This window comes from Scleropages formosus, chromosome 9 (genome assembly GCF_900964775.1).
Source record: "Scleropages formosus chromosome 9, fSclFor1.1, whole genome shotgun sequence".
NCBI lineage: Eukaryota > Metazoa > Chordata > Actinopteri > Osteoglossiformes > Osteoglossidae > Scleropages > Scleropages formosus.
Window position 1 is genome coordinate 5,114,857 of NC_041814.1, and position 143,147 is coordinate 5,258,003.

Below are 143,147 nucleotides of genomic sequence, written 5' to 3' on the forward strand. Positions count from 1 at the left end.
CCCATGATGAGTTTAATCCCAAATTGCTTAGTGCTCAAAAAAAGTGTCTTATTGCATCGCTAATTGGTTTGGTGGAGCACTAGTCAACAAGTGTATCCCATGATGACTTCTTGCATCCCAAATTGCTTAGTGCTCTACGTCCTCAAAAAAGTGTGTTATTGCATTGCTAATTGATTTCGTGGCGCACTAGTCAAAAAGTGTATCCCATGATGAGTTTAATCCCAAGTTGCTTAGTGCTCTACATGTGTTATTGCATCGCTAATTGGTTTCGTGTCGCACTAGTCAGAAAGTGTATCCCATGATGAGTTTAATCCCAAATTGCTTAGTGCTCAAAAAAGTGTCTTATTGCATCGCTAATTGGTTTCGTGGAGCACTAGTCAAAAAGTGTATCCCATGATGAGTTTAATCCCAAGTTGCTTAGTGCTCTACATGTGTTATTGCATCGCTAATTGGTTTCGTGGAGCACTAGTCAAAAAGTGTATCCCATGATGAGTTTAATCCCAAATTGCTTAATGCTCTATATGTGTTATTGCATCGCTAATTGGTTTTGTGTCGCACTAGTCAAAAAGTGAATCCCATGATGACTTCTTGCATCCCAAATTGCTTAGTGCTCTACGTGCTCAAGAAAGTGTGTTATTGCATCGCTAATTGGTTTCGTGTCGCACTAGTCAAAAAGTGTATCCCATGATGAGTTTAATCCCAAATTGCTTAGTGCTCTACGTGCTCAAAAAAGTGTGTTATTGCATCGCTAATTGGTTTCGTGTCGCACTAGTCAGAAAGTGTATCCCATGATGAGTTTAATCCCAAATTGCTTAGTGCTCTACGTGCTCAAAAAAGTGTGTTATTGCATCGCTAATTGGTTTCGTGTCGCACTAGTCAGAAAGTGTATCCCATGATGACTTCTTGCATCCCAAATTGCTTAGTGCTCTACGTGCTCAAAAAAGTGTGTTATTGCATCGCTAATTGGTTTTGTGTCGCACTAGTCAAAAAGTGTATCCCATGATGACTTCTTGCATCCCAAATTGCTTATTTGTGTAACTGCTCAAAAAGTGTCTTCCAACGTCACTCATTGCATCGCTAAATGTTGTCATTTCGAACTAGTGAAAAAGTGTCTCCCCACATGAGTGCTTGAATCCTACATTGCATACTTGCCTAAGTGCTCAGAAACCACCTGCCAACGTCAGTTGTTGCCTCGCTAAATGGGAACAAGTCAAAAAATGTATGCCAAGATGAGTTCTTGAACCCTGAACTGCATACTTCAAGAGGTCCATCAACAGGTGCAAGACTATTGGAGAAATGCAGAGTGACCAGGAGCAAGCCAAACGATGGCCATCACGCTGAGACACATGGAGAAAAGACTGTAATCAGCCCCGCTGGATAGACCTCAAGTGCTACTGACCACTCCACATGCGGCAAAAGTTGAGGGGTTGGTTCATGGATCTACTTGTCCTACTGCGAGAAGGCAACTGCTCCCCTGTCATCATTAAGAGCCCATATCCCTGCTCTGCCTTGATTGGGTAGTCATTGTAACCTCGGTCGAAGAGCATCTACGTGAGGAAGTGTTGCATGGCATCAACATTGAGAGTCCTGGTCCTCAGTGGTCGTCTAGATGGCACTGCAGCTGCTGACTATAAAACCAGTTGCTGGGTCTGTACTCTTGTGCCTCAATCAATGTCATCTGGACTACCACTGATGACCTTTACCCCAAGGTTTTTGTGGATAGGACCTTTACCCAACAGCAGGTTCGGATCGCGGTATGCTGTTACATGGCACAGGTGACTGCTGGAAAAGTGCATGTGTAATTCATAGCCACGCTGCGTGAGGCCTCTAACAGTAATATATTTAGTCTGAACCAATCGGGTAATCCCGTCTCACTGGGATAGAATAGCGACTTTTCCACGGAGAATTCAACTAAAGACAAATTACCTCCGTATATGATGCTTACAGCCAACTTGAATGGAACAATCTGTGTTGTCAGAAATCAGTCTGGCTCTGTTAGCTGTGTAGGTAGTTCTAAATGCACCTGCATGGCCAGGCAAACAAGCCTTGATAGTTGACAACAACATTCTTCTTATGGCCAATTGTATGACGGAAAATACCTTTAATGTTACGATGGGTAACTTTAATGCTCCTGTAAATGGTACTTTCTAGGTATGTAGTAAATGTGCCTGTTCTGCCCGCAGATTTGTTTAGTTCATGTGATTAATTGCTTTGTTGAGCGGAACCTTTATTTCCGTAAGTTATACGCAATTTGTGCACATGCGCTATTTCCATGATGCGCTACTGTTGCGATAGGCATAGTGGAAGCGTCTTGAGTTCTGTGTGCTTTCCTACGCCCGTGGAAGCAATAACTGTAAGTTGTGAAGTTCTTGCAGACATTGGCTAAAATGTTTACGTGCTTTTAAGTTTGACCTTTGTAATGTAAACTCTGTTTATTCAGCCGTAACTCCACGTTATTGTCTTGTAAAATGCGTGTGTGAGTTCGCGCTGTGTCATGCTAAGTGCGCTATCGGCAAACGATTTAACTAGTTATTATGACGATTGTTGTAATTAGACTAAGTTTCCTTTACTGTTTCTGTTTATTATAGTTTCACTCGCATTTTCACATTTGGAGACAATAAAGGAGCAAGACGCTCATAATCCTGGCTCGTGAGAATCGAGTTTGGCTTGCTGTTAAACTGCGTTAACGTACTGGGTGCACAACACGCAGGGAGAACAGTACAGTGCCTAACCATGGCTTCCAAAGAATTGGTCAAACGGTTCCTGTTATTTGTCCTATGTAGTACCCCACGTTTGAAATTTGTCCCAACCTCCCTGGCGGCCAGATTCTCGTCTTTTCCGTTATCGGAGAAAGAGTCCTCCCTTGATGAAAACCGGACTTTCTGAAATGGAGAGATATTTTCTGGTATTGTTCCCAGTGTGTGGAATTGGTAAAGTTGCTCGGCAGCTGCTTTATTCGGCACGAGTATTAGTGTAGTGTGCTCCACCCATAGTGTGTTCCGCTGATGTATGGATGAATGACCCATTGTAAGAAATGTATCTAGCAGTGTCACCTTGGTGAATAAGTTGTGTAGGCTGATAACACTACACAGAGTCCTTTGGAAGTCGCTTTGCAGAAATACACACACACACACTTTCAGAACCGCTTGTCCTATATGGTGTCACAGAGAACCAGAGCCTAACCCAGCAACACAGGGCGTAAGGCCTGAGGGGGGGGGGGACACACCCAGGACGGGACGCCAGTCCGTCACAAGGCACCCCAAGCGGGACTCGAACCCCAGACCCACTGGAGAGCAGGACTGTGGTCCAACCGCAACCCTTGCTTTGCAGAAATAGTGTGTGCTAAATAAATGTTGAATCAGAATGTTGCACATATGTTCCAGGCAATTCTGAGCCTATAAACCCGTTGGCAGATAACGTTATTGAAGTTGGTTCTCAGTTCCATGACTTTAAGAACGTTGACGAATTCTGGGACTGGCTAAAATAAGCGGCTGGTGAGGTGGTCTGTTGAAACTCTAATTATGAATATTTCATCCGTCTTCGTAGTATTGAAGTGTCGTTTATCATGTATTAAGCCTGCAATTGCTAAAACAATGGCCATGACAATAATAATGGCACAAGGGATAAACAACTTAGCTGATTATCCCTGACTGGGATGAGCTAGCCAAGAAAGCTTGTGAACTTGAACCTCGAGAAAAAGAGTGAGTATTTCATGCTTGGGGGTGGGGGGGGGTAGATGGCGGCGTGGCGTTGAGTTGGTCCTGCTATTCTGTGGGTTTGGGGTTTGAGTCCTGCTTGGGGGGGTGCCTTGCAACGGACTGGTGTCCTGTCTTGTGTGTGTCCCCTCCCCGTCTGGCCTTATGCCCTGTGTCCGGCTCTGGTTCCCTCTGTCCTGTATAGGGTGAGTGGGATGGATGGATGGGGGGGATGAGAAATAAGAGAACTAAGCAGAAATGATGGTATGCATTAAATGCCCAATTGATTTGTTCTCCTGCTGTTGCAGAAATCCTGCTGTGTAAGTAGCAGGAATATACTGAAACTGCACTCCAACTCAGACACTAACCATAGCTCAGTTTAGCCTTAGGGAAAAGTAGCAGATGAGTAAGCAACAAATTTGAAGCAAACACAAGCTGGGCACAAGTTGATCATGCAGAAAGAAAGCCAATGAGACCACCATATACGTAGCATGAACTTTTAGACTGATGTAACGCGTGTATATTAAATGCTCGGGGCGGCTCCTAGATTCTGACACATGGGACAAGGGACTCTCCTTCCAGCCGCGGAGAAATAAAGTGAGATATTCTATCCTATCTTGAGTCCTTTTTTTGAGTTATGTCGAATATCTTCCAGAAGAGACATCCATGTATCTGTTTTGTCATGACAATGCAGAAGTCACTCCTGGTTGAATTAATGCTCTGTTATCCATTTCTAGTTCATATGCCTACATAATATAATTCCTGTCTCCTTAAATACAGATGTGTCTGCCACATGTCATAAGACAAGCGACTCTTTGTTGTTGGAACAACACTTCCGAGTTTTTAGTGTATTCTGGCTTCACAGTTAAACTGAAAGGCATTACCAAGAAATGTTAGAACCAAGTGTGAAAGTGGTGGTCCTCTTCATTGATATTTTCACTGCTTTCTGTGTCTCTGGTGGCCTAATGGCTAAGGGAGGCTGGGGATTGTGGGTTCAAGTTCTGTCTGGGGTAAACGTAATATGTTGGTCATGGTCTCTGCAGCAGTGCTTGAGTGTCTAAAGAAGGATGAAAAAGGTAGTACAAGAGATGTGTCTGTGGTGTTTTGCATTGTTACCAATTGTAGTGGTCCAAAAGAAAACAGCAGGAATTTGTATGTGTGTGTATTTGCAAGGGCCCAATAAGGCAATTATAATGGATAGCTACTCAATTCTGCATATGGAAGAGATGATGAGACTACTGCGAGGTGCGACTGTGTTTTTAAACAATAGACTTAAAGTGCATGTCACCCGGTACCTCTTCATGAAGACAGCAGAGACCTCACAGCCTTTATCACACACTTTTCAGGTCTTTAGGGTACCTTATGGCTTTGCTTCTGTTCTGTCCGCATTTCAGAAGATTATAGCTGTCATTCTTAAGGGACTCTGGAATGTTGCAAACTATTTGGATGACATCATCGTATGGAGACGCAAGCTAGAGGAGCATGATCAAGCATCGAAGGATGTGCTGCAATGCCTCAAAGATGCTGGATTGCTGCTGAATGAGTCAGTGTCACTTCAGGAAGCTGAGCTTGAGATTCTTAGGGCACACAGTGACTGCACAGGATATTCAGTCAGAGCAGGAAAACATTTCTGCAATCGATGCCAGCGGATGCTGTTCTTTGCTGGGTCTTCTTTCTTGGTACAGCAAATTCAGTCCCAATTTTGATTCTGTAGTGGCGCCTTTGCGTGCATGCTTGCAGGATGACAGTGGGTTTTGCTGGTCTGACGCAGCTGAAGCTTGGAAGCAGTCAAATGGCTTCTTGTGAACAGTCCTGCTCTAGCACTGTTTGACCCGACCTGCCAACTGTCATCACCACTGATGCGTCTGATTATGGCTTGGGTACTGTCTTCTCACAGATACACGCTGAATGTTGTGAATGTACTGTTGCTTTTGCATCCAGAACACTCACCCCAGCTGAGCAGAAGTGTTCCACTGTGGAGAAAGAGGCTTTGGCGTGCATTTGGGCTGTGGAGGACATGCTGTACTTCTGGGGTCACATGTTTACCTTGCAGACTGACCATCAAATATTAACTACGCTGCTGACTACGAAAGGGACCGATATAGAGCCTGCATGCTCATAGCAAGGTGGGCAGCTTGGGTGCTTTACTTTAGCTATGTTGTTCAAGACCATGCCAGATCCAACAATCACACTGCAGATATTTTGTCTCGCCTGACTCTGCCTTGTCCTTGGTAGGAATCCACAATTTAGGGTCACTTTAAGATAAATTGATCATCTTTCTATTCCATATGATCATATGATAACATCAGGGTAATACACATTACTTATAGACATTTAAGACATCTGTTGGATGATTAAATCAAATTTACAGTTGAATGGGTCTGCCTGCTAATGTGATTATTTGCATCTCAATGAAACTGTGTGAGAATGTTGACATCGCCATCAAGAGTACAGTGTGAAATGACACGTTCTGATGTTAAAGACCGATGCTCTCATCTGCAATAAAGAATCCAGCTGGGGATATTTCCAAGTCTCCTGGTCTTCTCTGCAAATTCCCAACAGACTGCAATGAAAAGTACTCATGATGACTTTCAGTCTCAGCAATCGACATCATACATTAAAATCATGCAATGAAACTAAATAGCAGAATAAATAATTATGAATAAACTCCATAAGTCAGAAAAAAAAATGAGTTAAACAAGAGGAAGAATTACAAGCCAATGAAATCCTGCAGAAATGAAATAAGAGTGTTTCCAGACAATAGAAACGCTTCTCCTAAGCTTCCAGCTGTGACCCCTGGCTGGAGCCTGAAAAAGTGAGGGGTTGCGGAGAGCGGCTCCACACGTGCGAAAGAAAAAAGCTTACAGCATCTGGTATTCCTTTACTTCTTATTCATCCATGACTGCGTGACCAGGCATAACGTGACCACTCATCAGTTTGCAGATGACACAATGGCCATTGTCCTGATCACAGGTGGTATAGAAGAAGAAGAAGATTGATACTTATCAGGATGTGGAGGTGCAGAAGTGCACAGTTCAGATGGAAGCTTGAATGAGTAGAATGGTATGCGTAACCACGGGAAGACTTAGAGGAGGTGAAGGACTATGAGGAAATAAAAACAGCAGCTTCATCGGAAAACATTCAAAATCTAGTTTCTCGTACAGGACCTGGGGGGGGGGGGGGGGGGTGAAGGAAGCAATACATCTAAGAGCTCCAGTTGGTCCGAATTCAGCTACCATTTTGTCGTTAATTCCTCCCAGTGCTAATTGGTTTTCCATTATAGATCTAGGAAATGCATTTTTCTTGATCCCCATTCACCCTGACTCACAATACTGGTTTACTTTTACTTTCCGGGTAATGCAATAGAGGTGGACGGTCATGTCACAGGGGTACACTGAAGTGCCCAGCGTGAATAAAGAGTTGTGAGGAAAAAAAATTGAATGGTTTGTCACACCCCATGGAAGTGTACTGGTGCAGTATGTTGCTGACCTGCTTTTGTGTTCAGGAACTAAGCTAGCTTGTGAAACAGATACTCAAGCAGCTCTCTAGCTGAAATGGCCATAAAGTATCCAGAAAGCAGTTGCAACTGGGTTACATAGCCAAGTAACCAACCTAACCCTATTCAGTCATTCTTTGAGGACTGTAGGTATCTAAAATTCAGGGTCACTTTGAGATAAATTGATCATCTCTCTGTCCCGTGAAAACATCAGTATAATACACATTGCTTGTGGGCATTCAAGCAACATTTGTTGGATGATTAGATCAAACTACAGTTGAATGGGTCTGCCTGCTGAGGTGATTGCTTGCGGTTGTTTGCATCTAAATGAATCTGTGTGAGAATGTTGACATATCCCAGTTCTTGTTACTGGATGGTGGTCAGACCATTTGGTGATGGTGAAGTTTGGGGTGGCTAGCAGTCGGAGGTTGGTTCTTCTGAAGTCTTCCTTGTTTGATAATCACCTCTAAAGCTTTGTGCAAGATCACACCTTTAAGGACTGCCCATGAATCCACAGTGTCTGTCCCTCTTAGACTTGATCACTCCAGCGCAAAGCTGCACATTCTGATGTTGCGGACCGATGCGCTCGGCTGCAATAAAAAAATCCTGCTGAAGATACTTCCACGTCTCCTCTCTGCAAAATTCCCAACAGGACCAAACAAATACAATCAGTATTAAAGAGCTCAACCGTTACTTAATATGATACGGGGTAAAGACTTTCTCTGACAAATAGACTAGTGCCCTGTCACTGGGGAACCCCAGAATTTATTATCTGTGTATTGGCGTGCTGTCAGAAATGTGTAGTATGCATGAAGTAGGACATTGGCAAGGCGACCTCGTTACCCATGTCAACCATTCCCTTGCAAGATGGACCTTTCACACACATACAGCTCAATTTCATTGAATGAACTCGAAGCAGAAGATCCAAGTATTGTTTGGTAATGATTGATGTTTTCTCTCAGTAGGTCAAGGCGTTTCCTTGCAAACAGCAGGATTTGCACACTTTGGTCACAGTTGCTAGAAGATATCGTGTTCCTGTACACCTTACTAGTATCAATGGTAATTCTGTAAAATTCATTGGTGCACTGCTTATTAGAGTAGCGAGAATGAGACCGTGCCACCTTTGTTCCTATCACCCCAGAGCGATGGAATGGTCGAGATTTAGTTGGGCAAGACCCTGGGCTGCCCTGCCCTGGCATACTGCCTATAGTTTTAACAGCACAACACAGGAGAACTCAGACAGCTAGAAGTATTGTGGTGTCTGAAAGGAAGGTACACCTTTCTTTGGAGGTTTTACTGAAACAAAACACTACAACATTCAGAGCGCACAAATAAAAGAGTTTATTAAGAACAGTAGCTCGTGTCACAATCTCACTTCACACTGCCGAACCTAGTCTTTTCCCGTGCGAAAAAGCCCGCGTTACATATATATAGTGCCTCCAATAACAATTCCCGCATCACTTATGAAATAACCAATGAAAATTATCCTTTGTCACCTTACACTCTACAGGCTGGCAGGAACCTTTCTTTTACAAAACTCAATGATTTGTTCTTGGTGTAAAACACCACGAAGTATCAAGTCATGGACTTTCTCACAAATTGACTACAGTAGGTCAAAATTGGTTACCACACCTCATTCTAAACACAGGAAACCTTCAGGGCTGTGTGCCGAGCCCCGTGCTCTTCACACTCCTGACCCATGACTGCAAGCCCCTCCACACCTCCAACTCTAATCAAATTCGCAGATGACACCAGATTGCCACATTACCTGATTTCAGATAATGAAGAAACTGCCTATAGACTTGAGGTGGAACAACTAGCTGAGTGGTGTAAGGACAACAACCTGGTCCTTAACATCTCTAAGACAAAAGAGCTGATTCTGGACTTGAAGAGAGCAAAGGCAGTAGACCACCCACACACATTTTCTGAACCGCTCGTTCCATACAGGGTTACGAGGAGCCGGAGCCTAAGCCGGCAACTCAGGGTGTAAGGCTGGGGGGAGGGGACACACCCAGGATGGGGTGCCAATCAATCGCAAGGCGCCCCAAGCAGGATTTGAGCCCCAGACACACTGGAGAGCAGGACCCAGTCCAACCCACTGCGCCACCCCCCCGTAAAAAAGCATGGAGAGCAAAAAGTTCCTTGGAGTCCATGTGTCAAAACAGCTGACATGGAGGTTTAATGCTTCACACCTGGTCAAAAAGGCCCAACAAAGACTCTTCTTCTGCAGGAAGCTGAAACACACCCAGCTCCCCTGCTAAATTTCTACAAGACGGCCATTGAGAGCATCCAACTGTGCTGATGTTTGGTATGCCAGCTGTGCAAGCAGAAAGATATGCATCATGTGGTGAAGGCAGCCCAGCGCATTGTCAGGATGGAGCTCCCAAGCTTGGACACAATCTATGCTAGCCGACTAAGAAATAAGGCTGGCAGTATCATCAAGGAAACCACACACCCTGGTCACTCCGTTTCACTCTCTGCCATCTGGCAAACAGTTCAGGACAATAAAAGCTCACACCAGCAGACTGAGGAACAGCTTCTTTCCCAGAGCTGTGGCCTCCATCATACTCTCCTTCCCCAACCAGAAGAGGCTGATTAGAAAAGTCAGCTGCCGCCTCCATTACTCCCCCGCCCACATACACCCCCCTCACCACAACCCCCCCCCCCCCCCCCCCCAAAGGCTAAGGACTGAAGACTCCAAAGCTCTTCAGTGCAATTCTTATTTATTTACTTATTTGGATAGTCTTATAAAGTGTTCTTTGTGCTGCGGTTCTTCAGAGGGCTGCCATAGGGAATTTCATTATGTTGTATAGAGTGACAATAAAGTATCTTATCTTAATGCGTCAGATGCAAGGGGAGTTTCAAAGATGTTGCCAAACCTCATGATAACACATACATACATACATACATATATATAATATATATATATATATATATATATATATATATATATATATATATATATATATATATATATATATATATATATATACACACATACATATACACACGCTTACAGATAAAAGGAAGCAACGCAAACCAATCAGGGAGACATCCAGTTGTACGGAGGTCTCCCATCGGCTAATGATGTTGTGAAAAGTCTGAGCGCTTTGTGGGGCTCTCCCGTGGCTGATTGGTTCCAGAAAAGGAAACAGAATTTCTTTGACAAGCCCCACGCTGGGCAACCGTGCTTCGTTAAATGTGTGGCATGAGCCTGGCGTGGGAAATGTAGCTTTTGCTCTTCAACAATTGGGGCCCCACGACTTTTGGCAGGTTCCTTCACAAGCCGATGAAATCCATGGGGAATGCAAGCTGCCATCTCTGTGTCCCGGCTATGGACCTAGCAAGAGAGAACGTTTCGGAGGGTTGAAAAAATCCCAGGCTGGGATTGGGGAGCTCCATACCTTCTAGAACAATGGAGACTACTTACACTTCCAAGTGAAAGCTGCCATCTGTTCCATCTCATTGGTAAGTGGCATGTCCCAATCACCATTCTTGTTGATGTGATCTCTGAGGATCGCCTTAGCTACTGCTGAACTGTTACTGGGGTGAGAAAGCCAAGAGGATCAAAAATGCTATTCACTGTGGATAGCACACCACTGCCAGTGAAGGGTTTTGTTTCATCGGTTATTTCAAAGGTGAAACTTTCAGATCTCAAATTCCAATTTCAACCTGGGCTGTGATGTGTGGGAAAGCATGTCAGATTCAAGATCAAGGTCTTTGAGGTCACTGGCATATTTTTTTGGATGGAAAAGCCTCTAGATCCTCTCTGTTGGAGGTAATCTTGTGGAGCTGTAGGTAGAAACCAGAAAGGGTATTTAGTGTCTTTTTTTTGAGAAGATCAGCTGCAGCCTTCACTCTGGGGAGAGACTTTAGGCATCATTGACATAGAGGTGAGGATTAGCAAAATGCTTGACAGTCTCAGTGGCCCCCTTCTTGAACAGACAGTAGATGGCCACGACAGGAGAATGACTGTTCCCAAACCCTGTTCAGTGTCTGCTGTTATGGCCACAACTTCCTTGCAGAAAAGTAAAAGCACTCCAAGATGGCTGTTATTCAAATCTGGTCCAGACAGAAGAAAATCATTGAGCAAGACACCATTGTAACGGGCACTGGAGTGAAAGGCCACCCTGATGTTGCCAGGTTTCTTAGGCTGATACACACTAAAGAGTGGTAAATAGTAACACTCTTCACTTTCCTTGAGAGTGAGTGCATCCTCAGCATGGTTGCTATGGAAGACCTTCTCCATAAAGGTGAAGTGTTGTCTCAACTCTGGATTCCGCTCAAAGTTCCATTTATCAGAAATTTTCAGTCAAACTGGTCAGTGTGGGTCACTGCCAGACACCCGCCTTCGGAGGTAGAGATACACATGCACATACAGGTTACATATTGTTCATGCACAACCATACCTATACACTTATATACTTATAAACACCCCTCATCTGGAGTAGGCAAAAAAAAACCCCAAGACTTTCCCTATTAAATCCCCACTAAATTACTGAAAGCTGCAGTTTCCGTGCTTCCAGAACCTATTTGTAGCGCCACCCTCCATTTCGCCTAATTATGAGGCCGGTGCCCTGGGTTCTATTCCAATAGAAAACCCAAACTCAGGTATTCCAACAACAAATTTAATAAATTCTCCAAACCCCCATAGAAATATTCAAACTGTTATTAACCCCAAATTGGAAATCCCCTCAAAACAAATACAAACATAAAACAACCGAACAGAAAACACATGTACACTCAATATCTCACAACAAGCACGAATAAACTTGGTGCTACACACTTTTAAATACTCCGGAGTATTTACCACACGTAAAAACCCCTCGTTGCAGGCCTGGACGCAGCTCGTGTGCGTTGAGACCCAAAATTATGGGTCGCTTCACTCTTGCGAGCAAAAGAGAAAAAAAAAAAACCCGCAGTTTACCTTATCCCCGTCCACTCGCGTTCGGGGCGGGTGAAAACTCCAGCGATGCCCGAGGAACTTCGCGCGTTACCGGTAGCACGAAGCGCTATCGGGTTCTCCTCAGTCCTCCTCCGTCACACCGGCGTAGCAGTTCGACGAGACGCGGGCTGAGCCTGAAAGCTTGTCGTCTTAACTGTCTCGTCGGACCATGAGGACACCACAGAAACTAAACTCGCCAACACAATCCAACTGCAGAGAAGCGATATTTTCTCTCTGGTTACTCGTCCAGCAACCAGAAAAATATCGCCTCCTGACACTCTGGAGCGCTCTTTCGAACACACCCGTCTCACACTCTCCTCCGCACGCTCCCCCCTTTCTCGACCCTTCTAGAAAAGTCTCGAAACTTTTTCCATTCGTTCCATCCCCCCTGTTCTCTCATTGGTTCGGCACCAAACTGAACCCCCCAATCAACTCACAGTGCGGGCAGAATTAGCACAACGTGTAGGTTGCACCTGTCCCAACAAATGGTGGTAGGGCTTCAACCAAACTAGGACTCCACTTTAATGAAGCTTTATTTAAACCTTCAAAATTAAACAGGCAACCTAGTAGCGCTACAGGGCTACATATTGTTACATCATTACTAAATGGTTGTGTTCCAAACGCTTTTAAAATCACTATTACACCCCTACTAAAGAAATCGGATCTGGATTGTAATAACCCATGTAATTATAGACCGATCTCCAATTGACCGTTTTTAATCCAAAATTCTAGAAAAGATCATAGCTTCCCAAATTGTAAAATATCTCAATCATCATAACATATTTGAAAAATTTCAGTCTGGTTTCCACACTGGTCACGGCACTGAAATGACGCTCACACATGTTATTAATGATATTCTAATCTTTTCTGATGCTGGTCAGATTTTTATTCTCATGTTACTGGATGTGAGTGCTGCCTTTGATACTGGAGACCATAGTATCCTACTGAGTAGACTTGAAAACCTGGTTGGGCTAAGAGGTACCATTCTAAAGTGGTTTGACTTGTATTTAGCTAACAATTTAGCTAAACGTGAACAATTTCTACTGAAATCTGATGACTGCACTGCCTCCATCTCAACTATGGTTCAGTATGGTGTGCCAAAGGGCTCTGTGTTGGGGCCATTACTGTTCGCACGCTATGTGTTACCGTTGGATGACATTATTCGCAAACACAATGTGAACTTCCATTCGTATGCTGATGACACACAGCTATATGTATCGTGTAAGCCTGATGATCCATCACATGTGGTGTCTTTAGCTAATTGTTTTACCAGTATAAAATTATGGATGAGTAAAAATTTTTTAATCTCTAAATGCCAATAAAACAGAGGTACTTGTGGTGATGTCAAAACTCTCGACATAATCACGCCAATCTTTGCAACAAATGGTATTAGCTTCAAGCGTACAGATTGTGTCAAGGATTTGGGTGTCCTGTTGGATGGGAAGCTGTCCTTTGTATCTCATGTAAATGCTCTGACTAAGTCGTGCTTCCTTCCAGGCTGGGCTACTGTAATGTTTTATTATCGTGCTGTCCATACGAAATTGTATCAAGGCTACAGTTGATACAAAATGCTGCTGAGAGAATTGTCACTAGAACTAAGAAGTACGACCACATAACACCACTACTTAAATCGTTACATTGGCTCCCCATCACATTTAGCGTTGATTATAAAATCCTGCTTTTGATCTATAAAGCAATACATGGCATTGCTCCTGCTTACCTTTGTGTGATATTGATTCTTATAGCCCAGGACAATATCGTCATTCATTGGATGCAGGTTACCTTAAAATACCTGTGATCAATAAGTCCTCAGTAGGAGATCATGCCTTTAGTCGTTGAGCACCTAAACTGTGGAATACTTTGCCAGTTACTGTCAGAAATGCCCCGTCTGTTTCTGTCTTCAAATCTAGACTAAAGATGTTCATTCAGGCATTCCACCTCGAAATGTAATTCCACTTGCCTGTGTTTGTTTTTACCATCTTTATGCATATTTATTTGACTTGTTTAAGTTACAAATTACTAACTCTGTACTTTCTTGTTGTTGAGCATTGCCTCGCTACATAAGACCTGAAAAGGCCAGCCGGTGGTGACAGACGAATCCCATGCTGACTGAAGATGATGACTAACTGCCATGATGGATGAGCCATACCATGCTGAGCTGGAGATTCAAGATACCATATAGCAACAATATCATTATTACTTGTAAACTGGCTTTGAATTGTTACTAATATAGAATGCCCAGGAGGGGTGAGGAACCACAGGACCCCCAGAGGTTTTCAACTGGGAGTTTTTGTTCTTTTCCTCCATGGCCAGTAGGCATATTTATAGCTCTGGAAAAGTACTATATTATGGCAGTCATTAGTCAACTATTTTCTTTGTTTCTTATCTGAGGTATTTCTTTTTCTTGCCTTAGTCCTGTGTTAAAGCACCCTCACACCCACAAACCCAGCAGCCGTACCTGATACTAATCAAAACCAGGGATAAAGACTGCACTGTCCCAGCAACAGGTAGCATAATCTTGCAATGCTCTGGCTTGCCGATTCAGTGACTCTTCCTGACATCCTGTTCCTAGTCCTTGTGTTCACCTGGCTTTCAGCCTCTGCTTGCCTTTTAGCAACTTGAGTATTGTCTTGCCCTGCCCCAGAAATAATGTTTGTGTATCGGAAGACTCACGCCTGTCCCTGACTTTCGAGTTTGTCTGCTTCGGTGTCTTTGGATTTAGAATAAATGCACCTGCAGTTTGGTCCAAACACCTATTTCTCGTCACTTGTCCGCGGTCACGACAAGTGCTCTGTCACTGCATGAGAAGAGCACTCTATAAAAATAAATTGAATTGAATATAACTTAGCCCAGCCTGTGGTTAGCTGCATGCTCCAACAACGAAAGAATTTATTTAATGTAAGGATTAGCAACCCTCCGAAGAGGCACAAGGTTTGTACATGTAATATATTGTTGTGAATGTTTTTTTGTAATTATACTTGTTTTCCAAGGGGTGTGGTGGCGCAGTGGGTTAGACCGGGGCCTGCTCTCTGGTGGGTCTGGATTTCGAGTCCTGCTTGGGGTGCCTTGCGACGGACTGGCGCCCCATCCTGGGTGTGTCCCCTCCTCCCTCCAGCCTTACTCCCTGAGTTGCTGGGTTAGACTCCGGTTCCCCGTGACCCCGTATGGGACAAGCGGTTCAGAAAGTGTGTGTATGTACTTGTTTTCTCTATGGAAATGTTACGGCTGTTTAACATACAGTGTAATCTGTGGTTGCTGAAGGCCGGAATGGAAATAAAATGTTAAATATTTGTGTTTTACTTACACCAGCTCTTCAATTGGTGGAGGTTGTCAATTTAAAGTTTCAATAAATCAACTAAATCATCTTCAGTGAAGTCTTGGCCATCACTCAGGTGGCACTGCTACAATGGCTACCACTGTCCCCAACCCTAACTTAAAACCCTATCCTTATCCCTATCCCCAAACACTATCCCTATTTCTAAACGTAACCCTAAGCCTAAACTGAAGCCCAAGCCTAAACTTAACCATTATCCTATCCCAAATCTAAACCACATTATAACCTTAACTCTATCAGTAAGCTTATCAAGACCTCTTTCCCCAAACTGAACTAACCATAACCCTAACTCTGTCCCTATCACTGAGCTCAAGTCTAATGCTAACCCCATCCCTAACCCACATCCATATCCTAACCCTCATCCTAACACAGACCAAATGCTAACTCTATCCCTATCCCAACCTCAACCCTCACCCTAATCCTTTCTTTATCCATATCCATGTCCCAATCCCAAACCCTAATTTTAATCCTAACCCCAAACTTATACCTATAATTGTAAACTCTATCTCTAACCATTAACTTAACCCGATCCATATCCTTATCCATTACCCTAATCCTAACCCTATCCAAATCACTTTCTCAGACCAAACTGTAACTTCACAGCTATCCCTGTCACTGTTTTCAACCCTACCTCAAACCTGAAACCTATTCCTATCATTATGCCTATCCTTAGCCCTCACCCTAACCCTTCACCTATCCCTATCTCTTTCCTCAACCGTATCTCTGACCCTAGGCCTATCTTTATTCCTATCCTTATCTTGATATCTTTCCCGAACTGTAAACCAAACCCTAACCATATCCTTATCTATTTCCCTATCTCTGTCCCTATCACTATCCCTAACCCCATCCCTATCACCATTCCCAACCCTAATTGTATCTTAAACAAAACCTTAAGCCTATATTATCCCTGTCTTTAATGCCTTACCCTGACCTCAACCCTAACTGTAACTCTATCCTAACCCCACCCCTTTTCCTAACTCTAACCATATACTAAACCCGATCGTCAATACAGTACAAGCTTTATTGTCCATTCATCATCAACATAACATGTAGAGAAGAGTGAAAAATCTTGAGTGCAGCTCCAGAAAGTGCAGTATTAAGAGTATGTCATAAGAAGAATAAATAAATAAATAAAAAATAAATTAATTAAAAAAATAGAGAAATAAAAAACAAACTATCTATATGTATGTACAGAGAATACAGGGAAATAAAACAGCGGATTTGAATTTTAGTCTTAGCCCTGCATATTTAACAGTCTAATGGCCTGAGGAAAGAAACTGTCCCTCAGCCGACTTGTGCGGGCCCTGATTCTCCGGTGCCATCTACCTGAGGAGAGTAGGTGGAACAGTCCGTGACTAGGGTGGCTGGGGTCGTTAATGATCCTTTGTGCCTTCCTCACACACCGCCTGTTGTAGATATCCTGGAGGGAGGAAAGCTCAACCCCCACAATGTGTCTGGCTGTCCTCACCACCCTCTGGAGAGACCTGCGGTTGAGGCCAGTGCTGTTACCATACCAGGAGGTGATACAGCCAGTAATGATGCTCTCCACTGCACAGGTGTAGAAGGTTTTGAGGATGTTCTGGTTCATCCTCAACTTCCTCAGCCGTCTAAGGAAGAAGAGGCGCTGATGGGCCTTCTTCACCACTGCATTAGTGTGAGTGGTCCATGTGAGATCCTCGGTGATATGGACACCGAGAAACTTAAAGCTGGTGACCCGTTGATGGTGATGGGGGTGTGTTCCCTCTCCTGCCTCCTGAAGTCCACGATGATCTCCTTGTTCTTGGTGGTGTTGAGTAAGAGGTGGTTCTCCTGACACCAATGTGTCAGAGTATGCACCTCCTCCCTGTAGGCCACCTCATCGCTGTCAGTGATCAGGCCTACAACCGTCGTGTCATCGGCAAACTTCATGATGGCATTGGTGCTGCGCGTAGCTACACAGTCATGAGTGTAGAGAGGGCTCAGAATGCAGCCCTGCGGAGCACCGGTGTTGAGGGTCAACGGAGAGGAGACGTTGCGGCCTATTCTGACCACCTGACGCCTGCCAGTTAAAAAGTCCAGTATCCAGCTGCACAGGGAGTTGTTCAGACCCAAAGCCTGGAGCTTCACACTGAGCTTGGAGGGAACAATGGTGTTAAAAGCTGAACTGTAATCTACGAACAGCATTCTAACGTAAGTGTTCTTTTTCTCCAAGTGGGAAAGAACAGTGTGGAGAGTGAAGGCAATGGCATCGTCAGTGGAACGGTTGTTCCTGTAGCCTAGGCAAACTGGAGAGGGTCTAATGAGGCAGGCAGCACAGAGCAGATATATAGTCTCTGATCAGTCTCTCCAGGCACTTACTGACTATGGAGGTCAAAGCAACAGGGCGCCAGTCATTTAAACATGTAATTTTTGATTGTTTTGGGACTGGCACAATGGTAGAAGTTTTAAAACACAGTGGGACAACTGAGTGAGAGAGGGAGAGGTTAAAAATGTCCGTAATCACACCCGCTAACTGGACCGCACATGCTCTGAGGACTCGGCCCGGAATGCCGTCTGGACCCGCAGCTTTACGAGTCTTCACCCGACGAAAAGATCGGGCTACATCCGCTACAGAGACAGAAAGTGGACTAACCTCTGCAGCCGCGGGAGCTCTCTCTGTGCTGGTGGTGTTGCCCGCCTCAAAACGAGCATAGAAAGTGTTCAGCTCGTCAGGCAGAGAGGCAGAGGTGTCCGGAGCAGAGTGGTTATTTTCCTTTTTAAAATCCGTGATGTTGTTGAGCCCCTGCCGCAGACTTCTGGCGTTGTTGGAGTTGAAACAAATATCCCTCTACTTGTGTTTGGCGGATCTGATGGTTGAGCGGAGGGCATAGCTGGCTCGTTTGTACTCCTGCACACTTCCAGAGCTGAATGCTGAGATTCGCACTCTTAAAGCAGCCCGTACCTCGCTATTGAACCACGGTTTCTGGTTCGGGTAATCCCGACTTGTTTTGGTTGGGACCACGTCGTCTATGCACTTCCGGATGAAACACGTTACGGTGTCTGCGTAGGCGTCGACGTCACCATCAGAAGCGGACCTGAACATCTCCCAGTCGACGTGATCGAAACAGTCCTGTAACACATAGTCTGATTGGTCCGACCAGCAGCGGATCGTCCTGAGGGCGGGCGCTTCTCGCTTCAGCTTCTGCCTGTAGGCGGGGAGGAGCAGCAGTCCGATTTGCCGAAGGGTGGGGGCGGGGGAGTAGCAGCGGTCCAAGACTCGGTCCTCCCGTGTGTTGTAGGTTACATGCTAGTGGAGTTTGGGCGCTATTGTTCTGAGGTCAGCCTTATTAAAGTCCCCAATAACAGTAATCGCGGCCTCAGGGTGCGCGGTTTCCTGCTCGCTGATCCTCCCGTAGAGCTCCTTGAGCGCCTGCTCCGTGTCGGCCTGGGGGGATGTAGCCAGCTGTGATGATGACTGCCGTAAACCAATATGGCCGACACAGGAGCATGAGGTATTCCAGGTCAGGGGAGCAGAAGGACTTGATGAGATGTATGTTTCTCCGGTCACACCACGAGTTGTTCACCATGAAACACACACCACCCCCTCTGCTCTTCCCCAAGAGCTCTCTCTCGTCCGGTCCGCTCGGTGCGCCGAGAAACCCGCGGGCTCGATAGCCGAGTTCAGAACCTCTCCGGACAGCCAGGTCTCCGTGAGACAGATCACACAGCAGTCCCTCGTCTCACGCTGGTAACTAATTCGCGCCACCAGTTCGCCGAGCTTGTTCTCCAGAGACTGTACGTTGGCCAGCAGAATGGTGGGTAATGGAGGACGGAGGCCTGCTGTCTCAGTCGTGCGAGGATGCCGGCTCTCTTCCCCCTCCGGCTTTGTTTCCGTCGGTGCCTCCGGGTCTCCCAGACAGAGGGCTCTGCTCCGTTGTTTGGAAATAGAGCGTCGGCGTTTAGGAAATTAAAATCCGGTTTACGATGAGCAACCGAATGGCCAATTCTTATAAGTGTATCTCTGTCATACGTTATTAAACTAACTACTTCTACTACTAAAAGCAATAAATAAAAAGCTAAAATAGTTAAGATGAACAGAAAACTGTATTGCTGTGCTGGAGCATGCAGCACGGCAGCCATCTTCGGCGCCATCTTCATACGTGGCCGTGATCCTTATCCTTAACCCTTTCCCTATCACTGTCCCTAACCCTAATTCTCTCCCTGTCTTTATCATTTACTTTGACCCTCTCTGTATCCCTTTCTTTATCAATTACCCTGTCACTGTTCCCAAGGCTGACTCTGATATCCCTGTTCAATTCAATTAAATGTATGTTCATAGAGTGCGCTTCTCATGCAATGAGACAATGTACTTGAACACAAACATACAGAACATAAATTTCCTTTCCTTATTCCCATAACTATCCCCAACCCTAAATCTAAACTAAACCTTAAGATGATAGTTATCCCTGTTCTTCACCTTAACTTTAACCCTATATTATATTTATCCCTAACTCTAACCCTGACCCTATTACTGTCCTCAGCCCTAACTATAAGCCTATCCTAGACCTAACCCTTTCTTTCTTTCCCTCCATCTATCTATCCTTATCTACCTATCTAGCCTTCAGGTCAGGCATGGTGGCACATGTCTGTAATCCTTGCATCTGGGAGACTGAAGCTGCTGGACTGCTTGAGTTGGGGATTCCAGTGCCATGGTGCGCTATGGTGAAGGGGTGCCCTGGTGACAGTCAGGATCGACATGGTGCTTCTTAGGGAGCCCTGGTGGATGAGGTTGTCTAGGGAGGAGTGAACCAACCAGGGCCAGTGAAGGAGCAGGTAGAAGTCCTCCTTGTACTGAGTGGCCTGTGAGTAGCAGCTGTGGTGTTGCCAAGGTGAGACAGCAGGATGCAGGTGGCATAACAGCCACATTGCCCACACAGCTCAAATAGGTTTGGGTGTGACCCATCAGCTAATCAAACCCTGGTCTTCTATGTGACAGATGGGGATACTCACCACTATGCTAATGAGGAACTGACTGTGCCAATCACTGCTCTTTCTTGGTGCCACTCAAAAGCCCACCCTGGCAGTCCATCAGTCTCCCCAAGCCACATGATGAGCACTAGCAATAAAAGTCAGGACGGCCAAGCAGTCTATGGCACTGCATTCAGGTCGTAGTCTTGTCTGGAGGCATAGGTTCAAAGTAGACTTGGGTCTTTAACATCTTTGGCTGGTTCCCTTCATCACACGTGTTCTGGCATCACAGGCAAAGTAGACAGGGGAGGGGTGCTGCTCTACATAGTTGTGACTGTGTGGTTAAAGTGATGGACTAGAAATCCATTGGGGTCTCCCTCCCAGGTTCAAATCCTCCCGACTATGCTCTTTGAGCAACATGTCCAGGTGTTCTTGGACAGTGTTGTTTTGTGTACAGTGGCAAAATCAGCCTTGTACTCCTTCTCTCCATCAATTGATTTACTTATTACCAGGTTGTCTAGGGAGGGGTGAACCAACCCAGGCTGGTGATGGAGCAGGTGAAAGTCCCCTTCCTAAGCAGTCTCTGGGTTGCCCCTGTCAGTAGCGGCTGCGGTGCAGCCAAGGTGAAAGGTGTCAACTCTAAGGCAAACCCAATACCTATCTTTAATCTTAATCCTAACACTATCTCTAACCTTTTCCAATTCCTGTCCCTAACCTTATCCCCTATCCCTATCCTTATCCAAAACCTAAATCATATTCTAACCCTAACTCTATTCCTCTCCCTTTCCCTAAGCCTATCCTATCATTTTCCAAAACCCTATCCCTGATTCTAACCCCATCCCTATCACTGTCCCCAATCCTAGCTCTAAAGCAAACCTTAACCCAAATCCTCACTCTATTCCTGTCCTTATCCTTATCCCTAGCTTTAACCCAACCCTATTACTGTCCTCAAACCTAACACTAACTCTCACCCTATCCTTTCCCTTCACTCTAACCCTATATTTGTTTTTCTGCAACCGATCAGCCATAGGAGATCCGCACAAAACACTCAGGCATGTAGAGATTTTTCACAACATTGGCCGACGGGAGAGCCCCAAACAGCTGGGTGTCTCTCTCTGATCGGTTTGCGTTGCCTCCTTTTATTTGCAAGCTTATGCTTACGTCATGGTAACACGTTCAAAACTTCCCTTGCATCCGACGCAAAAGTGATCTTTACTCTGAACAATTTGTTCTTGGTTTAGAAGTGTGCCGGGATGCATCCTAAAGGTTAAACTTTCTTTGCGTTTCGTTTTCCCTATCAACATTTCTCCATTGCATTAAATGGACAGCATAACTTTTCTGAACATCCTAACTCTTACATCACATTATAACATATTACACACACATCACACACCATCTGAAACCACTTGTCCCATGCAGGATCGTGGGGAGCCAGAACCTAACCCAGCAACACAGGGTGAAAGGCTGGAGGGGGAGGGGGCGCACCCAGGATGGGTCACCAGTCCGTCGCAAGGCACCCCAAGCAGGACTTGAACCCCAGACTCACGGGAGAGCAGGGTCCGGTCCAACCCATTGCAACACTATGCCCCCGCTAGAACATGTTAATCACTTGAAAATATTAACTACTTGAACATATTTTCACACCACACTTGAACAAACAAATTCTCAAACCACACTTCCCTCTTTGAGCATGAAACATTCAGATGACATTCTTACATATAGTCCCCCTTGTCGTTGTTAGGGTTTGGATTGGGGTTAGGGTTTATGGTTAGGGTTCGGACTTTGTACACGCAAGCTCCCTCTTGTGGTTACAGTGTGGAATTGCAGGTGGGGGTTGAAATTTGTGTGGTGAATGTGCTGTGATGTGGTTGGGGTTTAGGTGTCCAGGGCAGGTTTGTATGCTTGGATTGGGGTAGGCTGTGGATGGGAGATTTTTTTAAGGAAAAAAAAAAAATTTTTGAGCATGTCTGAGTCATGTGTGGTCTGGGGACAGGGTTAGGATGAGGGCAGAGCTTAGGGTGAGGGCTGGGGTGAAGGTGATGGTTCGGGTTAGGGTTATGGTTGTGTGTGCTTGGTCCACCTTACGTTTCATTGAGCCCCTTGGGAGTTCATATGTGGAGTGCGTGAATCCACTCTATGCCTGTCCCCCATGGACCAGTCAATGTTAGCTTCTAGACCTGTGATGTTTAAGCTGTCCAATCCGTGGTCGATGAAGTGCATAATAAGTGCAGTGGTCCTAGTTCAATGGGAGATGCTGCATAGGTGCTTTTTCAGCCTGGTGTTGAGCTCATGTTTGGTCTCCCCAACATACCTTTTTTGACACCTGCTGCAGGTGTGCAAGTGAACACACTGTGTTTTTTTTTTTTGTGGACAGAGTGATTGATTGTCGGACAGGCTGTCCCCTCCTCTGTGTATGATGTGTTTTAATGGTGTGAAATGTTTGTATTGGTCTGGTGATACGTTTGAATCAGAGTTAAATTTGGCCCTGACTAATGTTGCCCACCCACTCAATTCCACCATTGATTCAATTCAACCATTTTCCACCCCAAACATCCAACCACACATGTGAACAAACTGTGTGGGGGCTACACTAATAAGTCTTTTAAATTTTTATTCCTTTTGTATGCTGAAATTATTCTTCAAGTGTTGCAGCAGTGGATACCCTTCCTTGATTTCTGCAAAACAGTTTTTTTTTTAGTTTGTGGTTGAGTGTTATGTTCTGGAGAGAGTACTTTGTTATCAGAGATATGACATTTTCGGAGCCTGGCACCCCAGCGCACTGTTGCTGTTGTAATGATTTCAGTGTTTCTGATTTTATCTGGCTTAAAAGTCATCTTGTGTACCCTCTTGGTTGGAGAGCCTGGAACAAAACTGGTTGCATTGTTGAAGTTGTTCTGAACAGATTCTATGGAACCTAATCAGCTGCGATTTTATTAGTCCTTTGAATGTGTGCCGGGGGGGGGGCGTGGTGGCGCAGTGGGTTGGACCAGGTCCTGCTCTCTAGTGGGTCTGGGGTTCAAGTCCCACTTGGGGAGCCTTGCAATGGACTGGCATCCTGTCCTGGGTGTGTCTCCTCCCCTCCAGCCTAATGCCCTGTGTTGCTGGGTTAGGCTCTGGTTCCCTGCCACCCCATATGGGACAAGCAGTTCAGAAAATGTGTGTTTGAGAATGTATGCTTAGGGTGATAACTGGATTTGTGTAGCAGACAATGTTTGTCTGTTTTTGTTTTAAAAAGACATTAGTTTGTAGTGATTTAAAGCTATTCTGAGGTTCACTGTAATATACAGTGGTGTCCAGGCAGTTCACTTCCTGTGTGTCCCAGTGTCGTTTTACTGTTATTTTTTGATGGTGGGTGTTCATTATAGTTGTGAATGTGTTAAAGTCTGTGTGGTTGTGGTGCCAGACTCCAAAATGTGATCTTAGATATCTGTAATAGAGAAGTGGTTTGACTGAGCATTTGTCAAATAATGTTTGCTCCCAGTCTACCATATATATGTTAGCATTGGCTGGTGCAAATTTCTTGTGCATTGCTGTGTGCTGGATCTGTAAATTGCTTTTCGAATTGAATTCAAAATTGTTTCTGGTTAGTAGTGGTCAGCAGTAGTTTTAGTATTTCCACATCTGGTCTATTAGGGTCTGGATACTTGTTAAAGAGTCTCCTTACGGCTTCTAGGCCCAGATCTGTGGCAATGTTTGTGTACAGGCTGTTGATGTCACTAGTGAATAAAATTGCATCCTCTGGAACGGAAACATTCTCCAGCTTGCTAATAAGGTCATATGTGTCCTTCAGATAGCTGGGATGTAGTTGGGACACAGGGTTTAGGTAGCTGTCGATGTACTCTGCTATATGATATGTTTCAGTATTGCAGTCTGACACTTCCTTTAGGGATCTCTGCAGGGAACATCCGTGTTTTGGGGTCTGCGGGTATTTTTGGGAGGAGGTAGAATTTGGCCCCGCAGAACTTCAGGTCCCATTGAGTAATGTTTTTGTTATATACTGTTTGATTTGTAACGGTGTTAAAATCTCGTTGACTTGTTTCCGTGTTTCCAGTCCCAGTGAATGCGGGAGCGGAGTCTAATGTTCCGTATTACTAAGTTGTCATGTGGCCTTGTATTTGTACTGTTGTGCTAGTTGGACCTTGGGTTAGAGTTGGAGCTTTGGTAAGGGTTGGAGCTATGGTTAGGGTTGGAGCTAGGGTTAGAGTTGGAGGTTGGGGTAGGGTTGCAGCAAGGGCTAGGGTTGCACCTGGCTAAGTGTTAGAGCTAGGTTTACGGTTGGAGCTAGGGTTAGGGTTGGAGATATCGTTTGAGATAGAGATAGAGTTGGAGCTTGGATTAGGGTTGGAGGCAGGGTTTTGGTTACACCTAAGGTTAGGGTTACAGCTAGGTTTAGAGTTACAGCTAGGGTTAAGGTTGGAGGTAGGGTTATGTGCGGAGTAGGGTTAGGTTTGGAGCTAGGGTTAGGGTTAGAGCTAGGGCTAGGATTAAGGTTGGAGCGAGGGTTATGGCTGGAGGAAGGCTTAGGGTTGGAACATGGGTTTGGGTTAGTGTTAGGGATGGAGCTAGTTTTAGGGTTGAAGCTTTGGTTAGGGTTTGTGCTAGGGTTATGGTTGGAGCAAGGTTTAGTGTTGGAGATAGGGTTAAGCTTGGAGCTATGGTTAGGGCTGCAGCTGGTGTTAAGGTTGGAGCTAGTGTTAGAGTTGTAGCGATGGTTAGATTTGGAGCTTGGGCTAGTGTTTGAACTAGAGTTAGGATTAACTTTGGAGCTAGTACTAGGGTTGGATGAAGGCTTAGGGTCAGAGCTTGGGTTAGGGTTGCAGCTAGGGTTAAAGCTAGTGGAAGGCTTAGGGTTGGAACTTAGGTTTAGGGTTGGGCCGAAGGTTAGGGTTGGAGCTTAGCTAAGGGTTAGAGCTAGTGTAAAGCTTGCACCTAGGATTTGGGTGGGAGCAAGGCTTAGAGTTGGAGCCTGTTTTTGGGTTGGAGCTAGGATTAGGGCTGAAGGAAGGCTTAGGGTTGGAGTTAGGGTTACGGTTGGAACTTGGGTTAGGGTTGGAGCAAGTCTAAGGGTTGGAGCTAGGGTATGGGTTTGAGCTAGCGTTAGGGTTGAAGCTTAGACCTAGGGTAAAGCTTGGAGGTAGGGTTAGGGTTGGCGCAAGGCTTAGGGTTGGACCTAGGGTAAGGGTTTGAGCAAACCTTTTCAGGCAGCAGAAGGGGGGCAGGGTGGTGCATGGCATTTATGTCTTGGCTTCTCTGCTCTCCCTTTTGCTGCCACGACCCTAGAAGGACTAAGCGGCCTTCAAAATGGATGGAGGAAAATACACTCAAACAGAAGAGGAGTGTGGGACCATCTTAATTAAATTGACAAACAGTAGTTTTCTGGTGTTGTTGATTCTGATAGCACCAGTAATGGGAGGCAAACTGGTGTCAAACTTCTCAAGCAAAAGTCAAGGTAAAGGTATCTGAAAGTTGTGAGAAGATACTGAATATAGCATAAGGAATGTGATCGTTACAATGTGAATTTGTGAACAATTAGCACTGAGTAGGAGTTTATGGAGATCATTTTTAATTTTTTTTCAGGATTGTTAAAGTTACTTTTAATTTTCTCATTTCATTCTTCCATGATCAATTAACTTGTGTCTAATGCTTGGTCAAGGTGGTTCAGAGTCTATCCTGTAAGCACTGGTCACAAGATAGAGCACACTCTGGACACAAAACCCGTATACTGCAGCACAACCAAACAAATACATACACTCACACACACACACAAAGGGCACTTCAGAATGACCAGTTCACCATAAATGTATGTCTTTTTACTGAGAGAAGAAAGTACAGCACCTGGAAGAAATCCACATGACCACAGAACTCAACATGAGGTCTCGATCCAGAGCCCAGGAGCTATGACAGACAGGCACTACCTACTGTGCCATGGTACTGCTCTGTTAATTTTATTGCATTTAGAAGTTATTGGCATTGTAAAGCAAGATGGATAAATGTTTATTATTTCAAGTTATCCTTAAAATAACCAACAGGTGGTGCAAGATTTTTACATGTGGAATGATGGAAAATAGTTTGTGTATCTAGCAGTAACTAATACCATTGCTTCTGCTGGAGAAACTTAATATTAGGTTGGCTATTAATCATTTCAGTGAAGGTTATCAAAAAAAACAAAGAAGCAATATTTGCTAAACTTTCTGAGAACACATTTCCAAGAAAACATTCCACAGAGACTGAGTTGGATTCAAACCCGCAGCAACCTGGTGCATCACTGCGCTGCCCCTTTTGAATAAATCAATTAATTCTTCTGTATTTTACTGACTTTGCTGGTAGCTACTCTCTGTGCCACCTTGTTACCAAAAAGTCTTCCAAAAATAGGTTTTAACTGCTGAAAAAAGATGAAAAAGTTTCACTTTGAAAAGGAATACCTCGTGTCACAGGGCAGGCCTCATAACCTCTGAATATTTCAGTGTTGTCTGGTGTAATATCCTCAGAATCTGGTAATTCTAATTTACCAGTATTATTTAAATAGTAGGTCTGATGAAATTTCATAATCAGCTTCACAAAAACTGATTGAAGGACAAAACACATACACAATGCATGCAACCATTTGTCCCAAGTGGGATCATGACCCCACAACACAGGGCCCAATGCTGGAAAAGGAGGGGACACACTCTGGACAGGATGTCACTCCAATGCAAGGCACCCCCAAGCAGGACACGAACCTCAGACCCCCTATGGGGGGGGGGGGGGCTTGGCTAGACCTGCTGTGCCCCAGCACCTTCCAGGACCAAACACAAACCAGTAAATTTACTGCATAATCCATAATGTCCCGTATCCATTCCTATGTGCAGGGCCTTTGCCAGTGGGGCAAATGGTGATGACTATTCTAAGTGCTCACACCAGGAGAGGGCAATAAAATTTATTTCATTTAAGGAGGCGGCAATATTCTTTAAGGATACTGCCTGTGCACAAAACATAGAAGAAATCGCAAAAGAAACCATGACAAGCAACACAGTTGCCAGCAGGGGGAGGTTACTGCTCTTTTGTGGTGGAGACTAAAGTTGCTGACACACATTTCCATCCAAAATTACCTTGAGCGCTCAGCACACTCTGAACTCTAAAATTTTAAGTGCCAGATGACTGTGGTACATCTTTGGCATTAACGGAGGCATTAGTTTTTAATAATAAAAACTATTACTACTTCTCTTAGAGCTATTTAGGGTTAACAGGTAGTGGGCTAGTTACAACAGTTGCTGACGGACCTGGGTTTGAATTCCACCTCCAGCTGTAGTACCCTTGAGAAAAGTATTTGTCCTGAGTTGCTCCAATAAAAATTGTCCAGCTGTAGAAATGGGTAAATAACTGCAGGCAGCTTAACACTGCAAGTTGCTTTGGAGAAAAGTATCTGTTGAATTAGTGTATTTCCAAACTGCGTTATTTTAGTGATAAATATGTTGGCTGTGAGAAATGATTGCAAATACAGACACTTAAAAAGCTAGGATTCTACTGCCTACATGAACAATTCTACACCCACATCCATGAAGCTGAAAGAGAGAAGGTTCAGGCGTCGCCCGAAAAGGCTGGAGTTCCTCACTTCCTGGGCAATCTCATTATCCCTGAAAAGGAAGTGGTGGTGGTTGTTCGGGGGAGGAGGACTACTGGCAGCTCGGCCCTGCCGCCGCACCACACACATCATCTTCATGCGTACTGGATACACAGCTAGATTCTCACACAGTTTTCAGTTCTACCTAAAGGACCTACAGGACCCAAACCTATAGGACAGAATAAAAACCAAAGACACAAAATGCCTTGTAATTTGTGTCAGGAGGTTGTGATTTACCAGACATTGGAAAAGTAACAGCAATAAAATTTTATTATATGTTTCTTCTGGTAGAGCAGTGGTTAGCAGAACTGCCTTTAGACCCAAAGGTCACAAATTTGAGCCTCACCTCTGTCTGTAGCAAGGTGCTTACTCTGAATTACTCCAGTAAAATTGCCTAGCTGTATAAATGGGTAAATAATTGTAACCTTAACGTTGTAAGTGGCTTTGGAGAAAAGTGTTAGCTAAACGAATAAACATAAATGTTTATTCAATCATGTTTACATGCATTCATGGAACAATCCAGAGCAGTGAAGATGCAACTTCATTAGTATCTTTCAGTGGTTTTCTGTACTTTCATCAGGCACAAAATCAGTGTGTACAGCACTTGGCCTAATGGTGTGAGCTCCTGTCTCTTGCTCCCCTTGTAACAGAGTGGAGTCTTGTGTTGATCGTATCTGGTGAGGCCCTTCTCATCCTGCAGGAAAGAAAACATTATTTATCTCTGGGATGTGAGGTTTTTTTGTCTATGTCTCGGGGGGGGGGGGCTGGGGTTACTTCTTGCTGCCAAGTTCCATCCCCTCCTGTCCTCTGATTTTCAAAAACCAAAAAGAAAAAAGGGTTAATTGCTTTATGATTGCTTGTAGTTTCTAGCAGAGAATTACGCTTTGTTGGGTTGTTTAACATTAATGAAAATTAATGTTTATTAAGGGGGCAACTGGTAACGTAGTGGTTAGAGCTTCTGCATTTGGTTGCAGGTTTGAATCCCACCTCCAGTTGTAGTACCCTTGAAAAAGCTGCTTTCCTTAAATTACTTCAGTAATTGTCATGTTGGACTGAGGACGCCAGGGCAGCTGGACCAAGTGCAGGATTGTTCATCCGGAACCAAGGGCACGGGTGAAGAGTCGGTCGATCAGCAGTCAGAGTAAGAGCGAGGATCCATGGATGTGGTCAGGGGATGGTGCGAAGGGTCAAAAGCCGGAGAACAGATACAGGAAGCAAGGGATGAAGAAGAGCAGGACATAGCGCAGATGGACAGTTGCCTCAGAGAGACTCCACAAGGGAACAGGAGCAGAGGAGGGTGCATGTACTGATTGGTGTCCGGTGCTTGATCTGTGTCAGGTGCTGTTGCTGGTGATGCAAGCGTGGACATGACAGTAATCTCTTCTAATCAGTAATCACTTCTAAGGCTCTATTGCACACCCAGTGGTAGGTTCTTGTCCAATGGTCGTATCCTCCTGGGAAACTTGTAAACTTTGTTTCTCCAAATTGATTAACTGGCTTACAGTTATCCACATTACTTTTGTCAAGTATAAAAATACAGGATCCGGACCCAAAACCCACAACTAAGAAAGCACAAAGTAGGCTGTTCCTGCAAAAGCCCCTCCATCTATCCATTGGCAACAACCGCTTGTGCTGAGAGGTGTTGCGGTGAGCCAGAACCTTGCCTGGCAGCACAGGGCACAAGACCAAAGGGGGATTGGTCACACCCAGTCCATCACAAGGCACCCCAAGCAGACCCGCCACATACCAGGTACCGGCTGAACCCACTGCACCACCACGCCCCTCCTCCTGCAAATGTTTTTTGGGTAATTTGGATTATCTGTTGAATTGCTATGCACTTCACTGCTCTGAGGTGTGAGAGCTGCTCAATATGGTCTTGAAACAGAACATCCATACCATTATCTGAAAGGAGTCTGTTCTGTGTTACTTTGGCCTTTTGGCTGTGAGTTGAGCGCAAAGCGCTCCTTCCTTGGCTGCCTCTCCCAAGAGGGCCATCAAAGCCATGGTGGAAAGGCAGGGCCCTCTTTGTCTGCCCAGAAACCCCTGCTTGATGGCGAAAGGAACAGAAGCATTAAGAATGAGCTCATCTAAATAAAGCAGTGTCAAGCTAAATCTGCCTCTGTGGAGAGCTGAGTCTGGAAACAGTGTAAGGGAAGGAAAACAAATTCTGAAAGGGTCCTCTTTGCAGTGCTCACGTAGTGCAATTGAGCCATAAATGGACTACTTTATGTTTACACACTGACTCATCTCTGTTTTGACATCTAACTTCAAGAGGCTTCTTCACTACTTCATATTATGACGATGGATCCAATAAGTTGTTTTAAAAAGTAGCAGGAATGTCTCTTGTGTGTCACACTGTCTAATTTAGTATTTACTTACCATAACATCAGAAAACTTCAGTGTACCCCATGGTCCAAATCATGAAAAGGTCTCATCTCATTCCCCAACCTCCTCCGGCTGTCAGAGATCAGCATGTTCGATCGCCAGCCACCATGTCCTGTGACTCAACACAAGGAAGAATTTTTTATTCTTTTCTTTAGAAGAGTTTTATACATTCTTACTTGTTCTGTGGGGGGGGCACACTTGTTCTTACAGGGCTTAGAAGAGGCGAGTAAGTGGAAACATGATAAGACACTTACACACTTTATGTTCTATGTGTTCCTTTTGCAGCAGCCTGATTTGCATATGTATCAGAAAATGCAGAGCAGGCAGAATAGAGTTGCAGTAGCCTGTTAGAGTCCACACAATGGGATGTTACACATTCATTTAGCTGATGCTTTTCTCCAAAAAACCTACAATGTTAAGCTACCTACAGTTACTTACCTATTTATACACCGGGGTAATTTTTACTAGAGTAATGTAGGATACCTACTTTACTCAAGGGTAATAAAGCTGGAAGGGGATTTGAGCCTGCAACCCTTGGGTCTAAAGGCTGTAGCACTAACCACAACACCACCCGCTCTCTCTAGTATTGAGAACATTAAAGAACAGAAGTATGCATCTCAATCTATCCTCATGGTATAAAGGGTGAAATAAGGAGACAAATAAAGGAAAACAGTGATGCACTACACACTAGACAAACTTCCTGCTATAAGCATGGTCCTTCTGCTTCCAGTGTGGGATTCTGAGTTGCAGAACAGATCCTTTTGTGACTCACGTTTTGTTCATGTACAGTAGGGGTGGAATAAATTTATATGTGGCTGTTCTGAAGAGAAACATAAGATTCTGCATAGAATGTCTGGTCTTTTTCAACTTGTTTCCACCCTGGAGTTTACTCTTAATATTCAGCTGACTTCACCGAGAAGCGAGAAACACATCTTCCTTTCTTTAGATAGAAAAAGAAGAAAGGAAGAAAAAAAAAACAGTCCCTATAATCACAGGAAACAAACAATTGCTAAATATGCAAGAAGCTTTCCAATAAAATATAATGTTTTAAAACCAATGTTAGTTTAGAATAAGGTTACAATTTGAACTAAAATTTATAATACCTAATACTTTAACTTTGAGCCAGAATTAGTAGAAAAGAATTAATAGTACTTGAAGAATTAGTAGAAATGTCTAAAGGATGTTTTTGCTCTCCAGCTGTTAAACCCGATGTGTATGTCAAGGCATTTTGGAGGCTCAACAGTATGCATTGTGAGGCCTGATGCTCTGCCTTGCACATACTTTACATGCCTGGAGGATGTAAGGCTGCTGGAGTGCTGCGGTGTCCCATTGCCACCTCCCCCCAGAGCCACGGCTCTCACTGCAAGGGACAGCCTGTGGATCTGAGAGCTTCTGTTTCTTTAAATCCAGCTTTATCTCACATCTATTCCGTCTGCGGGCAGGCAGCGTTTTCGGGAATTTTTACCATAAAAGGCCATGAGGAGCAGAGCTGTGGTTTCCTGTGGGAGGGCTCTGGTTTCCCTGTCTGTGGAACCAGGGGCACGCCCCCCACGCACATATACACACTCAATTTCCCTCTGACACCAGCGAAAAGTTCTCTCTCCAGCCTCCTCTTTCTCTGTCATCGTACTCACTCACCAACTTCCTCTCCAGGTCATGAGTCTTTCTGGAGGCTAGTCAGGGGAGCAACTCTGTGCTAAACTGTCAAGTTTGACTGCTTAAGATCCCCTGCACCTACCCCCCCTCTCTAGACACACTCCTCTTGAGCCTTCTATTTCAACATTCAGATATAGTATGTAGTATTCCGATCTCTGATCAAAAACACTGCCCCATACAGTGTCTTTTCTGTCGCTACTGTTTCCCCTCAGCCTCACCCTTCTCCTGGACGGAAGGCTCCAAAATCAGGCCCTCAGTAAAATTTAATTTCCTCTGAAAATGAGGCAACTGTTAGTGTTCCTTGAGATCCATTCCATCAGTTCTTACTTTTAAATAAGAAAAAATGGACAAAGTTCAAAGCAGCAGGCATTTTAACAGACAAAGAGGTAAAGAGCAATAGAGGTGCATATCTTATGTGAGAAGAGCTAGAGCTCACTGGAAAGCAGCTGGAGGAGGTGGTTCTAGGATACTTCTCCAGCTTGCTCCATCAGCCCTGGACAGGACAGCCCTCAGATGAGGGAAGGCAGTGCCAGCACTGGGAAGGCCCACGGCTGGAGTGAGCAAACGGTTCTGTGGAAGGCTCCATCAACCTCACACATCTGTTTGCTGTTGTCTTAGATGCTTCTGTGCTTTATTGGGCTGTGGTTTACCATTTTTATAACTGAAATATTTTGTATCTGTAATATTGCACTGTTTTTTGTCATGCCAATATAACAGTTCCAGTGAAGCTGAATTAAGACAGATTCATTCTGAGAGATGTACCCACATGGTATGTTAATAACTGCTTTAGATGTCCATCTGTCATTTCATGGCACAAAAAAATTTTAGGCAATTATTGGTGTGTATTATGCTGGAGACAGATGAGTCTTTATATGTGCCTTTCAAGTTAAACTGAGGTTTGAAGGATGAGCAAAACCAGCAGGGATAAAACATATGTAGTTTGGCTTTTCAGTGAAGATACCAGCATTTGAAGGTGCTAAAATAAACAGATTGAGAAATCCTGGTGTGTGATTTGAAACTCCTCAGTCTTATAGTTATTGTGTCACACGATGAAAGATACATCCAAAGTGTTAAAATGCCCTTCTTTTATTATTATGGGATGGGCTTAAATATTAGCATCGTGTTGTTATATGCAGTTTAGACATACTCGTTGTTGACTCCCATTTACGAGGTTTCCACATGTAGAAGGCTTGAAGTTGCCTCATCGTTTGAAAAGCAGGTGTTGCCAACATGGTGTAATGTCTCTCACAGTCTCACAGTAATCTCCATTTCATCACTGCAGTCATCGAGTTTGCCGAATCAAAGGGGGTCAGGAAGCTTTTAACAAGTCACTGCTTGATTTCTCCCAGACCTTACACAGCAAACATCGGCTTTCCGTGTTCCTCCAGGCGGTAGCAAGCTTACAAAAATGTGAGCTGACTTTTAGGAAGGTAACAGTTTTGTTCCAGGTTGAGACCCATCCTACCTGGTGTCCAGAAAAACTTGGAGGATCATAACTCTTGTTTCTGTGTGTTTACCTACAGCTGGGTGTCGTGGACTTTGTCCCATGTGCGAAAGGCGTGGAGTGGTGTACTGTGCAAATTACCTTTGACTCAGTATTCAGCTCAGTGTTGCATTACTCTGAGCTCTGAGAAAGGATGAAGTCATGCAGGTGTCTGTGCCATCTGCTGATTCATTTGCATTTAACTCAGAAGTCCCAGATCATGAGTTTACACATGTCTGGAAGGCTGAGTGTGCTCACCACATACATGTTTAGCCTGAGGATTGCATCACGTCATGGGAAAAAATGCAAGAGCACAGTCATTATTACCAAGTATGTCATCTGTTGAGGAAGAATGTACTTTTTTAAACTGGATTTACACTACTTGGAGTCCTCGGGGAGCTCTTGCTTAGATAAATCACATTTCATCTGTTAAAGGTAATAGTGATTGGATGTTTAGGGCAATAGAACGTCATTTTTCTGCATACTAATTTATCACTGTTCATTTCAGTGTGAACAGTGATAAATTAGTACGCAGAAAAGTATTATGTGAGTGTGCAACCTGTGCTGTGAGAGGGGCAAAAAAAAAAAACTCTTCCAGGAAATAATATGAGCACCATCAGATGACATCTGGTGTATCTCAAAAATAAATACCTTAATTTTGTCGAGTATTTGAACTGTTCGAAGTTCGGTTTCTACTGAATGTCTATCGCCAGCTCACCATCATAAAGTCGAAAAAAAAGTCACAGGTTGAAGCATCGTAAATCAGGGACCACCGGTATTTACCCATTTATACAGCTGGGCAACATCACTGCAGGAATTCAGGATAATCACCTTGTTCCCAGGCACTACAGCCAGAGGTGAGACCCGAACCTGTGACCTTTGAGTCCAAAGGTAGCAACACTAACTACTATGCTTGGACTCAAATCTCACTACCCGCTCCAGTACTCTTGAACAAGGCACCTACCCAAAAACTACCCCAGCGAAACTACCCAGCTTTAGGAATGGGCAAATAGTAAGTTTCTTTGGAGAAAAGCATCATCGTAAATCGGGCACCACCTGTAATTGAATAGCTTAACACTGTAAATCGCTTTGGAGAGAAACTTCAGATGATGAAGAGTTGAAAAGTTGGAATCACCCCCAGAGCATTAAATGTAAGCTTTTTATGTCATGTTGAAATCACAGGATGGTTGTCGGATAGGTGTTTTACAGAGTTCTGGTGATATTTGGGAAAATTGGTTTGGGGCTTTTTGGATGGGCTACAAACGCATTATTTTCCCCCATGCACAATAATGGGAAATAGACTTTTGCTGTTCAAAATTTCAATATCCACACTGTTCTCAGGAACATGTTAACTTAGTAAATTGAGGGATGCCTGCATTAGAAGATGTTCAAACTGAAGGGCTCTTTGCCAGGACTCTGACACAGAAGTCTATTTTACTTTATTAAATCAGGGGTTCTTCGCCTGTTGGATGTGACCCCCCTACGGGAAGTGCAAACGGGATACAGCGCGGGTGTGAGGTGCTGTCCACAAAATTTGTCTTGATCCCTCGATTTAGTTGGGGAGGTATTAGGTTTAGTTTCAGGTGAGGTCTGAAGGTGAAAAGATTAAGAAAACATGTTGTATAGCAGGGGGTGCGGTGGCGCAGTGGTGCAGTGGGTTGGACTGCAGTCCTGCTCTCCGGTGGGTCTGGGGTTCAAGTCCCACTTGGGGTGCCTTGTGGCAGACTGGCGTCCCGTCCTGGGTGTGTCCCCTTCCCCCTCCGGCCTTACGCCCTGTGTTACCGGGTAGGCTCTGGTTCCCCGTGACCCTGTAAGGGACAAGTGGTTCTGGAAATGTGTGTGTGTGTGTGTGTGTGTGTGTGTGTGTGAACTGTGTAGCAATATACAGCAACGTACTGTGTCTCAACATAGCAGTGGAGGACTGGATTTATACACCCATTGTCTGAAATTGTTTATCCCAAGTGGGGCTGCGATGAACTGCAGTGCAACACAGGGCACAAGGCTTGTGGGGGGAGGAACACACCCAGGATGGGACACCAGTCTGTCACAAGACACCCCAAGCAGGCCTCAGACCCAGCAGAGAGCAGGCCCCAGCAAAACCTGCTGTGCCACCCAAACTGGATTTAGTTTTTTTTTTTTTAATTTTTGTTATTAATGCAGTACCCTCAGAGGGAGCGTGATGACACAGAAGGTAGCGCTGCCTCTTCACAGGACTTGAGCTGTTTGGACATAGGTTTGAATCCAGCTCAATCTGTGTGGAGTTTTCATGGTTTCTTAGGAATTTCCTCCCACAGTCCAGAGACTTCTGTCTCCGGTGAATTTACGACTCCAAATTGCTCATAGTGTGTGTGTTTAGCTTGGAATGCAGTGCTTCCAGGATAGGCTCCAGGCCACTACAACCCTAACATGGAGAAATGGTTAATGAAAGTAAGTGAGTGGGAGCTCTTCCTGATCTTGGACTGCCATAAAGTGTGTATTGTGAACTGTGCTTTCACACACCTACACAATGCCAACCTCCAACCTGATATTCTGCAGCTGAAAAGCTTGCCTCTCTCATACTACATGTACACACTCACATTTGGCATCGTAACTCAGAAGTACATCCGTGTACGCATATATACTTATATTTCACTCACTCACACTCACACACACACACACACACACACATTTTCAGAACCGCTTGTCCCATACGGGGTCACGGGGAACCGGAGCCTACCCGGTAACACAGGGCGTAAGGCCGGAGGGAGAAGGGACACACCCAGGACGGGACGCCAGTCCGTCGCAAGGCACCCCAAGCGGGACTCGAACCGCAGACCCACTGGAGAGCAGGACCCGGTCCAACCCACTGCGCCACCGTGCCCCCCACTTCTTTATATTTCATGAAAGCTATAATAAGTGATGATAATTAAAAGAGTCTTTTCTGGCCAAGTATTAGCTCTTAGCCTTTGTCCCATTTGTCTGAAAGGGTAGATGGTGCAAACCATGACTTCTTCTACTTCATCCACAAGATGTTCTTGGCAATCTGTCTGGCAACTGCGGCTTGGAGGACAAACCCCCATGTGTCAACTTTTTAGATAAATTTCACCCTTTAGAGAAAAATGTCAGAACATTTTTTTAATGCATGGAATGTGCCAAAAACAGAGAGCGAGAGAAATGTAAATGTGAATGAATATGACTATGAAAGTGTATCCCAGTCACAGCTGCATGTAGTGATACATTGCATGCAGTGTAAATGCTCATTCAAACAGCTGGACACGTATCCTTCTGAATATTTGTTTACAAATGTATACTAAGAGGGGGGCCTGAAGGTTCAGCTGGGTCCCACTCTCTGGCGGGTCTGGGGTTTGAGTCCTGCTTAGGGTGCCTTGCAATGGACTGGTATAGTGTCCCCTCCCCCTCCAGCCCTGCCCCCTGTGTTGCCATGTAAGGCTCTGGATTGCTGCGGCCCTGCCTGGGACAAGCAGTTTCAGACAATGTATGTATATACTAGTGACAGAATTTATCTTCCAAACTGGTTTTATAGTAGCAGCTGATCAAATCAGAACTCACTTTTTCTCTGTTCTGATCCAATGGTGTCTTTTCAAGATCGGTTTATGAACCAAAAACAAGTCTCATTCCTTCTTCTGACTTTCCAGTAATCATTCACCTTTACAAACAAACTAAAAATGGAAAATATGGAACTGAGGACATCCAAAACAGCAGCACATAAAAGTGATAGAAATTATATTATAAAGGGCAATTATTACTTTTCTATTTTTCCTGCAATGGACTGGTGTCCACTCCAGGGTGTACCTTATCCAGTCCTGTACCTCAGGCTTCCGGGATAGGTTCTGGACCACTGGGACCCTGACTTTAGAAACATTGAAGAAAAGTGAGTGAGCTAGTGAGTCAATGACTGAGTATCTTTATGTATAAAACCTAACACAATAAGTCCCCAAGAACAAACATATCAGCCAGACAATCAAATAAATGCATCATCATCATAATCATGTCAATAGGAACCTTTACTTCATTTGACTGGAAGGCTGGTGACAAAGCAATGCATGTTCTTTCTTTCAGTGTCAGCACATTGGGCCTGTGTTAAACCATCTGCTTTAAACTATCCATATCTCAGAATGAGGACCTGTTTTAAATCTTTAACTGAGACCTTACTAACACATGGACACATAGCTATCGACATAAATCAGCTAAGGAATCCAACACCTGGCACCCTGCTTCACAGCAGGTCACATACTCTTATACCAGTCCCTTCACCACACACAAAAACACACAGAAATATTGTGAAAAGTGGTCATTTAAAATCTGAGGACCATTCCAGAATGAAACATTTACATGCAAATGAACACATGATTTTGTGTTTTATGGCAGAAAGCAAACATTCCAAACTTGGAGAAACTTGTCATGTTCAAGTAATATTACATTTAATTGTATTACATACAAAGTCATGTAAACTGCAATAAATATTTTTTTTTCCAGATATTTAGCTAACTTTTCTTGTTAGTCTTTTCCTGTTGGGATTTCTTTCTTTCCTTTACTCCTGAAGAGTAAGATAGGTTTTTGTAATGTTCTGCAACCTGGCTGAGTACTATCAGGTGTCCGGGATCTACAACCTATACTGGCAGAAGGAGCAGTCAGACTATTCTAAGGTCTTATTCATTGTTAGGCCATGGTATTACCCACTGTCTGTATTGCTCTAACAAAACATACATTTTTTTTACCTATGTGCTGTTTCAATTCAGTTACTTGTCTCTGGTCATATCCATTGTGGTCTGTTTCTGCATCAGAAAACAATTCCTCTAAAACTGAAAGTATTATTCAAACCCTTGACGTAGGCAATTATTTTGTAACTTCTCTGCAGACTCGCAGGTTTCTAAGTACGATTGATGTGATCCATTCTTTGGTGACCTGAGGGAGTAAATACTGAGCTTTCTTTGTTCCTGCAACTTGTTCTCTGTTTCCAAAACGTTCTTATTGTTTCCTGCAGTTAGATATTAATATCAAATAAGTATTTCTACCAAGCCTAAAGTAATTCTTCAGCACTGATTTGTTTTGAACTTTGTTGCAGCATAGTTATCCATGGCCACAGGGTTAAATATGGGAACAAGACCTTTCCCTTTTTTTCAAAGAAAACACAGCTGTCCAAAAAAGGAGATGAGAGCTGCAAGTTGCCGTCCAAGTCATGCCTTAGAAAGGCTTTGAATAAGTGGTTTGGGTGAGTGTGCGTGTCTGTGTGTGTGTGGGGGGGGGGGGGTGTAGTGTGGAGAGTGGAAGGAGGGGGGTCATCGGAGACTACGGCTGCCTCCAAAACCCCCAGTCAGGTTTTGTTGGAGTTTAAATCATTGACGGCAGTCCTAGGTTCAAGTCTGCACCTCCTGCTATCCCTCTCGCTCACTCTCTCTTTCTCGCTGTCTCCCTCACTGCCTCTTCCTGTAAATTTCCTTCCCACACCAAAGCTATCTCCTCACATACTGACAGAAAGCACTGCATCGTGTTTCTTTCATTTTACTTTAAGTGGTAAGTCCCCCCCAACCTCATCAGTCACAATGGAGGCCATCAAGAAGAAGATGCAAATGCTGAAGCTGGACAAGGAGAATGCCATCGACCGTGCTGAACAGGCCGAGACGGACAAGAAGGCAGCTGAGGACAAGTGCAAGCAGGTGAGGCACCATAAAAAGTGAACAGATGAGCTGAACATTACTGCATGCAAATTCCACACTGGCTGTGATAAGTGTGGTACATCACTTTCACGACCAATGATAAAGTGCACATTTTGTCAAAAGACCCTAATATGTTATGGTTCCTGCTAGTACTACTACATACTGCCTGACTGAAAAAATTTGTGTACACCAAAGGCCTTATTGAATGCCAACGCTCTCATCTGAAAGTGATTGACTGCTTTCATTTAAAACACAGATCCAACTCACTCTCGGACAGCTTCTCTGTTTGACTCTGCTGAAAAAAAACATTCTGGGTGGTCTTACAAGCTTGTTCGTTGCAAAGACAAACAAATAACATATACATATATAGATATTCAATCTGACTAATATGTTTATTATGATAAACTTGTTCAGTTTGGGATGTATGCCCAAGGTAGAAGAAATGGTAACTTTGCTAATGATAAAACAAGGGCTTATTAGTAAAAATTTCATACTAAATAACTGCAATCTTGGAAAAGCTTGCCCCATTTCATTTAAAAGGTTGTTTGGAAAAATCAAAGTATGTAATATTGCCAACAGTGTCCAAAACTAAGCAAAGAATTAAACTGATGCTGACTGCTAAACTGGCATGTATTTCAGATAACCTTCTAAACAGGGTGAGCGTATCTCAAAGTAATGTGACAGTTGACAGAAAACAGATTCAGAGCCCTTGACATTCAAGCTCATAGTACACTTGGGTGGATACATTATGAGTAAAGCAGTATATGTGCTTTAAATCACATTATGTTGACTAGAGCCTTTAATTTCTACACTTCCATAAAAATGGATTTTCACTCTTTGTGCCTCTTTTTAGGTAACCCTGACCAGTCTGAAAAACACAGTTTGCCAAAAATCCCTAGAATTGAACAGGGAATGCACTTTACTGAGGATCATTTATGACACAGAACACTGAAAAACAAGGATTTGTCAGAAACTGTCTTTGGCACATCTGGTGAAGATCAGGATCAAAGTTTCCATTCCTGATGGCTAAAGTGACAAAAGTCAGGTCTGCTCAGTTCCTGGGCATGGCCCAGTTCCTTTACCCTTGAGGGAAATACCAAAAAAGAGACCAACACCTCTGGTCATGAGTGTTACAATTCATCTGCTTGACAAGTGTCTCCATCAGCATGAGTTGGGAGGTGTCACTTGTCTCCAGCTCCCCACTACACTGCTGTTATTCTTAGCCATTGTAAGATATCCTCTCTGGAATTCGAGGGCATAATCAGTACCTCTTCAGGGTACTTGTATGGGAATGGATCTTGAGAAAAAAATGATCTGCTCTTGCACTGGTCCACTGAAGAGATTGTTAAAATGGAATAAAAAGATATCAGTTGAGAAGCAGATCCAGTAGCTGAGATAGCACAGGGAAAGATGTAGTGTTACATAATCTACCTCTAGCTGAAAATTGGAAAAACTTCTAAAGTTAATTGGACAATGAAACAATGTTCATAAAAAATAGTTGTGATTTGTCTGAAATATGTGTTTTAGCATGCAGCAGTGGCTTACGTGAATTCTAGATGTACTCAAGCGAGGGTCATCGCCATGAGGCTACTTTGTTTCTGGCAAAGGATACAAAGAAAGATTATTTGCTTCATTGACGGATGTGTGCATTGAGGACAGATTGGTTTGTATAGTTTTAGCCCCTTTCAGATTTACCGCTGGGAAAAAGCAAGAATTAATATACAGCTGGTCCCCAATTTATGATGGTTCAATTTATGATTTTCTTGACTTTACAATGGTGAGCTGGCAATAGACATTCAGTAGAAACCATACTTTGAATTTTGAGTTTTGTTTTTTTTCCAGGGAAAGCTATATGCGGTGCAATACTCTCCAGGCAAAGTGGGGCGCGGTGGCGCAGTGGGTTGGACCACAGTCCTGCTCTCCAGTGGGTCTGCGGTTCAAGTCCTGCTTGGGGTGCCTTGTGATGGACTGGCATCCTGTCCTGGGTGTGTCCCCTCCCACTCTGGCCTTATGCCCTGTGTTACTGGGTAGGCTCTGGTTCCCTGCAACCCTGTATGGGACAAGTGGTTCTGAAAATGTGTGTGTGTGTGTGTGTGTGTGTGTACACTCTCCAGGCAAAAGGGGATGTGGTGGTGCAGTGGGTTGGACTGCAGTCCTGCTCTCTGGTGGGTCTGAGGTTTGAGTCCTGCTTGGGGTGCCTTGTGACAGACTGGTGTCCTGTCCTGGGTGTACCCCCTCCAGCCTTATGCCCTGTGTTGCTGGGTAGGCTCTGGTTCCCTGTGACCCCATATGGGACAAGCGGTTCTGAAAGTGTGTGTGTGTGCGCTCTCCAGGCAGCAATCTGCATCTCCCAGTCTGCTACGTGGTTGTGTCTTGTGCATCCATAATGTCACAGAAATGCCCATCTGTGTCTCCTGCTATTGGTGGGAAGAAGAGGAGAGCAATTACTCTTGAGGAGAAACTCAAGATAACTGCCCAGCATGAAGGCGGAAAGCCCACAATGGCCATTGTACATATGCTAGGCTACGATATTCTGCAGTTTTGGTGGATTAAATGCATTTTTGATTTACAAAATTTTCGACTTATGATGGGTTTCGCAGAACGTAACAAATTCTGAGGTCAGCAATTCATGAACCTCTTAAATCCACCCAAACTTAGGCAAAATTATTCATCCACAATGTATGCAGACTTCTGTGAAACAAAAAAGTAGTGCAGATACTGGTAGGGCATCACAGTAAGTCTTCCATCATCACAACCAGAAATGCTTTGTCTGCCACAAAACTAGTGTACGCTCGTCACCAAAGAATGATGGAACATGTAAGGCAAACTGGAGAAACAGTGCATGAAACAAAGATATTCAGTAAAGAATTGTGTGCAGAGAGCTTTTTTTGTCTCAAGTACACTTTTGTGTTTTTTTAATTTAAGTGGACCAGTAGTGCTCACCCTTTTAATACTAGTATTGTACAACGTATTTAATTGTATGTGATATGAATAAGGTCTGCAAAGACCTCTCATAATTTGTCAGATGGTAGGATTTTACATTATGATTCCTTTGTGTAGAATCCTGAAAATAACTTACTTCAACTCTTCTGAAAAAATGTGTGGTTTTCCTGAGTCTCGTTGCAAAATATTGTATAATACATATGAGCCAAGTCAGCACTGAAAAATGACAGCAAAGCTGTAATTTTCAGTATCACTCAGTGTTTCTTATGTTTACATAGCTAGGACTGGCTAAGGGGTTACAAATGGAAGTAATTAATAGGTGGTCAAACATATTGCTCGCTCTTTCGTCCCTGTTCTGAATAGCTCTGAGAAGCTGACATGTCCTTTCAATGTCAGTTCAAATAGTGACACAGCCACGTTATAGGGAGTACTGCTTCACAGTCATGCATTCCAACACTGATCTAAAGCAAACAATCTTCTCAAGTATAAGAAAGGAATAAGGTCATTTTTTTCTATTTAGGAATGCCACATTGTGTGTCCACTTAGCTTTTGTTTTTGTGAATGGTTGGTTCCAGAAAAATCTGAACTTAATTCTCAATCAGTTCTGACATCTGGAAACTATTGGGATTGTGACAAAACACAAATATCGTCTTTGCATTGTCTGGGTCTTGAGTCAGATTGAATAGATTTTGACTCTGCTTTGGAACAGCTGATGCTGCAGCTCACACCACTAATCTTTGATGTCTCTCCTTCTAGCTGGAAGAGGAGCTTCTTGGCCTGCAGAAGAAGCTAAAGGGCACAGAGGATGAGCTGGACAAATATTCTGAAGCCCTGAAAGATGCTCAGGAAAAACTGGAACTGTCTGAGAAGAAAGCCGCGGATGTAAGTTTGTGTAGCTTTAGAGATGCTTTGACAGTTTGTCATAACACACATGTACCATATCAAAAGGGTTAAACTGGTTCCTTCCAATGCACACCAAAGGAAACGATTGTAACCATGGGAAATAATGGTGAATCACAATTATCTTTACTAACTTTCAAACCCAGAAAAAAACTATTACTCAAAGTGCTTAAGGTACTTCCCATATTCAAATTATATTTATGCTCATTGACACTGCACACAGTTTTCTCCAAAGGGAAATACATGTCAGAGAAAAAACAAGAAGTGCATTACATCAGCATACCTTGCAAATACCTTAATGTACCAAATCATAGTAAATAATATCATTCTACAGGGGGTGCGGTGGCGCAGTGGGTTGGACCACAGTCCTGCTCTCCGGTGGGTCTGGGGTTCGAGTCCCGCTTGGGGTGCCTTGCGACGGACTGGCGTCCCGTCCTGGGTGTGTCCCCTTCCCCTCCGGCCTTACGCCCTGTGTTGCCGGGTAGGCTCCGGTTCCCCGTGACCCCGTATGGGACAAGCGGTTCTGAAAATGTGTGTGTGTGTGTGTGTGTAATATCATTCTGTAACACTGCATATTAGCTGAACAGATCTTTCTAGAACTTGGTCAGTTAATAAAGCTGCCCCTACCATCTTTAAACATATTTTGTGCAAGTTGAGCCCAAAAGATAAGACTTACTGCTTAGTCATGAAAGGTGTAATCCAGAAAATCCTGCTATATGTGTTAAGCAGCATAGCACTGAGGTCTCGGTTTTGATTACATATCTTCTATTTAAACTCTTTTAGTTTTCCTTTCGATGTGCACGGTCAGAAGACTATTTCATTCCTTTCCCTGTGATTATACAATCCTATATCATCCTGTATTTCACCGAAAGTGGAATTAACTTATTAAAGCCCAAGCCATGTGAAACAGATGTTAATATAAGACAAACAATAAATTTGTTTACCTACAAACAGAACAAACACTTTATCCCATCCATTGTCAGCAACCGCTTGTCCTGACCAGGTCTCGGCAAGCCGAGGTCTTTCCCAGTGGCACGAGGCCACGCCCAGGGTGGGATGCCAGTCTGTCGCAGGGCACCCTAGGCAGGGCTCGAACCCTAGACCCCCCCCATGGCGGGCTGAACCTGCCCCATCACACCCCCCCCCCCCCCCCACATTTTATCTCAGTTTCTGCATGTACAGTATGCATCTAGTTAGTTTTACAGTAGTTTGGGAAACTCCGGGTACAACATAAGAAAAGTATTACTCTTCAAAAAAATCTCGTCATTGAAAAAACAGTGCATTGTCTTCTGTGTGTGGTACAAGATAGAAAACAGATATATCAGATACAGTAATTCAGTGCCATTCTCTGTAGTGTTGTTTTTAAAGTATGCCCAAGGCTCTTGGCCTCAAGCCATCAATGACAACAATGAATTCATTCAACACTTTGATTCAAACTGCAAGGGGAAAGAAAAGGTAGGGATACGGGTGCATAGCAAAGTTTACAGGGAGGGTGTGTGTCTTGTGACGAAAGGGCCAGTTCTCAGCCCCATTACAGATAAGGCCATAGAGAGGAGGCAGCCTAGACTCTGTGAGGTCTGCAGCCGTCCAGGAATTCCAGGAATGCACCTAAAGCAAACAGAGAGCCCCACACGCCTGCACTGCATGAAATCAATATTCACCACTTTTCCGGTGGGTGAAACAGAGAACCAGATTTCCCCAAATTCCTTCCCACAATTCCAGTTCAAGCATCAACTGACTACAGCTTAAAAACTGCCAGTTTTGCAAAAAAGAAAAATCACCACAGTTTTTGCACAATTGTACATCCGATATTAAGACTGCACACATATATATTTAAATTCTGCATATATTCAAATTTGAAATAATCAGATTTGAAAGACGGAAAGAATAAAATGTTAACGATTTCAGAGGGTAGCATAGGGGTTACTGCTGCTGCCTTTGAATACAGAAGTTGCAGGTTTGAGTCTCACCTTTAGCTGTAATATCCTTGAGTCCTCCTAATATCCATCCTACTTACCTTAAAAAGTTGTTCCTGTTAAAATTAGCCATCTGTATAAATGGGTAAATAGCTGTAAGTTACTTTGGAGGTAGGTGTCAGCTACATGACAAGATCATTAAGATGATTCTTAATGTAATGTAGAAGTTTGTATTCTTTGGGTTCTGAATTTCTTCAGTTTCTGACACAAGTTTGGATAGTACTCCAAAAACTGTGTGGCTAAATTCAGGCTGACATAGAGTTCTGAGTACTATCTGGCTATGCGTAAAGGAAAGACAATATTTGGTTGAATCTCCCCGCCTACATTCCACTCTGCTACACAGCCAATCCCTCAGCAGAAATGTGAACTGTAGCTAGATAAGACTGGTTATAATAGACCTTCCTGTGTTTAAGAGAAGACCGGTTCAAACCACAGGGTAAAGGGGATTTGACTTATAAATAATCAGAATCAGAATGAGCTTTATTGCCAAATATGTTCACACATACAAGGAATTTGTCTTGGTGACAGAAACTTCCACAGCACAGACAGAAAGACAGTGACAAGGCACAGATGAGAAGATAGAATATGGGAATAAAGGATAAAAAATATAAAGTACACAACATACAAAAATAGTCACTAGACATTATATGTATATGTTCTATACACATGCAAGGGAATGTGAGTAAGGGATATGATGTGATAAATAGATATAATTATAAATATTATAAAAAAGCTTGTAAATACATTGTGGCATTCACTGTACCTGAATGAAACATTTCCAAAAACAAAGCAGATGCTGGGGCACTTTGGATGGGGTATAAGAACTTGTGGGATATTGAATGGGGACCAAAATACACATGGTGCCCAAGAGAAGTAATATGCAGATCTTGGGGGTGACAAATTAGGCTTCTTTGAATGCTGGGGAGACCCTTGTTGGAGCTGTAGACTATGGCTTTGGACAGAACACCCATGACTACAGGTTCACTTCAAATGAAGATACTGATCTGATAGCCTTCAAAAATTATATGCCATTAATGAAAATTAACCACTGATATCTCAGAAGGATGAAAAATTGATCTTGAAGCAACAGACATTACAGTAATGCTGGTAGTGTAGTGGTTAAAGCTACTGCTTCTGGACTCAAAGGTTGCAGGTTTAATTTCTACCTCTGGCTCTAGCACCCTTGACCAAGGTGCTTAAAGCTGCTCCAGTAAAATAATCCAGCTGTATACATGAGTAAATAACTGTAGGTAGCATAACACTGTTTCTTTGGAGAAGCATCAGCTAAATGAATAAATGATTATTTGTAGCTTACATGTAACAAACAATACTAAATTATTAACTTTGCAGCTCATCATTTTCTGAAAAAGCATAGTGTAGTGTATAATCTGTACATTCTCTATTTAGTTCACAATACAATAATATCTAGTGCTGCATTTCAGATATATATATTCTGAGGTGATATCAGTTCATAAACTGCAGTGGACTATTACCCAGCCCAGGGTGTATTCTGCTTAGCCTTGCCATCCGTTTTTCTGGGATAGGCTCTGGACCACCGCTACCCTGAACTGGACGTCGTGACTGAGAATGAGCGATCAGTTCCCAAATCGGCACCAATCCCCTTCATTCGTTGTACCCAGAAGTCAAGTTGTTTTCAATCGTTTGCACACAAATCCAAAATCTCCATAATTTCTTAGCGTTTAATTCCTAAAGGCGAATTAAGGCTGATGGGCGTTAAGTGCCTCTGTCGCAGTGACCAAAGTGCTTCGATCACATCCCGTTCCATTGCAGCTCGTCGTCATCTTCCGCCGAGAAATGCCTTCGAAGCGACATCACGCGGTCTGGCTCCGCCCCACAATGAAAATGTGACGTCATGCAAAGCGCGCTTCTTCCCGGGATTGGAGGATTTAGGCCCAAGTCTCGGGAAGTGTGTGCCTTTTAATCGCCCCTTTCCTGAGCGGAGAGCCTCGACTCGCCCGCTTCGCCTCGCTCGAGTCAGTGCCGCATTCCACAGACCAAATGACAGACTGAAGGAACCTATTTTCGTACTTAGTTTCAGAAAGTAAACTGTAGGCTACTGACTTTAACTGAAGCTTAGAAAAACATCTGGGAAGCTACTTCTGACAAGCTATTCAAAATATTTTTGCACTTGAAAACTTAAAGTTTAGAGACCTTTGCCAACTTTTTGCACCACCCAAAGAATTATAATTTTTTTACAAACTGTATATACTATTTAATTTTGTGTTTTTTTAAATTTTGATACATTTTGCATTTTTCTATAAAACCTTAGTCTACTGTTAGTCCATATTTTTGTAGAATACTTGCGACGATGGCAGGTTTGAACTCTCTGGACGCAGTTAAAAGAAAGATCCAGGCGCTGCAGCAGCAAGCGGACGACGCGGAGGATCGCGCGCAGCTTTTACAGCGCGAGCTGGACAGCGAGCGCGAGCTGCGCGAGAAAGTGAGCATGCGCTGCCTTTCCCTTCCCTTCTCCGCTTTCTTCACTTTTTTCCATCGTTACTCTCGAGCTTTCTTCCTTTCCACGTCGACTACTGTGACAAAGAACTTTTTCTTCTTGCAAGAAAAAGTTAAGTGATTTAAAAAACTAGCTTTAGAAGGAATCAGACTATACGGGGGGGGGGGGGGGGATTCAAGCAAGGCGTTGGTCTGGAGAAAAAAAGGAAAAACGTGATGTCCAGAATTCCTACATGTCCGGCGCCTGCGCTCTCGTTTCTTTGTTCAGCTTCTAATTTGTTCTCTTTCAGACGTCCATTACCTCTGTACTTTATGATATGCGCTGTGTGTGAAGAACGACCAGTAAATCCAAAGAACTGGCACTTTAATTTTTAGTCAACAATTGTTGCCTATTCTGTTCAGGTTAAGATGAAGCAGATGTTTACACTTCTCAGTTCCTTCCTTGCGTTTGAAAATAGGGTTCAGCGAATAAAGTTACATTTTAAAATGCTCAAAAAAATGTAAATATGCTTGTAAAGAACATGTAAAATGCTTCAAAGTCCCTACCCTAAATTAGTTACTGATTTAGTTGTGTTACTGGGCTTATACTGTGAATGCAGTAGCAGAGGCAGCACTGCTGTGATGTTGTATGTCTTATGTGCACAAATTGTGAAGTTTTGCTATTTATTTTTATGTTGAAAAGATGGAAAAGCTGAAATCATGGAGAGACAGTTCATAACATTTATGACAAGGTATTGGTCTTTGGTAGGAAGGCTCGACACCCACTGACTTACTTTGTGTGAGCTGTTCAGTGTGTGTGTGGCTTTCTGTGCAATGTCATGCAAACAGTGCTAGGAATGTCCCTTGAGTTAACCCTCTGCAATTTCTGCCAAGAATTTATTAAAGTCTACAAAGCAGGGGAAAAAAGTCCAGTTAAATGGAGGATTACATGCACCTCTGTGGTGGATTATCTGCTTTTGAGGGAATTCTGCCGTACTCTGAATATAAAGCTTATCGCACTCTCTCTTTATTGAGTACTGCTCACTATCTTGCCCATATGATAAGTGCTATGGCACACCGTGTAATTTCCAAGGTTTAAGTAAGCTCTGAGTAATTCCTTGGAACACGTTCACTCAGTGGCACAGGGTACAGAAAAGAGTATGTCATTTCCTGTTCGGAGTACTCATTAGCAAATCTTACATTTGTACTTGCATTCTTGTGTTTAGCAGTAAAAATATTGCCATTCATGTAACTGACAAGGTTCTGTGTACTGTTGGATACCAGTTGTTCCTTTTGTTGCCCATCTGCTATTTGAATTAATTACTCTTTCATGTGTAAGTACAAAGTAGTGTTTTCTCCAGGGGGGTAGGGTTGGGAAGCACTCATATAATTCTTATGTGGGAAATGTTGGTTCACTGTTTAGATAAGGACCCCTCTTGACTTATATGCTCAGAAAGCTTTTTAATGCTGGGAGCGGTGGGTTAATGCTGTCCCAGTTCAACCTCCTCCAGGATCCAGCGCCCCTCAGGAGCAACCCCAGGATGCTGACTGCTTGATTCACTGCCACGCTTCCTGCCGTCTCTGCCCAGATGATCAGTCAGATAAACAGGGTTAAACAATTTAGCTGGACAGGAACCATGACCTGGTCTGGCTTACATGTTAGTAACCAGTCCTCTCTGGGTGTGTGGAACCTATTTATGATGTAGTTCACTGCAGTCATGTCTGTTAAGAGCTTTGTCCACAGCTTGTTGAAATGAGCATGTTGTGGCAAAAACACTTCACACTGCCTGTATCAAATTAAATTTAAAGGTCACATTGGAACTTGAGTTTGTTTCATTTACTTCTCTAGATAAACTTTTCTGGGCCTGATCCTCAATGCCTATGCAGATTTAGAATCAGAATCAGAATGAGCTTTATTGGAAATCTTACAAGAAGTCCTGAACATTTTAATGAGTTGTAGTGTGCATTTTATAAAAAACCGTGATGTGCACTGATTATTTGTTTTTTCTAATACCAGAAAAGTAATGTGGTAAAACTTTTTACGTTACTGAAAAAGTGGTGTGAAAGTAAGACAAAATACTAATGAGCTTTCTAATTCGCAAATACATTTGTCCTGTAGATAATATGGAAGGTATGCAGTGAGCCAATTGACTCCAGATGTTTTTTCTGTGTGGTTCCAGAGTATCAGATAGGCTACACTTGATGAAATCTTCTTCTTCCTATTTCCCACTGGGATGAAATATCTGTGAAAGTCAAATAAATTTAGTCTCAGTGTAGGTACAAGATAGATTTTTCTGCTGTTAGATAAAAGGAAAAAATACCCAGAATTTCCCAAGAGGACATTGGAAAAACTGCACTAGAATGGAATATCAGTAGACAAGCTGTGCAGGAATTTGGCAGCTTTATGCTTTCATCTCTTAAGACATTTGTGCTGAATACTGTGAACCTTCCCTCATTTCTTTACTTAGTGCAAACTATACATTAGCAGTTTGAAAAACGTTTAGCATTTGACTCTTTCAAAGGCCCTACCATGAATAGTTATGATGACCTTAGTTTGACCGCTGCTCCAGTCCTGCTGAGTATTGAGCAATCAGTGAAAATTAAGTTAATTATCTTAATGCCAAAAAGAAACAATTTTGTCAGGGCTATGAAAAAAATTATCACTTTTTTTGTTAGACTTGAATGCCCCCGGTTTGAATTCTTTCTTCGGGCAAGGTGAGACTTCTGTGTAGCTGGCTACAGATCTGTTTTCTATGGGGCGTGGTGGTGCTCGCTGAATGTAAATATGATTAATTCACTTGTTTGATATCCGCTGCCTTAGCTGGTTCCCATTTGCATTGATTCTCGTTGCAGAAATATAAATGAAGCATTTCCTAACATGATAAACCTCGTTTTACATACGGTATCTCCCCTTGACAGGGCTGCCTCTAAGAAGTACTTTGCATTTAATGTCTCGCTGTACAGATGGGATTGTAAGAGGGCAGGCTGAAGTTATCATTGCCGGTGTGGAACACGGCCGTAAAAACACAAGTCTTATGATTCTCATTAGACCACTGGGCCCAGTTTGAAATGTACTAATTAAATTCCTATTGCTTAATTTTTGCTCTCCCATCACTGACATATAGTAAGGGTCACTGAAGTAAGGGCAGGGGCAAAAACGTTATGTAATTAGGCCTTGTAGTAAGGGTTGTTAGGCTAATAAGATATTTGAGAGCGGTATTCACAATCTATCCCATAGGGAAAAGAGTGATTAGTCTCAGACTCTGGCCAGGCACTGATGACTCCACAGTCTCCCAGCTGTATAAAACCTCCAAGCGGCTCCAGTGTGCCCCCTGGACATCACTCTTAGGTGGAGTTCCCAGTCCTGAAAGCTGCTGCCCACAGTCCACTTGCTAACAAATTACTTTTTTCTTGTTAGGAATAAGACAGGAAAAGTGTTAGGTGAGGTACTATTAATCGTTTGTCTGGATTCCATTCATACAGGCTGTCTCATGTAGAATTAGGCTTGACTGCTTCTGCATCTTACTGACAGTCCACCACAAGTATTCTATGGAGTGCATTTTACCTTATATGGCCTGTCTGTTGGGGCACTGCAGAATGCGTTGAGTAAGGAAGAGGGTATGGCCTCAGAGGGTGTGTTTTGACCCTTCCCGGACTGCGGGAGAGGGAGTGAGAAGAGAAAGAGAGGATATGGTGTGGGTAGATTTCCTGTTGTTGTTTTTTTTTCTTTGAAATATTTTCTTTCTGTTCAGAACATACTTCCTTGAGGTCAAGCTACAAAACTACTTCTAATTAACGGATGGTATATAATCATGAGGGGGGTGCGGTGGCGCAGTGGGTTGGACCGCAGTCCTGCTCTCCGGTGGGTCTGGGGTTCGAGTCCCGCTTGGGGTGCCTTGCGACGGACTGGCGTCCCGTCCTGGGTGCATCCCCTTCCCCCTCCGGCCTTACGCCCTGTGTTGCCGGGTAGGCTCCGGTTCCCCGTGACCCCGTAAGGGACAAGCGGTTCTGAAAATGTGTGTGTGTGTGTGTGTGTGTGTGTGTGTGTGTGTGTATTTTCTTTCTGTTCAGAACATACTTCCTTGAGGTCAAGCTACAAAACTACTTCTAATTAACGGATGGTATATAATCATGAGGGGGGTGCGGTGGCGCAGTGGGTTGGACCGCAGTCCTGCTCTCCGGTGGGTCTGGGGTTCGAGTCCCGCTTGGGGTGCCTTGCGACGGACTGGCGTCCCGTCCTGGGTGTGTCCCCTCCCCCTCTGGCCTTACGCCCTGTGTTGCCGGGTAGGCTCCGGTTCCCCGTGACCCTGTATGGGACAAGCGGTTCTGAAAATGTGTGTGTGTGTGTATATAATCGTTATTTCACATGCAATTTCAGGATATTTCCATCATAATTTTTGCAAGCATTCTTCCTCTTTTTCTTAAGAAAACAAAGCTAGTTGGGGGACATGAAACAAGTAATTTGTTTTTGCTAGCTTTGTAATTCCCCAATAGACCGGTGTCCTGTCTAAGGTGTGCCCTGTCTAACCTTGTGCCCTTTTGTTTCAAGATAGGGTCCAGACTATTGTGACCCACACCAAAGAAAAGCATTGATCTCTAGTGAGGTTTTGAGTAGTTTAGTTCAGTGCTAAACTAGTACATGGTATGCAGTAATACTCAGTAACTGGCTCACAGGACTGTTAATACAGTTTTGGTGTAAACAAACATTTTAACTTTAATATGTTGTGTTTTTTCCTTTGGTTTCTATGCATCAAATGAATTATTTTGCTGTGCTTTTTTTTAATCTATTCTACTTGTGAGCTGGTAGTTGTCTCCCCCCGACCGCGTGCCCAACAATCACACCTGTGCCTAGTCAGGGAGGCAGAGTATAAAGAGGCTGCCCGGACACTCCACACTGCGGAACCTCGTCTAGAGTAGACGCAACTCACGACACTCGCAAGAAAACCTCTTTCCCTCTTTCCTGTCTTGTTTCCCACTCCTTACCCGTCCTGTATTTCCCTTGATTGGTTTCCCAGTTCCTCGATTCTCTGCTTTGTGACCTCGGCTCTGGTTTTGCCTGCTCCTCGAAACAATGTACCACGATCCTGCCTGCCCCCGACTGTTCCATTGCCTGCCCCGCTAAATGAACACGGTCTGGCGTTTGGGTCCTTCGGCCAGTCCAGTTGTGAGAACGCTTTTTCTCCCCATAGCACTTATGTGTTGTCCTCCCCTTGCAATCTAGGAAAAAGCTGTAGTAGTATGACGCTCCGCTGTACACCCTGTGTGAGCACAGCGAGGGATTCCTGCTGTGAAGCTTATCTGTTGTCCCAGTCAGTTATCAAACAGCAATGCTATGTGGTTTTGTATAGCTGCAGCACCGGTTTTGAGTGATTTTATCATGCCAAGGTGTTTAAACAGTGCAATTCACCAGCTCACTAGTGCAACTTTTAGCTCATGAGAGCATTTTATTGGTGTGCTCTACAAATGACCGAATGATGGTCTCCCTGTGGTCCCTCAGTGCTTGTGCCAGAGCCCTGCGCGGAGTCTGTCAGTTTGCATGTTCCCATCTCGGTGGCCCTGTCCATTTGCTATCATTACTCTCTGTCATGATCGCTGTCAAGCTACTTTGCTTGAAGATGCTGTGGTGAAGTCTGGAGCAGGTAATAGCTTTAGAAAGACCTGGAATGCAGTCTTTGTCCACGGTTGCATATATGCAGGAAGGAGACAAATGTTCCAGATTGTCCTTTTTGAAAGCTACACTATTTTCATTCAAAGAAACCATTTTTGCATTGACTAGGAAATTGGAACTGGGGATTATAATATACACATACATTCTTATATGTGGTCATTAAAAATGTACAGTACTTGACGATTAACACACAGCATGAAAAGCTATCTCTGCATCTAGCTGTTCGGTATAGTTCAACGGCACATGAAGGAGTCAGTTATTGTTATAGACATATCATATTTGTGGCCTTCTTCCTATTCTGAGCTTGTATTTATTTTTTATTTGCACTGCAACCGCCAAGAAGTATTTATTCATAAATTTTTAAATGCTTAGTATTGAAGACTGGAGACAGCGTTAGTGAAACCGGCTTCTCTAGAAATTGTCAGGCTATGTACTTGTCAACTGTAGTATCTATATTCAGAGTAATAAAATATGTAAATTGTTTACTATTGCTGGTACAAGGAAAGGTAATTTTGAAAGTGAAGTATAATGCATAAGGTGTCAACGGGCAGCCCCCCGGTGTAACTTCTTAACTGATGTTACACACAGGCAGAGGGAGAAGTGGCAGCACTGAACCGCAGGATCCAGCTGGTGGAGGAGGAGCTGGACAGGGCCCAGGAGAGGCTGGCTACCGCGCTGCAGAAACTGGAGGAGGCAGAAAAAGCAGCTGATGAGAGCGAGAGGTCAGCGTGCAATGAATGCGAGGCTTGCAGTTAGAACACATTTGAGCTGTTGAAAAGCTCTGGCGGATGAGAATCTCTGTGTCCAGTGATGGCATGTTATCTTGTGCTTGCGCAGAGGCATGAAGGTTATAGAGAACCGGGCTATGAAGGATGAGGAGAAGATGGAGATCCAGGAGATGCAGCTGAAGGAGGCCAAGCACATTGCTGAGGAGGCTGACCGCAAATACGAGGAGGTTTGTGCTCGAAGCTATCCCTGCATGAAATGCACATGGTTGTTAAAAACCATCCTTCACTCTCGCTGACTCTCTGCTGCAGGTGGCCCGTAAACTGGTGATTCTGGAAGGGGAGTTGGAGAGAGCTGAAGAAAGGGCTGAGGTGGCAGAACTGTAAGCATCATAGATGATCCTCACATCACAGCATATCAGTGCATTGTAATGTATTACAGTGTTGTGCTGCATGTGTCCACAACTGCAACATCAACTCAGAAACATGGCCCTCAACCCTGATTTGAACTGGTCTTTACTGGTCACTTACATTCAGTGTGGCTGTAGAAGGCTTTAAGATTTGAAATATGCTGTGACTGAAGGTTTCAGATGCTGTATTATAATATATGTAACCATTATCAAGAAAAGAAATGCAAAGAGCAACTTTTTACTAATTAGTTGACATTTCTTACATTACTAGGAATAGTTTGTGATTATTTTTAGGTTGAACACATTGGGCCAAACTGCACCCAAAGTAAATTTCCTTCCGGGATCAATAAAAGTCTCATTCATCTATTCACTTCATTTTGCAGTGTCCAGTTAGACAGGCGAAAGTTGTTTCCTCTGCATTGTTGTTTTTTCTTTAAAGCAAGTGCAGTGATCTGGAAGAAGAATTAAAAAATGTTACCAACAACCTTAAGTCTCTAGAAGCTCAGTCTGAGAAGGTAAGTCTGAAATATTATGTGCTGATTGTGTGTGGGAGTAAACATACAGCTACATGTCTGTGTAAATTTTCTCTGTATTAGATGTGTTAAATAATTTGGTTTAGTCGGGAACTACACGTAGCCAGGTGAATAAGACCCTACAGATCCTGTAATCCTTTTGATGGGAAAATATTTGTAGCATCAGGAAACCAGCAGAGACATGTCTGCATTCCTTACCAGCAGGCCTGTTGCCAGTTGTACCACATGATTTTTTTTTCCACTGGTCACTTAAAGCGGTTGCTCTGTGCTGTTTAGATCAGTGTACTGCTCTTGGCTTGGACCACAGTACATTCCTTTCACACCAAATGCCAGTATTAGGTATTTCATTGAACCACACGAAAGATGATGATTATACAAGAGTGAGACTAGGTATTTGTTGAGTCCCAGAGCCTTGTATGTACCACTGGTCTCGTTTTACTGCAGATGAATAATAACCTTTTTTTTTTTTTTTTTTAAGTACTCAGAAAAAGAAGACAAGTATGAGGAGGAGATCAAGGTTCTTAGTGACAAGCTGAAAGAGGTAAACCGAACTGTTGATGTATAACATTGCTGGGAATATACTTCACAGACTAGTTGTGTTATTTATGCTCTTTATCTGTTCACTTATATTATGTCTTTGTTTAACCCAAAGGCTGAGACTCGCGCTGAGTTTGCTGAGAGGACAGTGGCCAAACTTGAAAAATCTATTGATGATCTTGAAGGTATGAAAGCAACAAAAGTTTTTTTGGGGGGTTGGTTTTAGAATATTGGATATTGGTTTTAGTTGCTTAAAACTGTGTAAAGGGACATTTAGTATTTATCTCTTTTGTTAGCAGCTGGTAATATAGACATGCTTGAGAGGACGATTTTTTTGTTTTTTGACAGCAGTACAATTTAATGCAGTTGATTGTGTGCTTCAATCGTTCATTGTTTTGAGACACTAGTGAGCAAGGTTAAAATGTTGCACCAACCCTGAAAGATTTCCTAGGAAAGAGGTTTTATTTGATTGAGATGATATGAAGTGTAGCCATAGTTCCTCCATGTGCAAAAAGAAATGTAGGTGTGGGTATCAGCACCAGCGACAGAGGGCAGGGGTGCTTTGACCTGATACTGTGACATGTATACCTTGTACCTTGCTGCAGATTACTTGCCTCCTCTTGCCAATGACCTGTCCTCTTTCTTTTCTTTGTCTTCCTGAAATCTCTCATTTTCCTGTTCTCCATCGCTTGCGGCTTCCTGGCTTTTCCCCTCAACTGCTGCTGCTCTACTGCTTCCGGCTGATCTTTGACCTCCAGATGAACTATATGCTCAGAAGCTGAAGTACAAAGCTATAAGCGAGGAGCTGGACCATGCCCTGAATGACATGACATCCTTGTAGATGGCGCTCACCCTTCTGCTCTCTTTGGAATTACTGCTTTCTGCTCATTTCTGCTACCAGGCCTTATATCTCGGGGCTTCCTGTCAGTGACATGTGTCCTAGCCTCAGTGCCTTATTCTTGTCTCGATGCTCTGTGAGAGTGTCTGTAAGCACAACACTTTAATAAAAGAGTGCAAACCCTTTCATTTCTATCTCCATATAAAAATTGACTTCACTAGCTAATTTTTTCCAGTGTCTCACACGTGACTTTGCTTTAATTTGTGTTTGAGTTCCATTTCATTCATCATATTCACTGTGCTACCTTGCTTTTAGTGTTTGCACTCGTTGCAAGTTCTCTCCCGTCTCTTTCCAACTGTGCTAGTTTTATGCAGCTAAACCTGGAGGACCAGTATGTCAGTAGTGAACACATGTTGTATGTGCAATGCTGCATGTGCTTGACAAGCTTTTCACAAGCTGGAAGAAGCTGAACACTTTATTGAGAGGCATTATTAATTCCGCAACCCTGTATGGGACAAGCGGTTCAGAAGATGTGTGTGTGTGTGTGTGTGTGTGTGTGTGTGTGTGTGTGTATATATTAATTCGGGGATGGTTCTGTGAGACCTATATGTGTGGTCAGGCTCACTATTTCCCCTTAAAGTTAAGAATTTCATACCATATCATTTTTCCAGTCTAGTTTTGCTTAGTATGCTTAACCATTTTTCAGCCTGTGGTTTTCATAAAGTGCTTGTGAATAGTACCTGTATAGAATCACAATATTTTTTTCATAGTTTTTTTTTTGCATCTGGTATATTATATGTGCCGTAGCTAACAATTTTTGACAGGATACTTGGTGGAATTTCGTATTTTATGTGTCTTTAGGATTGGTAAGAGAAGTGCAGTACTTTGTATGAAAAATGTTACTTGATTTGTTTTGCAGAGAAATTGTCTAGTGCCAAAGAAGAGAATTTGGGAATGCATCAAGTTCTGGACCAGACACTGCAAGAATTGAACAGCTTGTAAAAATACAGAATAATAAGGAGAGGGAGAAAGAATTCCTGAAACATTCCATAAATATTCATTGTCATTCCAACTTTTAAGCTGCAGGGCTTTTTTCTCAGAAAAAGAGGGAATTAATCTTTCTTAGTAATATCTCCTCCGCCATATTTCAGATGAGCCCTTCCCTCCCCTGAGTCACTGCTTTCATTCTGTTACAGCACCACCAAATTATCAGATACATAACCCCTTCCACATTAGCCCCATATGAAAAAAGAAAAAAGTTTGCAACATTTATTTTTTTACAGATATCTTGTTTACACGCCATCGGAATCGCTGACATGGGGTGTGTTTGGTACTTCCTGTGAGAGTGAAGGACAGCTCTTGGAAATGCAGGAAGGACAAGCTGTTCTGTGCCTTCCACTGATGCAATTATTAGCATACCTTTCTGTACAAGTTTAGTTTTATAATTGGCATTACAAAATTGATTAAGGATGGGACATTGGTGGGCATTTTCTGGTAATAGTACAAGAAAATATTTAAATAAGATATGTTCTGTAAGTCAGGATTAAATGTAAAGACCTTTAGTTTGCCACACATGTGCATTATTGGTACAGAACATATGCAGCTTGAACCAAGTTGTGATCTCTACTCTTTTATTCCAAGATATGTCTTTGAGACCCACTCAGGGGTAACATGGATAATTCTGCATTCTAGCGTCTACATATTGAGTCACGCCACGTATTTATGCGAGTAAAAAGGAATCATGCCAGATCCAACTACGCACTGAAATCCCAATCTAGAAAAGCATATAAGAACTGTACATAGTTGATGCTGAGTTGTCCAGAACTGAAGGAGACTGACTCCAACATTGTCTGACCATCATTCTGTTGGCAACTTGACATTATAGCATACATTAGATCTTTTACACCAAGAAAAAAATACATCTTAATTTTTAAATGTTGTTTTTTTATTTCTTATATATTTTTTTTATTAAAGTGAGGACTCATGGACATTCTTGGATTATGAAACAAGTGCCTTACATTTGCCTCACTTATATGTATTAAACCATTTCACTTTCCCAGCTTTCAACCTAATAAATTTCTTTGAAAACTTTGTGCCTGTAGTTTGAACATCGACAAGTAACAGGAGACAGTTGACCAACTTTGGGTTATTTGGACCATTTCAGTGGGGAAATGTAGTCATTACAGCAAACATGTATGTACCTGGTTAACTTTTGGAATTTAAGGCACCTACTAGACAAAAAGAAGCAAATTTCTTTAACAGTGTTATCAACTGTCATACCTTTATTTAGTGCTACATGTAGGTGTACTGTACCCTAACGGTTTTATTCAAACCTTAGCATTTTGTAGCCAATAGTATAGAAGAAATCCTATGAAGGCTCAAGGAGGATGCTGCCAATTTGGTGTAGCGAAAGTAGCTGTGATGACGGCGTTATTGTGATTCTAATTTACTTAAAGGTTCAAAAGTGTTGCAAAAGAATGAAATGCTGCAGAGGTCTGTAGAAAGCAAAACTGCAGCGTACAATCGGCAGAACAGTATAACTATGAACTTACAGCAATACCCAAGAATGTCTTCCTTATGCAAAGGCAGCTGTGAAAGTATGATTATTGTGCCCGTCTGTATTTCCATAATTTGACATGAAAGCCACTGACCATTTGAAATATAGGATGTGCACATATGTTCTTAATGTAGTAAGAATAATATTGAAATTTGTAACGATACAAAAATATGTGGAATTCAGAACGATTTCTCTTACCTTGTGCCATCACCCAAAAAACTACAGACCTGTGTAAATTTGACATATCACACACACACACATTTTCAGAACCGCTTGTCCCATACGGGGTCACGGGGAACCGGAGCCTACACGGCAACACAGGGCGTTAGGCCAGAGGGGGAAGGGGACAAACCCAGGACGGGACGCCAGTCCGCCGCAAGGCACCCCAAGCGGGACTCGAACCCCAGACCCACCGGAGAGCAGGACTGTGGTCCAACCCACTGCGCCACCGCACCCCCTCTTGACATATCATCATACATAAAATAAACTTAACATCAGTAATTCCTAGCAAATATAGAAATATAGCAATGCTTTTTTACTTTTTCAGTTTATCAGACCATTTTCTCCAAAGCAACAGACATGTGATTCAACCCCACTGCAATAAAAAGCACATATAAAATAGTAAAATGTGTTTGAAACAAAGTGTACTTTATTTTCTCATTTTCATACATACGTTGCATCCTTGTCTGATAATACGTATTATTGGGCCATAAGAATATTAAAAAAACTAACACAATTGTTTGGTATATTAACCATGGGGACTCTCACATTGTAATTTATAGCTTTTAATTTTTATAATTAACAGTAAAATGTTTACAGTTATCAGTTAAAAAATGTATCCTTGCATGTTTTTTTTTCCAATTAGCTAATTATCATTTTTTCTACTTCTCTCTACTACTTCTACAATGCTTTGAAAAAATACTCAAACTACTGAAAATATATGTCCTTCTAGTAATTTAATATTTTTCATGATTATCTGGCTTTGTGTATTTTTATCAGTCAAACAATTTATTCCCTATGAGAATTACATACCACGTGGCAAGCAGCACCCAAATTCAGGTTTTTGCAAGATTTCTAAGGCTGACACTGGAACTGGAACCCATGGTCATCAGACCCTTTTTCCTTACTTTGAGTATTTACTTGGTTTTAGTTGTTTCTCATAATTCCTCTGGTAATGTGAGGAAATGTTGATGGGCTCTTCATCTGGAAGCTGAAAATAAGCAGGGACTGATCTTCAGCAGAGTTCATACTTGTTGGAGGATATTCAGTATGTCTTCCGTCTAAAGGAACAGCCTAGGTTGTAGAGAGAAAGAGATTAAACAATTAAAACAGCAACACTTTTAGTTAGCAAATATCAATTTATTATCTAATAAACTATTGCATACAAAACAGTAGTTATACAGGACTTAAAGAAAATCATGTCACCAGCCAAAGCTGAACCAAATACATGGTAACAACTGCCTAACTGCAAGTGTTTAAAGATATACATTTTGTTATTTAGAGTGCAGCATCAACCAAATCAGCTGTGTTTCCAGCTCATTTCTTCTTTTTGTGAGTTTTACTGATTCTACTAATGCCACTAAAAAGTTAACCGTTACCATGAAAAGGAAAGTGCAAATGACATGCACTGCACATGCATTTGGGTTGAATCTGTCAACAAGCAGAAACTGAAAAGGGGTTTGGATATAGGTTATTTTCAAGTAAAATATTAAGCTTGTTTTACATTTTCATTTAATCAGTTAGTAGATGATTTTCTCCAAGGTTACATATATCTTAGAGAAAGATACAATGACCGCATTACATGAGCAAAAGAAGACACTTGCATGCAGATACATGATTGTAAAGTACAGTTAATTGTCACATTCGACCACATGAACCAATTATGGGAAATCAGTTTTAATTTTAATGTTGCAAAAAGTGACACAGGTAATAAAATAAATACTAATAAAATGCTTTACAGAGTATTTTTTTTTATTGTAGTTTTCACAGATGGTGACTTAAGAGTTAAAAGTGATTTTAACGTTAAAGACAAAATGAGCAAAAAGCCTATTTTTAAGCATACTTTTTGGCAAATGAAAGAACGGCAAGAATATCCTTTATGATAAAGGGTCATGGCCCGTGTCATGAGCAAAACTGTTGAATGAAATGTATTTAGATCATTATAAATATTTGTTAAATTTCATTTGGAAATACAAAATGATTTTTGTTTCTGAGTCATTAATCTGGTCTACATGAATTAAAAATAAAATTATGGAATATGAGTAACATAGTGATTCTTCAGATGAAGGAATGACTTTGAAGGGATGTTGTCACCTCCCTACATGCGTTTGTGTGTCAGTAGCAAGATTATCTGCTACACCCCAACCAGACTGCAACGCTGCCCCACCTCTGCCTGCTTTGGTAGTCCGACGCACGAAAGGTCCAAAATCAAAAGCATGAAGATTTTCCATTCTGGCTCCGATGTAGTGGAATGACCTCCCGCTCTCACTCAGAACTGCTGAATCCCTCTCTACATTTAAGAAGGGTCTTAAAACTCACCTCTTCTGGACTCACTTCTCCCATGATCTCCTAAATTTGTGTAATGTATAAATGTTTGTGCTTTATAACTTTGAGATCATAACTGTTGAATAACAAACTTTCACGCAGCTACTTGTGTGATGTAAACGTTATTAGGAAAATTATTAGGAATGTGATTAGGAATTGCCGATTATTTTTATAAACCTTCATGCAGCTACTTGTTTGATGTACATTGGTTCATATGATGGAAAGTAAAAAACTAACTGTACTTTAGAATCACACGTCCATCTAAGTCTCTCCTTCTGCTAATGTAATGAACACATTGTATTTTCTATGAGATGTACATCGCTTTGGAGAAAAGCGTCTGCTAAATGAATACATGTAAATGTAAATTATGTGCTAAACCTTTTATACCTTCAGTGAGTCGGCACTTCCCGCCTCGAGGCTGGCACAGGACGAAGGAGCAGCCGGCGCAGGGTACCACCCTCTGGGCATGACTGAACACCGTGGTGATCCGATAGCAGCCTAGCTCAGCAAGGGGCACAAAGAGAACTCGTGTTAAAACTGCTGTCTGCCCCAAACTCAAGCCAAGCTAATCAACAGAGATACACAGTGTACCTTTCCTGGTCTTCAGTCTCATGCATGATCACTGACCTGGACATCTGACATCCATGAAGTAAGAGTTAGGAGACTGCACCAGCCTCTTCTTCTTGTGTCTTTGCCGCTCGGCCTCGTAGGTAGGGTGCATCAGATCCCTGACAAGCTGTAACCCATGTAGAAAGCAAAAATAACAGTCTACATTGTCCTATGGTTCTGCTGTGCTCTAAAGCTTATTTTAACTCACAACACAGAATTTGAAGCCAGCCGAATTTTACAAAAAAAAACATCTAATTTTAATAATGCAAGTTGAAAATTAGATTGTGGTACAGGTATTTATACGGGGTGCAGTGGAGCAGCGGTTTTGGCGGTATCCTACTTTCTGGTAGGTCTAGGGTTCAAGTCCCACTTGGGGTGCCTTGTGGCGGACTGGTGTCTCATCCTGGGTGTGTCCCCATGCCCTGTGTTGCCGGGTTAAGCTCCGGGTTGCCGCAACCCCAAGTGGGACAAGTGGTTTCTGTGTGTGGGTTCATGTATTTTGTGATATTACTTATCTTATATGACATCTCTTGGAGGGGTAAAAAGTTTAGAATTGCCTTAAGAAAGTTCTTTTTTTTTAAAGTTCCTTTTTTCCTTTCTCCCTCTTCATTTGTTTTTACTATTAATCTCTCTTCATCATTGTTTTTGTCTTTTGTTGTTTTATTGTTGATTTTGTTTATGTTGTTATTGTAAACTACTTGTTTTATTAATGTACCCTATAAAGAACTTTGAGAAGCTTTTATAGGTGCTGTATAAAATAAAATGAACGTGAAATACAACTTTCTTAACTGAGCTCAAAATGAGGACGTCGCTATAAGTTCTCTTTATTATTCAATTATTGGAGGATAAGGATGTGTGTTCTTTTTGAGGCACCCAGTGACTGCTGGACTGAAGCGCTTCTCTGTCTCGGACGCCACCTACTGGTTCAATGTGTTAAGCGCATATTAATCGAAGGCAAAGTGCTGCTGAGAGACAAGCCCGGGCATGTGTACTCTCTCTGCCTCAGTGCTGATTAAATCAGTGATTTCATTCACAGTTCCTAATGCACTCACAGATTTTTTAGGGAAAAAAACAGTATTATTTTAGAAAAACAAATGACAAACTGATAGTATTTTTATGGGTCTAGATGTCTAGACGATTGGAAACAGTCAAATTATAAAATCTGTAACTAACTGTTGTTTTCTGGAAATAGACTGGGTTTGTGTTGATGTTTTCATTTATTAGGAAGCATAAATTAATTGGATAATAATTTGAATAAATGTCAGCGTGATCGTTAAGGGTTAAGCTGTTTTGAATGGTGAAATAAAATCTGTCATAAGAATAATGTGTAGCTCCGCTGTACTGTACAGACAAGTACACCACGAAGCCCTTTGCGTTGCAGCGCGTGTGAGAGACACTCACTTACCGGCATTGTGTGTCTCAGCTCCTCAGTCCTGGCTTGTGTCTTCCTCCACACACCTGTCTTGTCCTGTCCTGTCGGCGCTGGGACGGGAAGCGCTGGGGTCACAGTGGTGCTCTGACTGACTGTCCCAGTGAGGACAGCAAGAGGAGGAGATCTCTCTCTCGCTCTCTCTCTCTTGCTCCCTCTTTCTGTTTCTCCCTTTCTCTTTTCCTCTGTCTCACTCACTCCCTCTTTTACTCTTTCTTTCTCCCTCCCCCTCTCTTTCTCTATCTCACTTGCTCCCTGTCGTTCTTTCTGTCTCTCTCTCCCCTAATATTACTTGTTTGTTATTGAAAAATTGATCACCTAATAGAACTGCAAATAAGAGTTTCACCAAAGCAAAAGCACTGCTGTTTTTGGTACTTTTATCACAACTCTATTTTTACAGGAACACCAAGTAATTCTTCAGTATTTCATTAATCACTCTGAGCTTCTGACCTTCAGCTCAGGAAATTATACCCAACTAGAGTTTATCTTTTCTTATTTCCAGCTGCACTGTACTTTACACTGTTGACAGTGACATTTTTCCTTGTTTCGCTTTCATAAATACACACCCATTGACTTTTGTACAGCAGGTGGGCCGTCACATCAACCAATCAAATGCTTGAATCAGGTCAAATTCAAATTTCTTCTGGTGTGATGTCCTGCCTTTGAACGTGCGTAGAAAGGTTCCGATGTACTTCTTATCACAGATCATCTAAGAGTCATGTTTGCAGAAGAGAAAAATGGACATAAAGTATCCTTTCCATTACACATTGTTAAATTTAATTATTTACCTGGCAATTTTCAATTCATTTTTTTAGAGCTATCTTCTAACACAGTGACACAGAGCGCTTGAACAAAGACAGGCATAAGACAAAGAAACAAACCACCTAAGCAAATCTGCCTCTCAATACAGCAAAGTACTTTTTGCTAGCGCAACTTAGAATGAGTACATTACACAAGGGCTACACCAGATGACGGAATTCGAAACTGGGTCTTTCACATCCAGGTGCCAATACTACGCCACTTTCCGCCCCATTTTTCATTCATTATTATTATTCTTCATTTGTACAATATTTCTATTAATTTCATATAAAACTGATAAAAGTACATATGATGTTGTATAACATCATTGTGTGACCATGGAATAGCAGCAGGCATATATCAGGCTTCCATAAGCATTTCTTATGGTTTCCAGTGTAATGACAAATCCAGCTCTTCGTTCTGACATAAATGAGGATGTCTTCCGTTAAGAATTAAGATTTGACAGCTCAGAAACCACACACCCAGAGGGAATGTAAAAAGATGATGTTTGGAGAATGTAGTTCCAAATTTGTGTGTGCAACAATAAAACGATGTATGTAAAATGGAAAGAAAGGAGGATTCACATGGCACTGTATAAGTGGATGTGTGTCAGTCCAGGTTAACAAAAGATATGTACCCATGATGTTTACAGTGATCACTATCAAATCCCTAAGTGTACAATTACAAATACTTTTTCTCGCTAACAGCTGTTTCACACGTAAACACGTTCTGTCTTCTGAGGATAGAGTGCTATGTAAGAATAAATTATATTTTAACTCCTCGGATAAGCATTAAAAAACATTACGGTTTTACACTGTGTGTGGCACAAATTCCGTGAGACATTGGTTTTTACATTTGTTCTTGTAAAATGAAAATTATGGATATAATAATAAAAAAGCTCATTAAACACGCGTTGATACAAAAAATGTATGCAACGAATAAACGTATGCATATTACTCATCTACATAAAATTGGAGAAAAAAGATGATCATGAAACCGCACTTACTCACTCCTCCTAGAGTAGAGGACCCTAGCCTAGCGCTTAGTGAACCTAACAAGTCAGACAAGTTTATCTGATAAATTGGCAAAGGACTTTTGAACAGTTTCCCGTTACGTGTGACAAAAACCAAAACATAGATCCCGAAAAATATTTTTTAAAATAATTAATTCTAAGCGATTTTCGTAATGAGATAACATCCGCCACGGTCCGGCCATTGCTCATCAGAGACTTCTTTCCGAGCAGGTCCGAAAAAAGGAAGTAAATTGTACTACTTTTCATTCGTCATTTCCGGCGAAACCCCGACAGGGCGGGTTAATACAAAAATGGCGTCTCTGGGGTCCAATTACGTCGCAGATTTTTTCCACTTCTGTAGGCAGCTCGCCGCGATTGCCGGGCGGGATTTCCGCATTAGCGAGTAATATCATGGCGAAGACTTACGATTATTTGTTTAAACTACTATTAATCGGCGATTCCGGAGTAGGGAAGACGTGTGTGTTGTTCAGGTTTTCAGAGGATGCCTTCAATTCGACGTTCATCTCCACTATAGGTATGTGGGATTGGTTTCCTGGACGTGAGCTGCGTCTCTCTCGCCGGGCTCCACCACGCCACCACGGGCAGCTCTGAGGCTAGGACAGCTAATCGTTTGTGTGCAGTTTAGGCGGTGGGCGGCTGGAGTTCTTACACTGTAATAATTCGTACATTTCATTTCATTTCATTACATTACTCAAATGTTAATTCAGGTCCAGATGTAGCGTGTTGTCCAGTGTCAAGCGAAGTGGAGGAACTGAACACCATCACTTACTTATTCATTCGATCGCGGGAAGTTACCGAGCTGTGTCTTCTTGCTGCTCGCGCAGCGGTTAGCGCTCAGCACAGGTCAGGAGCACTTAGACTAGTTAGTTTCTGTGTTTCTTCGTGTTTTTCCGTCATGATGTAGGCTAGCGAAAATCACACGCGTGGAGGTATAACGTAGCTACCTGAGCTGAGGTGAGTTGTCGAGAAAGTGGGACCGAACTACACAGCCAGTCAAAGCAACTCAAATGTGTAATTTTTTTCCATTTTAATTAGCCCCCCCTTCCAAAAAACAACAACAAAAACAAGACATGATTATTTCACTAAGCTCCAGAAGTACTAAGGCACTTTTCAGTTGCTTAAAGAAAGTAATCTCCTTACTGGCCCAAACTAAAAAGTATTTCCTCATGTTCTTTGTGGACACACTTCTGTCTTCGTAAACAAATCTGTATATAAAAATGTCAACAAACTTGAAAGTCTTGCAAGGTTACAAATTGTGTGTGTGTGTGTGTGTGTGTGTGTATATATAATTATATATGATGTGTGTTGCTTTTCGGGGTGTATCACATGGGCTTCTGTTTCACCAGCTCCCTCTGGAAAACCTCTCTAAGAGGAGTTATCTGAAGGTGGCCGCAATTCCCGTTTTTATTAAGTAAGAACTAGTGCTAGCTACATGATGGCTCAGATCATGCAGTTGATAAATGAAATGGGAAGTGTTGGGAAGACATATGAGTTCAGACACTCCTTCAGTATGGCCTGTTACAGCTGTTCTTTTGCATAAATATGTGGTATACACTAGCAGTTCACTCATTCATTCATTTCGATGACACTAAAAGGAACTTGGGTTACACCGCGAGTAGTGTTGCTGTTTTACAGTTCCTGGGTGGTGCAAGAGGACACAGGTTCAGTCCCTCCTGTGTTCAGTTTGCCTGTTCCTCTGTGTCTATATGGGTTTCTGATAGGTGCTCTGGTTTCCTCCCACAGTCCAAAGAGATGCTGTTCAGATGTATTGGTCACTCTAAAATCATCAACTGTGTGTTTGTGAGTGACTGAGAGTGAGTCTGTGTTTCATTGGTAGGTGGATGAGTGCCTTATTGTACCAGTGAAAGGAGGACAGCTGGTAGTATAGTGGTTAGACCTGCTGCCTTTGGATCCAAAGGTCACAGGTTTGGTCCCCACTTCCGGCTGTAGTACTGTTGAGCAAGGTACTTGCCTTAAATTGCTCTAGTAAAATTGCCTAGTTACATAAATGGGTAAATAATTGTGACTAGCTTAAAATTGTAACTCACTTTGGAGAAAAGTGTCAGCCCCAGCAATATGAATTATTGTGAAGAATTTTCATTATTGATGCCATTGTGACAATAAAGGTGTATTCTTTGATCTGTATTGGAAGTATTAAGAAACAGAACCTGTTAGTGGTGTTCAGGTTTATGTTTTTACAGTCTTTCTGTCTATTCCTTGAACCTCTCACTCTAAGGTGAATTTGTTCAGAATTCAGGTCCTTGTTGGAAGTCCTGTATACTGTGCAGCAGGACTGAAGCAGGTGACGGAAGAACAAATAAGGAAGTACTGCTGAAAATGTGCTTATCTTTGTCAACTTTGTCACCTCCTATGTGGCGTTAATGTTGCTCTGCATCTTTCATACTTTCAGGCGCTTCATTTTCCTCCTCCAGACTAATGCTCTCTTTTTCTAGGTATTGACTTTAAAATTAGAACAGTAGAACTAGATGGAAAGAAGATTAAGCTACAAATATGGTAAGTATGAAGACAAACCCATTATTCACCACTAACTGGGTTGTTCTGTTGTAGCATTTTTACATGTGTCAGCCAGACAGAGATCCTTGTAAAGCTTGTCTGTTATTTTAAATTGAATACATAGCTGTCTGCAAAACATGTCAATGCATGGAGGGATTGGTGCAAATGTGTCTAAGATCTGTGTTGTCATGTTTCAGGGACACAGCTGGCCAGGAGCGATTTCGTACGATCACAACAGCGTACTACAGAGGAGCCATGGTTAGTGTAGTAACGGTGTTGCCCCAGTATTGGCACAGCCATCCAGAATCACATTCCATACCCAGTAGCTACAGCTTACTGCTTTTAAAGGTCCATTTGTTGATTCTAATTATTGGCGTAGAGAGAGCTACTCATGCCTGGGAGGAGTATGCCTTTCAGACCTCACTCTGTCCTTTAATTTACTTAGTTTTTTCTCCACATTTGTATGACATGCTCGTCCTGAACATAATTTGACACCATATCAAGTGAAATAAAGAACAAGGACTTTATTGGGTATTCCTCCCTCAGGTTGTTCTGTTCAGCAGAATGTTCAGTCTTCTACTTGTGAGTGGTTGGAAAAAATTGGCATGTGCTTCTGTTTACCCTTTTTATTTATTCCTTTCTGTAGGGCATCATGTTAGTATATGACATTACCAATGAGAAGTCCTTTGACAACATCAAGAACTGGATAAGGAACATCGAGGAGGTATGCTTTGGTGTGGTATTTTCCCTCACTGTGTTGAAGGAAGAGACTTCAAGTTCTCTGAACTCCTAATTTCATGAATGTTTTTTTTTTTTTTTTTTTTTTTTTTTTTTTCTTATTTTGAAAACTCGCTCTACTCAGCATGCATCAGCTGATGTTGAGAAGATGATTTTGGGCAACAAGTGTGATGTCAATGATAAGAGGCAAGTGTCCAAGGAAAGAGGAGAGAAGGTGAGCATTGCACAATGTGCCAAAATGTGATAATTCATTTGAAATTAGTGACACTGAATACTTGTTAATGGTTTTGTCAATAGTTTGTCCCCCCACCTATGTTTTTCACCCAGTTGGCACTGGAGTATGGCATCAAGTTCATGGAGACCAGTGCAAAGGCCAATATCAATGTGGAAAATGTAAGTTTATCACTTTTCTGGTGCTGCATCCTTGCAGCCTAGGAAGCTAACGTTCTGTATTCAAATGCTAAAATGTCACGTTTATTTATTCTGACATTTTCCCAGTACGCTAAGGTCCTTCTAGATAGTTATTTTCCTTTGTGATTGTTCAGTAAGTTCTGCACTCATAGGACTTACATCAAGCTGTACTGATGTCATCTGTTATTTGTTTGAACATCTTTTGGTTTTATGCGCAGGCATTCATGACACTTGCCAGAGATATCAAAGCAAAAATGGACAAGAAATTGGTAAGAAAAATGACTTGGGCCCTTTTAGCTTTTAAACAACACTTTGAGTCTTATGTGGAAATCTGATACTCAGGTGAAATCTTTCTAATTTGTTAAATAAAATTTTAGGAACAATACAGTGCCATCCTCATGAATTGCCTTTTGTACTGTTACAGGAAGGCAATAGCCCCCAGGGCAGCTCCCAGGGAGTGAAGATCACCTCAGATCAGCAGAAGAAGAGCAGCTTCTTCCGTTGTATCGTACTGTGAGGACTGTAGCCTTACTGTCCAACCTGAGATTGGACATAACTGGACCATGCTTGTTCTGAATTCTTCTCTCTGTTTCTTGCCGCTTCCCCATCCCCCCCCATTGTCCTCGTATCCCTTGCTCTTCCTCCATCATTCATTGTTAACAAACAATATTTCACTCAAATCACCCCATTACATGGTGCTGAATTACTGTTCTTGTGCAGTCAGAGCCGGGAGACAGTGATCTTCCCTGAAAAGGAATCAAAACCTAGATAGCTGTCTCATACCTTTTGTTTCTCACATGTCTTCCAGAATGCTCTCTGAGCTCTTTGCAATATCAAGGCCCTGTCTCTTCAGTCCATCCTTAAGTTTGCCAGTACTTTTTGCTGAGCAATTTTGTGTCACCTGTTGCAAATATTGAATGTGGCATTACCTGGATGTTCTGCTTCCACCTGATCTTTAGCCATTTTAATTGGGTTGTCTTCACTCTTGAAAATGTGCATTTTTTAGGTTTTCCTTCCAGGTCAGGAATGTGAAGGGGTTTTTTTTAACCACAGAATTGGACCCTATGCTGGGTTAAATATTCCTTTTGATGTCTGATCTCCATTGATTTATTCAATTGTATTTATTTTTGAATGAAAGTGGCTTGTCACAGATGCTTAAATAACTTTTACATGTTTTTTTTTTTTTACTTATTACATTCCTTGACAGTCTTCTGGATGTGCGTGACATAATTTGATAGTAAGCCATTTCCATTATGCAGTACAGTAGTGCAAGTATTTGCTAATTATTTGCTTTGTACTTGTGTTCTGTCAAAGGTTAATACCCATTAATAAACACAGTACAAGTTACTAAAATCATCATGTCTGCAAACCACTTATTTTGTAAAATTGATTCGGCAGTGAAGTAAGTTTTGCTTTTTTCTGTGATTGTTGTTTGAATTCAGTTGTTTGCCATTTCGACCTGAACAAAAATGTTCACGGTGAAGGTCCGTCAAATTAAACAATTATTTAATGAACTCAGTAAAACCCCAATCTTGAGTTTCTCCAGGAAATGTTATACTACTTTGTTATTCAGGAAAACAGCGTAACCTAGTAGAATACACTCTTGTTGCTGCTGTTCTTCATGGCTGCAGTGAAAGTGTACCCTTCTTGTTCTTGTGATCTCACTGCCCAGTAAACCCCAGAACCTTGCGTAACCGGAACTGAACTGCAGCACACGTGCTTGGCTCTGGGCATTCTTATACAGGATGCAGGAAAATATCTATTTTGAGGCTTTACTACAGTGGAAATGATGGGTATTAACTTGACTCATGCAGTAACTGTTATAGTATTGTGACTGTCATCAGACAAATTATTTTCATCCATCATTCTCTGAAGTGAATTTAATTTTCCTGGTTTTCTGACCCTAACCATGCATGACAGTGTTCCCAGTATTTGACTACAGACAAATAATTTAAGAAGAATGCTTTTAGAATTCATTAAAAGTCTGCAATGTTGTTCCTGAAGTGCCACATAGATATGTGTTGTCTTAGAATTGAAATATCTGTACCATTTGTGTAACTTTACAAAGGTGCTGCTAAGTTTTGTTCTGCAGTGACTAGCAGACAAGGTTTTTAGTCCTTCAGCACTGCAGGTTTTCAGCTGTTATTCATCCTGATGGTCTTGGGGTGTGTCCCCCCCCAATAAGGCCTCAAAGCATTGACTTTGAATATGGTAATTCTGGAATGCAGTACATTTAATGGAACTTCAAGTTTCTGTACACACCTTACAAGGTTAACAAAAAACACGATCAAACTTGAAAAATGTAATGTTAAGAATGTCTTAAGACTGCTTTAATAGCCATTTTTTGCTTTTTGCCACATTTGTAAACATACACATTTAGATGTTTGAGAAAATAAGTATCAGTGTAAATGTGAATTTCTTGTCCATATTTGAAGTTTTATGTTAAATTGTAAATTTCTTTCACTGCTATTAAACATTGATGCTGACATTAAGTATTTTACATGAAATACTGGAAAAGAGCTCATATACTGATCCATATTTGTCTGTTAAACACAATTGGTTTTTTTTTTTTTTTTTTTATACCATTGTGTACAAAGACAAGGGTTTGGCTGTGAATCTGGTTTTGATATGTTTGTCAGCAAAGGTTAGGCACTGGAAATTTGAACAGATTTTTCTCTGAGTAGCATAGAAAGTTGTTGACATTGAGGCAAAATATATTTGTGGTTGTAACATCTTGATTGTCAGTAGAAATAGGGAAGTACCAATTATAATGACAGCAAATGAGTTCTGGCTTTAAAGAAATGTCCCTGGTGTGGTATCAGTGCTCTTTACACACTTAATGCCCATCAAATGAGCCTGCAGATATGTCCATTGAATAATGTATTTCACTTTAGACTTTTCCCGTACCTCAGGATTCAGTCAAATGGGTATCAGTTATTTAAACAAACCCAGAAATATAAGTTGTGTAATATTAGGAGGAGGAAACAATGACTGACTGGCAAAAGTGTAGAGATGTGGCATGTGCACCAGTGTGTTTATACTTTCTGCTAGACCAGCACATGTTAACAGGAGAGCATTTGTGCACTTGGTACTTGATTTCTCATTCTTTCAAGCTATGCACCATGAAACTTGTAGACCTCTCCCTGTATTTTTGTCTGTTGTTAAAATGTATAAATATTACAAAAAATGCAATATGTTGTGATATGAAAATTATGAAGAATTTTGGTGTGAGAATATTCATGTTAAACCTGTTCTTTTGTTCCCAGTTTTTTTTTTTTTTACCTTCCATTCCTTCTTTGTAATCCACTGGCTCTGTTCTCAGATACAAAGTTCAGTATTTGCTTTCATAAAGGAAAAAAAAACTAAATTCTCTGTTGCATGTTTTGTTAAGTGTAGTTCAGATGGAGTACTTTTAGTTCCTTTTCTTATTGTCTTTGTCTTTGTGAACTATATATTGTATCCTAGTCTGTAATAGGCTGAAGGGGATTTCTTTAGTATAAAAAATTAAAACCAAATTAAAATTCATAGTCATGTTAATCAAGCCCCAAGAAAAAAACTTAAGTCCCAATCATGTTTGTGTAATTGGAGCCTCTGAAGGTTGTCCATTTCAAAAAGCCCATTGTACCTTTAATTTTAAGCATTCTGTCAGAGGGTATGTTCTAAAACATTTATTTTTTTTGTGAGCAATATTCTCTATGTTCTTAGTTGATTAAATGTGATGTGGGGGATTTGGGGGGAAAGTAACTGTAAATAGAATACCATCAAGAAATATTAACTTTGATTATAATGTGCTTTCTAAAATCTTATGTAACTGGTCAAGCTTTGTAGATGATGCACTTCTGATGATTTATTAAAACAAATTTATTTTATAATGACCTTGTGACTGAAGTATCTTCACTCTTCTGATGATAATGCAAAAATCCAAGTGAAACAAAACCATTAAGTACATTATGTTCAAGAATAAAGAATGCATAACTTGGATTTTCAGATTTTTCTTATACTTGATTCTTTTATTCTTACTGTGTGAATACTGAACGTACCTCAGCCAAACACCTCTCTGTAGATGAGTGCTTTTTGACGACCTAGCTCTGACCAGAAGACACAGTGCAACTTCTCTGCTTTGGAGCAAAGAGGTGCAGTAAAAATCCCTAGTGCAGACACATCAGCTTCAACAACCACTCTGTTCATTTCTTTTAAATGCATAAAGAATTTTTTATTTATTTATTTTTTTTTATTTATGAGCATCCCTCTCACTGAAAAGGCAATACCCTTATCCCAATCTATTTATTATTGTACCCATTCTTGATAGATATATTAATGTGATGATTTCATCAATGTTTCAGACTGCAGAACCAGGTGTATAGAATGAATGAAAAAGCATGACTTCTTCCAGGTAAAGAAAAACCCCTTTTATGTAATTATGATTAACCTTTACTTTGCTGACCCATATGTCCAAGGTGAATAATAATGTTTGATTACGAAATGTACAGTGAGTTACCCATTTATACAGCAGGGTACTCTTACAGTGTAGTTTCAGTGCCTTGTTCAAGGGTATCTGGTAACACAATGGTTAGAGGTGTTGCCTTTTGAACCTGCAGGTTCAAGTCCCACCTCCAGCTGTAGCAAGGTACTTACCCTGAATTGCTCCAGTAAAATTACCCAGCTGTATAAATAAATCAGAATCAGAACAAGCTTTATTGCCAGGTATGTTCGCACATACAAGGAATTTGTCTTGGTGACAGGAACTACCACAGCACAGACAGAATGACAGTGACAAGACAGGTGAGAAGATAGAGTATGTTAGCAAGGGATAAAAAATATTTAAAAAATATAAAGTACCCAATATACAAAAATAGTCACTAGATACAAATGCAAGGGAGTGTGAGTAAGAGATATGTGATAAATAGTTATAAATATAAATATAAATAGCATTATGTATTGCACGGTTTACTCTCCAGGGGTGAGATTTAGGTGTTCGTGAGGTAGATGGCCTGAGGAAAGAAACTTTTCTTATGCCTGGCTGTCCTGGTGCTCAGTGCTCTGTAGCGCCGGCCAGATGGCAAGGGTTCGAAGAGGAAGTGGCCTGGATGTGAGGGGTCTAGAATGATTTTGCTAGCCCTTTTACTGACTCTGGACGAGTGCAGTTCTTGGAGAACTGGGGGGGATGTGCCGATGATTCTTCCAGCAGTCCGAACTATCCGCTGCAGTCTTCTGATGTCTGACTTCGTAGCTGAGCCGAACCAGACAGTTATAGAGGTGCAGAGGACGGACTCAATGACTGCGGAGTAGAATTGCATCAGTAGCTCCTGTGGCAGGTTGAACTTCCTCAGCTGGTGAAGGAAGTACAACCTCTGCTGGGCCTTCTTCACAATGGAGTCTATATGGGGCTCCCACTTCAGGTCCTGTGAGATGGTGGTGCCCAGGAACCTGAATGACTCCACTCTTGCCACAGTGTTGTTCATGATGGTGAGTGGGGATAATGCTGGGGTGTTTCTCCTGAAGTCTACGATCATCTCCACTGTTTTGAGCGTGTTCAGCTCCAGGTTGTTATGACTGCACCAGACAGCCAGCTCTTGGACCTCCTGTCTGTAAGCAGACTCGTCGCCATTCCGGATGAGGCCGATGAGTGTGGTGTCATCTGCAAACTTCAGGAGTTTGACAGAGGGGTCTTTTGCGGTGCAGTCGTTGGTGTACAGGGAGAAGAGCAGTGGGGAGAGCACACATCCCTGGGGGGCTCCAGTACTGATTGTGCGAGTTTCGGATGAGAATTTTCCCAGCCTCACTATCTGCTGCCTGTCTGTCAGAAAGTTGGTGATCCACTGACAGATGGAGGTGGGCACGGAGAGTTGGGTTAATTTGGACAGGAGGAGGTGTGGAATGATGGTGTTGAAGGCTAAGTTGAAGTCCACGAACAGGATTCTTGCATAAGTCCCTGGTTTGTCCAAATGTTGTAGAATGTAGTGCAGTCCCATGTTGACTGCATCATGCACAGACCTGTTTGCTCGGTAAGCAAACTGCAGGGGGGTCCAGCAAGGGTCCAGTGATGTCTTTCAGGTAGTCCAACACCAGTTTTTCAAGTGACTTCATGACCACAGACGTTAGGGCGACAGGTCTGTAGTCATTAAGTCCTGTGATTTTGGGTTTCTTTGGGATGGGGATGATGGTGGAGCGTTTGAAGCAGGAAGGAACTTCGCACATCTCCAGTGATCTGTTGAAGATCTTTGTGAAGATAGGGGCCAGCTGGTCAGCACAGGTTTTTAGGCAGGCCGGTGAGACACCGTCTGGGCCTGGTGCTTTCCTTGTCTTCTGTTTGACGAAGACCCGACGCACCTCCTCTTCGCAGATCAAAGGTGCAGGAGGGGGGAAGGTGGGGGTTACTTGAGTTGTTAATTGATTGGTGGAGAGAGGGTCTGAATGGGTGTGGGGTGTGAGACGGGGTTTATCAAACCTGCAATAAAACTCATTCAAATCGTCGGCTAGTTGTTGAGTTGACACGGTGCCGGGGGGTGGTGTCTTGTAATTTGTGATGTCTTTCATGCCTTTCCACACCGACGCAGGATCATTGGCTGAAAACTGTTTCTTCAGCTTTTCAGAGTAGTTTCTCTTAGCCACTCTGATCTCTTTTGCCAGTGTGTTTTTGGCCTGTTTATACAAGACTCCGTCCCCGTTCTTGTAGGCGTCTTCTTTGGCCTGACGAAGCTGTCTGAGTTTTGCAGTGAACCATGGTTTGTCATTGTTGTATGTTAAACGAGTCCTGGTAGGGATGCACATATCCTCGCAGAAACTGACATATGATGTTACAGAGTCTGTGAGCTCATCTAGATCGCTAGCAGCAGCCTCAAAAACACTCCAATCAGTGCACTCGAAGCAGGCTTGTAAGTCCTGCTCTGCTTCCCCAGACCATCTTTTAACAGTCCTTATTACAGGTTTAGCTGATTTCAGTTTCTGCCTGTAGGTCGGTATAAGATGAACCAGACAGTGATCAGAGAGCCCCAAAGCTGCCCGTCGGACAGAGTGATATGCATCCTTTATTGTGGTGTAACAGTGGTCCAGTGTATTATTGCTCTGGTGGGACATGTAACGTGCTGTCTGTATTTTGGCAGTTCACGGGAGAGATTTGCTTTATTAAAGTCCCCGAGAATGAGTCCGGGTGTTGTTGTTCTGTGTCTGTGATCTGGTCGCCCAGCTGTTGCAGCGCTGCGTTCACGCACGCTTGTGGTGGAATGTAAACACTTACGAGAATGAACGAGGAAAACTCCCGCGGCGAGTAGAAAGGCTTGCAGTTGATGAAGAGCGCTTCTAGGTCGGGACAGCACATCTTCTTCAAAGCTGTCACATCTGTACACCACCTTTCGTTGATGTAGAAGCATGTCCCACCGCCACGTGATTTCCCCGCTGATTCCGCGTCATGGGTAAATAACTCTAGGTAGCTTAACATTGTAAGTCACTTTGGAGAAAAGTATCAGCTAAACAAATACATGCAAATTACAGACAACACTGTTGTCAACAGGCCTCATCCCGAGTCTACAACTTGGACGGTTCTATCTTACATGTGTTTGCCTGCTTTGAGAGAAAGTAAAGACATGTCCTTTAATGTATATTTGATTTTCTTTTAAAACCCATGAGATATCATTTATACAGAAAACAAGAGAAGTCGAAATTGCTGCTCTGTTCACAGTTTATTATACGCTGTTCCTCAGACGCCTTTTGCTTTCTGTTTATGCACCGTCGACTCCACCAAAAGACAAAGTATTATTATTATAATATTGTCACAATAAATATGAACACACAGCTCGTTTTATTGTGTCACATCGCAGAAAACGAAACTGCAGTTTTCCCAGGCTTTTCTGGAGAGCGGAAAAGATATGTGAGGACTCGTTGGAGAGAAACTGCGAAGTTCTGGAGACGTAGAGGAGTGAAGTCTCCCCCCTCAGGTGAGACACTGCGAGGCACGTGGCACCCGCGTGGCCCTGCCCTCGTGGCTCAGGTGCTGTGGAGACAGGACAGGTGCGGAGGGACGGTGGTCACATGGACAGGAGCGCTGCGTTGCGCTGAGGTGAGGGTTTCGTCACACAACACCGTTCTTTCACACTGGACAATCCGCACTCGCGGCGTCGCGGGCAAATCCGAGGGACGCGGTAATAATAATTAATTTTAATGTTCATTTCTGGTGGGGGGGGGTGCGGTGGCGCAGTGGGTTGGTCTGGTCCTGCTCTCCCGTGGGTCTTGGGTTCGAGTCTGAGTCCCGCTTGGGGTGCCCTGCGACAGGCTGGCGTCCCGTCCAGGGTGTGTCCCCTCCCTCTCCAGTGTTACGCCCTGTGTTGCTGGGTTAGGCTCCGGCTCCCCGCGACCCCATATGGGACAAGCGGTGCAGACGATATGTGATGTGGTTCGTTTCTGAATTGAGTTTTTCACCGCGGAGCACAAGATGCAGTGTGTAACTAACTGCTCAAGCCAAGGTCACGTAACCGGTTTAGGTCCAGGAAACTGTATAAAACCCGATTGTTAAACTGCTGTCCTCGCAGTTCTCAAACATTTCGAGATAACGCGGGGAAAATATTACTGTATAATGATCTTCGAGGGAATTCATTAAATTATGCTTTCTGCTTTAAGTTGCCGTGGGTTTGTTAGGTATGCAGTGGGACACAAGTTTTTTGCTGTTGTGTGCAGCCCATCTTTCTGTGTCATTTGCATGATATTGAAATAAGGACTGTTGGAAATAGACTGATTTGCATGTACCTGTGGCTGAACTTGCATCAACACTGTGTCACTTTCTCTTGTGTACTTTTGAAACTTGTATTATATATTTAATGAGGTAATGGAAGACATTTTTTTTCGTGTACTTTCACACACACATTATCAGAACCGCTTGTCCCTTACAGGGTCACGGGGAACCGGAGCCTACCCGGCAACACAGGGCGTAAGGCCGGAGGGGGGAGGGGACACACCCAGGACGGGACGCCAGTCCGTCGCAAGGTACCCCAAGCGGGACTTGAACCCCAGACCCACTGGACAGCAGGACTGCGGTCCAACCCACTGCGCCACTGCACCCCCTCGTGTACTTTCAGTGCACTTGTAATTTTAGTTTTTTTGTAGTGTACTTCTACATATAGGACCACAGTAGTGCATGGGACACCCCGCTATAGGCCACTCCACATTCCTGACTTGTCACCATGTCTCACTGTAAAACACTTCTACTCCACATAGAGAAGTGTCTGGACCCACATAGGAACACCTCTCTCTCTCACACAGACACACACACACAGGCTGAATCTGCTTCTCCTGAGCAGGGGGTTTGTGGCAATTGCCTTTCCTAACAGGAGCCAGAGCCTAACACAGGGTGTAAAGCTGGAGGAGGAGACACACCCAAGACAGGATGCCAGCTCATCAGAGGGTACTCCAAGGAGGACTTAAACCCCAGACCCACCAGGGAGCAGGATCCAGTCAAACCCACTGTGCCACCACATCCCCCAGTATAGGATACTGTTTTTTTTGTTCCAATTCACTGTTGTATAGCAGGGACCCCAGTATAACACACACACACACACACACACACACACACACACACACACACACACACACACACACACACACACACACACACACTTGTCCCATAGAGGGTCACAGGGAGCCAGAACCTAACACAGTGCATAAGGCTGGAGGGGGAGGGGACACACCCAGGACAGGACACCAGGCCATCGCAAGGCACCCCAAGCAGGACTTGAACCCCAGACCCACCAGGGAGCAGGACCCAGTCAACCCCCTCTGCCACCACATCCCCCAGTATAGGGATACTGTTTTTTTGTTCTGATTCACTGTTGTATAGCGGGGCCCCCGGGATAACATGTAATTTAACTCATTTTCATTTTGTATATCTACAAAGAGAAAATATCTCTCCTGCTCCGAACCTCCGATGTTGAACTTTTAATGGGCCTCATGATGTTTTGTCTTGTGCCTGTGGGGCGGCATGGTGGCACAGCGAGTAGCGAAAGGACGTGGGTTCGATCCCAGCTCTGTCTGTGTGGAGTTTGCATGTTCTCTCTGTGTCTGCGTGGCTTTCCTCCAGGTGCTCTGGTTTCCTCCCACAGTCCAAAGACATGCTGTTCAGGCTCCCCCATAGTGTGTGAGTGACAGAGAGAGTGTGTTCCACTGATGTGTGGATGAATGACCCATTTTAAGTAGTGTATCTAGCAGTGTAAGTCACCACGGTGAATAAGGTGTGTGGGTTGATAACACTACATAGAGTTTATTGGAAGTTGCTTTGCAGAAGAGCATCTGCTAAATAAATATAAATGTGTCTGAGCTCCACGAGACCTGTATGTTTATGAAATTATTACATTTTATACAACTAAAATAAAAAAAACACAGTTTAGATGTAAAACTGACTTTAAAAAACAAGTGCAGATGAATGGGAAAAGCAATGAAAGCAGCAAAGTCTTTTTTTCTGATATATATTTAGGACCTCTGTGACATTTATGGAGAAAAATGTGTTAAGAACAACTTCCTTTTTCAGCTGCAGTGGATGATATTAAGTAAGATAATCAGTCAGTTGACCTGTGGCCATTTTTTAAGATAATCTTGCACTTTAGCATCATTGTTCTTTCGTATATCTTTACCATTGAGTCAGTCCTAACTCATAGCGACCACTCACAAGGTTTTCATGGCAAGGGAGGGTCATGAGTGGTTTGGCACAACTTGTATACTTTATAACCTTTTGTTTATGGACAATTAGAAAAGTGGTCTTTTCATCATCAAATAAACTTTAAATTTTGCTTTTGTTTTTGTATATTTAAGTATTTTTGATATGTTTTATCTGTTTTTATATAGACAGTTTCATAGTTCTCAGTTCTCTAAGTTCTCAGCCTTATGTCTCTATTCATGGAGAAAAACCAGATGTTGCTTTTTTGTGTTTGATTTTTTTTTGTTTGGATGTTTCCAGATGGAGGGAGCTCAGCAGCAGGAGGAATATGACTCAGCCCTAGCCTGGTTCACAAACTTTCAACTGGCCAGCATTGTCAGAAATAGAGTTGTACCAGAATGGTTCCATGGCCTCATCTCTAGGAAGTAAGAACTGCAATAAGTCATTGTCACTGAAAAAAGAGATTTATTAAAGAAAAATGTACAGATGGATGAAACATCAACATCTGGTCATTCTAGAGGAATTATTCCAGAGGAATAAGTGCCGGTTATTTACAGGGTAATATCGGAATGTCATAAAACTACAGCTCAAGTACCATGATCAAGGCACAACAGCGGGACTCCCTTTGGGACTTAAAGCAGTCACCTTTAGCTCACAAGCTTAGGTGTAAAACTGTGCTCGTTTACTCTCAATTACATGTTCTAAACCTCTGATTATGATTATGCTGATTAGAGAAAAGACAAGGAAAATAAATTTAAAATCAGCTTTTCAAGATGTTATTCACTTTTTCCCCTGTCTACTTGCTGGCTGTATTACAATGTGTTTTTGTAGGATTGCGGAGGACCTGCTGGTGTGTAAACCTGTAGGCCACTTCCTGATCCGCGTGAGTGAGAGCAGGATAGGATACACCCTTTCCTATCGGTGAGCTACCACATTATCACGAGCAGCACATTCTGAGTCTTGTTTTGTAAAGAATAATGAAATGAGGGATGGGGACATGGTGGCACAGCAGGTAAAAGCTGGTGTCTCACTACTTGGCGGGTATGGGACTTGAGTCCTGCTCAGGCTGTGCAGAGTTTGCACCTTTCTCCATGTGTCCGCATACCCCAGCCATGCACAGAAGAAGGCAGTGCAAACCACTTCTCTTTTTCCCTTGCCATGAAAACCACACAAATGGTCACTATGAGTCAGGATTGACTTGACAACATGCAGAATGAAATGAGGGGACTTCTCATTCTTCTCGCACTTTTATGCTCATACTAGGCAAAACATTATGGACAAGGACATTTGAAGGACTCACAGTCATCTTTGCATTTATTTTTGTTATCATCCTCAATTATCCAGCTCTTTTTCCCATACAGCGGAAAAAAAGTTTTTATCATGTAAATTATTGTGATGTGGTTCAGTTGCAGATATTTGCCTCTGTTCCTCTATTTTTAAAATACACCAACAAGCTATAACATTCTGAATGTTCCCTCAGTTATTTCTCTCAGAACAGTACTCTTTTAGTGTTATTTTAGTTGCTGGTTTTACTCTGTGTAGTACTATTCAGATAGACTTCCTGTAGAGAAACAAATACTTTGTTTTGATCTTTCTCTTGCCATTTGAAAATATTTACTTTTCTGTATACATTTTTTTTAACTTGTGAATCTTTTTGGTTCTCAAGATTTAAACATGCAGCCTGATTTCAGTTAGTTTCTGTAAGCTGCTCCATCGAAGATGTGGCTCCATATCAAGCCTCGGTTCGTGTGCTTTGTCTGTGTGGTTTAAATGGTATTTTGTTGTTCATTTTTGCATATGAACAGGAAATGTTTAGTCCTGCCGGCTGTCTCCTTCTGTTGACAAAATGTACTCATTATATTTTTCTGTGTGATGTATGTTGCTTTTGAGAAAATCATCTGCTAAATGAATAAATGTAAATGTAACAGCAACATCTGTCCCATTCTAAAGGGAACTCCTGAACTCCCTGCAGTTCTATACCCATTTATGAAAGTACGCCAGAAGAGACAGAGATTGCGGTGGAACTACAGGCCTGTGGGGATCTTTATGGCACAGACATGACTGTGCAAAGGAGAAAGATTGTTTGCATAATACACAAAATTTTGTTGTGGCCGACTAGTATGTAAATATAGTGGAACTTTGCTTGTTTGTTCAGAAAATGTTGCCGAAATCTGTATCTGCATCACTATAGGTTTAAAGGTTCTTTTACTTCATGAGCTACTCTATATAGTTTTTACTGCTTATTTTTTATTACAACCATTGTATTTTTATCACATCACATTGAAACATTTAAACTGTAATCCTCCAATTTTGCCAGATTTAAGTGATCTTCAGAAATCAATGTGTCTCAGATACTTTTGTAAGGGTGTGAATGTAGTTATAGGAGTTGTCTTTAGAAGACATAACATGATTGCTTCTTACAGTGATGTGGTCAAAGTACAATGACTGTATTCTCGTATTTATAAGTAGTCAATAAACAGTGCTAGTATACAAATGCTAATAGTTCCAAGAAAACTTCTCATAGACATACATTTTATAGAATATATTATTTGTTTACCTTTGTGGTAGTTACTTTGCTCCATGTATTAAATTGCAGGCTTATATTTTAAAGACGTGCTTGTTTTCCTGTTCATTTATGTTGCTGGTTAAACCATAGTTTTTACTGTGTTTTTTTTACTTTTGTGTATTTTTGCAGTACTTACATTTCTGCTGGTTTAGATCAAGCTCAATTAGATGTTGATCCAAGTCGCCTGTTGCATTACTTATGAATCGCCTGCATGGTATGAAGTGTGCTCACCGAAAAACAATTATTCAGCAAATGGAGACTCATCAGAGAACACAGAATGCCCACAGTAACCCACCACACCCATGATCTGCTGACGCCCGACTTAGACACAGTTCAGCAGGCACACTGTTTGCCCAGAGCTTCTTTTGTTTGTTTTGATCATAACAATTCTTCAGTTTGACCTCACCCACAGACTGGGTGTTACGTGAAACCTACAGTACAGGTTACGTGTTGAGCTGTGGTATGCAGTGTTTTTCTTCTCCTTCCCTTGCCACACCATACAGATTTCTCTGTCCATAGCCACATACCTTAAGTTTCACATTTTGTCCAGACATACAGTTAAAAATTTCCATAAGAAATTCTTCTTCAAAGGGAGAAATCAATCCATTGATCCATTATAAATAGCCGCTTGTCCAGTGTAGGGTCACGGTCATCCAGAGCTCATCCTGGAATCATAGGGTGCAAGAAAGGGTGCACAGTGGACAGCTGGTAGCGTATTGGTAGAGCTGCAGGTTTGAATCTCACCTCCATCTGTAGTATCCTTGAGCAAGATACTTACCCTTAATTGTTCCACTAAAATTACCCAGCTCTACAAATGGTTAAGTAATTGTCGGTAGATTAACATTGTAAGTTGCTTCGCAGAAGGGTGTCTGCTAAATGAGTAAATGTGTATGTACAAAATTAATTGTTCACAAAACTATAACATACTCATTTGCTCACAGAGGCACAGTGTGGAGTCTGCGTAAATACTTTTGTTAGTTTTGAACTATGGATTAGCTAGTAGCCAGCAAAGCATCTGCTTTATGCATACATTCATTATGGCTTCATTGACATTCTTGCAACTATGAGATGTGGTTGTCTGATTTTGAGTATGGATTTACTTGACCACTGGTCGTTTTTAGGTTCGTTAGATATTCTTGAATGACTGATTGACCTTGATTTATTACAATTCAATTTTAGTGTTCATGAGGGTGGGGGGCATGTTGGGATGGTGTGGTGTGGCATGATGGGCTTGCCCAGGTCCTGCTCTCTGGTGGGTCTAGGGTTCGAGTCCTGCTTGGGGTGCCTTGCGATGGACTGGTGTCCTGTCCTGGGTGTGTCCCCTCCTCCTCCAACCTTGTGCCCTGTGTTGCAGGATTAGGCTCTAGTTTGCTGTGACCCTGCTTGGGACAAGCGACTTCAGACTGTGTGTGTGTGTGTGTGTGTGTGTGTGTGTGTGTGTGTGTGTGTTCATGAGGGTTTTATTTTACATGTTTGTGAGGATTCTAGTGGGATCCCATTTGCTCTGCTGTTTTCCATAGAAAGTGTTTTTCATACAGTATTTGCCATGGATTAATGCTGATATTCTTTTCCTTGTAACACAGTGGTAAGGAATGCTGTCGTCACTTCATGATTGATGTTCTGAAGGATGGCCAGTACAACATTATTGGAGAGAAAATCAATCACAGATCACTGCAGGACCTTGTGGAGTTTCACCACCAAGTTCCAATTAAACCCTATAATGACTTATTGACTTTTGCATGTGAAAAGGTATGAAGATCAGAAATTAAGTTTTTATATTCAGTAATGGGGGGAGCGGTGGTGCAGTGGTGCGGTGGGTTTGGCCTGTGCCCACCCTCTGGTGGGTCTGGGGTTCAAGTCCTGCTTGGGGTGTTCCCCCCAACCCTACGCCCTGCACTGCTGAGCCAGGCCCCGGCTTGCTGCAAGCCTGCTTGGGACAAGTAATTTCAGACTGTGTGTGTGTGTGTGTGTGTGTGTGTGTGTGTGTGTGTGTGTGTGTGTGTGTGTGTGTGTTCAGTAATACAGTTCAGAAAAGGACAGAGTACTTGTGATCTTTTTCTACCAATATATACATACAGATACACACACACATATTGTCAGGAACCACTTTTCTCGAGCAGGTTCGCAGCAAGCCAGAACCTAACCCAGCAGCACAGGGAGCAAGGCTAGAGGGGGAGGGGACACACCGAGGATGGGACACCAGTCCATCGCAAGGCACCCCAAGCAGGACTTGAACCCCAGACCCACTGGAGAGCAGGCCCTGGCCAAACCCGCTGCACCACTACACCCCCCATTACCAATATATATTTAAGAACAATTTGCCAAACAATTTGCCTGTTGCTTCATGGGCCTTTTTAATAATGCATTATGGTAACATATGCTGTTAAAGATTAGTCCATATGATTTCTGTATTCACAGATTAAAATTAAACAGTGGTGATATTGTGTGATATTGTAATATTGGCTGATAATGTTTCATTTTCCATTGAGAAAATGTCATAACCCCACCTAAACAAAAAAACCATTTTTCCAAGGGTGAAGCATCTATGGACACCCTTTTAACCACCGTAGTCGGTTCCAGTTTCCCAGACTCCAAGAACTGCTTCCAGACTGCAGGGTGTGCAACAGTTCCTGCTCACAGTGGTCCTTCCAGATTGTACCCCTGTATTGAAACAGAAATAGCTGCAATGAACTTTCAGGGCTCAAGCCTGGTAAGGCTGTAAATCTGTGTGTGTGTGTGTGTGTGTGTGTGTGTGTGTGTGTGTGTGTGTGTGTGTGTGTGTGTGTGTGTCTTTGGGTTGTTTCTTTGTGAGTTTCTAATTAATCATTTTTTTTGGTTTCAGTTCTCACTTAATTTATCTACATATTTATCAGAATCAGAATCAGAATCAGAATCAGAACGAGCTTTATTGCCAAGTATGTTCGCACATACAAGGAATTTGTCTTGGTGACAGGAACTACCACAGCACAGACAGAATGACAGTGACAAGACACAGATGAGAAGATAGAGTATGTGAGCAAGGGATAAAAAATATTTAAAAAAATATAAAGTACCCAATATACAAAAATAGTACAAAAATAGTCGCTAGATACAAATGCAAGGGAGTGTAAGAGAAATGTGATAAATAGTTATAAATATAAATAGCATTATGTATTGCACGGTTTACTCTCTAGGGGAGAGATTTAGGTGTTCATGAGGTAGATGGCCTGAGGAAAGAAACTTCTCTTGTGCCTGGCTGTCCTGGTGCACAGTGCTCTGTAGCGCCGGCCAGATGGCAAGGGTTCGAAGAGGAAGTGGCCTGGATGTGAGGGGTCTAGAATGATTTTGCTCGCCCTTTTACTGACTCTGGACGAGTGCAGTTCTTGGAGAGCTGGGGGGGATGTGCCGATGATTCTTCCAGCAGTCCGAACTATCCGCTGCAGTCTTCTGATGTCTGACTTCGTAGCTGAGCCGAACCAGACAGTTATAGAGGTGCAGAGGACGGACTCAATGACTGCAGAGTAGAATTGCAGCAGTAGCTCCTGTGGCAGGTTGAACTTCCTCAGCTGACGAAGGAAGTACAACCTCTGCTGGGCCTTCTTCACAATGGAGTCTATGTGGGGCTCCCACTTCAGGTCCTGTGAGATGGTGGTGCCCAGGAACCTGAATGACTCCACTGTTGCCACAGTGCTGTTCATGATGGTGAGTGGGGATAATGCTGAGGTGTTTCTCCTGAAGTCTATGATCATCTCCACTGTTTTGAGCGTGTTCAGCTCCAGGTTGTTATGACTGCACCAGACAGCCAGCTCTTGGACCTCCTGTCTATAGGCAGACTCGTCGCCATTCCGGATGAGGCCGATGAGTGTGGTGTCGTCTGCAAACTTCAGGAGTTTGACAGAGGGGTCTTTCGCGGTGCAGTCGTTGGTGTATAGGGAGAAGAGCAGTGGGGAGAGCACACATCCCTGGGGGGCTCCAGTACTGATTGTGCGAGTTTCGGATGAGAATTTTCCCAGCCTCACTATCTGCTGCCTGTCTGTCAGAAAGTTGGTGATCCACTGACAGATGGAGGTGGGCACGGAGAGTTGGGTTAATTTGGACAGGAGGAGGTGTGGGATGATGGTGTTGAAGGCTGAGCTGAAGTCCACGAACAGGATTCTCGCATAAGTCCCTGGTTTGTCCAGATGTTGTAGAATGTAGTGCAGTCCCATGTTGACTGCATCATCCGCAGTCAGTTCAGTTATTCTGAAATAAAAGGGAAAAGTTACTAATCAAAGACAACAGACTGCAGTGAAAAGAGCTCAGTTCTTCCATGTTCATCAAATTTCTTTCAGGGGGACACTGGTAAACCAGCAGTGCCACCAAAGATGCAACTGAGTTCCATCAGCTCACAACTTCCAAAGTTACCACCTAGAGGCTTCCTGTCACATGGCAACTCTGAAACCAGTGCTGGAAACATCATTCCCTCAGAACCCAATTCCATGTGTGCTGAAACACTGTCAGCCGATTCCAGCCAACAGTCAGGGGCTCCGGTGCCCCACCAGAAGAGAAACAAAGCCATAATCAGCATAATTAATTTCAAGAAGAAGCACATCATGAAAAGGTCCAAATCAGAGGAGCACACTTACTCTGAGATCTTCATGAAGCATGAGACAGTACCGGATCACTTGTCATTTCCAGCTGTAGAGAATGAAAATGGGAATGCTGAGAGATCCACTGAGAATGTGTATCAGGAGCTGCTGGAAGGGAGTCTAGTCCCTGAGGTCAGCAGGGATTCTGTGCACACTGCTGATCTCAGTGTCTTTTCAGCTGAGCAAAGGCTACCAACAGAGTACTTACACCCTCCTCCATTTGCTCCTGGTTACTAACACCAAAAAACACAGTGGAGAAGAACTGGCAAATGTGGCTTTCAAGAGTTACTTTAATGTAAATGTGTTACTTCAATTCTACTCTTCAAGGCCACTGAATTTCATTAGAGATGGATTAAAACACAAAGCAGACACTGTAGTTCATGCAGAAATATGTAAACTGTATTATCAAATTTTTAAACAAAAAAATTTTAGAATGTGAGATTAATGTAGTTCTTTGTTTCTGTATTTACATATGAAAGATTGCTGTTTTTTGCTTGGTAAAGCATATTGCTATTAAGTTTCCTGTTTTCCCACTTTTTTGTGTCCTTATGCTAAATAGTATGTATACTTGATGGTGTTTGAAATTAGTTTGAATACTGCTAGTATCTTACTCTCATTCCTGTGTCAGAACAGTTTTGGACAAGGCACATCAGCATTAGCTTGCATTTTTTGTATTGCAAAATTTCACAATTTAAGGGCTAAGACATAATTACACTTCTTAAAATACCCTCTGGTGTTTGATTGCAAAGTTTTGCTTAATTAAAGATCTGTTTTCTAGTTGATATTTTATATCCTTTGGGAATTTGTCAATTTTTACCTAAGCAAAAAGTAACACAAATAACTAGTACATCAGCAAGTCACTAAATAAAAATCAACAACTTGTAGAATTCAGACTTTTAAACAATTGCCAAACTTTGCCTGGGAAATAATAAAAAAATATAAAAATGGGAAAGATAGAAATAAGTTTTGGATTTAACTAAAAGTTTTAAAATGTATTAATTTAAGAATAACTTATGGAAGATTCACTCACATACAGTAGATCTTTCCAAACAAGGAAGCTAAATACAACCATATTTTACTACAGCTGCATTTTACCTTCATTGTTACAAATATTCTGCCTTCTCAATGGTGCATAAAACTATCAGACCTTATGTTACCTGTACCTTAGTAAGTGTGTTCCTGTCAACAACATTCAGCAATGCTTCTTCTAATTAAACAAAAATTGCTTAGTCAAATGTAATAACAATATAACTGGTATATCATATTACTTTGTACATCCTGTAAATCTTCTACAAAATGAAAAACTCTTACAAACAAAGGAATTAAACACTAACCCCTGCTGAACATAGTATGTGCAGTATGTCAGAGAAAAATGAAAATGAATTCAAGTATATTTTATTGGATATATATGCTGCAGGATAGCATGGTGGCACAGCGGGAAGTGCTGGTGGCTCACAGGTCCTGGGCTGTCTGTTGGGATGTGGACTGAAATCTGATTCAGCTGAAGACATGGGTTTCCTTCAGGTCTTCTGGTTTCCTTGCCCTGTTTGAAGGCTTGCCCTGTTTAAACCTGTGTAAAGTGGAGTCCAGACAAACCCCCCCAGGACAAAAAAAACCACTTGGACAAACCCCTCTAAGACAAAACCATTGTCCTACACTCATGTAAAGCATATTTAGTTTCAGGTGTACATTTGTTTAGTAAAATGGTAATAAACCTAAAAGGTATACCACAAGTCTGTATGGACTGCAGAAAAAGACATAGCAGAGTTGCTAAAATATTGCTGCCACCTATTGGCAGAGCTCTTACAGAGAACAATACATGTGTACTGTATACTTCAGCTTTTTATTCACCTTATTTTTGGCTAACAGCTCACCTAAAGTTTGGACATTGGACTGATTGATGTTTTACCTTTTGAATAACACAATCACATACATTACCAAAGCCATTTAGGAACCTTCCCACCTCAGCAAGTATTCTGTTTGGGCCTGACAAGCAAAAGATAATTGTTGATCCCTCTGCATACCGTTGAATTTGTCAAAATGTCACTACATTAACAACTGTATATTTTTTCCAAGCAAGTGGAAACACATATGACTTGCACCATAGCAGAGGCACTATCAATCCAAGACACATCATTATGGGTTACACTTCATATGTCAGTTATATTAAATGGTTCAGAATTTGTATTTATTCATTTAGCAGACACTTTTCTCCAAAGCAACTTCCAGTGAACACTACGTAGTATTATCAGCTCACACCTTATTCACCCAAGGTAAATTACAATAAGTCACCCCATGCATACACCAGTAAAACACTCTCTGTCACTCACACTATGGGTGACTTCAGAATCACCATCCACCAGAACAGCATTGCTTTAGACTGTTGGAGGAATCCCACATGGACACAGTGAGAACATGCAAACTTCACACAGGCTGAACAGAGATCAAACCCACATCCTCCCATGCCACCCAGGCGGTGGGAGACAGCAACACCACTTGCTGTGCCACCATGTCACTTGGAGTTCAGTTCTGCAATATGAGATAGATATGTTTGAAAATACTGCATGTTATATATAGAATATGTATTTTTGAAAATGCTCCAAAATATATGTTCTTTAAGGCATGCCAAATCAAATGTCTTGATACTGAATTTTACAAAATAAAATAATTACAGTGTTAAAGTGTTACAGTATATGTATGATTTAGGAAAAACAATGCACAACATTTAAAAAACTTTTATTTAATAAAATTTCTTGTTATTGTTGTACTGTTGTAGGGAGGTGCGGTGGCGCAGTGGGTTGGACCGCAGTCCTACTCTCCAGTGGGTCTGGGGTTCGAATCCCGCTTGGGGTGCCTTGCGGCGGACTGGCGTCCCGTCCTGGGTGTGTCCCCTCCCCCTCCGGCCTTACGCCCTGTGTTGCCGGGTTAGGCTCCGGTTCCCCGTGACCCCGTAAGGGACAAGCGGTTCTGAAAATGTGTGTGTGTGTGTGTGTGTGTGTGTGTGTGTGTGTGTGTGTGTGTGTGTGTGTGTGTGTGTGTGTGTGTGTGTGTGTGTTGTACTGTTCAATTTGGGGGGTGCGGTGGCACAGTGGGTTGGACCGGGTCCTGTTCTCCAGTAGGTCTGGGGTTCCCGTCCTGGGTGTGTTCCCTCCGGCCTTACGCCCTGTGTTGCCAGGCAGGCTCCGGTTCCCTGCGACCCTGTATGGGACACGTGGTTCAGAAAGTGTGTGTGTGTGTGTTGTACCAGTCATTGCATAACGTTATTAAGGATTTATGTTCATTAGAAGTGTTTTTTGAAACTTAGAGCAGCATTTCAATAAATTAACTGTATGTATTTTATGTTCGCTGTAAATTATGTTCACATATTTGGCCTTTCCATTACTCACAGTCTGAGAATAAACACAGGCGTTGCCATTTTATTGCAGACAAAAGGTTCTGATAATAGTACACAGAGCTCTAAACTTATGTCTGTCCTCATGCATGTATTTATATATCTTTTACGTAATTATATCCTATTCGTAAAGATATCTGCCAGCAGTACTTTCTCTCTCTTTTTCGGTTTCTCTGCTCATTTACGTTTTTCCTGCACAGTGCACTAGATTTTCCCAACAGTGTTTTGCAACCGATATTATTATATACTGATAATTTATATGGTTATGCCACTCTGGCTACTCATATGCTTACAATCTTAAAGAATTCAAAGAGTAAACTGGAACAAGGCAGTTAACTGGAAAAAATAACTAAGAATTTCAGAAATTTTCATGGAAAGTTTTGCAGATTTTTAATACTTGTAAAATTTTCTAACAATAGCTTTTGATTGCTTTCCAAGATTAGTAAGAAACACAATACATCATGTGACAAACCATATTTTACATTCTACAAATTTTTTTTTAAAAGCCTTTAAAAAATATTTACTGTATTTTTGTTAGACTTTGTTAAGATGTGATAAATGATAAAATGAAACAACTGGTAGGCAGTGTACCTCTTGTGTTGCACACACACAAGGGAAAGCACCGATAAGCTGTTTTTTGCATATAATGTGATTATTCAGAAAAGAGATACAATAACATGTTTCTGTAACAGTGCAAAACACTGTGTTTTCAAGAATACACATACAGCTTAGTTCTATGCAGTAATAATTTCAACAAGGGTACCTACACATATCCCTGTGCTTGAACATTAAATATCAAGGAAGAAGTACTCCATGATATACTTCATATGCTACACAGTCATGTTAAAAGCTTGATCACTGTCACAGTGCGCTTGTCTTAATGTAACTATTTACATCTGACAGTTCCGCATTCCAAAAGTGTGAGAAGAATTAAAAGACTTACATGTTCACTCAGGCACTCCACCTCATAATGTAATTCCACCTGCCTTGGTTGTTTTTTATCACCTTGATAAAAATGCATATTAAATTTACTTAAGTAACAAATTACTAACTCTGTTCTATCTTCTCGTTGAGCACTACCTCGCTACCTAAGACCTAAGGAGGCCGGCCAGTGGTGACAGACGAATCCCGTACTGACAGAGGATGATGTCCATTTGCCATGACGATCGAGACGTTCCATGCTGAGCTGGGGATCCAAGATGCCATTTACCAACATTATCATTATTACTTGCTACACATTGGCTTACAAATTGTTACTTTTTAGAATGCCCAAGAGGGGTGAGCAACCACTGGCCCGTGGACCCCCAAAGGTTTTTTTTCTCCCTCAACCTTCAGTTGGGAGTTTTTGTTCCTTTCCCCCGTGGCCAGTAGGTATACTTAAGCTTTATAATAAGTTCTTCATTATGGTAGCCATTACTTGACTGTCTTCTTTGTTTGTATCTGTTTTTCTTGCTTTATGCCTGTGTTAAAGCACTCTGTGTCACTGCATAAGAAGAGCGCTCTATAAAAATAAAAGTAAAATAAATAAATAAATAATTTAGTCCCATACAGGCTGAAGATGTTACTTTATTCATTTAGCTGACACTTTTCTCCAAAGTAACTTACAATTATTTACGCATTTATACAGCTAGACAATTTTACAGGACGGGGCACAGTGGCGCGGTGGCGCAGTGGGTTGGGCTGCAATCCTGCTCTCTGGTGGGTCTGGGGTTCGAGTCCTGCTTGGGGTGCCTTGCGACAGACTGGCGTCCTGTCCTGGGTGTGTCCCTCCGGCCTTACGCCCTCTGTTACTGGGTAGGCTCCGGTTCCCCGCGACCCTGTATGGGACAAGTGGTTCTGAAATAAAATAAAATTTTACTGGAGCAAATTATGGTAAGTACATTGCTTAAGGGTACTACAGCAAAAGGTAGGAATTGAACCTTCAACTTTGAGGTCCAAAGAGAATAATTCCAGCCACTGCACTACCAGCTGTCCCCAACCTGTAATCTGCTACAAGGATATAGTATACTGTATATGTAGTTGTTCTATCTTTCATTTAATAGATTTTTTTTCTTCAAAGAAACATACAATGTTGAGCTACGCACAGTGGTTTACCCAATTATGCAGAAGGGTGTTCTTTTGCTGGAGCAATACAGGGTAAGTAACCTACTCAAAAGTACTACAGCAGGAGGTGGGATTCAAACCCAGGACCTTTGAGGGCAGCACAAAGTTTGATTAAAACCCTAAGTGCTGCAGTATGTTGCAGGTTCTCATGCTTGAAAAGTGCAGTGATGACCACAGTATGGCTGTTTGATTGTTAGCTGAGATTTACTGGACTGAGGCCTAGCGATCCGGTGGGGTACTCTCACACACATACACACATCGTTTGAACCGCTTGTCCCATACGGGGTCGCGGGGAGCCGGAGCCTACCCAGCAACACAGGGCGAAAGGCTGGAGGGGGAGGGGACACACCCAGGACAGGACGCCAGTCCATCGCAAGGCACCCCAAGCAGGACTCAAGCCCCAGACCCACCAGAGAGCGGTACGGCCAAACCCACTGCGCCACTGCACAGGCCAAATGAATAATATAGTACACACACACACTTTCCAAACCGCTTGTCCCATACGGGGTCGCAGGGAACCAGAGCCTACCCGACAACACAAGGCGTAAGGCCAGAGGGGGAGGGGACACACCCAGGACAGGACGCCAGTCCGTCGCAAGGCACCCCAAGCGGGACTCGAACCCCAGACCTACCGGAGAGCAGGACTTGGTCCAACCCACTGCACCACCACACCCCCCTATAGTACATACTGGAAAATATGAAAAAGTCAATCTTTACATCATGTCAAAGGCATAGAGAAAATATTAAGTTAATTATTTTATATCTTTCACAGTAGTCACTGAAAAGGTTTGAAGTGTTGAACTGAAAGGTACTAATATATTTAAAAGAAAGTCAGACCGCAGCAGAGTAGCGTTAAGGGGGCCCATGCGGGGCCATGCAGCCGAGGACTGACCCCGAGCGCGAGGCGGGCAGGTGACGTCACGAGCCCTGCCTGCTCGTGGCCGCCGTGACTCTTCAGGCGTGAATAGGGTGAAGCTGCGGTGTCGTTGTTCGCTTATACGTCGTGTCGAAGGGGCACAGCTCGCTTCGGGTTCATCGTGTCAGGTGCAGAGCAGCTGGGTGTCAGCATGTCGTACATCCCAGGGCAGCCGGTCACTGCCGTCGTGGTGAGTTCCTCTCTCGAGCCCGGGACAAGAAGAACAGACGACACTTACTTCAGCACGAGTCGACTTGTCTATTGTTAGGCCGAGAAAAGCATCTTGTGAATTACATTAAGGCGAGCACAATACTTTGTTTTAAAAAAAGCGAAGCTGAAAGAGTAAATGCATGAGCGGAGTTATTTGTTGCCGTACCGTTTACGTCTAAACTGAGTTGAGTCAGACGACGGTGGGTAAAGAACTTAGTTTTAGTTACACGAATTGTGTTTACTACTGATCCAGTTACTTAGTGTTATTTTTTTCGTAACAGAAGTGTGTGAAATGAGTTATTTGGTATCTTTTGTTACATTTTGTTCACCAGTAAATATTATATTCAGCCGTTGCGCGTCCACTGCCATTGTCCTGGGCGTGACTGTTGTAGCTAGTAACAACTAGCTTTACAATACCTGCATATGCTATGGCAGTGAGTTTGGATTAAAACAACGCAATTGTAACATGTAACAGATAACGATACGTCTGAGGCAGAGAACTTTGCTTATAAAGTGTAGTTATAGTGCGTTTAAGGACGCTCAAGTCCCGGTCCGATTCCCGACTTGCCTCGGGCACTATGTAATGAGTCACCAGCGGAGGCTCTGACGTCACCAGCTCGTGTAGGTACACGTTGTGGGGCCGCCGCAAGAGGCGGTCCCGGGACGGTGGGGCTGAGGGTCCGCATGGGCTCGGCATGATTGTTCAGTAAAATTCATGGAGAAATCCGTTCTTTTATCGGTGGCACAGCGAGTAGCGAAGCTGTCTCAGCGCCTGGGTGGTGCGGGAGGACGTGGGGTCGAACCCTGCTCAGTCAGTGTGGTTTGCAAGTTCTCCCTGTGTCTGTGTCCAGGTGCTCTGGTTTCCTTCCAGTCCAAAAACATGCTGTTCAGGTTCACCCATAGTGTGTGAGTGACAGAGAGTTTGTTCCACTGATGTATGGATGAGTGACCCATTTTAAGTAGTGTATCTAGCAGTGTAAGTCACCATGGTGAATAAGGTGTGTGGGCTGATAACACTACATAGAATTCATTGGAAGTTGTTTTGGAGGAAAGCATCTGCTAGATAAATGTCAATATCATTTATATTCCGGGCAGTAGGACACATTGCGTTTAAAATATTCCCTCACAGTCTAGGGATGGCTGGTAGCATAGTGGGTAGAGCTGTTGACCAAAAGTCACAGTTGTGAATCTCACCTCCAGCTGTAGTACATTTACATTACATTTATTCATTTAGCAGATGCTTTTCTCCAAAGCGACGTACATCTCAGCAAAAATGCAGTTTGTGCATTACGTTAAGAGAAAGAGACATGGCTGCAGACATGACTCTTAAGTAAACCTAGTTTGTTACTTTCCACTTGATGCACTGATGTTTGTCACTCGAGTAAGTGCATAAAACGCAGGATAGATGAATCCTGATAACTGTCCTCATCCTGTAGTACCCTTGAGCCAGGTCCTTACCCTAAAATTGCTCCAGTAAAATTACCCACATGTTATAAATGGGTAAATAAGTACCTTCACATTCTAAGTTGGCAAAAAGCATAAGCTAAATGAATAAATCTAAATCTGAACGTTTCCAGTATGAATCCTACTCGCACTGTAGTATCTGGTATCATGTTTTGGTACAAGTGTGTCGGAGCTACTTCTCTCCTGATATAACTCCTAAACTCTCCCTAGATTAAAAGTAAAATTTATTGTCATTCCGTTCATAGGTGAGTTACATGCACAGGGGAACAAAATTTCTCTTTGGACCTCTGTGCCACATAGGACGTGTAGTGCAAATACAGGACAGTGAAATACACAGGCTAGAGTGTGTGTAAACACACTTGTGTTTGTTTAAAAAAATACTCCTTATCAGTTCAATATGCAGCTACTCATGTATTCTGACAAAATGCTGGTATTGGACTATAAGTCACTGTACCTCAAGAGCTCCATGTCTGCATTTCCATTTATCTGCCTTTTGGGGAAATGCACTTTTTTTTTTTTTTTTTTTTTTTTGGTTTTGGAGAAAAGTGTCTGCTAAATGGATAAATGTAGTAATAATATCCTTGCTGCATAAATTAGTGTATTATTGTAAAAAAAAAAAAAAAGCATCACGTTTAGCAAATACCAATTACCATTAAATTGTGGTGCCTAAAATATAGATGTTGTCTGCCTGTTTACATTTATTATGAGTATATGCACTGCTCTTTTAATGAAGTATATGTTGTGATCAGGTAGTCAGTTGTTCAGACCAGCTCCAGATGTTTTTATGCTTTAGCTCCATAGTTCACATAAAGTCCAAGTAATGATACTCACTAGTGCAACATTCATCCACCTCATTCACCTTCATTCCAACATAGCCACTGATAAACAAGCAGACACGTGCCTTAAATCCAAGATGGCAAATCCTGGGTTTTCCAGCACCATAAGTCATTTTACAAATAAAAACTTAAGCTCCAGGGTTCCCATTGCCTTTTTCAGACATCTACTTATCAGTGCTAATTTTTCATTTATCTGATTCCTTTGTTGGAAGAGACACATTGTTTTTTGAATTCAATTTTTTTCTGAGTGCTCTTCTCACACAGTGACACAGAGTGCTGAACAAAGGCGTAAGACGATTAAGGCCGTTGACTATATACTAGAGCAATACATTATGCATGCAGTTATTAAAGCTATAAGTAAGCCTACTGCCCACGGAGGAAAGAAAAAAAACTCCCAACTGAAAGTTAAGGGAAGAAGAAAAAAAACACTGGGGGTCCAAGTGCCAGTGGTTGCCCACTTCTCATGGGCATTCTAGATTTAAAAAAAAAAAAAAAAAAAAAAGACTGAAGTCAATTTACAACTAATCATAACCTTGTAGCTGAGTGTTAACTTGATGTCCAAGTTCATAAAGGTATGTCTTGTCCATTATGGCAGGTGGTCATCAGCTTCAGTCAGCATGGGGTGCTGGTATGATGGCTGGCCTTCTCAGGGCTTAGGTATTTAACAATTTATACTCAGTAATTTTTTTGTGGAGCGGTTTGAGTCCCTTGTTCATCCCCCACTAACACTTCCCCATCAAACTGTACATTGCTTGTAGAATCCACCTAAGGATTTATAATACTAACTGAAACTTAAAAAATTAAATAATTTGTAGGAGGGTTATTGTTCTATAATTTTCTTTGTGTGCTTCCCTTTGTGTTCATGGAAGGGTGGTTGGTGCGCCCGTATCCAGCTATCATGCATGAGCAGGTGACTAAACTTTCATGTGATTTGGTCATCCTAATTACTGAACTGCTAGAGATGCTAAAATAGTCATCAGTTGCATTTCTGGCACCATTAAAAATGAGGTCCAGATTTTTATATAGAACTCATCACAGAAATCGCCTTTGTGCATAGAAATGCTACACAATGTGCCAAATGGCACCCATCTGTGTCTGATAGAGGACCTTATTTATTCCAGCAGCTGTGGATGTGTAGAGCTGTTCACTGAAAGCTTGTATTATCTAGTGTGCTTGTGTGTGTCTGCCAGGATTACATTCTAAGCATTTTCACAAATGGTTGTGATCAGTTTCCTTACATATCTTTCCAGTGAAAATAATTTTCCTGTTTTACCTTCACACTGTAAGCCTACTTTTAAGTCATTTTAACAAAATGTTTCTTCCGTATGACTGATACGCAAACTTGGTGTACACAGATGTTTACTTTTAAGTGTTTTTTTTTTTCTTTTTTTTTTTTTTTTTTTTTTAGGGGTTTTTGTTCTGTTTTAAATTCAAATTTCCATATTCACCACAATGGCTAGACAGTCGAAGAATTTTTAATGGCTTATAAGTGTTTTTTTTTTTTTTTTTAAACTGTTGAATAAGATAAATCTTGTTTAATCAAGTTAAAAATGTCAACTTTTCACTTAGCAAAACATGGTTTATTGGCATGTTCTGTCATAACGGAGGGTTGTTTTCTCCAATTTTTTGTAATTAATTTTTTCTCACTTTTTCCATTGTCTCCTGTAACTATTTTTAAGTTTTCTGTAGTGGAACTATGCAGTGGGTTTCCTTATACGCTGGTCTGTCTGGCAGTCAAACTAATTATAGTTGTACTCATGGGACAAATTTGAAATGTGTTTCAGCAACGCATTGAAATCCACAAACTGCGCCAAGGTGACAACTTGATCCTGGGTTTCAGTATAGGAGGAGGAATAGACCAAGACCCAGGACAGAACCCCTTCTCTGAGGATAAGACAGACAAGGTAGGGAAAAGGAAAATTAGATACGTTCCTGTGTGGATGATATGAGTTCATAACTGTTTATACATTTGAAGAATGAATCCTAAGAAAAAGTCCTGTTGTTGAAGTTTAATCCAACTGTGTCATTCTGTTTGTTGTTGTCTGTGAACAAAGGGAATCTATGTTACAAGGGTGACAAAAGGAGGACCAGCAGATGTTGCAGGCCTAATGATTGGAGACAAAATCATGCAGGTATTACTCCTTAATACTGAAAATGTATAAATGCCAGACAGAATTTCACTTTTAGGTTTGTTTTGCTGTTACTAGGAAAGGAATGCTGTTTGAGAAAGACAAGAACACTGTTGCGTTTCCCTTCTATCTTTCCAGTAGATGTCACTGTTGATGTTCCTTCCGTAGTGTGACCTACACTGTATGCAGGATGGTGCCTTCCTTAATATTGAAACTATTGTCTTCTATCTCTGTTTATTCTTTAGTCAACCCTGATACATCACTTCAGACACCTTTGAAGGTGCATAAGCTGTGTACAGTTATTCAGATTTCACAATTTCAGTTGAGTAAAAGCTGTCATACAAAACCCTAATTTTTTTATGATTTAACAATTTACATTTATTAATTTAGCTGACACACTTCTCCAAAGCAACTTACAATGTTAAGGTTACAGTTACAAGCTAACAATTATTTACCCATATATACAGCAGGGTAGTTTTACTGGAGGAGCAATTTTTTAGGGTATGTTACTCAAGGGTACTATAGCTGGAGGTGGGGATCAAATTTCTGTCCTTTGCATCCAAAGGCAGCAGCTCTAACGACTGTGCTCCCAGTTGTCCCTAGTTGGTTTGATTTCTTTCAGTCTGTGACCTCATCATTTAACAATCTTTTAGTTTTTGATTATATACAGTTAATTTATCCATTGTTTCTTAGTGGCTTAGTTCTGCAACAGGAAGGATGGGTGACTTTGTAGATCCAGTATTTCAGAATGAGTATTTTATTTTCATGTAAATGTTCATTGTTTAGCAAATGTTATAAAAGCTTAGCACTTTGATTTTAGAGAGGAGAAATTACTAGTGCAAGTGTTATAGTTCAAAACCGTCTGTGGTTATTTGTTTTGCTGATCTACAATTATATACCCTTTTATGTAGCTGAGTAATTTAACTGGAGCAACTCACAGTAAGTACCTTGCTCAAGGGTACTGCTGTAGGATTCAAACATGTGCTTGGAGTGCAAGGCTATAGCTGTAACTTTTACATTGCCCGCTGCCTTCAGGAACAAAATGCATAAAAATTCATCTTCAGATTCATATTTAGTGCTATTTTTATTAAATTGAAATCAAAATTGGTGCAGTCCTCAGGCTATTTTGCTGTGTTTTTAGCCGAATATTGTAAGTAAATAATGATGAGAAAGGACTTCTGTAAAGAAAAAAAGATTTAAAATTTCTGAAATGGTAACCAGATTGTTTGATATTGAAATATTGTTTATTGGACCTTCTGAAATGTTCATTAGGTCGAATGTGCTCTTTGTACTGCATACCCTGAGTCCTACAGCTTAGATCATGATCCAGCTGCAAATTATGAACTCCTTTCTAGTACAATAAAATTCACCCAGCTTCACAAGAGCTGGTGGGGAAAAAATGTCTGAAGATGAAGTGGTCAAATTAATTTACCAGGTGGCTGTAGGTTGCATGTTTCTAATGGCCTGCATTGCATGTGGCTCATTCAGCCATTGAGTTGATCTGTGGCAGATCCTCAGATGACTCACAGGGAGTATGCTAAAATTAAATTTTTTTGGCAACTGCAGACTTCCAGAACTATTGTTGTATGACTGTTATTTTAAGATGTTATGACTGTACTAAATTATCTTATTCTGCTTGGTGCCTTTGGTGACAGTTACGCCCAGTGTTATGTGAAAGATGTGAGCTTTACAGTTTACTTTGGAAAAAGTCTTGTTGATCATCATACAAAAAATAAAAAAAAAAAAATAAAAATTCTTTGCATATATAATACATACATACATACATACACTTGGTGTGATAATCTAATCTGTCTCATTTGTCTGAAACTAGGTCAATGGCTGGGACATGACCATGGTGACCCATGACCAGGCACGGAAGAGGCTTACCAAGAAAAATGAAGATGTCGTGAGGCTGCTGGTGACCAGGAAATCTCTGGAGGAGGCTGTGAGGAATTCCATGATGTAGTAACTCCATACTGTAGAAACGATGCAAAAATGTATCCCAAACTTTATTCAATGACAGGCTCTTCTAGATGGCCTTCAGTTCCTTTTCTTATTGGTAATAATGTAGTTAAATTGACAGTCTTCCAGTAAATATCCTATTGTTCCATATTTCATTTGGTCACATTCTTATAAAATACTTGCCTTTAATTTACAAATTTGAGTTTCTGGACTTTTTTGTAATGTTAACAGATTATGGCATGACACTGTAAAATTTTAAGTAAATTTAAGTAATCAGTACTACAGGACATATTGAACAAAGTTAATCTTGGGCTGAAAATTAAAAAAAAAAAAAAAAAAAAAACTGAAGTCTACCGTTATAACATGCTGATATGATTTTTAATGGCATAACAAAGAAATGTCATAGAATATTATGTTCTTATCTGGTTTTACTTAATCAGTCGCCAACTACTGCAGTTTCTATATGTTACATGAAATCAACCTTTTGTTAAATTTTTCGCGCGCACACACACACACACACACACACACACACACACACACACACACACACACACACACACACACACACACACACACACACACACACACACACACAGAGTACTGACACACTGTCTGAACCGCTTGTCCCATACGGGGTCGCAGGAAGCCGGAGCCTAACACAGGGCGTAAGGCTGGAGGGGGAGGGGACACACCCAGGATGGGACGCCAGTCCGTCACAAGGCACCCCAAGCGGGACTTGAACCCCAGACCCACCGGAGAGCATGACCCAGTCCAACCCACTGCGCCCCCTCTTTTTAAATTTTTCTTAATATATAATGAAAACTGCCTACAAATCCATATATGTTCACCCTTAACATGTTTTACATTTGATTGAACCGGTGTGTCCTAAACAGTGTGGCTCTGGCGGCATGAGTGAAGGCGATGCATGCACACAACTGGATAATTGGAACCTGTCTTGATTCCTTTAGAGCTATGTAAATATTTTTTAGATTGTTTAAACCCAGCAGTGTCATAAGCAGTAAGAGATCTGATTCTTTGTATTGCTGTTCTGGAGAAATTGAATGCTTCATTCTAATTTTTTTTCTGTACTTTTGTACCCTTTTTTTAAACATTTGATACCAAAGTAATTTGCAAGACAATGTGTACATTCGTTTGCCTGCTCTTGTATTGTGTTTGTGAGTCTGAGGTTTTTACATGAGGGGAAAGAGCTGTGCCTCAAGTTTTTATTTAAATTGTCATTGCTGGAAACTTCAACGGGCTCCTGGTAGTGAGCATCCAGGATGAGTTATAACCACCGCTGGAATGGGCCTTTAGCTGCACCTGAAAACCTGAAATGTACAATCACCAGTGCCTTTTGTTTGTTTTATAGAATGTCAAGGGCAGGTGTTTTAATGCTCATTGCATGGTTTGACTGGAGTGACAAATGTTTGTTTAATGGATACACTGGATTTGTTTAGTGAAAGGTTGATAGATCAGGAGGTTTAAGAATTTTTGATTCACTGTAGCCTTAACTGACACTTAATACCACTTTTTTTAACACTAAAACACAAATATGTTGAGATTGTTTCTTTAAATACTGATAAAATATTCAGCATTTAAGCTTGTCTGATATTACATATGAAACTCACTGTCTTTTTTGCATTACATATTTCAATAAATAACATTGTACACATGTACAGAATTATGCTCATGTACCAGAAATCTTACTAGTGCCCACAATTTTTTTTTTTTTTTTTTTTGAATCAAGCCTTTTTATTAATTACATTATAAGAACCAGATTGGTCAATATTGCTGCTGTTTTATTACAGGGTGTGTAACACTAAGTTACAGAAACTCATTTCATCAGTTCCACATTAGCTTGGCCAAAACCACAGTGCACTTTTATTATTTTTAGAATATGCTGTATAAAAAAAGTTAATCAGTGATTTTTACTGTTTGAATTCGTTTCACATTTGTTGTGGGGACGGGAGGTAAGACTATTAAAGTTGTAGAAGTGCACCTGTTATGTATTTACAGCAGTTTCTTGCCAACTTCAGAGTTTATAGTCAGGAGGCTTGCACTGTAGCTGCACATCTAGTCTGCAGTGCTAAATGGTTCAAATGTAGTACATCTATGTGTTGAAATACCTGAACTGAAAGAAAATGAATGTGAGTTACTATGAATTATGGGGTGCTACAGGTGTAATGGCTTTTGCTCTCCTAACATTTGTGTTAGCGGCAGATGACTGGAGTCATTTTTTAAACCTTTCCTGGGCATTTGAGACCATGCAAGAGAGCCTAAGGGGATGGCATAGGTGAGGGTGGCATTTGTCACCTTATGTACAATGGTACCCTTTTGATCACTAATTTTAGAGTCAACTTGAGTTCAGCTCATTTGGCTCATTAAAATTCATGCAAGGGTCAGTGTTGTGAATTTACTTTATCAGAGTCATTGTAGTAAAAAAGCAATCAAATGCAGCACCAAAAGTGTGGCTTGAGTCATTCTGATACAGTATAATTTGAATCTATAATTCTGCAATAGTGCCACGAAAGAAGAATTTCAGCCTGTTTTTCAGGTCCAGTCTTCGGGAACTTGGGAGAGTGTATGTTTTTGTTGTAGCCAAGCACCAAAGCAGTCCACGCACATGGAACTTAACCGATAAATACATCGGGGATGTACTGCTTAGGGGACTGTGCTGGATTTTGTTCAGTCTCATTGCTACACTGAAGTGGTTATCCATAATTGTATTTTTCCTAACCTGTTATTACAGGTGTCAGTTAAGTACTAATTAAGACTCCAGTACCTCAAAGAGTAGGGTTTGTACATCGAGGAGAACCAGGTTACATGTCACCTGTTGTTGGCAAGGGATGTCTGTATTATCTTTTGAGAATCTTTTTTTAAATTGTAAAAAAAAAAAAAACAGTACCAGTTTTTAATAACTGGTTTTGTTGGGAGAGACTTTTTTCCATTTTTAATGCAGTGTAACCCAGAATTGGATGATGTAAAGTATGTGGTACATTTCCCTCAATTTATGAATTGCTATGTTCCCATTTATAAACTTAAGACAAGTTATAACAAAACTGAATCTAACATGTTTTGAACTTGCTGTGATTTCAGAAATTTAGCTTTTGTAAAATACATGGCTTTTGACTTTATATCCATTCGTGACTGACAGTTACTAAAATTTTCTGTATGCTACCAATGAAAGTTAGAAGTACCTTAATTGTTCATAGTGTGATTAATGCTTGAAAACCAAAAAAGCATGTTTTTTTATAAGCAGATGATACTATACTAATTTGAACATATATTTCATTCCTGTACACTTTTTCTTACTGGTCTTGTAGTAAACGTCTTCAATGTACTGTCCCTTCATTATGCCATTGCCATTTTAATATGTAATATGGTATTTCAGCATGAAAAAAATGTAAACATATTTCTCCAAAACTTGAAAATAAACTAATCACTTTGTTCACTGAAATGAATGCTTAGGTGTGGATTTGTATAATTAATAATCCTGAATTTACTCCCAAAAGACCTCTTAATGGGCCTGTTTTTACACATTAAAAGAGAACTTACACTGCCCCTTTTTTTTTTTTTTTGTTGAAATGTCTCATTCTTTATGGGTGAAGAACGTTTGTCAATAAATGTACTCTCATTCACTTCATATGTAATAAGTGGAAAGCTGCTCAATAATTATGCAATTATAATATATTCAATAGAGTTCTTACCTGTCCAGAGCTTACAGTATACTGTGATGGTGGCTGTGAGAAAAAAGTGGCACTCATGCAATTCAGTCACATCCAGACAAGCTGATGAACAATGCAAGCCTGCTTTTGTTTTTTTGTTTCTGAGAGCAAGAGAAAGTACTACAGTGGGCTAGTAGCACATTCATATCTAGGATTTCTAGCTGGAAATTGGAGATTTGTGTTTTAAAAAAGTATTGTTTAACTGCAAAAAAAAACAAAAATCAAGAATTGAACAAAACAAGACAGTGACCACATCCCTTTACAAACTTCTTGGGGATGACCGCAGAGAGAACACGTTGTCAGGGTTTTGCCGGTTGTCAACCACATTGTCATAACTCATAGCACATCTGTGTGTTCCTCACGACAGTCCTTTCCAAAGGCTTAACACATACTCAGCTCAGGTTTTCCTTCCATCCATCCATCTTCCTCCGCTTATCCGGGGCCGGGTCGCAGGGGCAGCAGTCCAAGCAGAGTCCCCCAGACTTCCCTCTCCCCGCACACCTCCTCCAGTTCCCCTGGGGAAACCCCAAGGCGTTCCCAGGCCAGCTGGGAGACATAGTCTCTCCAACGTGTCCTGGGTCTGCCCCGAGGCCTCCTCCCAGTGGAACATGCCCGGAACACCTCCCCAGGGAGGCGTCCAGGAGGCATCCGGAACAGATGCCCGAGCCACCTCAACTGGCTCCTCTCGATGCGGAGGAGCAGCGGCTCTACTCCAAGCTCCTCCTGGGTGACTGAGCTCCTCACCCTATCCCTCGGGGTGCGCCCAGCCACCCTGCGGAGGAAACTCATTTCTGCTGCTTGTATCCGCGATCTCATTCTTTCGGTCATGATCCCGAGTTCATGACCATAGGTGAGGGTAGGAACGTAGATCGACCAGTAAATTGAGAGCTTCGCCTTACGACTCAGCTCCTTCTTCACTACAACAAACCGGTACAATGACCGCATTACTGCGGACGCCACACCGATCCGTCTGTCAACCTGCCGCTCCATTTTTCCCCTCACTCGTGAACAAGACCCCGAGATACTTAAACTCCTCCACTTGAGGGAGGAGCTTCCCCCTAACCCGGAGGGGGCAATCCACCTTTTTCCGACTGAGGACCATGGTCTCAGATTTGGAGGTGCTGATTCTCATCCCCGCCGCTTCGCACTCGGCTGCAAACCTCTCCAGTGCACGCTGTAAGTCTTGATTCGATGAATCCAACAGGACCACATCGTCCGCAAAAAGCAGAGATGAGATCCTGCGGCCACCAAAACAGACACCCTCCATTCCCTGGGTCCGCCTAGAAATTCTGTCCATAAAGATAATGAACAGAATCGGTGACAAAGGGCAGCCCTGGCGGAGTCCAACATGAACCGGGAACAGGTCTGACTTACTGCCGGCAATGCGAACCAAGCTCCTGCTCCGGTCATACAGGGAATGAACAGCCCGTAGCAACGAGCCCTGAACCCCATAATCCCAAAGTACCCCCCACAGGATACCACGAGGGACACAGTCGAATGCCTTCTCCAGGTCCACAAAACACATATGGACTGGTTGGGCAAACTCCCATGAGCCCTCCAACACCCTAGTGAGGGTATAGAGCTGGTCTAGTGTTCCACAGCCAGGGCGAAAACTGCATTGCTCCTCCTGGATCCGAGGTTCGACTATCGGTCAGATTCTCCTCTCCAGTACCCCGGTATAGACTTTCCCAGGGAGGCTAAGGAGTGTGATCCTCCTATAGTTGGAACACAATCTCCGGTCCCCCTTCTTAAAAAGAGAGACCACCACCCCGGTCTGCCAGTCCAGAGGCACCATCCCCGAACTCCATGCGATGCTGCAGAGGCGTGACAGCCCCACAACATCCAGAGACTTGAGAAACTCGGGGCGGATCTCATCCACCCCCGGAGCCTTGCCACCGAGGAGTTTTTTGGCTACCTCAGCAACTTCAGCCAGGGTAATGGACGAGTCCCCCTCCGAGTCCCCGGCCTCAGCTTCCTCTACGGAAGGCGTGTCGGAGGGATTGAGGAGATTCTCAAAGTACTCCTTCCACCGCCCGAGGACATCCTCAGTTGAGGTCAGCAGCGCACCACTTCCACTGTAAACAGTGTTGGCGGAACACTGCTTCCCCCCTCTGAGTCGCCAGACGGTTTGCCAGAATCTCTTTGAGGCCGACCGAAAGTCTTCCTCCATGGCCTCACCGAACTCCTCCCAGGCCCGAGTTTTTGCCGCGGCAACTGCCAGAGCCACGCTCCGTCTGGCCCACTGGTACCCATCAGCTGCTTCAGGAGTCCCATGAGCCAACCAGGCCTGATAGAACTCCTTCTTCAGCTTGACGGCATCCCTTACCTCTGGTGTCCACCACCGTGTTCGGGGATTGCCGCTGCGACAGGCGCCGGAGACTTTATGGTCGCAGCTCCAAACCACCGCCCCGACAATGGAGGTGTGGAACATAGTCCATTCGGACTCAATGTCCCCAGTCTCCCTCGGGACCTGGTTGAAGCTCTGTCGGAGGTGGGAGTTGAAGACCTCTCTGACAGGGGCCTCCGCCAAACGTTCCCAACAGACCCTCACTATGCGTTTGGGCCTGCCAGGTCTGTCCAGCTTTTTCCCCCGCCATCGAATCCAACTCACCACCAGGTGGTGATCAGTTGACAGCTCAGCCCCTCTCTTCACCCGAGTGTCCAAGACATATGGCCGAAGATCAGAAGAAACGACTACAAAGTCAATCATCGACCTCCAACCTAGGGTGTCCTGGTGCCAAGTGCACTGATGGACACCCTTATGCATGAACATGGTGTTCGTTATGGACAAACCGTGACTAGCACAGAAATCCAATCGGGTTCAGATCAGGGAGGCCGTTCCTCCCAATCACGCCCCTCCAGGTATCACTGTCGCTGCCCAGTTGGGCGTTAAAGTCCCCCAGTAGAACAACAGAGTCCCTAGTGGGAGCGCTTTCCAGCACGCCCTCCGGGACTCTAAAAAAGCCGGGTACTCTGCACTGCCACTAGGCGCATAAGCACAAACGACAGTGAGAGACCGTTCCCTGACCCGAAGGCGCAGGGAGATGACCCTCTCATTCACCGGGGTAGACTCCAACACACGGCGGCTGAACTGGGGGGCTATTAACAAGCCACACCGGCTCGCTGTCTCTCACCCTGGGCAACGCCAGAATAGTGGAGAGTCCACCCCTGGTTGAGAAGAGTGGTTTCAGAACCCAAGCTGTGAGTGGAAGTGAGCCCGTCTAGACTATATCTAGATGGTATCTCTCAACCTCCTGCACCAGCTCAGGCTCCTTCCCCACCAGTGAGGTGACATTCCAAGTCCCAAAAATCAGAGTTGGCGAGCTCAGGTTTTCTTCTTTACAATAAAGCACACATTCCAAGACACTCCATGGATCATGTAGGGTGGAACATGCTTCTGATACAGGCAGTCCCTGAATTATGAACAAGTTCCGTGTCCTCAGTCTGTCATTAAGTCAGATTTTGACGTAAGTCAGAACAGTTAGGTATGGTGGGTATCTAACGTCAGTTTGTCAAATGTTTGTCTTAGTATATAGTACAGGTGGTCCCCGATTTACAATGGCTTGACATAAGATTTTTTCAACTTTACGATGGTGAGCTAACAATAGACATTCAGTATAAACCGTACTTAGAATTTTTAATTTAGATTTTTTCCCAGGCAAGCGATATGCAGTGTGATACTCTTTCGTGATGCTGGGCTGCGGCAGTGATCTGCATCTTCCAGTCTGTTAAGCAGAAGTGCATATTAGGTGCATTAAACGCATTTTCGCCTTACGATGAGTTTTGCGGAATGTAACCCCATCATAAATCGGGAACCACCTGTATATCATGTACCTTTCCATGCATAAAAAACATTAAAGAAACACTTCTGGATACACTAAAACATCTTTAATATAATAATACAGAAATGATAATAAATGTAACTACAGTATTTACAAAAAAGAGAGACATAGAGATAATAAATGTTACTACTGTGGTGATGAACAGGGGACACGGAGAAGGCTGGATCCACGTGCAGGATCGCTTATTCAGTATCAAAGGACTACACGTGTTCTCATGGTCGGGAGTGGGCTAATGGTCGGTCGATCAGTGAACTAACAGAGGCAACGATCCAAAATCGGGTTTGAAGGACAAGGCGGGTGGTTGTAATCAAAGAGACGTTTAACGGGACTGGGAAACAATGAGGGACAGGACTTGGAAGAGCAAGGTGAGGGAGGTTTGAGAATGCAGAGGGGACGATTGTCTGGAGTGAGATTCCGCAACTGGAAAAAGATTGAGAAATGTCTTTTATAGCCGAGTTTTCTCTCAGAGAGAGAAAGAGAGCGTCTATACACTGTGACACAGAGTGCTTTAACACAGACATAAGGCAGGAGAAACAGATACAAACAAAGAAGATGGTCAACAAATGGCTACCATAATGAAGAACTTATTATAGAGCTATAAGTATACCTACTGGCCACCGGGGAAAGGAACAAAAACTCCCAACTGAAAGTTGAGGGAGAAAAAACCTCTGGGGGTCCACGGGCCAGTGGTATCCCACCCCTCCTGGGCATTCTAGAAAATAACAATTTGTAAGCCAGTGTTTAACAAGTAATTATAATGTTGGTAAATGGCATCTTGGATCCCCGACTCAGCACGGAACGTCTCGATCATCACGGCAGATGGACATCATCCTCTGTCAGCATGGGATTCGTCTGTCACCACTGGCCAGCCTCCTCAGGTCTTATGTAGCGAGGTAGTGCTCAACGAGAAGATAGGACAGAGTTAGTAATTTGTTACTTAAGTAAATTTAAAATGCATTTTTGTAAAGGTGATAAAATAAATAACCAAGGCAGGCTGAATTACATTATGAGGTAGAATGCCTGAGTGAACATATAAGTCTTAAGTCAGGATTTGAAAGCAGAAACAGACGGGGCATTTCTGACAGTAACTGGTAGACTATTCCACAGTTTAGGTGCTCTATAACTAAAGGCGCGACCTCCTACTGAGGTCTTATTGATCACAGGTACTTTAAGGTATCCTGCATCTAATGAATGGAGTTGTGCTTGATATGCCAAAGCATTCCCACGTATCTCCTCTTCTCATTTCTCTGCACTGGCTTCCTATAGCTGCCTGAATCAAATTCAAGACCCTGGTTATTGTTTACAAATGCATCAGTAGAACTGCTCCCAGCTATTTACAGATCTTGATCAACCACTACACCCCAGCTAGGCCCTTTCACTTGTCTACTTCTGCTCGCTTGGTGGTCCCGCGCACAAAAGGTAAAGCGCAGAGGTTCTTTGTTCTGGCTCCGTTGTGGTGGAACAACCTTTCCCTCTTACTCAGAACTGCAGAAACTCTGTCTACATTCAAGAAGGATCTGAAAACTCACCTTTTTCAGACCCATTTCGCCAAAGATCTCTCCAGCTTATGTATGGTGTAAATATTCATGCACCGTAACTTCATGAGCATCACCAGATAAAGCCTTTTATCAGACACTACTCTGACATTGTATTTGCTTGGTTGTGTATCTTAATATTGTTTTTTTTTAAAAAAAAGTAGGAGGGTATCAGGATTTGTCTGTCCTGTGCTGTATGCACCTACTTGAACGATGAACCTCAATGCAGCAAGTGGTAGGTAACAAACTAGGTTTACTTGAGTCACATGTCTGCAGCTATGTCTCTTTCTCTTAATGTAGTACATAAATTGTACTTTTGCTGAGATATACGTCGCTTTGGACAAAAGCATCTGCTAAATAAATAAATGTAAATGTAAATGTTTGACTACTAGAAATGTTTTTACAATAATGTTCTTTCTGTTTTGTGTCACACCATGTTTCCACTGCGTTTTAACCAGCTATTTACAGGTCTTGTATTTTGATCGATTCTTGTAACGATTCTTGTAGCACTGCGTTTTAACCAGTAAGATACAATATATTGCAGTGCTACAAACAAAACAGTACTCCAGACATGTGCCATGCACTTCTGCCTGCAAGCAGGGCATAATTATCCAGCTAAATATGGATTGTTCATACTCTTTTCCTCCCACACCATGGCAGATTAAGTGGGTTTCCATAGTGATACAATCTGCTACTTTTTCATGGGAATCATCCATTTGGTTTCTTTTGGTGCTTGTGGAAGGTGAAAAATGGACTTCAGCAGAACAGACTTAATTTGCTAGAATACCTTCTTGTGTTGTTCTAACTATTTATATTGTATTACACAGATGTTCAGATGTAAGTGCTCTTTGGAAAAAGTGAAAGATATACAGTAATTTACACACTGCACTTAACCAAAAAAACCCTGTGTTAAAAGACAAAACAAGTGAATTCTTTTTTGATATTTCTGATGTTATACTAGATAAAACCTAATAAATTTTTCTGTTCTTTGACGGAACTACCACTATTTAACCAAACCTGTGCGTGAGAAGGACACACACACACACACACACACACACACACACACACACACACACACACACACACACACACACACACACACACACACACACTTTCTGAACTGCTTGTCCCATAAGGGGTCGTGGGGAACCGGACAGGGCGTAAGGTTGGAGGGGGTGGGGACACACCCAGGACGGGACGCCACGCAGGGGACCCCAAGCGGGACTTGAACCCCAGACCCCCTGGACGTGAGAAGAACACTCTCTGGAAATAAATTTAATTGAATTTTATGTATCGTGGTTTACCATGATGTATTTACTGCCCCCCCCAAAGAAACTTACTGTAGATCAGGGTGCTATTACGGTAGTATAAGTTTTTCTAATTAGTATTATGATTTCTATGACATGTTAGTTTTATATAGGGGTGTGGTGGCGCAGTGGGTTGGACTGCAGTACTGCTCTCTGGTGGGTCTGGGGTTCAAGTCCCGCTTGGGGTGCCTTGCGACGGACTGGCGTCCCATCCTGGGTGTGTCCTCTCCCCCTCTGGCCTTACAACCTGTGTTACTGGGTAGGCTCCGTGACCCTGTATGGGACAAGCGGTTCTGAAAATGTATGTATGTTTGTTTTATCAAAATTACACACATACACAGGTTTGTGACCTGCTCTTAAACAACATTTTGTGCAACTAAAAAACTTTGAGATCAACAGTCATTGTATTTTTGCCTTTTGTTCACTGAGGAGACTCAGTAGTGTATTGAAGAGAAAAATAATGTTTTATGTTAATTACATGGCATATATCCAAGATATTAGTGTATTTCTCTATTTCAACAAGGGTTTAGGCACACCAATTCAGTGAAAAAGCTTTGCAGATAGAGGGCCAAGGGCAGTTACGTGGGTGGGTGTGTGGGTAGCAAAGAGTTGAAGGTTATTAAAATATGCATCCCATGAGCTCTATATGAAGAGACCTTAAGCTATTTCATGGAGGCAGGTTGTCATGGTAATGGAAATATTGCACAGTTGTCCTGGTCTAACCACAAAGCACAATACAGTTCTGTGACTGCAGGATGAACGTGCTATAATTAGGTGGCTACCTGTATTATGATCTTCTTATAATAATACTATTGTAATATTATGACACAATATAATATTATTATGGGGGTGCGGTGGCGCAGTGGGTTGGACCGCAGTCCTGCTCTTCGGTGGGTCTGGGGTTCAAGTCCCGCTTGGGGTGCCTTGCGGCGGACTGGCGTCCCGTCCTGGGTGTGTCCCCTTCCCCCTCCGGCCTTACGCCCTGTGTTGCCGGGTAGGCTCCGGTTCCCCGTGACCCCGTAAGGGACAAGCGGTTCTGAAAATGTGTGTGTGTGTGTGTATAATATTATTCCGGGGGGGGTGCGGTGGTGCAGTGGGTTGGACTGGGTCATGCTCTCCAGTGGGTCTGGGGTTCGAGTCCCGCTTGGGGTGCCTTGCAACGGACTGGCGTCCCGTCCTGGGTGTGTCCCCTCCCCCTCCAGCCTTACGCCCTGAGTTGCTGGGTTAGGCTCCGGTTCTCTGTGACCCTGTATGGGACACGCAGTTCAGAAAATGTGTGTGTGTGTGTGTGTGTGTGTAATATTATTCTGATGATGTTAAGGGTTCAAGAGGTATTTAAGTGGTTTGGGATGATTTCCTGAAGGCCAATGCTTTGAATGCCATTCGTGCCACAGTGCCCTTTATCAAGGCACTTACCCTGAATTACTCCAGTAAAAAGATCCAGGTACATAACAGTAAGTAGCTTGTTGAACCTACATTGTTCACCTTGGACAAGGCATGGGCTGAAGATAATTATCCACATTTCGGAACTTAGGTGTACATTGTCAGCCACAAAATAAAACCAATTTAAAATTCGCGAAAAAAAGGAATAAGAAAGAGAAGGAAAGCTGTGCCGTGTGTAATGTAACGAGGGCGGCTGCGATCCCACGGGGAATTACACACTAAGGCAGGTGTGCGTCCGTAGCAGGTGCGCGCGCCACGTGGGGTAGCTGTCTGTCACTGTCACATGATTATCGCCCTCCGCCGGTGATCAACGTGCGGCTGCGCGGAGACTCTCACCTCGCAGATAGAGGAGAGTTCGTCCCTGGTCCAGCGCAGTGGGCAGCAACAGTAGGCTTCCTGAAGAATCTGACCTCCTCCAGATCCTCCACCCACGTGCGGTCCCGTGGCGTGCTCCGTGGGCTCTCCTGCGCCCCTTGTGCCGCGTGAGCTGAGCGCTCCGTGGAAGAGAGGAAGAAGGCGGACGACAGAGCAGCTGCTCAGATGCGGCACTAAGTCTTAAAATTTCTTATTTGTCGGTGTGTGCGATATTAGGACGAAAAGGAGGAAGAGGGCACAAAGAACAACGCCAGGTGGGGTGGGTCACTCGGTAGACAGGTGAGCGCCAAGTTCGTGCTTTTTTTTCCCGCAGGTGGTGTAAAACAGTGTGTGTAGAAGTGTGTGCCCTTCGGTCTCTGGTGGAGATGGTGGGAGCGAAACCCGTTCATATTTGAAAATATCGCAACAAGGAGGACGGAACTGGACGTAGATGGTGATGGATTGCAACGAGGATTTTTACAGTAAGACCGGCTAATAGAGAGTTATAAAATTGTCTCACTTGGGGAAAATCCTTTATTACGAAATGAAGTACAACTTAAGCAAAGAATTTATCAAACCACACTTGTTGTTGTGTAACTCGTATACATTTCTAAACGCGAGAGCGAAATGAAGAAAAAAGAATCGGTAGATGCCGCTATACTATGCAAGCGTTTCGGAATAAATTTTACAGCTCAGCAGGGTAGGTTTTATTCAGGTCAATTTTAATTTGGATGTTTTGACATCCTTCTTCGGAAACTGTGACCATTTACATTTATTTGTTTAGCAGACACTTTTCTCCAAAGTGACTTCCAACCAATGAACTCTGTAGTGTTATCAGTCCACACACCTTATTCACCAAGGTGACTTACACTGCTATACAGTACTTGCAATGGGTCACTCATTCATACATCAGTGGAACACACACACTCTCGCTGTCACTCATACACTATGGGTGAACCTGAACAGGATGTCTTTGGACTGTGGGAGGAAACCAGAGCACCCTGATGAAACCCACACAGAGAATATACAAACTCCACACAGACTGAGCAGGGAGTAAACCCACGTCCTCTCGTACCACCCAGGCCCTGTGAGACAGCAGTGCTATTCACTCTCCTACTGTGCTGCATTTACAGAATGAAAGGGTTGTGTGTGTGCCCATTTTGTATGTGTCAGGATGACAGTAACTGTGAGAGTGGGAGATGTGTAACATGACACTACAGGTGACTTGGGAAGGGGGAGGAACAGGGAGGCACACAAAAGTCAGGTCAGAGGAGATGACAGGCCTTTTCTTGTCTGTTGGTGTACGAATGTGATGGGAGAACCCAAGCTCCTGAAAAGACAGACTACTGTCTTACTTTACAGCCTCCCATAATGTTTTGTGAAAGACCAAACCATGAGAGGTGTTACCCCTAATTACTGAGGATGTGACTATCACACCGTGTGTGTGTGTGTGTGTGTGTGTGTGTGTGTGTGTGTGTGTGTGTGTGTGTGTGTGTGTGTGTGTGTGTGTGTGTGTGTGTGTTTCAGCAGGGATCATGGAGTCACTGGCTTCAAAGCCGCAGCTCATTGTGAGGTTTGCTATACATCTGTAAAGAGCTCACTTGGTTTGTTCTTAATACTGGTTATTTTTTATTGCTATTTATGCATAAGAGCAGAAGTCTTAAACGGTGTCCTTGAAGGCTTGGCATGTATGAAGTTTGTTTAATCCATTGCACTTAAAAATGGTAATATACAAACTAATATAATAACTCTACTAAATACCTACTCGAATGATGAACCTCCGTGCAGCGAGTGATAGGTAACAATCTAGGTTTACTTGAGACTTTCATGTCTGCAGCTATGTCTCTTTCTCTTAATGTAATGCATAAATTATACTTTTGCTGAGACGTACGTCACTTTGGACAAAAGCGTCTGCTAAATGAATAAATGTAAACTCAAATGATTCATGGGATTTCTCTTGCTGTATTCAAGAAACAATACATTGTGTAAAAATTTTTAAAAATACACAAGTGATTAAGACTAAAGAATCATGTGCTTAAATGGTGAGCTAATTGACCAGTTATGGGGAAAAAATGGTTGCAGTGAAAATCTGCTTAAATTTTGACAATGTGGACAGTTATAAACTAGTGAACTGAGTAAGTGCTTGTTGCAGTGTTGCAAATAAAATGTTTTGATGGATTTGTGATTCTTAACGACAACTCTGCTGCAGTGCTTGGCTTCTTTAATACGTCTGCTGTAACTGTGGATTTGGCTGAAGCCGTGTTGTAGAACTGAACATAGCTGTCCCTTATACATCACATTTGAATTTTCTATTCTCTAAAGCAACTTAGTGTTGAGCTGCTTACAGTTATTACAGATATAATTATTTATACAGCTGGGCAGTTTTTACTGGAGCAATTAAAATCCTTTCATCATTATCTCAGGAGAACCCTCCAGATGGACAAAACCTGTATTCTTCTTTTTTGCATATAATCATTTGGTTTAGAGCTATAAAATGAACGTCATCACTTATATTCAGGTGGTGGCATGGCAGGTTTGGCCTGTGTCCGCTCTCTGGTGGGTCTGGAGTTCGAGTCTTGCTTGGGTGCCTTGTGATGGACTGGTGTCCCGTCCTGGGTGTGTCCCCTGTGTTGCTGGGTTGGGCTCTGGTTTACCTCAGGACAAGTTGTTTCAGACAGTGTGTGTGATCACTTATATTCTTGCAACACAAGCCTTATTTACATACTTGTGGCAGTGTATTTGAATTGGGGCAGCTTCTTCTGTCCAGCTGAAGTGCTGTCCATTTTATGTCCCTTATCAAAAATGTGTAAGTGTCAGTTAAGGGCAGAGAGAACGTTAGAGGTTAGTAAGTGTTCTCGGGGCTTTAATAGCTTGTGCTTCTTGGACTCCTGAAACAGAATAGCTAATGACGGTCACTGTAGGTCTGTGAAGACTGTTGGGATCCCTCCTCCTTGAGGGGCTCCGGGAAAAGGGCACATTAGTGCTTGCTGTAAGTGCTTGATCATTAGGATCATTCATAGCTTAATATTAGAACAAAGCAAAATATTTTTACGAATGACAGCAATCTTTTTAATATTTAATAAAAGTGTTGACTGTTAATAGAATTGTATGTACACTTCAAACATTTACCACCGTTTGTGTAAAAAAGATAATCGACTTATAGTAAAGGTGGAGGAAGCTGGTACCATAGTGGTTAGACCCTAAGGGTGCAGGTTCGAATTCAATCTGTTGCTCCAGTAAAAAATTGCCCAGCTGTACAAAGGAGTAAATAGTTGTATACAGCTTAACACTGTAAGGGGCTTTGGAGAAAAGCATCAGCTAAATGCATAAATGTAGATAATAGATTTCATGTCTGCAAGATAAATCGGTTGGAAATCCTCAAGTTTAACTTTTTCGGTGGGTATATTTACTCCCCTCAACAAAAGTGCCTCCAAAATTTAATAGCAAATGCAATTTACAGCTGGAACTGCTTTAACATTTGTGAAAGTTTTAATTTGCTAGAATATATAGACATTTTGTGGGAGAAAATGAAAGCAAGTCTGTATCACAAATTTGTCCACCTCAGGGTTGTGGTGGTCCACAACTTGTTACTTATTTCCTCTTTTCTTACTGGTCATTTTGGGTCTGCTTAGAATTTGCATTATGTTTGCCCATAACTTGTACTTCAAATGCCCTTATTTTCCTCCTTCTAGTCTGCTTGCAACTAACGTTGAATTTAAAGGTCCTGTCATTTTGTATTGTTTCACTCCTAATCTTTATTCAATATTTAATACTATTATTTTTTTTTTTTTTAACAGTTAATTTGGTTAGGATTCACTAAATAGTTCTATCTTAATTTTTGAATATTCAGCATTTGTTTGCCTAAAGCCTTGCTTAGCAAATATCCTTATTTAGTCATAAAGAATTAACTCTTACCTTCAGGTGTGGCACCATAACAATGCTTTGTGGTTTTCCTCTTAAATACTTATAATAATTACAAGCTTTGAATGTTCCAATTAAATACAAAGATTTCTTTATCTGGTCCCACTCTTCTCTCCTACAGTTTCCCATGAGTCCCTCCTGCTGGACTATGTTCTGGACCAGATTATGAATGAAAACACATCTAACACCAAGAGCCTTTTCCTGAACAAGAATTCTGAAAAGCCCCGGCTCCCCAAGAAAAGCCTTCAGCAATTGTGTTTGGCTATGCAGAAGCGGACATCCAGCACGGAGAAAAAGATGAGCTCTATTATGCGTGATAGCATCAGAAAGTTCCTACGTCAGAACACTTTTGTGTTCTTCACCGTGGCAGCAGTCGCTCTAGGCAAGTCCTGAAGTTTCCCTGAGGGACTGAACAGAGATACACAATGCTGATGAGTTGAATTGAAAAGGTTCCTCAAAAAGCTAATACAACTGTTATAATTTTCTCATGTATAGAATTGCATGAAGCTCAGCAGTCCTTGAGCATAGTTTTTGTTTTTCCTTTTGTGTGTTGGTGTAGGTGTCATTCTGGGTTTTGCCCTTCGACCTCGTGAAATGTCCCTTAGGGAGATAAAGTATTTCTCTTTTCCTGGCGAGCTTCTGATGAGGATGCTGCAGATGCTGGTGCTGCCGCTCATTGTATCCAGCCTGGTTACTGGTAAGGAAAGGGTCAGTTCCCTCCATCTCATTTTCAACAGTAGTAACATTCAGTTCAGGGGGACAGTGGCCGCAAGCCCATCCTGAAAGCATGGTATGCGAGGCAAGGTACACGTGTGCATCTGGCAGAAGATGCCCAGTTCATTGTAGTGTAACACTTTTATTGTTTTAAAAAATGTCATCTCGCAGAAGAATTTTAGTTAAATTAAAAATGACAATTACATAAAAAAAATGTAAAATGATAAATCATATGAATTCTGGACACCTTTTTGGACTGTGAACATTTTGGATTTGTAATATATTGCCTTTCCAGTTTTTATTTAGCTGTTACCCAATCAAAAAGACATCTCCACAACCTTCTGTTCACTCTGTATTGCTGAACAATTAGTTACATACGCATGCATAATATTTGTCAGAAATTCCTGTATTTTCTACACTATCAATGAAAGGCCCAGTACAGATGTCAATAAAGCTTAGTACAGACATCCCTTGATTTATTAATGGTTTAGCTTGTTTAAAAATCTTTCTTATACATATAATAAATAAGAAGAGTAAGACTTTTCATTTTAACATTTTTTTTTAATCTTTGAGCTACATTAAAATTAAAACTTGTTTAAAATGACTGAAAATAAAAATACAGGTATCCTCCGTTATACGGGCGTAATTTGATCCTGAAAACAGTCCGTATACCAAGAGTTTGTAATCAAGGAGGTCCTTTCTCATTATTAAATGATGAGTTCCTGGACTTTACAGACATGCCCACATATTTCCACAAACACCTTTTAAACAGTTAAAACAATCTCAAGCAATAGTAATGAAAACATGAGGCTGGTGAGATATTAAACATCATCCAGAAGGAAATTAACAAAGAATAAATTAATACAGAAATAAAATTTTATTTTTCACTAAACTACTGTACAGTAAACACACATAGTACATTTGCTTTTACATTTATTCACTGGGAAAATGCTTTTCTCCAAAGCAAGATACGCACACATTTTCAGAACCGCTCGTCCCATACGGGGGAACCGGAGCCTACCCGGCAAGACAGGGCGTAAGGCCAGAGGGGGAGGGGACACACCCAGGACAGGACGCCAGTCCGTCGCAGGGCACCCCAAGCGGGACTCAAACCCCAGACCCACCAGAAAGCAGGACTGTGGTCCAACCCACTGCGCCACCACGCCCCCCACCACAAAGTGAGATAGATTTTACAAAACAATACAAAAAGTGCATGACAGCAGTAGAAGGAGAGATTTGGATGCAGGCACATAACTTTTGTGTACAATCAGTTTGTCTCATACTACAGTATAAACCAGTATACATTACACAAGTAGCTGCATATAGGCTTTTCCATTATTAAACAAAGTGTTATTAAAAATGATAAAACATAACAAATATGTACACATTTATGGAGGACTTATGAGATTAAGGGAGAAGTGAGTCAGAAATAGGTGAGTTTGAGGCCCCTCATAAATGTACATTTACATTTATTCATTTAGCAGACGCTTTTCTCCAAAGCGACGTACATCTCAGAGAAAATACAATTTGTGCATTACATCAGAGGGGGTGCGGTGGCGCAGTGGGTTGGACCACAGTCCTGCTGTCCGGTGGGTCTGGGGTTCGAGTCCTGCTTGGGGTACCTTGTGATGGACTGGCGTCCCATCCTGGGTGTGTCCCCTCCCCCTCCGGCCTTACGCCCTGTGTTGCCGGGTTAGGCTCCGGTTCCCCGTGACCCCATATGGGACAAGCGGCTCTGAAAATGTGTGTGTGTGTGTGCATTACATCAGGAGAAAGAGACATGGCTGCAGACATGTGATTCTGAAGTAAACCTAGTTTGTTACTTTCTACTTGATGCACCAATTTTCATCGCTCGAGTAGGTGCAGAAAACGCAGGATAGAGGAATCCTGATAACCTCCTACAAAACTTTTTTTTTTTTATAATGAGGTACATAAACATTCACATACAATGCCAGAGTAGCGGCTGTGTAAAGGCTTATCTGGAGATGATCATGAAGTTACGTTGCATGAACTTTTACACTATACATGAGCTGGAGAGATCTTGGGTGAAGTGAGTCCGGAAAAGATGAGTTTTCAGGCCCTTTTTGAATGTAGACAGAGTTTCAGTAGTTCTCAGTGAGAAGAGGAGGTCATTCCACCACAATGGAGCCAGAACCAAGAATCTCCGTGCTTTACTTTTCGTGCGCGGGACCACCAAGTGAGCAGAAGTAGACAAGCAAAGGGGTCTGGTTGGGGTGTAGTCGTTGGTCAAGTCTTGTAAGTAGATGGGAGCAGTTCTATTGATGCTTTTGTAGGCAATTAACAGGGTCTTAAATTTGATCCGGGCAGCTATAGGAAGCCAGTGCAGAGAAATGAGTAGAGGAGATACATGGGAGCGCTTTAGCAAGTCAAATACAACTCGTGCTGCAGCATTGTAGAAATAATGTAGAAGTACTTCAAGAAAAAACCTTAAAAAATAAAAGAAAAACATTTCTCAAAACTGTAATAACTTGAACAATGCTAAATTATAAAGAGGCTATACATTGAAAAGTCTGCACCTGATGTCTCTGTCATCGTGGAAAAGTGCACCTGAAACACTGGAGAAAAGTCTGTAATACTGGGAGCAGTCGCTTAGGTGCAACTCTTCTAGGGCCTTTATACCGAAAATGTGTAAACCGGGAGCCCATATACTGGGGTATACCTGTACCTTGTTTTCACAATCTTCTGTTCAATGCCAGCTGTTGACCGAGTCATCCCATAAATGTGTACAGTGTTTGCCATCTTGTTATAGATGACAAGATTCAGGAACATCAGACACTAACTGTGAACTATATGCACCTGTGCTTGTGATGTACACTGGTTTGTATGGTGGAATATGACAAGTTGACTGTACTCTAGAATCAGGGGTCTGCATCCAAATGTCTCCTTCTGTTGATATAATGCACTTTTTGTATTGTTCTCCAAGATGTATGTGGCTAAATGAACAAATGTTAATGTAAAATGTAAGCGCTATGGAAGAAAGATGAATCAGTCAGTCACTCATGTTTGTTTACTGCCATCTACTTACTGGATGTGGAAACTAGGTCACTTTGCTCTACATCAGAGTGATTTTAGAAAATGGAATTGTGGGGAAAAAAATGCAATTATAAACAAGCCAACAAACAAATAAGAAAATGTTTGTATCTTGAAAGTCCGGAATTTGAACGTTTGTAGCACAACCTGTCTACCTGGCCATCCAGCAGTCTGTCCTAGCTGCTGTTAAACTATTATGATATTATGAAGTACTGTTTTTTTTTTTTTCCCCTATTTTGCAAATTTGCTCCTAAAGTACTTAATGAAGTTTTGATGTCTTACAGGCATGTCCTCCCTAGACAGTAAAGCATCTGGGAAGATGGGAGTGCGAGCTGTTGTTTATTACATAGTCACTACCTTCATTGCTGTGTTCATTGGCATCCTCATAGTGGTCATCATTAAGCCAGGACGAGGTAATAGGGACAGTCCCCTGTCCTCCAGTGGCAATGTTGAACTAGTGCAGGCTGCAGATGCCTTTCTGGATCTCATCAGGTAAGAGCTCCATTTGTAGAATTGAGCCTCAATTCAAAAGAGTAACCCTCTATCTTCACTTTCTTCATTAAAACCTTCTTGTTCATTGTGTATTGTTTCCCTTGCCTTCCAGAAACATGTTTCCGCCTAATTTAGTGGAAGCATGTTTTAAACAGGTAAGGTCATGACCAGTCATCTCAATTTATATACACACAGTATAATTTACAATCGTTTTTAATAATGGGATTACAATTTTTAATGCTCTGATATGTGTTTATCCCAATATTAAACAATGTAATCCTAGTAAAGGGGGTGCGGTGGCACAGTGGGTTGGACTGGGTCCTGCTCTCTAGTGGGTCTGGGGTTTGAGTCCCACTTGGGGTGCCTTGCGACGGACTGGCGTCTCGTCCTGGGTGTGTCTTCTCCCCCTCCAGCCTTATGCCCTGAGATGCCGGGTTAGGCTCTGGTTCCCTGCGACCCCATATGGGACAAGCGGTTCAAGAAATGTGTGTGTGTAATCCCAGTATTAAAAACTCTGTAGTACAGAAGCCCAAGAAATCACAAATAAGAAACATAACTGGGCATAGATTCCCTTGTGTGGGTGATGCGTTGCTGTGGTTCTCTCCAGCTAGTTACTGGATTTGGCACCTATGGTCAGCTCAGCAGCATTATGGGTTGAGATCCTGCAAACAGTTCACACTCTTTGCACATTGGATGAGGATTGTGTTTATATTCACTCCTACCAGTTTTAGTGTGGATGCCAAGCTTCAAGGGGGAGACTAAACATCTGGATAACTGGCCACAAATCAGTTGAGACTAAAAAAAGGTGAAAATGTTAAAAAAGACAAACGATAATTATGATGTGTAATGTTCTTTAACATGACTCCATGGATTCAGTACAAAACATTGTACTCCAAACGAGTGTACCAGAGGAACATAATGGTTGCAGTGAACACCACCAAGTTCTCCAATTCCTCTGAGTCTGCGATCCCAGCTAACGTCACCAGGCTATTACTGCAGAACATTCTGGAGACCGTAGAGGAGATTGTGCCGACGGCTGGTTCCTCTAGTGGGGTCAATGCCTTGGGTCTGGTCGTCTTCTCCATTGCTTCGGTCTTGTTATCGGCAACATGAAGCAGAAGGGTCAGGCACTGTCCGAATTCTTCGACTGTCTCAACAAAGCAATCATGCGCCTGGTGGCCGTCATCATCTGGTGAGTGGATCTTAAGAATTTAAATCAATTATTCCAATGGAGGGTCCTTGTTCATTAACTTCAAAGCTATTTCTGACATGCTGTCTGTGCTAAAGATGGATGAGGATTGAAGAGTACGATGTCCTGCTACCAAGACTGTATACACTGTACGAATGTGGAGTGCACAGTGTCCTCTGCAGTGGCTGCAGTGAAATGCACATTGCCTTATACTGATGACTCCTGACTTGTAACTCTAGTTTCGCCTGTGGTTCAGGTACGCCCCCGTGGGAATCCTCTTCCTGATTGCCGGGAAGATCGTGGAAATGAAGGACCTGGCTGAGGTGGGGGGCCAGCTGGGAATGTATACCATCTCGGTCATCGTTGGCCTGCTCATCCATGGACTCATTGTCCTGCCGCTACTTTACTTCCTATTCACACGAAGGAACCCATACATGTTTATTGGTGGGCTGCTGCAGGCACTCATCACTGCCTTAGGGACTTCCTCCAGGTGGGTGGAATGAGAATACAGCACCCTTTCACAAATCTCCGTTGTCCTACATACTGTTACCTCTTTGAAAAAGACAAATACACCAATTTCTCATCTTAAAAAATAATTGGACCACAGGGATGTTTGTAACTTGTTTTTGAGTTACCAGTCAATCACTTGCGTATAATCTGCAATCAATGAAAGCTTCATAATACAGATGTCTCTCAGTGTACAGGTGGTTAGGTTCTGTAAAAATCTCAGAAATTGCAGCCATACATAAACATTCTGTAAAATGTTTTTTTTTTTAAGCTGATTAAACACACACACACACACACACACATTTTCAGAACCGCTTGTCCCTTACGGGGTCACGGGGAACCGGAGCCTACCCGGCAACACAGGGCGTAAGGCCGGAGAGGGAAGGGGACACACCCAGGACGGGACGCCAGTCCGCCGCAAGGCACCCCAAGCGGGACTTGAACCCCAGACCCACCAGAGAGCAGGACTGCGGTCCAACCCACTGCGCCACCGCACCCCCTGATTAAACAATCAAATTAAAATCAATTTCAGATTGATTTGTACAAAACATGGGAGTAGAGACATTAAGCAAAGGCAATATTAAAGAGGTTGAAAGTGATCATCTTCCTGCCACTGTCAAACTGTAATATCTCCACTTTCATTTCCATAGTAACAGAATAGGTAATGCCTATTGTTACTGGCATTACAAAAACATGCAAACTTCAGATGTCTGCTAAAAATGATCTGTTTTAATGCCTTCTACTGGCTGGTTGGGCAACTAGAAGTTGCATTCTCTCCTCTACAAACATAAATAGTGAAGAAATAATGATGATAATATTGTGTGATAGTAATATAATGTTAATTAATGTTTTTTCCAGCTCTGCCACACTTCCTGTCACCTTTCGCTGCCTGGAAGAGAACAATGGTGTGGACAAACGAGTGACACGTTTTGTGTTACCTGTCGGCGCCACAATCAACATGGATGGCACTGCTCTATATGAGGCTGTGGCTGCCATATTCATTGCCCAGGTTAACGACATGGACCTCAACTTTGGGCAAATTCTCACCATCAGGTAACCGTGAAGGTCACTGAAGTCCCAAATAGGGGCCTTTTAGACAGTGACTATAAACTCACTACAAAGTAAAAATACAAATGTTTTAAAAATTCATTGATGCAAGCAGGAACAATAAGCTTTTGAAACTGCTTTTTAAGTATTTTAGTTCAGGTATTAATATTTTGTGTTTTGCTTCTGGAGTTCAGATATTAAATGAGATCTTAAATACGTCTACTATATTATGGTTTCCTAACCTGATAGCTTTCCTTCCTCTTTAGTATCACAGCAACAGCTGCCAGCATCGGGGCAGCAGGCATCCCTCAGGCGGGTCTGGTAACCATGGTGATTGTATTGACATCGGTTGGATTGCCCACTGAGGACATAACACTGATCATTGCTGTGGATTGGTTCCTGTGAGTTTGCCTAAATGTCACCTGAACACAAGGCTAGAGCCCTGAATTTACAGTAAAAGGTTAAGGCTCTTAATGTGAGAAGCAAGGTTTTCTCATCCCTACTGCCATTTTCAGTTAAATGTTGAAATATGTTATTGATACAAATCAGATGAAACCACATGATTTTCTTTCATCTAATGATCTTTTTTTAGTGCTGCAGTTTCCATCCTTGACAATTTTTGTGGAACGCCTGCCCAGTGTCCATTTTACCATGCCCTTTTCACCAGCTGGATCACTGTTTATCGTTGATAAAATTTTCCTATTTTTATTTAACATAAAAACAAGAAAGCAACATATTCAATTGTGGAGAACCATGCTTTCATGTAGTATAATCAACATTTTCTATATGTGGTGAGGGCACTGCGTTTAGTTTCAGGTGAGGTGTCTATCATGAGAACAGTGATATATCTGCATGTTTTTCAGTGATCGTCTGAGGACCACAACAAATGTGCTTGGAGACTCTTTGGGTGCAGGGATTGTGGAGCACCTTTCCCGCAAGGAGCTGCAAAGCAAGGATGTGGAGGTGGGCAACTCCATCACTGAAGAGAATGAGAAGCCCTACCAGCTCATCTGCCAGGAGAACGACACACTTAAGCACCACAACAGTGAGACCACCATGTGAGGAGAGTTTTGTCCACACTAACATGCAGCGGGCTTGAGGTCTGATTTACCATGCACTGGATCAACGCATAGGTGTTGTTTCTACGAGATGTTGGGCAAAGCAGGGCCTCCCAGAGTAGTAGGGCAGTGCACCGAAACCAAAGTGGCATATAGATTAGTAGAATATTAACATTTTTCCTGATGCATAAGTATATATTACACTGTGTAAACAAAACCAAGACTGTAAGGAAGAACTTAATTAGAGATTTTTTCATGACCAGCAGTTAGCAAGTTTGGGTTTCACATCAGGATGAAAGCATATTCACTTACTGCTATTGAGTCTCTTCTTTGCCCATCTCCAGTTAACTTTTAGTGGAACTACATGCTTTTTTCAGTTCAATGTTTGTTTTACTTGTTTGGGTATTTAGTTCTTTTCATAGCAGACATCTCTTCGAGGACAAGTTACTTTACATTTATATAGCATACTGGACTGGTTCAAGGTAAGTTCTGCCCTTAGGGTTTGAAACTGCCTGGTATTTCTGCAAGTTAGTACTTCAGTTTCACCTCACAGGAACAGTAAAGAAGTATTCAGTGTAGAGCCAATTTAATTTGGAAGCAGGATTTTGAGAGATGCACCTATTAAGTGGGCTTAGTTGTTTTACAGTCATGATCTACCTCTGACATGTTCGCTACATTTTTTGGGGAGGGAACTGCTAATTGTCTAAGTACTGGGTAGTTTCTGGACAACAAATCATTCACACTTTTCATTATAATAGTTATTGCTATTATCCCATGGCACAGGAGCAAATGCTCAAAGAGTCCACTCCAAGGAAAGGCCATTATCAGTGTTGGAGTTGAATTTACAAGTTTCCTGACTGTCACAGCTAAAGGTTTAAATCTATACAACATATGTACTGGTGACTTAAGAACAACATTCACTTTCAGAGGCACAAAGCTGAAACATCCTGAAGTGTGTTTTCAAGATGTAACTCAGTTGGTAGAAAATGTGCTCTGATGGTAATGTGTTTGTTGTAAACTTCCCAGGAAAAAACTGGACCAATAAATGGAATAGAGTGATTTTTGAGTTTATTTCATAGCCAAAAGTAAATATTTTCAGTTAAGTTGTTTGCCAGCCAATAGTGTAGTAGCTGTGACTTTTAGATTTTTTTGGATAAATTTTGTATTGTAATTTATATTATGCCTTTGTAAACCATTTAGATGTATTTCAGTGTTGCTGATTGTAACTAAATGATCAATATTTTGAGAAGCATTTTGGAACAAGGATGGAAAAGTACATTTGAATTTAATTGAACTTAAATCGGTATAGTTAACTCTCAAGTGACTTTGGAGAATTTCAATAAAATGCTGGATTCTATTTACAATAGTTTTCAAACTGAATCTTGACCTCTGCACACTGCAGTAGTTTGTGCCTGAGTTTTGAATATCCTGTGATATAGACAGTAGTTTATGCCTTACCAAACATCATATTATATGCCATGATACATATTTCTGTCAGCATTTTTTATTATAAATAACTGTTCCAGTGGAAGGTATGAGAGTCTATGATATAGAGGTTCATTAGTGAAATCTTTGAATTGTCAAACTAAAATGTATATATGCAATGATTAGCTTGTATGTGAACTGCATGAATTATCAGTGAGAAGCTTAATTTTTGATTCTGACACAATTGTTCTGCCAGTTTTTAACCTGCACATTAAATCTCAACTGTATTCTCACTAACTGTATTGCCTTAAGTTTGTAACTGATTTTTTTTTTAGGTAGGGGTAATAAAATTGACTAAATTAGAGGTGCTTTATATTTGCTGTGTAATTTATTTTGTTTTTGTTTTGTGTTGCCATAGAGTACTGTGCAAAAATTTTAGACACTTGGGGAAAAAACTGTGAGAATGCTTCCAAAAATAATGCTCTTAATTAATAAATTTCCTACAGATCTCAGTAATCATCCATTGTCAACAAGTGCTTGTCCCGAGGATGACCACCTTGTGTCTTGTTACTATACTCACTCTTGCCATGGCATAAGATCTGGGAGTTAAACTGCCACATCTAACAAAACCTCACATTTTCAGTGTGGTTGTCCCTTGCCCAGTTTTATTGCCTCTTTAGAGCTGCTTCTGCTTCAGTTAATCAATGTTTCATACAAAGACCTCGAGTTCTCTAAATGGAAAGTGGTTTATTACTATTTTACTTTCTTTCTTTAATGACATTCAAAACCCTTACTGTAATACTGTAACTTTTTGCAAAAGGAATCGTTAGAAATCTAAAATATGCTCTTTGCCATTGACACTAATGCAGAAGACATTAAATAACCGTCTAAAACAATTTTTTTTGTGAAACACCTAAGTGCCTAAGACTTCTGAACAGTACTGTATCTGAATTAATTAATACCTTAATTGAAGTGATCATGTTAAGGTACTTGTAAGTTTTTTCACAAAGATCTGCGAAATGGAAGGCTATAAATTATTGAAATAATCTGTCTTGTTTCACTAGTGCTTTCTGACGGCATGCTAGATAAGTGACATTTACACATTCCATATTGTGGTGAAAATGAAAAGCATGGTTTTTTTTTAGGACCTTTATTTTGTCAATAGTGAAAGTATATGGATATTTTTCAGATTTGCCGAATTTCTTTGTTGTGCTCTGTATTACATTATTTACGCTTCATTTAAAATTGGCAGTGTACTTACTGTTGATGTTGGTTGTGAAGTTGGGTAAAATAGGAGTTTTATTGTTCATTGTGTAGAGATAACAGCCATATCTAATTAATAAATGGCTCAGAAATGCTAACTGCTTGTTTTGATAATTGATTCTGTATGCACAAAACACTGCATATTACACAAAAAAAAAACAGAAGTCATATCTGTTTGCGCTTCCTTTATTATATAAATCCTCTGAACAAACACATTTGCAGCAATAAAATTTACGCATTTACAGACAAACAGCTTCTGCTGGGTAAACCCCAAACTCAAATATTAATATTTATACCTCTTTGCATAAGTTATAATGCCACATAAATGGCACATGAGCAACTCAAAAGTGTATTTGGCAAATAAATGATGGGTTCTGAAGGCCTTTGATACAAAAGAAAAAACACCATACTGTCTCCTCCTGTTACAAACTGTTGAGTTATGAATTTTTGGAGATTAATTAATCTTCACAGTAATTTTCTAAACATTCTGCACGTAACAGTGAGTGTGACTGTTTACACGCTTAAGTGTCGCTGAAATGCACTTGGATGGCAACAAGATGGCAAATGCTGATAGCATTTATAGGATGAATCGCTCAGCAATTAGGACTAAATAGCAGTTTGTGCAGACAATATTTTTGTTTTATTTTCAGAAATTCTGAATGAGGTATCCTGAAGTTAAGATTAAAATAAAAAGTCCTGCAAGGCATTTTTTTAGTTCTTACAGATATATCTAGGGTTTTTGCCAAACTGGCAAATAAATCAAGATTGTATCATTAACCTTTTATCCATGGTGATTTAGTAGTAAAAGTTACAGTAGAGTTATGAACAAAAGCAATTATGAATACACTTCTGGTCCCAACTGTTAACTGAGCAGATCACATTAGACATTTTACACTCCATTAATAGTGCCTCTTTAAAATGGATAAAATTCACCAGTTTTCATATTTGTCTGTCTATTACCAGCTAATTGGTATCTGTTTTGCAAATACTTCTGTGCAAAAGAACTACCTTAACTGCACAACTGTACTACATACTGCTAAATTTATGGAAACACAACAGATTCCAAAATATAAATTGATACAAAATACTTATGGCAAGTTAAACTTTATGTTACATTGCCTGCTACCAGCCTATTCCGCTCATCCATGCCGGATTATGTGGGTCGGGGCAGTCTGGTACCTTTGAGAGTGTGAATGGAGGAACTGCTTGCTTTGGTGGTGGTCCTGGCATGAAGCAAAATCCACCACCTTGGAGTCCATCTGAGTTCCTCCAAGGGTTCTAACTGTCACACCCAGATTGTTGTCATTGTCAGACATGCAAGATGCAACCTTTACAATGAAAAAGGGATATTTCAAAGCCTGTTGCCTTATGATGACAAAAAGTTTACAGTTTAAAGATGTATCCACTTTGATTCCACCAATGTCATAAAATTTCAAGAACAAAAAACCAAATTTTGATGGTTAGCAATACTCCAAATTCAGTGTTGTATGCCAAAGCAATGCATATCTGAGTCTGGAGAATGGCAAAGTAACTTACTGCATGTGTAATGGAGAAAATCTCCCACCCCATGGAGTGAATGGGAAGCAATCTAAATGACAACAGCTTCTTGCTTTGAGACATTTTCATTTTTCTGCTATCAAGAAGCTGGTGAACACTAACCTGTGAGCAAAATTGGTGTAAAATTAGAATTTATTCCATCAACTGCAGTACAAACATGGTGCAAAAAATTATAGTTTCTGTTACCAATTTAAATACATTACTACTTTCCTTCAGCACCCAGAAAATGCATCAGTGAGCAAGACAGAAATACCTTGATTTACCTTTTTTTTTCATTTTTTCGAATGGACAGTGAATGATACCTGACACAGATGGTGTCTGTTCAAGGGGAAAGAAGCCTGCCGTCTCTGTTTGAAGAGGTGAAGTTCTGCCGTTAGGACATTCTCATTTCTCGCCATGTTTGACAAGTTGAAGGAGTACTGGATTTCCTCACTGTGGACTAGAAGGAAAAAGGGAAGAAAAGTGCGGTGTTGCCAAAAGGAAAAAAAAGTATACCTGAGCATACAAGGAATTTGTTTCCGGTTTAGAGCAAATCTACAGTGCATATTCACACATACAGACTATATAAACACATACTGAACTAGACATAGACTAATAGAAACATGATTACTGATAATGCAGCAGACAAGAACATAGTATAAGGCAGACAGAACATAAAACCATGCAGGCATAATACAACTAAATGACCAAGCATAGAAAAAAATATGCGTAGACCTATATCATAAAGTGACATTATAGTGCAGTGATTGTCAGTTATTTGGAGAACATATTGCACATGGGTATGATGTTACTCAGAAGATATAAAGAAACATATTGCACAGGGATATGATATTGTACAAAAGATATAAGGAGACATACTGCACATGATATTGCACAAAAGATGTAAGAATATATTGCACATGGGTGTAATGCTGAACAAGTATGGTAAAATAGTAGTAAAAAGTCCAGTGAAGATTGAGGTTATAGGAGGGTGTTTAGAATATTTATGGCTGCCGGGTAAAAGCTGTTTTGGTGTCTGGTAGTTCTTTATTTGATTAGTCTGTATCGCCTGCCCGAGGGAAGTAGGGTAAACAGACAGTGAGTGGGGTGTGAGGGGTCCCCTATGATTTTCTCAGCCCGTTTCCTGACACGGGACATGTACAGGTCCTGGAGGGAAGGCAGGTTGGTCCCGGTGATGTGCTCTGCTGACTTAACCAGTCTGTGAAGACGGCACTTGTCCAATTAGGTGGCAGAGCCGAACCAGACAGTGATTGATGAACATAGTATGGATTCAATGGTGGCCCTGTAAAATTGGCACAGCAGTTCCTTCGAAAGGTTGTGCTTCCTTAGATGGCGGAGAAAGTACATCCTCTGCTGGGCTTTCTTTGTTATGGTAGTGATGTTCTTCTTCCACTTCAAGTCTTTGCAAATGGTAGTGCCAAGGAACTTGAAGGAATCAGTGCTGGACACAGTACAATCTTGGATAATGAGTGGTGGCAGCAGAGAAGGTACTTTCTTAAAGTCAGCTGTCATCTCCACTGTCTTACTGGTATTGAGTTCCAGGTTGTTGTGTCTGCACCACAAAGAAAGCAGGTCCACCTCCCGTCTATGCAGACTCATCACAGTCCTTGATGAGACCTATGACTGTAGTGTCATCAGCGAATTTCAGGATCTTAACTGATGAGTCCGCAGAGATGAGGTCATTTGTGTATATTGAAAAGAGCAGAGGGGAGAGCACACATCCCTGGGGGGCACCGGTGCTGAGTGTGTGAGTACTAGATGTGAATATCCCCAGCTTCACCTGCTGCTCTTTGTTGGTGAGGAAGCTTGTGATCCAGTTGCAGATGGATGTTGGCACAGAGAGCTGACTGAATTTGTAGCGAAGGATGTCTGGAATGATTGTATTAAAGGCCGAACTGAAGTCCACAAAGATTTGTGCATATGTCTTTGTTGAGTCAAGAACTTGTAGAATATACATCTGAACCCCACTCTGTAGGCTGAACGGAGGCTCAAATAATATCTCTGTTCCGTCTGCAGGGCACGATCCATTGCTGAAATTTCTCAGCATTGGCTCCTGGTTACATTTAGAGTTGACTACAAAAACCTACTTCTTACTTATAAGGCAGTAAACAGCATTGCTCCACCTTACCTTTGTGAGATTATTGATTTTTATATACCAGGATGATATCTTTGTTCATTGGATGCGGGTTACCTTAAAGTACCTGTGATCAACAAGACCTCAGTAGGAGGTCGCGCCTTTAGTTATAAGCACCTAAACTGTGGAATAGTCTACCAGTTAGTGTCAGAAGTGCTGTCTCTCTCATTCTAATAAGTAACAAAAGACAGGTATTATTTGCCAAAAGACCAAAGTAAATAAACGATCTGGAGTTTTTGTTTGCCATTACAAAGATCTTAAACTCCACTGTCTTCCCACTGGACTGTGATCTTGGGTAGAAAGCTGGCTGCTCATAACTTTGTGGGAAGATTTACCACATTTTTGTTTCTTTCTTTCTTTCTTTCTTTCTTTCCTTGACTGTTTCACAAAATGTAACTGTTCCTGTGGAAAAGTTGCTCTAGAAACAAACAATGCACTCTGTTTGCCTTTCTTGTCACCCCAACTCACGAATAACAGGGTTATTGACATTAAAAACAAACATACTTGACACTCTCAACCTTACAGAAATGTGGCATGGGGTAATGGCCAAAGAACATCCAGGGGGGCCATGGGCCAGAGAGATGATCACTTAACTACAAGTGCATCTGTATGTGCTCTCATTAGCAGTGTTGGGACTGTGGTTTATTTAAGTTAGAAACAACGAGAGTAAGAGTTTAGTGACTCCTCGTCTATACTGAGATTTAAATACTCAAACATCAGTCACAACACAAGTCTGTCATTAGGAACGTTGTTGCTTCAGTGCAGGTCTGACAGACAAGTGTTCCCTCTCATTCCATCTGCACTTTGGAGGAAGGAATGAATACGTACTTTTTGAGAATAACAGATACTCTTTTACTTCTGACGGACAGAACAGGTTGCTGGTTCATTTTCCAGAATCAATCTTTTTCTCCACTTGGCAGAAATTATTAAATGGCAAAAGAGATGTTTGTGTGTTCATAGTTTTTTTTTATAATTACCCATTTACAGTATTTGGATTGGGATTTTAATACAGTTAATATATTTATCATTTTTAAAATTGGGTATTAACATCTTGTTATTTCCTGTTAAAATTTGTTTGTTAAACAGCCTATTAATAAATAAGGCAGAGGTACTGTTTGAAGAAACATTGTGGGAAGCTGAAGATGTTGATCCCACTTGAGTACATGTCAACTTCCTGTAGAGCAATGTCCCACACACCTAATCAGGTCAATTTCCTCCCGGAATATTAGCAAAATAAAAACAGGGCTGTAAAGTGACGGTGGGCTCCTGCTGTCACTATTTCTCAGTTTGCTAAGGAGGTGGGGTGAGTGGTGCTGTGAAGGTGGTATTTAGCATTTCAAACACTTTGATTTGGCACTAAGGTGAAAACATTTGTGTGTTTCGGAAAGCATATTAGTATAGAATTAGATAAAGGGGTATAAATATGTTTTTGTTTTAAGAGTTCCAAGTTATACTTGGCATGAGTGCAAGGATGTTGGAAATGGGGAGATAGGGATATACCTCCTACACTATTTGAAGCAAGTAGAAATTGACCTTAGTATTAATAGAATTATTTTTTGTATTGTCTCAGTGAACATACCCTCACCCCAGTCCTTATCGAACCTAAAGTGCACTCATGTTAGAGATGCATCAGTAGCATTGTTTGGAACAGACTGATGCAACTGAAGGCAACAAATCAGTGAATGTTTTGAAAAATAATTTTTCATTTAGAATAGGGTCAAATATGACAACAAACTGAGTTTAAAGGCGATTATAAGTAAAAACAGCACAAGCTGAAATCCTCCGTTGTACTTAGCAACAAACTTGTAGTTAGTTTTTTTTTTGTCTGGGTTAATAAGCAATTGAAACATTTTATAAAGTATTTTTCTGAAATTATGATATGACAATTTAAACAACAATATTGACTTTAGTGGGTGATTTGTGTTTAGTCCAATGCACCTGAAACATACAGTATCAGCCTTCTATAAAGAAATAAAGAGCAATAGATGGAAATAAATCATGGAGTACCAGGAAAGGAGTGGAAAATAAGGTTGTTTAACACACCAACATTAATAATTAAATTTGCTGGCAGTGGAGCTGCTGAGGGGGTGCGGTGGCGCAGTGGGTTGGACCACAGTCCTGCTCTCCGGTGGGTCTGGGGTTCGAGTCCCGCTTGGGGTGCCTTGCGACGGCCTGGCGTCCCGTCCTGGGTGTGTCCCCTCCCCCTCCGGCCTTACGCCCTGTGTTGCCGGGTAGGCTCCGGTTCCCTGCGACCCTGTATGGGACAAGTGGTTCTGAAAATGTGTGTGTGTGTGTGTGGAGTTGCTGATGACTGCAAGGAACTCTCATTTGCAAACTTTATATTTTCCTTCAGTTGTAAAGTAGAATGTGGCTGTGTTTCTCAAATGTCATTATTAGGATTTAAAAGCAGTTTTTCAAAAATCACCATACCAAGTAAGAATTCCCTCAGATTCTTGACCAATATCTTTTCCTCCAGTTTTACGGTTATGTTGGCGTCATTAACATTTTATTTTCTTTACATTTTCATGAAGAAAAATTTAACCCATTTATACAGAATGGCATTTTACCAGTGCAACTGAGGGTACATATCGTGCTCAAAGGTACACATGCCACAGGAATATGGAATATACTTTGAACCCTCAGATTTTCTACCTCTTCTACCAGTGTAATTAGGTCATTGGAATGTTTAAATTTTCATTTAAAGGTGTTAAAACGTATCAGGGGTCTTATCACAGAGGTGCTGAGCACCTACATTTCAAACAAAATGGACCAAACCAGCCAAACGTGATCAGCATGGGACAAAAACTAATGGAGAAAGGATCAAACAACTGTTAACTCAGCATGGTGAAGCTTTTAAGATTGTGTGGCAATAACAAGCATCATAATGAATGAGTGAAATTCAGGCATTGCAGTAAGTTAAAAATATATGAAAAAGATATCAATTTTAATGGCAAAACTAGATGTCCTAATGATTCCAGAATGCATTTTGAATAATTATCAGCTGTAATTTGGAGGGATTGTGCAGTTTTGTCCTGGGCAACATTCGTGGTGCTTTTCACAGTATTTCTGGAGGCGATGGGTAAAAAAGAAACAAGGCCACAAGGGCCATACAGTGAGCAGCTGCATCTCCAGCATCAAGAGCCAGTGTGGCTGTAGGAAGAGACCCTGATGTCTTTAAATGGGTAACAGGAGGTAATTATCTGTGTGCATTTACCAGGTGCTCAAGTCATAAAGACTGGAAATTTTCTAATGTTGTCAAAAGGAGCAGAGTGACAGCATGATTGCAGTGAAGAGCGAAAAAATTTTGGCAAAATCATAAGGTACATTCAGTGTGGCTAAGTGGAGAAGTTGTTTTTGGAAATAGATGGCTGGATATCCATGTGTGAAATCCAATGCATGCAGTGTCACACATATAGAAGCCTGTTCTGTGTTTCTGTGTTGTCTTTACACCTTATCAGGGACTGCATTGCTGCTTTCAGGAGTGCACTTTTGATGGAAGGTAGTGTTAGGGTGAAATGAAATATACGTATGTCCTTTAAGAAGCTGCAAGAAGACATACTGTAGAAACAAATGAGATAAATAAGATCTCTGTGTGCTGCAACTCCATTGGGAACCTACAGAGAGAAATTAAATAGGCGAGCTGTAATATGTGCTTCTCTGTTCATTCATTTTAGAAAATATAAAACAGTTTTTGCATGAGACTTGACTGTGGAACCAGGATAAGTGAATGCTCTGTGTAGCATCTGCCCGTAAAGTCATATCCATAGAATAAGAGATGTTGACTTCTCTGTCCTTACTGTGAAAAATAAAATATTTAGCTATATAACTGGCACTAAAGAACATTAATGAAAATTGTGTTTTTAAAAGGTTTATTTATAAAATTTCAAAACATAATTTTATGTTTAACAGCTTTTTTCTGGTGTCCAACATCATCTTACATTACAGTGCATATTTGGCAAGACTCAGCCTACTCAAATCACTAAACATGCTTTGAACAGACATAAAATTTCTACAGATAATAAAACAGTTTTTAAAAATTAAGTATAGCACTACCAATAGAGAACTTTGGTATATTCAACAACAGTTTTAAACCATGGTCTGGAGGTTTTGCTACATGTTGATGCATTACATGAATTGCATACTGTATTGTAAGACAAGCTCAGGCTCTATATGTTTCCAAAAATAATGGGAAGGACAGTAAATAAGTGAAGAGTCCAAATCTGCTTGTCAGTGAAGATGGTCCTTTCAGGATGCTTACTTTGCCTACAGTAAAACAAAACAAAATAATAACAGCAGTAACATTTTAAAGTAACAAAACTGGAAGAAAAGAAGCCAACTCAGGTATGTTCATGTTCAGGTGAGATTTCTTTTTCTGAAAAAAGTTGGGATTGTTGCAAATTTTCAATTTCTTTGCAATCTTATTTCTCAGCAAAAACTCACTATGCAAAAATCTCAAAAATTCTTTGAAATTACAACTAATTGAAAGCATCTGTCAGTTTTGTTACAAGGAGGTCACAACTGTGTGTGCACAGTTTGGATACTTTTACACAACCATGCAAAACGAACAAGCCTATGTGGATTCCAGCTATCTTAGAACATGAACCTTTATATACCTTTATTCTAGAAGGTTCCAGCTTGTGGCAAAGCAGAAAGTCTTCTACTGCAAATGTGAATGATCTAAGTTGCTGTTCTAACTCTTGTAAAGACATACAGTGTGTAGCAGCGAGGCCGTCGTAAACGGAAATAAAAAAGACCAATAAGAATGTAGATTATAAAAGTTCAGTAAGCCAGGCATGTTGCATCCCAGCCCTTGTTTGTTGCGTGATTCATTTTCGTCTGTAATTGTGAGTGTCAGCTACCTCAGCCATGACCGGAAGGTTCCTGTGTGGATGAAACCACATAGGTGGGTGAGCTTTGCTCCTCTGCCTTTGGTTCAGCTTCCTCAGTAGTCTCTTCACCCTCTTGTCTTGGGGGTCGGCACACTTGACCACCCGCTTGGTGTACAGGCTGCAGAGACAATAGGGTTTCAACTTTGTGGTCGCAATAGTACACATAGGGTGCAAATATAAATAAGGATGATTGTTCACTGCCTGGAGCCAAAAGCATACGCTGCGTTTCTGAGTGTGTGGATTCTACAGTGAGAGATCGCTCACCCCGTCTGTCAACAGTATAAGAATGTGAACTATTTCACAATGACCTTTAGCCAGCTGCCTAGGGGTGCACCGCATTCAAGCACTGCGAGGCACGCTCTCATCTTGTGATTGCTCCAGGATACTTGGAATACTTGCATGATGGCCTGTATGCTGCAGTCGGGCCCCTCTGTCTGCACCTCAAACCTTAGCACGTCTTTCGCTCGGACCTTGCCTTGGGAGTATTGCATGCAGCACTGAACGTCCCTCTGCATTTGAACTCCCTTCCCTGGCAGACAGACGGGAACAGCACAGTTAAAACAGAAAAAGTGGTTCAGCATCTGGCCAGTGTCCTCCACCTTGAAAAGAAGTATATTCTGAAATATATTTCTGATACGCTGGAAATCACTTGGAATGGTGTTCAATAGGTAATAGCTGACGCTCCACAATCACAACAAGCAGCCTTCAGAGCGAAGCAGCCTTCCCACGCTGGCTTTGTTCACAGCCCACATTATCCCATCTCTGCTCTCTGATGCAATGTGTTTACAGCAGCATGTTGGCTTGGGTGGAACTATAGCAACCTGATGTTAATGAAGCTATAAAGCTATGTTTAACAAGAAAAACACATTCAAAAGAGATCAAATCTACAGAGACAGAGGTTCTGGCACATACAAATTGATCACAGTGTCTCCATGCTGCCTGTGGCTAAGCCAACAGGTACCGCTGTATAGAAAGATGACACACCATTGGAGGAGTTAACCTCACACTTAATAAGTACCAGAAATGGTTTATAGCCTGAGCATTTGTAGTCAGTTGTATTCCATTATCAAATCCCAAAATGGCATTTTCAATTTCAGCATTCTGACACGCTTTTGGGTTTACAGTTCTATGTTACATAACGAAATACCTGCTGTTATTTATTTCCCACCAGACTGTTTCTTGGCTCACTCTTGTCCACCTTTTCGTGTTCTAATGCGCATCTCTCTATTGAGGCATTCCTTCTGTTACCTGAGAATCAGTTATCTGCCATCCACCCCTGCCCCCCCAGCTCATAGATCTCAATTGTGCAGCCTCACTTTTACACAGCCACTGTGTGAAACTCAAAAGAATCCAGTGCTCCAAGGCTCAAGCCTGTCCTACCTTCAAGAAATCCCAAGAAAATAACGGCAAGCCAAATTGCCGAGAGAGTCCGCAGGAACATGATTAACCTCACAAGGAACTGGTCTTCTGTTGTACCTTTCTCTCTCCCTCTCAGTGTCCTTTTATATTTCGCCCTCTCTCAGATACACAGGCTCGCAGGCACGCAGCCTGTCTCTCTCTCTCTCTCTCTCTCTCTCTCTCTCTCTCTGTCTGTCTCTCTTTCGCTCTGCCTCTCACTCCCTCTCTCTCGCTCTCTCTCTCCCTCTCTCTTTCTCTCTCCCTCCCTCTCTCTTCCTCTCTCCCTCTCTCTCACACACTCTCTCTCTTTGTGTTCCTCACTCACTCTAACCTCCTCCCTGTTTTGGGGCAATTTTCTCAGTACAACAAAAAGATTGTCACCTTTATGGAAACCCTAAAGCATGGAGAGGGAATTCAGTAACTACTTGTATCCTCTTATTTATAACACATTGAGATTGCTGCAGTAAAAGGTTGGAATAAAACTTTAATGACCCATAAAATAATCTCAGAACATCTAAAGCATTTTTAATTATGTTTTGATTTGGCAAATAAAAACAATTGGGGGATACAATGCTGAAATACTCAGATTTTGTTGCAGTGTCAAGAACTGGTGTCACCTGTCATTCATTCAGCATGAGGCCTCCCATGTGATCATAGGTGAGGTAAAGCAGTGCTCCTGAAGGGGGCCTGGGTCTTACAGCTGACATCACCTTGGCTGGAAGTTACTGCCTGGGGCAGGGAGCCCCCTGCTGGTGCAATCAATCCAAGGAAAGGGAATTGTTAGGTATAGTGGCGCAGCAGGTAGTGCTAGTGCCTCACAGCAGATTCTGTGTGCTCAGATCCAGCGGAGTCTATGTGAAGTTTGCATGTCCTTCCTGTGATTTTATGGGTTTCCTTCCACAGTCCAAAGAGGTGTTTCAGGTAAACTGATAACTCTAAATTGCCCTAAATGTTCATGTGTATATTAAATTATTCCTTACATTTACATTTTTTTAGGGGTTCGAGTCCCGCTTGGGGTGCCTTGCGATGGACTGGCGTCCTGTCCTGGGTGTGTCCCCTCCCCCTCCGGCCTTACGCCCTGTGTTGCCAGGTAGGCTCTGGTTCCCCGCGACCCTGTATGGGACAAGCGGTTCTGAAAATGTGTGTGTATTTAGCAGACACTTTTCTCCAAAGCAGCTTCCAATGAACTCTATGTAGTGTTATGAGCCCACACACTTTATTCACCTCAGTGACTTACACTGCTAGATACACTACTTACAATTGGTTACTCATCCATACATCAGACGAAAACACTCTCTCTGTCACTCACACACTATGGGGGAACCTGAACAGCATGTCTTTGGACTGTAGGAGGAAACCCACACAGACAAAGGGAGAACATGCAAATTCCACACAGACTGAGCAGGGATCAAACCCATGTCCTCTCACACCACCCACCACCTTTCTGTGAATGACATGATATACACACACACACACACACACACACACACACACACACACACACACACACACACACACACACACACACACACACACATTTTCGGAACCGCTTGTCCCATACGGGGTCGCGGGGAACCGGAGCCTACCCGGCAACACAGGGCGTAAGGCCAGAGGGGGAGGGGACACACCCAGGACAGGACGCCAGTCTGCCGCAAGGCACCCCAAGCGGGACTCGAACCCCAGACCCACTGGAGAGCAGGACCTGGTCCAACCCACTGCGCCACCGCGCCCCCCACTGACATGATATATATACAACGCTTTCTAGTGTATTTATCACTGTAAGTTGCCTTGGTGAAAGATGTCAGATTAAAATAAATAAATAAATAAATAATGTAGCTGGCATCTAGCTGTGAGCAGTGATTCTCTGCATGAGAAGAGTGTGAAGCTGAGTGTGATATGTATATCTAAGGGGCACATGTGCCGTTGTCTGTCTCCAGTTAGGCAGGGAGTCATGGCAGACAGGCAAATAAAAGAATGCAGGAAATAAAAGAACACAGTGGTCATAGTCCAGTGACACTGACAGGAACATGCACAAGAAAAACATGAATCTATTTCAGGTCGCCATCCACAATTCTTCTATATTCCAATAGGGTGATGCCCTGTAAACTCAGATTAATGGATTTAGGACCTGTTTCATGGACACCAGGACAAAGTGAAATGCTGGCTGTAATACCTCTGAGCAAAGTGCTCCAGTAGCATTACCCAGCTGGGGAAATGGGTAAATAATTGTAGGTAGGCTAATGTTGTAGGTTGCTTTGGAGAAAAAGCTAAATGTAAATTTAGTTTATTATACCTTTATCTGAGGTTTTCATGGAATCTAACCCATGGAAAAATATAACAATGTCTGTAGTTTTTATTGATTGTGTTGTATTGGTTTCATTTACATGGAATCAAGTTGTGAACAGACCTTTGTTCCCATTTGTACTCATGAGTTGTGGACCCAGTGTGGTATGAGAACTATGGCACTGATATATGTCATCAATTTCCCAGTGGACAGAAATGAACAAAAATAAACCTTTATGGCAAATTCTGGAACGATCCTTGAAATAGCATCCAAATCCTCATGGAAGCGCCATGTTGAACACCTCATCGAAAATTCCACATGCTGGCATACTGAGTTTCCTGAATACATGGTATACTGGAATGCCTCAAGGTCTAATGCCCCATTAAATGCCTTTGCTGTTTATGTATTTTGTCTTTAATATCTGTCTTGCACAGTTATTAATATAGCTTAATTCATAATTACTTACTAAAATACAGAGTCCCTGGTTATAAGTGACCCAGTTGTTGTTTTTATATTGAGCTTGTTGTATACATTTCATTTTACGCCTGCACTTGTCCCTCTCTCTGTCTCTCCATGTTTTTCAATGCTGCATCAACAGACCACGCTGAAAGAGTCCGAAATGAGCAGAACAGCTTCCAGCCTGTTTTAACCAGTTTTGAACAGAATACAAATGAAGCTTACAGTTCGAGGAAGCACAGCAGAAGCAAAGAGCTTCTGGCAATCTTGGTGTCATTACAATCCTTTCAGAGACCCTTGTGATACAGACACTGCTCCTGGTGCAGTGAAGTCTCAGAAGGATTTGAATTCCCCCGTTTAATTGCTGTGGAAGCAACCTTACAGTGCAGTCGCCCAAAATGTTAATAAATTCCAGCAGAAATCCCACAGTACTTAATTGCAATGGTATTTGATATGTTGTAAATATTTACCCGATGCTGGGAAAACATCTTGTATTATTAACTAAGCTGTAAGGTCTATAAATATAAAAGCAATTTCAGTTTTGGGGGTAAACTAAATCTTGAATTTGAATGATGGATATTTTGGATGATAATTCAAGCAAGCATTTAATATATCCCAGAAAAAGTGCAGCTGATGACCAACCAATCTGTTATGAGGGAAAGCAGATATTACACTAATTTTTTTGCTCTATACTAATAGAAAATGTACTGTTCATGAACCTTTCAATCTACTTGTATTTGTTACATAAATCACAAACTAATCTTGCCCACTGTATTCAGTGATCTATAGAATAACCATCAGCTTTGGGAAACAAGAGTAAGCAACATATAAATCACAATTCTCCCCTCTGCAATATCTTTTTTGACTCTTTGGAAGTCTATTTTATGAGTGTCGAGAATTTAAGGTACTCAAAGCTCAGGCCGAGACTTTTAATCTCATTAGTAAATTCCCCAAACACTTCAACTGCACACTTTCAGTGGTGCTTACACTGACAGCTGATGTGAAGAGATGTTAGAGAAATATCCCATCTTCACAGACATTGTTTCAGATGAGCAGAAATTCCTCTGACACCAACAGCCAAGGCTTTGCTGACCTTGATGATTTTGCTGTGGTCTCTGGAGAATGAGCACATTTCCCAGAGGAGAGATAATTAGTCTGTTTATCAACAAGGAGAAGAAATGACCAACTGTAGAACAGCAATACACACACACACACACACACACACACACACACACACACACACACACACACACACACACACACACACACACTTTCAGAACCGCTTGTCCCATACAGGGTCACGGGGAACCGGAGCCTACCCGGCAACACAGGGCGTAAGGCCAGAGGGGGAGGGGACACACCCAGGACGGGACGCCAGTCCGCCGCAAGGCACCCCAAGCAGGATTCGAACCCCAGACCCACTGGAGAGCAGGACTGTGGTCCAACCCACTGCGCCACCGCACCCCCTTAGTGATATACATACTATTACATAAATTAAAGTATGTGAATAATTTTTTGAACACAATGTGGAGGGGAAATGACAGAAGCATCCTTGGTTCTCTAATAATGTATGTTTTTTGGCTGTTAAGATCTAATAAAATGTAAAAAAAAACTTTTTTAATACAGCAAATGATATCAGTGCTCACAATGTGTGCATTTGAGGTCTTGGGAGAGCACAAAACTGCCTGAAGGCAGACTCAGCATAAATCATGCAACCCAGAAGTAACATGATAAATCACGGTGGTTAATGAGCTGAAAGAGTTAGGGCTTAGATACAACAACACTGCAGCTCAAGCCATGACTTAGAATTTAAAATTGAACTCTGGGACAGATTAAATTTATTTATTGTGCATGTGGAGAAATTCCTGGGGACATTAGCATTACTTTAATGCTACTCAACAATAAATTCAACAAGCCTGTTGGCTCATTAAAAAGCATTGCATTTTATTTTTGTATGAAATGTGATGATGAATGTGTTTTTGACAGTTTGTGACAACTAGAAAAATTATGATCAAGTGAGCGCACACACACACACACACACACACACACATTTTCAGAACCGCTTGTCCCATACGGGGTCACGGAGCCTACCCGGCAACACAGGGCGTAAGGCTGGAGAGAGGGAGGGGACACACCCAGGACGGGACGCCAGTCCGTCGCAAGGCACCCCAAGCGGGACTTGAACCCCAGACCCACCGGAGAGAAGGACTGCGCCACCGTGCCCCTCGTGGTCAAGTGAGCGATTGACACATTTACAAGAAGCTAAACAATGAATACCTTAGAGGTATTAAATGGTACATTTTTTGAAGTCATTTGCGGCAAAATTATTATTATGAGCAATTTTCAGGCCGCTATTGAAGTGCTTCATTTCTGTTCACATTGATTCATTTAACTGATACTTCTCACCAAACCAAGTTACCCATTTATACACCTGGGTAATTTTACTGGAGCCACTTAAGACTAGTACTTTGCACAAGGGAACTACAACTGCAGGTGGGATCCAGCTCTAACCACTATGCAACTAGCTGCTTGCTGCTTCATCTGATATGAATGATCGTCATGCACATCACCTACACTTCAGGAGTGAAACTTTTTCAGTTTTAGATGGCAAATGTAGAAAAATTTTGCAATGATATTTTTACGTTGTGCACACAGAAGAACACCAAAAAGTGGCACATATGTCCTGGGTCTGATAAAAAGAGGCAGAAAGCGTGCAATATGACATTCTTTCTGAAGTCTCACTGAATTCAGCCAATTTCGTTGGATCTTCTACATGGCTTCAGTCCATTGGCCAGCAAAGCACATTTCTTGTACATTTTCCTAGCAATTGAATGTTTATCAGTATAGATACATCCATCCTAAAAGTTCCTGAAAACAAAACATCCACCAAGAAATTTGGTATTACCTTTTTCTTGGCTTTGAGAATGAAAAAGCAGGAGTAGGTACAGTTCAAATCTACTGTCGGTGTCGCACCGGAAGGAAGCCATCAGACCCAAGTGCAGAGCGTCGGAGTTTAATAGGGGAATCCAAGAAATGTAGTCACAAAACAAGCCAAGGGTTGCCGATGAACAAACATAACCAAAGGGACACTCCGAATGCTGTAATCCGTGAGACAAGCAGGAGATCGTGGAAACCGTGGAGTCAAGAGATGGAAGGGAGAGGAGATGGGAGAACAGGGTTGAGGATGGGTAGAACAGGAAAGGTAGGTAGGTCTGTGAGCACATGAAGAGTGATGAACAAGGCTGAACAAGGTTCCGTGTCTGAGTGTGCTCCAAACCTCTCTTTTATGCGCCCGTCCCCTGATCCATCGGCGGGTGATCTTTGTTGCACCAAGGGGGCCGTGACAGTACCCCCCTCCACAAGCAGCTCCATCCGCCCTGCAATGACCAGGCGGACAGCCCCGGGGCCTGGGCACGGGACGGTCTGGATGGTCCCTATGAAAAGCACTGATCAGATCCAGGTCCAACACATCACAAGTGGCCACCCAGCATTGTTCCTCTGGCCCATAGCCCTGTCAATCAACCAGGTACTGGAGGGCTCCACCCCGTCAACAGGAATCCAGTGGCACTCAGACTGCATAGGCAGGCGCCCCTCCATCTTGCAGGGGAAGCGGAGATGGTGAGTTCAGTAGTGGTTGGTGCAGGGATGTGGTGCAGGGCTTGAGAAATGACACATAGAATGTCGGGTGGACCCTCAGGTGTTGTGGCAGCTGGGGGCAGTAGGAGACCAGAGTGACACGGCGTAGGACCTTGAGTGGACCAATGTATTGGGGGCTGAGTTTTTTAAGCAGGTATGCCCCCGGAGACCCCTGGTAGACAGCCAGACCCTCTGTCCGGGCAAGAAGGAGAGCGGATGCCTTTGACAGTCCGCCTGCTGCTTCACTTGGGCCTGGCTGTGAAGGAGGTGTCATTGGACAGTCTGCCATACCCTTGTGCTGGC

At 42.2% G+C, this 143,147-nt stretch overlaps 7 protein-coding genes across 13 annotated transcripts; 5 read left to right on the top strand and 2 right to left on the bottom strand.

Annotated features, from left to right (window-relative positions):
• The first annotated feature begins 38,828 nt into the window (after positions 1 to 38,828).
• Positions 38,829 to 58,204, top strand: tpm4a (tropomyosin 4a). Of its 4 annotated transcripts, none has more exons than XM_018745876.1 (9): positions 38,829 to 39,177; positions 42,877 to 43,002; positions 53,707 to 53,840; positions 53,956 to 54,073; positions 54,156 to 54,226; positions 54,693 to 54,768; positions 55,265 to 55,327; positions 55,439 to 55,508; positions 57,081 to 58,204. In XM_018745876.1, exons 1-9 carry the CDS (start codon positions 39,064 to 39,066, stop codon positions 57,161 to 57,163), a joined length of 855 nt encoding a protein of 284 aa, XP_018601392.1. In that variant the 5' UTR covers positions 38,829 to 39,063; the 3' UTR covers positions 57,164 to 58,204. The 4 variants fall into 4 exon arrangements, with proteins under 4 accessions (XP_018601392.1, XP_018601395.1, XP_018601393.1 ...); XM_018745879.1 differs by lacking the exon at positions 57,081 to 58,204 and adding an exon at positions 56,082 to 56,879; XM_018745877.1 differs by lacking the exons at positions 38,829 to 39,177; positions 42,877 to 43,002 and adding an exon at positions 46,911 to 47,457.
• Positions 58,205 to 59,337: 1,133 nt separating this feature from the next.
• Positions 59,338 to 65,334, bottom strand: LOC108930588 (40S ribosomal protein S27-like). The gene is made up of 6 exons (XM_018745910.1): positions 65,105 to 65,334; positions 63,867 to 64,009; positions 63,277 to 63,353; positions 61,890 to 61,998; positions 61,650 to 61,760; positions 59,338 to 60,011 (listed from the first exon to the last, which is right to left on the bottom strand). The coding sequence occupies exons 2-6, from the start codon at positions 63,868 to 63,870 to the stop codon at positions 59,983 to 59,985; spliced, it is 330 nt and encodes a 109-aa protein (XP_018601426.1). The 5' UTR covers positions 63,871 to 64,009; positions 65,105 to 65,334; the 3' UTR covers positions 59,338 to 59,982.
• Positions 65,335 to 65,449: 115 nt separating this feature from the next.
• LOC108930587 (ras-related protein Rab-8A) lies at positions 65,450 to 71,146 on the top strand. 2 transcript variants are annotated; one of them, XM_018745908.1, is made up of 8 exons: positions 65,450 to 65,645; positions 67,585 to 67,645; positions 67,843 to 67,903; positions 68,292 to 68,369; positions 68,508 to 68,597; positions 68,681 to 68,776; positions 69,013 to 69,063; positions 69,219 to 71,146. In XM_018745908.1, exons 1-8 carry the CDS (start codon positions 65,522 to 65,524, stop codon positions 69,309 to 69,311), a joined length of 654 nt encoding a protein of 217 aa, XP_018601424.1. In that variant the 5' UTR covers positions 65,450 to 65,521; the 3' UTR covers positions 69,312 to 71,146. The 2 variants fall into 2 exon arrangements, with proteins under 2 accessions (XP_018601424.1, XP_018601425.1); XM_018745909.1 differs by having other exon boundaries at positions 68,711 to 68,776.
• A 5,646-nt stretch (positions 71,147 to 76,792) lies between these two features.
• On the top strand, positions 76,793 to 86,970 carry hsh2d (hematopoietic SH2 domain containing). Of its 2 annotated transcripts, none has more exons than XM_018745853.1 (6): positions 76,793 to 76,850; positions 79,734 to 79,858; positions 80,265 to 80,354; positions 83,583 to 83,748; positions 84,533 to 84,709; positions 86,310 to 86,970. In XM_018745853.1, the coding sequence occupies exons 2-6, from the start codon at positions 79,734 to 79,736 to the stop codon at positions 86,841 to 86,843; spliced, it is 1,092 nt and encodes a 363-aa protein (XP_018601369.1). In that variant the 5' UTR covers positions 76,793 to 76,850; the 3' UTR covers positions 86,844 to 86,970. The 2 variants fall into 2 exon arrangements, with proteins under 2 accessions (XP_018601369.1, XP_029110852.1); XM_029255019.1 differs by lacking the exon at positions 76,793 to 76,850 and adding an exon at positions 77,755 to 77,770.
• Positions 86,971 to 93,027: 6,057 nt separating this feature from the next.
• Positions 93,028 to 100,160, top strand: tax1bp3 (Tax1 (human T-cell leukemia virus type I) binding protein 3). The gene is made up of 4 exons (XM_018745783.2): positions 93,028 to 93,206; positions 97,311 to 97,430; positions 97,581 to 97,658; positions 99,487 to 100,160. Exons 1-4 carry the CDS (start codon positions 93,168 to 93,170, stop codon positions 99,619 to 99,621), a joined length of 372 nt encoding a protein of 123 aa, XP_018601299.1. The 5' UTR covers positions 93,028 to 93,167; the 3' UTR covers positions 99,622 to 100,160.
• A 15,707-nt stretch (positions 100,161 to 115,867) lies between these two features.
• LOC108930504 (excitatory amino acid transporter 1) lies at positions 115,868 to 124,833 on the top strand. The gene is given in 10 exon segments (XM_074559706.1): positions 115,868 to 116,126; positions 116,304 to 116,441; positions 119,794 to 120,001; positions 120,114 to 120,156; positions 120,878 to 121,082; positions 121,085 to 121,193; positions 121,447 to 121,680; positions 122,556 to 122,750; positions 123,011 to 123,145; positions 123,608 to 124,833. Coding segments are annotated over 10 exon segments (1,683 nt in total). The 5' UTR covers positions 115,868 to 115,909; the 3' UTR covers positions 123,807 to 124,833.
• Positions 124,834 to 134,087: 9,254 nt separating this feature from the next.
• On the bottom strand, positions 134,088 to 136,650 carry ccl44 (chemokine (C-C motif) ligand 44). Of its 2 annotated transcripts, XM_018745855.2 has the most exons (4): positions 136,451 to 136,650; positions 135,470 to 135,599; positions 135,041 to 135,188; positions 134,088 to 134,444 (listed from the first exon to the last, which is right to left on the bottom strand). In XM_018745855.2, the coding sequence occupies exons 1-4, from the start codon at positions 136,509 to 136,511 to the stop codon at positions 134,436 to 134,438; spliced, it is 348 nt and encodes a 115-aa protein (XP_018601371.1). In that variant the 5' UTR covers positions 136,512 to 136,650; the 3' UTR covers positions 134,088 to 134,435. The 2 variants fall into 2 exon arrangements, with proteins under 2 accessions (XP_018601371.1, XP_018601370.1); XM_018745854.2 differs by lacking the exon at positions 134,088 to 134,444 and having other exon boundaries at positions 134,456 to 135,188; positions 136,451 to 136,648.
• Positions 136,651 to 143,147: the final 6,497 nt, after the last annotated feature.

Excerpts from the sequence above, each read along its gene's own strand:
- LOC108930588 (XM_018745910.1), bottom strand. Across the intron at positions 61,761-61,889 it reads CATGGATGTCAGATGTCCAG|GCTGCTATCGGATCACCACG; the intron begins GTCAGTGATCAT and ends TTGCTGAGCTAG. Across the intron at positions 60,012-61,649 it reads GAAGTGCCGACTCACTGAAG|GCTGTTCCTTTAGACGGAAG; the intron begins GTATAAAAGGTT and ends TCTACAACCTAG.
- ccl44 (XM_018745854.2), bottom strand. The coding sequence starts at position 136,511 with ATGTTCCTGCGGACTCTCTCGGCAATTTGGCTTGCCGTTATTTTCTTG. Across the intron at positions 135,600-136,450 it reads TTTCTTGGGATTTCTTGAAG|GGAAGGGAGTTCAAATGCAG; the intron begins GTAGGACAGGCT and ends TCTGTCTGCCAG. Across the intron at positions 135,189-135,469 it reads TGCAGCATACAGGCCATCAT|CCTGTACACCAAGCGGGTGG; the intron begins GCAAGTATTCCA and ends TTGTCTCTGCAG.
- hsh2d (XM_018745853.1), top strand. The coding sequence starts at position 79,734 with ATGGAGGGAGCTCAGCAGCAGGAGGAATATGACTCAGCCCTAGCCTGG. Across the intron at positions 80,355-83,582 it reads GGATACACCCTTTCCTATCG|TGGTAAGGAATGCTGTCGTC; the intron begins GTGAGCTACCAC and ends CTTGTAACACAG. Across the intron at positions 84,710-86,309 it reads ACTTTCAGGGCTCAAGCCTG|GGGGACACTGGTAAACCAGC; the intron begins GTAAGGCTGTAA and ends AATTTCTTTCAG.
- tpm4a (XM_018745876.1), top strand. The coding sequence starts at position 39,064 with ATGGAGGCCATCAAGAAGAAGATGCAAATGCTGAAGCTGGACAAGGAG. Across the intron at positions 54,227-54,692 it reads AGGGCTGAGGTGGCAGAACT|CAAGTGCAGTGATCTGGAAG; the intron begins GTAAGCATCATA and ends TTTTCTTTAAAG. Across the intron at positions 55,328-55,438 it reads TTAGTGACAAGCTGAAAGAG|GCTGAGACTCGCGCTGAGTT; the intron begins GTAAACCGAACT and ends TTTAACCCAAAG.
- tax1bp3 (XM_018745783.2), top strand. The coding sequence starts at position 93,168 with ATGTCGTACATCCCAGGGCAGCCGGTCACTGCCGTCGTG. Across the intron at positions 97,431-97,580 it reads CTGAGGATAAGACAGACAAG|GGAATCTATGTTACAAGGGT; the intron begins GTAGGGAAAAGG and ends CTGTGAACAAAG. Across the intron at positions 97,659-99,486 it reads TTGGAGACAAAATCATGCAG|GTCAATGGCTGGGACATGAC; the intron begins GTATTACTCCTT and ends GTCTGAAACTAG.
- LOC108930587 (XM_018745908.1), top strand. The coding sequence starts at position 65,522 with ATGGCGAAGACTTACGATTATTTGTTTAAACTACTATTAATCGGCGAT. Across the intron at positions 67,646-67,842 it reads AAGATTAAGCTACAAATATG|GGACACAGCTGGCCAGGAGC; the intron begins GTAAGTATGAAG and ends GTCATGTTTCAG. Across the intron at positions 67,904-68,291 it reads CGTACTACAGAGGAGCCATG|GGCATCATGTTAGTATATGA; the intron begins GTTAGTGTAGTA and ends TCCTTTCTGTAG.